Raw genomic sequence first — 112284 nt, 5'->3', positions numbered from 1 at the left:
TGAGCTTATACGTAAATCCGTCACTGATGGTACCCCCAGCCTCCGGGGGCCCGGATCCAGTGGGGAGATTTGGACATCCTTCCTCCCGGACTTTCCCCGGAGGCGACCAAACTCCCCCAAAACTGGCGCGTCTCCGAAAGTTGTTTGGCGCATTTTTCCTTTCCTCTCTCTGGGGATGGCATGCCGGCCCCCTGAAGAGGAAATGAGATCCGAACAATGGAGGGAACATCGCTCTGAAAGGAACCCGTACGTTTCATGGGAGATAACGGGAGACACGAGATATAAACGAGGCCAGGAATTACGTGCGTGGATTTGGGCACGGAGGCGAACGTAATGCCTGGAAATGCCTTGCGCTGCTTCAGTGCGCTAATGCCCGCCGGGCCTCTCAGATCTTTAGCCGGCTGGCTCCGGGGGCGCAGCTAGCCGTTTGTTGACCATTCGGAGTGTAGCTTTCCGGATCTCCGGAGGGGGTGGAAGGAAGGCCATTTCATGCCAGGCAGAAGGAAGTAATCCAATCAGTCTCCCAGTGGCCTGGAAGGGCAGAAAAATTCTGACCGGGTGTGTATGTGTGGAAAAAGGGGGGAAGCTGCCAGATTTTGTGAAAAACCGCAAACTGAACAACTCCCTATGCGGTTTGCAAAAACCCATGAATGATAACGCACGGCATTTCCTTTTTTGGAAAATATTTTTTATTTGATTTCACAATTGTTGTTGTTTATTCGTTTAGTCGTGTCCAACTCTTCGTGACCCCATGGACCAGAGCACGCCAGGCCCTCCTGTCTTCCACTGCCTCCCGCAGTTTGGTCAGACTCATGTTGGCAGCTTCGAGAACACTGTCCCACCATCTCGTCCTCTGTCATCCCCTTCTCCTTGCGCCCTCCATCTTTCCCAACACCAGGGTCTTTTCCAGGGAGCCTTCTCTTCTCATGAGGTGGCCAAAGTACTGGAGCCTCCACTTCAGGATCTGCCCTTCCAGTGAGCACTCAGGGCTGATTTCTTTAAGGATGGATAAGTTTGGTCTTCTTGCAGTCCATGGGACTCTCAAGAGTCTCCTCCAGCACCAGAATTCAAAAGCATCCATTCTTCGGCGATCAGCCTTCTTTATGGTCCAGCTCTCACTTGCATACATCACTACTGGGAAAACCATAGCTTTAACTATACGGACCTTTGTTGGCAAGGTGATGTCTCTGCTTTTTAAGATGCTGTCTAGGTTTGTCATTGCTTTCCTCCCAAGAAGCAGACGTCTTCTAATTTCGTGACTGCTGTCACCATCTGCAGTGATCATGGAGCCCAAGAAAGTCAAATCTCTCACTGCCTCCATTTCTTCCCCTTCTATTTGCCAGGAGGTGATGGGACCAGTGGCCATGATCTTAGTTTTTTTGAGACCATATTTTGCGCTCTCCTCTTTCGCCCTCATTAAAAGGTTCTTTAATTCCTCCTCACTTTCTGCCATCAAGGTTGTGTCATCAGCATATCTGAGGTTGTCGATATTTCTTCTGGCAATCTTAATTCCGGTTTGGGATTCATCCAGTCCAGCCTTTCGCATGATGAATTCTGCATATAAGTTAAATAAGCAGGGAGACAATATACAGCCTTGTCGTACTCCTTTCCCAATATTGAACCAATCGGTTGTTCCATATCCAGTTCTAACTGTAGCTTCTTGTCCCACATAGAGATTTCTCAGGAGACAGATGAGGTGATCAGGCACTCCCATTTCTTTAAGAACTTGCCATAGTTTGCTGTGGTCGACGCAGTCAAATGCTTTTGCGTAGTCAATGAAGCAGAAGTAGATGTTTTTCTGGAACTCTCTAGCTTTCCGATTAGTTCTACTTTTAGTTGAGTGGGGTTTGGTTTATTTTACTTGATTTATTTCTGTTGCCCCCCCCCTGGGGCTGAGCCCCTCCACCTGCCACAGCAGGGTGGGGCCTGGATTGGGTTTAGGGGGACCTGGGAGAAGACGTCAGGCGGAAAGAAGGTTCGATTTGGCCAAGGGCCCAGCGAAGGATTCCCCCGGCCCCCGCTTTGCTGACTCGGCCGCTCCGTGAGCTGGCCGGCTTGTCATCACGTTTCGGAGGGCCTCGCCTGCGGCAGCTGGCTTTCTCTCAGCAACATTCGCACCTGCAGCTCTGAGCTCATGCGCCGGTGACACCCGGGTGGAGCAGGCCCTGGGTGACTGCATACCCTGCAACGTTTCTCCTGTAAAAATAGGGACGTCCTATTCCATCCCCTCCCAACGTTTCTCCCATGAAAATAGGGACGTCCTATTCCGTCCCCTCCAACGTTTCTCCCTTGAAAATAGGGATGTCCTATTCCATCCCCTCCAACTTTTCTCCTGTGAAAAGAGGGACGTCCTATTCCACCCCAAAACATCTGGAGGGCCGAGTTTGGGGGTGCCAGTGCTATACGGTCATTGATGGACCTAACAGGTATCTCAAGCCATTTGCACATAACAAATAGGAGCCTACATAACACAAAACACTGTTGCTGGATATAGCTTTTATTTTATTTGGTTTTTATCTTATATTTTGGAAATGTACATCTGGTTTTCCCCCCCTTTAAATTTTTTTTTGGGGGGGCCCCCAACAGAGTGGGGCCCGAAGCTATAGCTTGTTGAGCTTATACGGAAATCCGTCTGAGGAGAGTCTGGGGGCCGCACTGAGAAGATGGAGGGCCACCTTCAGCTGGCATATCATGAGTTTATGCCCTGAGAAAGAGGCATATCGGAGACGCCCCCCCCTCCCCAGAACACTTTTCTCCACCCGTGCCCCCCTCCCCTTAAGAAATCCACCGTCGGTGCCAAATCCGGAAAACACGCCGCAGAAAGGGATTTATATTTCCCTGTTTCGCAAAGCCTGGATCCAATTTGGTCCACGCGTTTTGCTAATATTGAAACCCTTGGGGGGGTGGGAAAACCGAGAGGTGGGATGGAGGCCCCCCCCCGCCTGCATGAGGCAAGCATCTTCCCCCCCCCCACCATCAGGGTCTCCCCACGCCCAATTCCAGCTTTGAGAGGAGTTCCCATTCCCACAGAAATTGGGGAAAGAAGCCAGCCAAAGACTGGGGGGTGGGGGGGTCCTTATGGGATCCCACCTCCCCTGCCTGAGCTAATGGTTGGTATTCCGAGTTATAAAAGGCATGTATTTATGACCCCCTAATTCCTTGACCCACCCAGCAAGGAAGAGGGTGGGGAAGGGGTCCAAGATATCCCTCGCCGGGACGCATCCTGGCAACAGGCCGGGCGGTGGAGCCTGGAGCCAGCAGAGGTTCTCTGCGCCGGCTTTCTTCGCAACTCCCAGCCAAAGCTCGCCTCTTCCTCTGGCGGTCCCAAGAAGAGCGCCGCAGGACTCGAACCCGCAGCAGCTCCCCCTCCCCCGCTGGGTGTTCAGAAGCAGGGCCCTGTCCCTGACCCGGTGTGTGCGTGTGTGTGTGTGTGTGAGGGGGACATAGTTTGTAGCCAACAAGAGCCATGGATTTGCCGGATCCTCTTTCGGAGACAGCTGCGTTGGTGGGCATCCCGGGGCAGGGAGTTCCACTGGTTAACGCAACGCTGCGTGAAGCGCAGAATCGCAAAATTGTAGCAATGGAAGGGCCGCCCAAAATAATTTTCAAGGAGGGGGCTTTGTTGTTGTTCAGTCGTTCAGTCGTGTCCGACTCTTCGTGACCCCATGGACCAGAGCACGCCAGGCACGCCTAGCCTTCACTGCCTCTTGCAGTTTGGCCAAACTCATGTTAGTAGCTTCAAGAACACTGTCCAACCATCTCATCCTCTGTCGTCCCCTTCTCCTTGTGCCCTCCATCTTTCCCAACATCAGGGTCTTTTCCAGGGAGTCTTCTCTTCTCATGAGGTGGCCAAAGTCTTGGAGCCTCAGCTTCAGGATCTGTCCTTCCAGTGAGCACTCAGGGCTGATTTCCTTCAGAATGGATAGGTTTGATCTTCTTGCAGTCCATGGGACTCTCAAGAGTCTCCTCCAGCACCAGAATTCAAAAGCATCAATTTTTCGGCGATCAGCCTTCTTTATGGTCCAGCTCTCACTTCCATACATGACTACTGGGAAAACTATAGCTTTAACTATACGGACCTTTGTTGGCAAGGTGATGTCTTTGCTTTTTAAGATGCTGTCTAGGTTTGTCATTGCTTTTCTCCCAAGAAGCAGGCGTCTTCTAATTTCGTGACTGCTGTCACCATCTGCAGTGATCGTGGAGCCCAAGAAAGTGAAATCTCTCACTGCTAGGCTCCCCTAATATTCCACTGCCTGTGGCAGGCCCCACTAAAGCTTCTCGTAGCTGTGTTGGGCCCCAAAGTTGGTTGGAACCCGGCAGCTTTGACCCCAGCGGTCATCTAGTCCAACCCCCTGTGATGCAGGAATCTCCGCTAAAGCATCCATGACAGATGGCCACTCAACCTCTGCTTAGAAGCCTCCAAGGAAGGAGAGGCCATCACCTTCCATCCTGCGGCCAAATGGCTCTGACCGTCAGAAAGTTCTTCCTGATGTTGAGTCAGGATCTCCTTCCTTGGAATGCGAAGCCACGGGTTCGAGTCCTACCCCCCAGGAGAATCACAGAATCCTAGAGTTGGAAGAGACCCCAAGGGCCATCCGGTCCAACCCCCTGCCAAGCAGGAAACACCATCAAAGCATTTCTGACAGATGGCTGTCAAGCCTCTGCTTAAAGACCTCCAAAGAAGGAGACTCCACCACACTCCTTGGCAGCAAATCCCACTGTTGGACAGCTCTTACTGTCAGGAAGTTCTTCCTAATGTTTAGGTGGAATCTTCTTTCTTGTAGTTTGAATCCATTGCTCCGTGTCCGCTTCTCTGGAGCAGCAGAAAACAACCTTTCTCCCTCCTCTAGATGACATCCTTTTATATATTTGAACGTGGCTATCAGATCACCCCTTAACCTTCTCTTCTCCAGGCTAAACATACCCAGCTCCCTAAGCCGTTCCTCATAAGGCATTGTTTCCAGGCCTTTGACCATTTTGGTTGCCCTTCTCTGGACACATTCCAGCTTGTCCGTATCCTTCTTGAACTGTGGTGCCCAGAACTGGACACAGTATTCCAGGTGAGGTCTGACCAGAGCGGAATACAGTGGTACTATTACTTCCCTCGATCTAGACACTATACTCCTATTGATGCAGCCCAGAATTGCATTGGCTTTTTTAGCCGCTGCATCACACTGTTGACTCATGTCAAGTTTGTGGTCTACCAAGACTCCTAGATCCTTTTCACAAGCATGCTCCTTCTTCTACGTAAGATATTGGAGGATGGCTCTCCTATCTCCCCTCAACCTCCACTTTTCCAGGCTAAACATCCTCCAGCTCCTTCAACCGTTCCTCATCAGGCTTGGTTTCCAGAACCTAAGGACTAGAAACCTGTGTTGTTTTCGCAAAGTGGCAGAACCGGAGCTGCTTCCATGCGATAAGAAGAGCCTGCTCCAGATCAGGCCGATTGTTTCAATCTGGTATATATGGATACATCAATGTAAATATTGACGAGTGTCCATAAAAATAGTCGTATTTCTTTTAATCTGGTGTGTACTGATCCTTATCAGTATCGGCAACTATCGATAAAAACAGGCATGCTTCTTTAATTCTGTAATTGCAATGAAAAGATACTTTGCATTGGGTATAAATGGTTGTTTATCTTTTGATAACCATCAATAAAAGCAGACCTATTTCTTTTAATCTGGAATAAATGGATACATCAATGTAAATATTGACGAGTGTCCATAAAAATGGCCACATTTTTTTTAATCTGGTATGTATCAATCCTTATCAATGTCAATAACTGCAGTGGTTCCTTGGTTCTCAGACTTAAATCCGTTCCAGAAGTCTGTTCCAAAACCAGAGCGTTCCAAAACCAAGGCGCGCTTCTTTCCCATAGAAAGGAATGCAAAACGGATTAATCCGTTCCAGACTTCTAAAAACAACCCTCAAAGCAGCCATTTAACACGAATTCTACTATCTAACGAGACCACTGATCCAGAAAATGAAAGCGATAAACAATGGACTGTACTATAATATAAATGAAACAGTTCTGTATCAATAAAAACAGGCGTGCTTCTTTAATTCTGAACTTTTGGTAAGCATCGATAAGAAGAAGAAGAAGAAAAGCGCGTTTCCAAAAGTTGGAGCGGCGCTGCTTCGGGGAATCACGATTTTTACGCGCGGCATTTTTGCGCGCGGAAGGAAGGAATCTCCGGGAAGAGGAGGAGGAGGAAGACCCCCGAGTCTGTTGAGCGGGGACCCCCGGGGGTCTGGCGCGCCCCTCCCCGCGGCGTCGGGCCCTGCGGGGCGCGCGCCTCCCCGGAACAAAGGGAGCGCGCGTCGGAGGCGGAGCGCGGAGGCGGAGGCATCGGCGGGCCGCCCCGGGCCGAGGCGGGGCTGGAGGCGGCCGGGCGGGCGGGCAGCGGCGGAGGCGCAGGGCCGGGGCAGAGGCGCTGCTGGCCGGCTCGGGCGTCGGCGGCCTCCCGAGGGAACAAAGGGCGCCCGGCCATGCCTCCTCCTGCCCGCCGCCGACGCGCGCCCTGGACGCTGCTGTTGCCGCTGTGCACGCTCTGCGGGATCTGCACCCCGAGCCCGGACAGGAGGTGAGTAAAGCGACCCGGAGAGCGCGCAGAGAGAGCTTCTCGCTCGCCTCCGGGAAGCCCTCGCTGCAAGGAGGAAGGGGAGCGCTCCCGAGCGTGTGCAGAGAGCCCAGGAGTTCCTGAGCGCGTGCAGAGTGACCTCTCGCTCGCCTCCGGGAAGCCCTCTCTGCAAGAAGGAAGGGGAGCGCTCCCGAGCGTGTGCAGAGAGCCCTGGGGCTCTTGAGCATGTGCAGAGTGACTCCGGGAAGCCCTCGCTGCAAGAATCAAGGGGAGCGCTCCTGAGCGTGTGCAGAGAGCCCTCTTCCTCTGCTCTGTGAATTCTTCTGGTGGTGAAGAGGGAAGAACGGGGGGGGGCGGCGTTCTCAGGCATGTGCAGAGAGCCTTCTTCCTTGCCTCTGGGAGGCTGCAGAGAGGGATGAGCCCAGGGGGTGTTCCTGAGCATGTGCAGAGAGCCCTCTTCCTCACCTCCAAAACCCAACCGGGCTGATTGTGGTTGCGAGCCGAGAGGAGGAGCATCTTCCTGCCTCAGATGCTGGGTGAAATTTGGCCGCATCTCAGCTCAAGCTTCCATGACCAATGGCCATCCCATATCTCTGACCGTCAAAAAGTTCTTCCTGATGTTGAGTCAGAATCGCCTTCCTCGAAGCCCTGGGTTCGAGTGCTACCCCCAGAGCACAAGGAAACAAGCTCCCTCCCTCTTCCGTGTGAGATATCGGAGGATGCCTCTCCTATCTCCTCCCAGTCTCCTCTTTCCCGGGCTAAACACCCCCAGCTCCTTCAACCGTTCCTCATCAGGCTTCCAGACCCCTTGACCATCTCAGTCTCCCTCCTCTGCCCACCTTCCAGCTTGCTTGTCAACATCCTTCTTAAACTGTGGCGCCCAGAACTGGGTGCCGTATCCCAGGTGTGGTCTGACCAAGGCAGAATATAAGGGCGTCCAAAACTCTCCTTCCTTGGAGGCTTCTAAGCAGAGGTCGGGTGGCCCTCTGGTCCTGGATGGTTTAGCTGAGATTCCTGCATTGCAGGGGGTTGGTTTGGATGACCGCTGGGGGTTCCCCTTCCAACTCTAAAATTCTGTGACTGTCTAACCTCTGCGTAAACGCCGCGCAAGCAAATCAAGACAAATACTCCGTAATAAACAGGCCGTCCAGCGGAGCCCGGTAGCAAGTCCTAGAAGTTACAAAACATTTGCTGGAACATTTGCCCGTGAGCCGGACAAAACCAGCCAAGTATAGCTCAGCCGGTCGAGCGCGAGGCTCTTAGGGTTGTGGGTTCGAGTGTCACGTTGGGTGAAAGACCAAATGTTTCCTCGTTGTTGTTTTTTGCCCTCTCGCTGCCCAGCTAGACTGGTCCAGAAAACACAGGCGAGGTTTTGCAGATTTCAGCTTCTCATCCTCCCTGATCTGGGCCGGTCCTGAGCGCTGCCTCGACTCTGCCTGTCGCCCCGGGAGATCTCTTGGCAGAGTTGCAATGAGATCTCCATGGCAATGGATCCCGCTGAGGGGGAAGGAGTGTGCAATGTTTGGAATTTGGAGGGGAGGAGGGAAAAAAGGCAGCGCTGGGAGATAGATAGGAAAGAGAGAACCGGCTGGCGAAGTTGTGGCCGAATTATGTTTCCATAAGCGCGTGACGCGGAGAGCTGTCTTGCACGAAGAAGGCGCTTTGGGGATGGGATGGGCTGAGCAGGGCGGGAGAGGTGCTCCGGAGGAGAATCACGACAGCGGCATCGGTAATCCTGCAGCGGGGACCTTTCCGACGGCGTCCGAAAGGTGCCCGGAGAATTTGAATGGCATGTGTGCGCCTTACAATTCGCCGTCGGGCGCCTTAGCGGCACGTTACTGGTGGGTTTGGGCTAGGCGGGGCTTTATAAAGACGCAGCACGAAAGGGGAATTCAGCGAGGAGGGAGGAGGAAAGAAGAGCGCTCGGGCAAAGGGGGAATAGTTAACTTTTAGGGGGCCTCCCTGCACTGGCGGGCTTTGTTCCGTTCCCATGCATTCTGCCCCACTGATGACACAAATGCAATAAGGGTTAAGAGTGGACCGTATGCATGCCATTCCGCTTTTTTAGTTCCCAAGTGTTGCTACCTGGAAGGGCTGGGGAGAATATGGTGGCAGAGAGAAGTTCAGAATCAGAGGCAGGAGCGGAGGAGCAGCAGCCTGACTGGGGACTGGGAACGGTCTCTGAGACCATATAACACCAGTCCTGAAAGACCTTCATTGGCTTCCAGGACATTTCAGGACACAATTCAAAGTGTTGGTGCTGGCCTTCAAAGCCCTAAATGTATACCTGAAGGAGCGTCTCCACCCCCGGACACCGGGGTCCATCTCCCGAGGGCCTTTTGGCGGTTCCCTCCCTGCGAGAAGCGAGGTTACAGGGAACCAGGCAGAGGGCCTTCTCGGTGGTGGCACCCTCCCATCAGATGTCAAGGAAATAAGCAACTATCTGACTTTTAGAAGACATCTGAAGGCAGCCCTGTTTAGGGGAGTTTTTAATGTTTGATGTTTTATTCTGTTTTTAATATTCTGTTGGGAGCCACACAGAGTGGCTGGGGAAACCCAGCCAGATGGGCGGGGTAGAAATCATAAATTATTATTATTATTATTATTATTATTATTATTATTATTATTATTATTATTATGGGATGGCAGTGGGGATGGAACACAGGGCCTTCTGCATGCCAAGCAGGTGTTTTGCCGCAGAGCCTTTCTTCCAGAGCCCCCCCCCGCTCACTTCCTTCTGCTCTCCCTCTTTTTCCCCCAGGGGCTACTTGGTGGCCGTGCCTTCGGTCTTCCGGGCGGGGGTGGTGGAAACCATCAGTGTGGTCATCTTCAACCCGGCCAAGGAGACAACGGTCCAGATTCAGCTGTCAGTCAAAGGAGAGACGGTGGCACGAGGGCACGGAACGGTTTTGGGTAGGCCCCCCGTTTACGTACGTGCAAAGGGCGCCCGGGCACGGCTGGGTGGCAGCTTATACCCCCCCTACCCGCTTCGCCAGGGGAAGAGGGGCTTGAGGGTTTTTAAATTTTTTTGCAAAGGGTGCAGGTTGGAAAGGAAAAGGCGAGCGTCGACGATTCTCCGGCTGCCCATGGAAAAGCACTTTGGTTCCGGAAATCCTTCCCACATAAAATATTGTGGATAGGATGTTACGGGGCGGGGCGGGGGGGGGGTCAGTGTGCAAAAAGCGGCCCAGATCCAAGGATCCCCAGATGGTGGAGGTGCCAGGCGCCATCCTGGCAACCCAGGCATCTTCACTCGGTCACAAAAGGTTGCAAAATGCGCCCAGCAAGTTTTGAACGCCGGCGACAGCGATGCTTTCAAATCTCAGTATCTGGGAACCCCAGGAGGAGAGGAAGGGGTCTTGGGGTGAGATCCTGCTGGTGGGATCCTGCTTGCCTGCTGGAGGCTGAGCCAAATGGGACCCTGGCCCGGTCCTGCTGACTGACAGCTGTCACATCGACCCATTCGGAAAACAAAACTCATGTTTCGCCCGTAGAATCTGTGTTTCCAGTTTCTTTTTTTCCGGGGTGGCTGAGGCCGACCCACATTCTGGGGGCAGCTGCGCACCTCTGCCTCATGGATTTACTCTCTAATGTTTTCCAGTTGAGGCTCAGGAGATTTATTAAAATTACAGCCGTACCTTGGAAGCCGAACGGAATCCGTTCCAGAAGTCCGTTCGACTTCCAAAACGTTTGGAAAGCGACGTTTGGTTCGGAAACCAAAGCTCAGCTTCCGACTGGCTGCAGAAACACGCCTGTTTTTATAGATACCTATCACAAGAATAAACGTTCGTACCCAATGCAAAGTATCCTTTAATCGTGCACCAGGATTAAAAATAAATAAATACAGTATTCATTGATTAACATCGGAAGCCGTGTCAGATGTTCGGGTTCCAAAAGAACGTTCAAAAACGGAAAGACTCACTTCTGGTTTTCGGTCATTCTGGAGCCGAAACGTTCAACTCCCAAGGCGTTCGGGATCCGAGGCACGGCTGTATAATTATTATTAAAATTTGTATTCTGCCCGATACCTTTAGGTCTCAGCTAGCGGAGTCCGCAGCAAAATGAGTTGCAATACGCATAACCCATAATAAAAACAACCGAAGCGTTAAAACCCGTAAGGGACACAATCCGGGCACCGAACGCGTAAGGAAAATACTCGAAACGTAATCGAAATGTGATCAGAATGATCGAAACGTAATCGAAACGATCAAAACAGGGTAAAAACAATTGGCAATACGGATGTGCACACACTAATACCTGAAGGCAGCCCTTTTCAGGGAAGTTTTTAATGTGTGATATTTTTGTATCTGATTTTGGCTGGGGAAATCCAGCCAGATGGGCAGGGTACAAATAATAAATATTATTATTATTAATTACTAATGGAGGGTGGCCTCCCCAAGAAAAGCCCCTCGATAGAATAGCTCAGAAGTAGAAAAAAATCTAAATTAATGTGCATCGATTAACGGCAATTTAAAAGGAATCACAACCCCCTCCAGATCCACTGAGGTCGGTGTGTCTGTGTGTGTTCAATATCGCAGTTAAATCTGGTGTGTTTGCACTGGGTGGGGGGGCGTGTATCTGTGTGTCGGGGAAACCCCTGCCAAATTCGATATTGTTCGGCTTTCTGAATCTTGGATTTGACCTCCGTTTTTCTCTCTCCTCTCTTCTCTTTTCCTTTCCTACCTTTTTGTAGGCAAAGGAACCATCAAGCTCAAGGTGAGTAAAAACCGGGGTAGGGGGAATTTCCGGGATAGTGGCTTTGTCTCTTTGCTTTGTCTACGTGAGTCAGAGCGTTTTTAACAATAATACGCGGCGATAAAGAGACGGAGGAGAGTCTCGATTCAGAAATAATAATTACAAACCAGCAGTCTTATCAGCAAAAGATACCGGGAGTTGCTAGAAGGACTCTGTCGGAAGGAAATTTAAATCTCTCCCCCCATCTTGCAGCCCGTCAGATTAACCGCGAACTCGTTAAAGTTGCTCCGACCACCTTGAAATTAGTCATGGTTCTGGCAAGGCAGCGCTATAACTCCCTTTTGTCTTCTCGGCCAGGTGCCCCCGGGGCTACGGGGCCAGGCGCACCTCAAGGTATGGGGCAACCGTTACTTGGCGGAAGAGGGCTACATTTTCCACAACCACACCACGGTCACCATCGACAGCAAGGGTGCTTCCGTCTTCATCCAGACCGACAAACCCGTCTACAAGCCGAAGCAGAAAGGTGGGCGCTTGCTGGGAGCTCTTTCGTGTGGCAGGAGAGGATATGTCATTTATTCATATCCTTCCTAACTTGGGTGGCGCTGTGGTCTAAACCTAGGGCTTGCCGATCGGAAGGTCGGCGGTTCGAATCCCCGCAATGACGGGGTGAGCTCCCGTTGCTCGGTCCCTGCTCCTGCCAACCTTGCAGTTCGAAGCACGTCAAAGTGCAAGTAGATAAATAGGTCCCACTCCGGCGGGAAGGTAAACGGCGTTTCTATGTGTTGCTCTGGTTCACCAGAAGCGGCTTAGTCAAGCCGGCCACATGACCCGGAAGCTGGACGCCGGCTCCCTCGGCCAGCAAAGCGAGATGAGCGCCGCAACCCCAGAGTCGTCCGCAAACTGGACCTAGTGGTCAAGAGTCCCTTTACCTTTAACTTGCGCTAGCAATATTCTTTACTTAGCAGAGTTACATTCCCCCTTTTTACATGCACAGCAGATAGCTGGTTGCAGGCTCGTGTGAGCCTCTCATTATTATACATTATATATTATGCTCCAGCCAGGAGGAAAAGGAGGTTTCGACTGGCTGGACCAGACATTCCCTGGCACGTCTTCTCTAGCATTACAAGGAATGTTGTACTTGACTGCCTCTTGTGGATCACACCCCACATTTTGCACTCGCGCCTCGTGGCGGGTTGAGCTAGATGACCCTGGGCGCCCCCTCTCCAATTCCACCATTCTGTCACGCTCCTTTCCTTCTCCTTCCCTCTGTATTTATTTTTTTAAATCAGTTTTATGTTATACAATTAAATTCAAACATTAACCATCAACATTTAGGATCTCGGTGGTTTCCATTATCCACCTTTTATCTACTGAATCTTACCATTTCTCCGTTTTCCTTAAAACCATCCCTTTTTTTTAACCCTGGTTTTTAATACGTTACTAAAACCCTGCCGAGGTTTTTAGCTGTTCGCAGTGTTCTCTTAGGTAGCTTGTAGATTTCCCCCGTTCCTAATTAAATTTTCTCTCTTCCTGCTTTCTGATTTCTTCCTCCTTTTCTCTGTTTCTAGTGCTGATCAACCTGTTTACCGTCAGCCCGGACTTGCGGCCCGTTGATGAGAAGGTGAGGAAGGGGTTGTAATAGTGGTAAGGGGGGGGGATATATATATATTTATCCTGGGCTCATTCCCTGGCATCTCTGGGGTCTTCGAGGAGGAGGACCTCGCCAGACTGGAGACCTGTGGAACTTCCTGCCACCAGAGCCAACCGCCAACTTGGAGGGCTTTAAAAAAAAGGACTGGGCAAATTCACAAAGGAGGAGAGGCTATTCCTACGCTCCCAGGGCAATGCTGGGGGAAAGGGCCGTAGCTAGAGGGTGGCTAGAGCAGCTGCTGGGCATGCAGAAGGTTGGGCTGGGGGTATTAATCCTTCATTAATCCTATATTCCTGTTTAATTCATCCCCCCCTTTCTTTTTTTGAAAACCATGAGGACTAGCATCTTACTTCGTTTTTAATGGCTCAGTGGTAGGACACTTGCTTGGCATGCAGAAGGCCCCATTTAATTCAGCCCCCTTTTAGAAAAACCCCATGAGGACTAGCATCTTACTTCGTTTTGAACGGCTCTCCGTCCGAACGCCTGGGAAGCTGGTGCCGATCCGTGTAGGCATTACTAGCTCACCCAAAAACTAAATAAAAGCTTCTTTGGGTTAAGGATGCCAAACGAGTAACTCCTTCCTCTTCCCCCCCCCCCCTTACAGGTTGAAGCCTACATTGTGGTGAGTACCTGCTGGTGGCACCGCAAACCACTTTAGGCACGGAACTACAGTTCCCAGAATTCCCTGGGGATTGATTGTTCTGGGAGTTGTAGCTCGGGGACGGCGACGAAGACATTTTTGCACTTATTCCCCCCCACCCCGCTTTTTAAAATTTTTGTCTTTCCTGCTGGGTTGCTGTTTTAACTTCATAATAACAACATTCTATCGCTTTTTTGTCGTTATTCTTATTAATATTCTGTTGGGAGATGCCCAGAGTGGTGGGGTATAAATAAACTATTATTATTATTATTATTATTATTATTATTATTATTATTATTACTATTATTATTATTAAACTTATCATCATCTTGGGGTATAATAATAATAATAATAATAATAATAATAATAATAATTGATAATAATATCCTGGGGATATATATTATTGTTGTTATTAAAAAACTTATATTGGGGTATATTATTATTATTAATAATAATAATAGTTTGATAATATCTTGGGGTATATTATTATTATAAAAAACTTATCATATTGGGGTATATAATAATTATTATTATTAATAGTTTGATAATATCTTGGGGTATATAATTATTATTATTATTATTAGTTTGATAATATCTTGGGGTATATATTATTATTAATAGTTTAATAATAATATCTTAAAGACTAAAATGAAATTGAATTATTTTTTTAATTATTTTTTTTATTTTGATAACATTTTATTGGTTTTCCGAAAACAACAACACCACAAACTCAAAACAAACCACAAATTGTCTTCCCCCTAGTCCCTCCCTTGGTTCCCTTGCGAATCAACGTAACGCAATTTCCATTGTTAAATAAAAAAAAAAAAAAACACGTTTGAATAACCTCTTGTCCATTCATAGTCAAATTGCAAGTATTTCAGAATGAAATTGAATTAAATTCTCTCCCCCCTGCCCCCCCCCCCCAGGATCCCCGTGGGTCTCGGATGATCGAATGGAACAACCTGAAACCGGTTTGTTGCGGTGAGTCTGGAGATAAAATACACATTTTGTTCTGTGCAAATGGCTTGAGATACCTGGGAGGTTCACCAATGACCATACAGCATACATTCAACACACAAAACACGGCGACAATTTGTTGTGGACGAAGGACAGCTGGACATAGAAAGGGCCCCATTGCCTTCAGGAGCTGAGGGCCGCATCAAACCCTAACCCTAACCCTAACCCTAACCCTAACCCTAACCCTACCCTACCCTAACCTAACCAGGAGAGAGCCAGTGTGGTGTAGTGGTTAAGAGTGGTAGACTCGTAATCTGGTGAACCGGGTTCGCGTCTCCCCTCTTCCACATGCAGCTGCTGGGTGACCTTGGGCTAGTCACACTTCTCTGAAGTCTCTCAGCCCCACTCACCTCACAGAGTGTTTGTTGTGGGGGAGGAAGGGAAAGGAGAATGTGAGCCGCTTGGAGACTCCTTCGGGTAGTGAAAAGCGGGATATCAAATCCAAACTCTTCTTCTTCTTCTTCTTCTCAATCTGGCCCTGGAGGCAGTGCCTTTTGGACTAAATTTTGCTGACTTTGCCCTCTCTTCCACAGGCGTCCTCAACGTCAGCTTCCCTCTATCCGACCAGCCCGTCTTCGGAGAGTGGGTCATCTTTGCCGCCTTGCAAGGCCAGGTGTACAACAAGACCTTTGAAGTCCAGAAGTATGGTGAGATTTCGGCACGGGGGGGGGGGGGAAGAGAGAGATAACCTTGTTTTCTTATTTTATATATTCTGGCGTATAAGACTACTTTTTAATCCGAGAAAATCTTCTCAAAAGTCGGGGGTCGTCTTATACGCCGGGTGGAGAATCTGTGGCCGAGTATATCTCAAACTCTATATTTCAACTGGAAAAGTTGGGTGTCATCTTATATTCCCAGTTGTCTTATACGCCGGAAAATATGGCATATTCTTTTGACTAACTCTCCAATCTTTGTGTAGTGCTATGGGTTAAACCACCGAGCCTAGGGCTTGCCGATCGGAATATTGGCAGTTCGAATCCCCGCAATGACGGGGTGAGCTCCTGTTGCTCGGTCCCTGCTCCTGCCCACCTAGCAGTTCGAAAGCACGTCAAAGTGCAAGTAGATAAATAGGTACCGCTCCAGCGGGAAGGTAAACAGCGTTTCCGTGCGCTGCTCTGGTTCGCCAGAAGCGGCTTAGTCCTGCCGGCCACATGACCCGGAAGCTGGACGCCGGCTCCCTCGGCCAGTAAAGCGAGATGAGCGCCGCAACCCCAGAGTCGTCCGCGAACTGGACCTAACGGTCAGGGGTCCCTTTACCTTTACCAGTCTTTCAAAGCATCAATTGGCTCCCCCCTCCCCATCGTGCAAAGTTTTTTCTCGACTTCCCGCAGGGAAAATCCAGCTGCTCACTGTGAAGACAGGAGCCTGGGATGGACGGTCAAGCTCTTGCCTGATCCAAACATGGGGAACCCTAAATTTCTTATGATCGGATTATAATGCAAAACTCATGAAAATTACAGTGGTGTTTTGGTTCTCAAATGGATTCCGTTCCGGAAGTCCGTTCCCAAACCATCGCCTTCCAGGGAGCTGGGTATGTTTAGCCTGGAGAAGAGAAGGTTAAGGGGTGATATGATAGCCATGTTCAAATATATCAAAGGATGTCACACAGAGGAGGGAGAAAGGTTGTTTTCTGCTGCTCCAGAGAAGCGGACACGGGGCAATGGATTCAAACTACAAGAAAGAAGATTCCACCTAAACATTAGGAAGAACTTCCTGACAGTAAGAGCTGTTGGACAGTGGAATTTGCTGCCCAGGAGTGTGGTGGAGTCTCCTTCTTTGGAGGTCTTGAAGCGGAGGCTTGACAGCCGTCTGTCAGGAATGCTTTGATGGTGTTTCCTGCTTGGCAGGGGGTTGGACTGGATGGCCCTTGGGGTCTCTTCCAACTCTAGGATTCTGTGATTCAAAACCAAGGCGTGCTTTCCCATAGAAAGTCATGCAAAACGGATTAATCCCTTCCAGCCTTCTAAAAACGACCTCTCCCCCCCCCGCCAGTTCTACCCAAATTCGAGGTGCGCATCGACCCCCCTCGCTACATCCGGGACCTCGGCGCGTGTGAGAAGGCGACCGTCCACGCCAGGTAAGGACGGGGCGCCTGGGGTCGGGGGGGTGTATATTCGGGGACCCGGTTGGGGGGCGGAGGGTCCGGAGGCGAGGGGTGGATTAGGGCAGCTCTGAAGCCGCTCCTTTTTCCCAGGTACACTTTTGGGAAGTCCGTCGCCGGCAGGCTGGCCATCAACATGACGGTCAACGGCGTGGGCTACTACAAGCATGAATCCGGCCACCCGGTTCTCAAAACCATGGAGGTGAGTGGACAAGGGGGCGATGGACGGACGGGTGGCTTGAGGAACGGCTGCGGGAAGCTTTCCCGGCCGTCCCGTAAATCGCTCTCTCTAAAGGAAACTATATCCCAACCAAAGAGGAATGGTTGAATAAACTCTTGGAATTAGCAAAGTTGACTGATTTGGAAAAAAATATAATTTGGAAATAATGGAAATATTTAAATGACTATGACGACGAGGATTAAATGTAAAGTATTGGTTGTGTTTAGAGTAGACTTGCGAAGGTTTTAGAAAACATACTGACTGAAATATTTGAGACCGTGTGGGAGAAAAAAATACGGAATAACAGATACAATCTTCGAAACAAAATAAAATACAAAAATTCCTTCCAGTAGCACCTTAGAGACCAACTAAGTTTGTTCTTGGTATGAGCTTTCGTGTGCATGCACACTTCTTCAGATACAATCTTGTTTAAAATGGACATAGGAAGTGGAGTTTAAGCGGTGGAAGTCAAGTAATGAAACTTTATCATTATTTTCTTATTGAGATATTTGTAGAATAAATTGGGAAGAAATTCTTCCAATTGTTCTTTTCCTTTTTTCATATTTTTCTTCTTTCCTTTTTATATATATGTGCGCCTATATGTAATACATATGTATGTGCGTGTTTGTAGTATTTGTTTATATTTTGTAATAATTATGTTAAATAAATAAAAATTTGTAAAACAACAACAACACAAACGTAACGTTTGCAATGCTGACTCTTCAATAATTTTATTACCAGCCTCTGAATCAGTTTAGCAAGCATCTCAGTCCATTATAACTCTGTGCGGGATATTTCTCATTTTCCTTCTCTTTGCCTGCGATCCAAAATCCTCAGCGCCGGCAATTCCAGCTTCTGCGCACAAAGGCAAATTTAAATGTGCCGCATCTAAGGCGAAGGGAGACGTATCCTTCCGCCATTATCGCCCCAAAATTCCCTTCCGGGATCTCGCGACGGTGCCATCTTCGACCTCCGGCAACCTCTCCAAGGCGAGGGCTTGGGAATGCCCCCCGCCCCGCAGACCCCGGAGACGCGTTGCTGCCGGCCAGTGCAGGCAACGCTGACCCCTCCCTCCCTCCCTCAGATTGACGGCTCTGCGGATTTCGCCGTGTGCGTGCGGGACATGATGCCGTCGGACGTCCCCGAGCATTTCCGCGGCGCCGTGAGCATCTGGGCGACGGTCACGGGGGCCGACGGGAGCCGCCAGGTCACCTTCGACGACTCCACCCCGGTCCAGAAGCAGCTGGTCGACGTCAAGTATAGCAGGGGGACCCCAAAACACTTCAAGCCGGGCCTCCCTTACAGGGCGAAGGTGAGCGCGGCGCGCCGTTTCCGGTACCCGACTCCGGAATAGAGCGGTCCCAGGACGCGGGTGGTGCTGTGGGTTAAACCACCGTGCCAAGGGCTTGCCGATCAGAAGGTCGGCGGTTCGAATCCCCGCGATGGGCTTCCCCTACCCCAACTCTCAAATTAACATCAATTCTTAATGTGCTCTGCCATATGTTAATTGGGCCTTAATTATCCATGTAAAAGGGGGGGGGGAACTGTATTCAGATTTATTTTATTTCCGTGCTGTATTTTTTATGTCAAAAAGCGTTACTTTTTTATATCCCCCCTCCAGACCATTGGTTTATTCTATTCATTACAATATTTTAATGTTTGCATTAAGTCCATCAGTTATATGGAGGTGACAAACCATTCTGTCAGCTTGTTTATTCAGTATTTTTGCTGCTTTGCTTTTTTCATTGCCAGTACAGTAGCAAATTGGGAGGAAAAAATGGGGGGGGGAATCCCTCCCCAGGCCTCTCCCTACACACCATTGTTGCTGGATCCGTCTCCCTTTCTCTCTCTCTCTCCCCCCCCCCCCAGGTGGAAGTCACGTACCCCGACGGGAGCCCTGCGGACGGTGTGAGGGTCCGCGTCAAGGCTGAACTGACCCCCAAGGACAACATCTACACCAGCGAGCTGGTGTCCCGTGGCGGATCGGTGGAATTCGAAATCCCCTCCATCCCCCCCGCTGCCCAGTACGTCTGGCTGGAGGTGGGTGAGAGCGCTGGGGGGCTTGGGAGACCCGGGCCGGGGGGGGGGCTGGCAGAAAGGCAGAGTGTGTGTGTCTCTTATCTCTGGGGTGGGGGCTGGATGAGCCTAGGGCTTGCCGATCAGAAGGTCGGGGGTTCGAATCCCCCCAACGACGGGGTGAGCTGCCGTCGCTCGGTCCCTGCTCCTGCCCACCTAGCAGTTTGAAAGCACGTCAAAGTGCAAGTAGATAAATAGGTCCCGCTCCGGCGGGAAGGTAAATGGCGTTTCCGTGCGCTGCTCTGGTTCGCCAGAAGCGGCTTAGTCCTGCTGGCCACATGACCCGGAAGCTGGACGCCGGCTCCCTCGGCCAGTAAAGCGAGATGAGCGCCGCAACCCCAGAGTCGTCCGCCACTGGACCTAACTGTTAGGGGTCCCTTTACCTTTATATTTGTCCCTTCTATGATTCTAAGAGGCGAGGGGGTAGAACAGGGCAGGGGGCAGCCCGCCGGGCAGAATGACCTCCCTGCTTCCCTCTCTCCCCCCACCCCCCAGACCAAAGTCACGGCCCTGGGAGGGGCGTCGGCCGGGGACCAGTACCTCCCCAGTTTCCTCTCCATCAGCGGCTGGTATTCCCCGAGCAAATGCTACATCCAACTTCAGATGCCGGAACGGCCTTTCCAGGTGAGCCTCTCCTCGGTTGCCAAGTTTGGGTGGCTGGGGGTGGTTAGATTTGGGACCCCTCTTGATGGCCCCCCTCTGCTCGGAGCGACTCTGCCGCGGGTGGGGGAGAGATATCAAATTTTTTTTCAAAAGAAGGGGCATTTGATATCGATATTTTGTCGTTTCTGACCTTGGCAATGTATGGCGAATCGCGATTTGCGTTGGAGCTGGGCGATATATATTGTCCAAAGCTGGTTTGGAAGACCATATTACTGTGAAGGTGATTGGTCTCAGTGTGATGCAGCAGCTAAAAAAGCCAATGCAATTCTGGGCTGCATCAATAGGAGTATAGCGTCTAGATCAAGGGAAGTAATAGTACCACTATATTCTGCTCTGGTCAGACCTCACCTGGAATACTGTGTCCAGTTCTGGGCACCACAGTTCAAGAAGGATACTGACAAGCTGGAACGTGTCCAGAGGAGGGCAACCAAAATGGTCAAAGGCCTGGAAACGATGCCTTATGAGGAACGGCTTAGGGAGCTGGGTATGTTTAGCCTGGAGAAGAGAAGGTTAAGGGGTGACAGGATAGCCATGTTCAAATATATAAAAGGATGTCATATAGAGGAGGGAGAAAGGTTGTTTTCTGCTGCTCCAGAGAAGCGGACACGGGGCAATGGATTCAAACTACAAGAAAGAAGATTCCACCTAAACATTAGGAAGAACTTCCTGACAGTAAGAGCTGTCCAACAGTGGGATTTGCTGCCAAGGAGTGTGGTGGAGTCTCCTTCTTTGGAGGTCTTTAAGCGGAGGCTTGACAGCCATCTGTCAGGAATGCTTGGATGGTGTTTCCTGCTTGGCAGGGGGTTGGACTGGATGGCCCTTGGGGTCTCTTCCAACTCTAGGATTCTATGGTCTCGTAATTTCTGACCTGGCAATATATCTCGAATGTGTGCTGTGCAAAAATCACAACACGATTAAACTATTTTATACTTTTATATAAGACTGTGTCATGCCCATTCTTGTTCGGACGTTATCAGCTGTGTAAGTTTAAAAGGGGAAAGGTACTCTGCTAAATTGTAGAACTTGTTAACGCAAGTTGGGAAGGATGTAATTCAAAGAATATATTCTCTCCTGCCTCCCTGAACATTCCCCCAGTCACGATATAAGCACCATCCCATCCATTTGGTCTGTGACATTCCTCCTCGGCAGGAACTGTTACCTTCTTTGCATCTCGGGGCAGAAATCATTTGAGCTGCTGTCGAGCTGCGTACATAAACGGTATTTTTTGGTGGGGGGTCTTTGGGGATCTCTGACCCCAGGATCCCTAAAATCCCTTCTCTCCCCCCAGGTGGGTGAAGAGGCGTCCGTCATGCTGAAGTCCACCTGCCCGTGCAATTTCACCCTCTACTACGAGGTGGTTTCGCGGGGGAACATCGTCCTCTCGGGGGTGCAGCCCTCGGACGTCACCCGGCAAAGGAGCAAGAGGGACGCCCTCGGGAGCGTCACCCACGTCCCAGGCAAGGTTTTCCAGCAGGGCCGTCTTACCCATAGGCGCTGGGGTGAGGGGCACCTGGGCGCCGGGCTCTCGGGGGCGCTGTGGGGATAGCCAGCAGATGGGACGACCAGTAATCCCGGAGTTCCTGCTCCCACTGCGCCGTGAAAGGGTCCGCTGGCTACGATCTGATGGTAGTTTGTCGTGAGTTCGAAGGTTGCTGAGTGCCTCTGAAGGTTTTCTGCAGGTATCTGGAGGTTCCGAAGATCCCGGAGAAGAAGACAGGCTAAACTAGGTAGCGGCCAAAACTTAGAAGGCCAAATAAAAGTTTTTAAACAAAGTGAAATAAATGCTAAGAGACTGCAGTCAGTGGTGAAGAAGCTCTCAGCTGCTCTGTGCGGACGGTTTTGGTTTTGGTTTCTCTCTGGCTTGTCTCGCACGGTCTCCACACACGCTACAGAGAGCGGAGGCTATTTATTAAGGAATCAAACAGCGCCATAACATTTACACAAAGCAATCACAACCTTGTTTCTATGCTAGTTTTAGGCGGGAAACCATCTATTAACCGTTACACGGGCGCCCTTTTCCCAAACGCAGAGGGATCCATGCAGTAAACTCCCTGCTGGATCTTTTGCCCTTCCTTCCTAAAGCGGAAGGATATCTTAAAGTAAAATACAAACAAATCGGTGCAGTAGCACCTTTAAAACATATTCCCGCAGGGCGCCAGGCCTGAGAGTCCAGGGCCTGAGAGTTTAGTCCGGGGAAGAGTCCGTCCGTTGGTCAGAGCGCCACGGCGGGCTCTTCTGCTGCGCCGCGAGTTCGGGGGCGACCGAGCCAGCGAGACGCTGAGGCGGGTGGCCGGTTCCGCCCTCCTGCGCGCCTGGGACTTTGCAAGCTGGACAGGGGGGGCGCTGGGCAGGTCTTGGCACCCCAGCACCGCATATCCTTAAGACAGTCCTGCTTTGCGGTTCAGGGTCGGGCGGGGGGGGGGCAGTTTCTGGCCGCGCCCCCCTCTTCTTTTTCAAAATAATTTTTATTAAGTTTTGCAAGCAAGAAGACCCAGAGTTGTGCCAGCTCAGTGCAGACGGCAAGCGCCCGTTTGTGTCTGGCTCCGAGGTATCTAGGGGGCGTCGGAGGGCCTCTGCGGGAAAGAGACGTCCCCGTGGGGGTCTCTCAGCCGGGGGCCCGTCTCCTGGGTGCCCCAGTGAGCTGGAGGAACGTGAAGCATTGCATGGGGTGGGTCTATAATGCCCTCGGGGGTTCCCTTCCAACTCTGTGGTTCCGCAAGCATATGGTGAATTTCAATCCGGTGCGCTGTGAATTATTCTGTGTCATAGCGGTTGCGCCAAAGGTCTCGGGGGTCTATGGGACCCGGTCGGTCCGGGGCCTTGCAAATCAATGCGTTTAATGTGACGGCATCGTCCAGGTACAACATTGCTGCCTTTCCACCCCCTCCCCATAGGCCCGACGGCCCCTCCTGCACCCGAGATGAACACCTGTGTCACCTCGCTCCGCTTCTCCGTGACCCCCAAGATGGCCCCCCTGGGACGCCTCCTCGCCTACTACGTCCGGGAAGACGGGGAAGGGGTCACCGACAGCCTGCAGTTTGCTGTCAAGCCCTCCTTCGAGAACCAGGTAGCGGCTGGGGTGGATGGGGCTACATCTTCTCCTCCTCTTTCTCCTTCATCCTTTTCTTCTTCTCCTCCATCTCCTCCTCCATCATCATCTTCTCCATCCTTTTCTTCCTCTTCTCTTTCTGCTTCTTCACCATCATCTCCTTCTCCTTCTTCATCTCCTTCTCTTTCTACTTCATCTTTTCCTTCTTCTCTTTCTTCTTCTTTATCATCTCCTTCTCCCTCCTCCTCCTCTTTCTTCTTCATCATTTTCTTCTCTTTCATCAGCTTCTCCTCCTTTTCCTTCTCCATCCTCTTCTCCTTCTCCTTCTTCTCCTCCTCCTTCTCCTCCATCAGCATCTCCTCTTTCACTGTCTTCTTCTCCTTCATCCTCTTCTTAATTATCTCATCATCCTCTCCTTCTCTTTCTCCTTCATCCTTTTCTCCTTCTCTTTCTGCTTCTTCTTCGTCATCTCCTTCTCTTTCCTCATCTTCTCCTTCTCCTTCATCTCCTCCTCTTCCTTCTCTTTCTTTCCCTTCTTTATCATCTCCTTCATGAGCTTCTCCTTCTTTTCCTTCTTTCCTTCAACATCTCCTCCTCCTGTTTCTCCTTCATCTCCTTTTCCTTCATCTTCTCCTTCATGAGCTTCTTCTTCTCCTTCTCCTTCAACCTCTCCTCTTTCAATGCCTTCTTCCCCATCTCCTCCTCCTCTTTCTCCTCCTCTTTCTCCTTCATCCTTTTCTTCTTCTCCTTCTTCTCCTTCTCTCCTTTCCTTCAACCTCTCCTCTTTCAATGCCTTCTCCTTCCCCACCACCTCCTCCTCTTTCTCCTTCATCCTGTTCTTCCTCCTTCTCCTTCTACTCCGTCTTCTCCTTTCCTTCAAAATCCTCCACCACCTCCTCCTCCTCCATTTCTCTCGCCACCAGGTTTCCGTGGCGTTTTCCACCAACGAGACCCGTCCGGGAGACACGCTGACCCTCAAGGTGGCCGCAGCCAGGGGGAGCTGCGTCTGCCTGGCCGCGGTGGACAAGAGCGTCCACCTCCTCAAGCCGGGCTTCCAGCTGACCACGGACCAGGTGAGTGCTGGTCCCCCACATCGGGTGACACTTTTAATAATCGGCACCGAGAAGGGCTGTCTCCCCACGGCAGAGCCCCTGCTTGACGTGCAGAAGGCCCCAGATTCAACCCCCAACGGCCGTTCTGTCTCCTGCCGCAGATCTTCCAGGAGATGGCGGACTACGACGTGTCGGACGCTTTCGGCGCCGCCAAGGAGGATGGGCATTTCTGGTGGGCAGGGATGTCTTCCCGCCGCCGGCGTTCCTCCATCTTTCCCTGGCACTGGGACATCACCAAGGACGCCCGCTTCGCGTTCACGGTGAGGGGCCGCTATTCCTGCACGTTTGCTTGCTGAACTAATCGGGGGAAGTCGTAGGTTTGCGTACAGAAACGCACGGGAACTTCATTCGCGCCGGACGGCGGTCACACCAATAAAACAGAAATGGAACATACTTTGGTCCCTTGGTTCTCAGACTTAATCCGTTCCGGTTACAGGTGGGTAGCCGTGTTGGTCTGCCATAGTCGAAACAAAATAGAAAATTCTTTCCAGTAGCACCTTAGAGACCAACTGAGTTTGTTCTTGGTATGAGCTTTCGTGTGCATGCACACTTCTTCAGATACACTGAAACAGAAGTTACCAGATCCTGAAATATAGTGAGGGAGTGGGGAGTGGTATTACTCGGAAGGGTAATACCCCTCCCCACTTCAGCTCTCTATATTGGACAAACAGGCCAAACCCTACGCCAAAGGATAAATGGACATAAATCTGATATCAGGAATCACAAGACAGAGAAACCAGTAGGAGAACACTTCAGTCTCCCAGGACATTCTATACAAGATCTCAAAGTAGCTGTCTTAATACAAAGAAATTTCAGAAATAGACTGGAAAGAGAAGTGGCTGAATTGCAACTAATCACCAAACTTAAAACCATGGAGAGACCTGGTCTGAACAAAGACATTGGATTCTTATCTCATTATACATAACAAAGCTATCTTTAGCCATCTCACCCCTTGCCTTTCCCTGCAAGACTAATTGCAGCCGTTAAGACAACAGGTTTTCCACACCTATCAGCTGATCACCCATTCCCACCACCCTTCCGAGTAACACCCCTCCCCACTCCCTCACTATATTTAAGGATCTGGTGACTTCCGTTTCAGTGTATCTGAAGAAGTGTGCATGCACACGAAAGCTCAGACCAAGGACAAACTCAGTTGGTCTCTAAGGTGCTACTGGAAATAATTTTCTATTTTGTTTTAATCCGTTCCGGAAATTCCGTTCCAAAACCGAAGCGTTACAAAACCAAGGCGCACTTCTTTCCCATAGAAAGTCGTGCAAAACGGATTAATCCGTTCCAGACTTTAAAAAACAACCCCTAAAACAGCAACTTAACATGGATTTAACTATCTAAGGAGAGCGTTGATCCATAAAATGAAAGCAATAAACATTGGACTGTGCTATAAAATAACACTTCTGGGTTTTCAGTGTTTGGGAACCAAGGTAACACTGTGTATCCATATATTTCCATGGCTGCTCCTTGGTGCTCCGCCAAGTGGGTCTTCCTGGGAGGAGGCTTTGGGGAAGGGAGAACGTCTGTCTTGCAGGCACAAGATCTAGGCTCCGATTTAAACCGACCTAAGAAGGAGCGTAGGGATGCGGGTGGCGCTGTGGTCTAAGCCACTGAGCCTCTAGGGCTTGCCGATCGGAAGGTCGGCGGTTCGAATCCCCGCAATGACGGGGTGAGCTCCCGCTGCTCGGTCCCTGCTCCTGCCCACCTAGCAGTTTGAAAGCACGTCAAAAGTGCAAGTAGATAAATAGGTACCACTCCGGCGGGAAGGTAAACGGCGTTTCCGTGCGCTGCTCTGGTTCACCAGAAGCGGCTCAGTCATGCTGGCCACATGACCCGGAAGCTGGACGCCGGATCCCTCAGCCAGTAAAGCGAGATGAGCGCCGCAACCCCGGAGTCGTCCACGACTGGACTTAACTTCAGGGGTCCCTTTACCTTTACCTAAGAATGACCATGGACCCCCCCCTCTCTCTATTTTCTTGTGTCGTTTGTGGTTTTCCGCCGCCCAGGAAACTGGCCTGGTGGTCATGACGGATGTGGTCAGTCTCCACCACCGGCAGCACGGAGGGATGTACACGGACGAGGCCGTCCCAGCTTTCCAGCCCCACACGGGGACCCTCGTCGCCTCGGCCCCCTCCCGGGTGGCGCCCAGGTAAGTGGGGTCTGTAGGCTTGGAGCAAAGGTCCAAATGGGGCGGTGGGTTAGCTGTGCCCGTTTCACCCTGCCAAAGTCCTTCGAACGCACAGCGTGTTTCGTCACCTGCTTGCCCTCCCCGACCTTCAATCCTCCCGTCTCCTTCCACAGAGCGGATAAGAAGAAGAGGACCTTTTTCCCTGAGACGTGGCTGTGGCGCTGCTTCAACGTCAGGTACATGGGCACTGCCGGCATTTTGGCATGTGTGCAGAAGGCTTCTTTGAACCATGGCACATCCCTGCTGCAAGAGGAGCCCTGCGGCCGCAGCAGGATCCGGCCGCGGGGGGCTCACCAAGCCCAGAACCCCATTCACAGGGCTGTTGCGCATCATGGAAAGCCCCCGCCCAGGGCTTTTTTTCGTGTCACCTTTCAGGTGGGCACCATTGCTGTACCTCTCCGCAGACAGGTGTGGGGGACTCCCTGGTCCTGAATGGGGCAACTGTGCCCCCGAAGGACCAGGTGCGCAGCCTGGGAGTCATTTTGGACTCCCGGCTGTCCATGTAGGCGCAGGTCGGTTCTGTGTCCAGGGCAGCTTCATCTGGTACACAGGATGAGACCCTCCCTGCCCGCAGACTGTCTGGCCAGAGTGGTGCATGCTCTGGTTATCTTCCGCTTGGACTACTGCAATGCGCTCTCCGTGGGGCTCCCTTTGAAGGTGACCCAGAAACTGCAACTAATCCAGATTGCGGCAGCTGGACTGGGGACTGGGAGCGGCCGCCGGGACCACATAACTCTGGTCCTGAAAGACCTGCATAGGTTCCCAGGAGGTTTCTGAGCACAATTCGAAAGGTTGGTGCTGGCCTTGAAAGCCCTAAACGGCTTCAGCCCAGTAGACCTGGAGGAGCGTCTCCACCCCGGACACCGGGGTCCATCTCCCGAGGGCCTTTTGGCGGTTCCCTCCCTGCGAGAAGCGAGGTTACAGGGAAGCAGGCAGAGGGCCTTCTCGGTGGTGGCGCCCGCCTTGTGGAACGCCCTCCCATCAGATTTCAAGGAAATAAACAACTTTCTGACTTTTAGGAGACATATGAAGGCAGCCCTGTTTAGGGAAGTTTTTAATGTTTGATGATCTATTGGATACCTGAAGGTGCGTCTCCACCCCAATTGCACAGCCCAGACCTGAAGGTCCAGCTCCGAGGGCCTTCTGGTGGTTCCCTCCCTGCGAGAAGCGAGGTTACAGGGAACCAGGCAGAGGGCCTTCTCGGTGGTGGCGCCGTCCCATCAGATGTCAAGGAAATAAACAACTTTCTGACTTTTAGGAGACACCTGATGGCAGCCCTGTTTAGGGAAGTTTTTAACGTTTGAGGTTCCATTGTGTTTTTAATATTCTCAGAGTGGCTACCCAGCCAGATGGGGTACAAATAAGAAAATTATTATTATCCTTGTCCCAACAACTCCTTCCTTGCCCCCCGGCCCTCTTCTCTCTCTCCCTCTCGACACAGCGACGTCTCCGGGGAAGCCCACCTGTGGGTGGAGGTGCCCAGCTCCATCACCACATGGCTAGCGGAGGCCGTGGGCATCTCGGAGGAGAAGGGCCTTGGCCTGGCCCCCCAAGCCCAGCTGAGGACCTTCAAGCCCTTCTTTGTGGACTTCTCCCTGCCCTACAGCGTCATCCGTGGGGAGCAGACCAAGGTCCCCCTGACCGTCCACAACTACCTGCCCGTGTGCGTGGAGGTGAGAAGCCCCGGCGCTCTTCCCAGCCTGGGAACGGCAAGGAAGCAAGGGGGGTAGCGTGGTGTAATGGTTAGAGTTTTGGCCCACGGTTTAAATCAATCAATCAATCAATCAATTTATTTATTGCATTAGCCCTATGGCCATAGCACATAGTAAAAGACCAGGCAGTAACCTGACACGATTATACAGAGAATTCAACAGTTAAAACAATTGGAAGTAAAACCGAACAGGTTAAAACAAATAAAACAAATAAAATGAAAATTAAAAGCACTAGCGGGCGTGACAACAGTCTCCATGTTGGGAATGTACATAAGACTAAGGCTAGGGGAAGTTGGCCAAAAAGGTGGTCCTGAATTTCAGGGCCTGTAATATGTAGATGGCCACTCCACGTGAAACCAAGGGCTTGGCGTCCACCAGAAGATATTTCATGCGGTTTAAATCATGGATAGGCAAACTAAGGTCCGGGGGTGGGATCCGGCCCAATCTCCTTCTCAGTCCGTCCCGCGGACGGTCCGGGAATCAGTGTGTTTTTACATGAGTAGAATGTGTCCTTTGATTTAAAATGCATCTCTGGGTTATTTGTGGGGCGTACGAATTAGTTCATTTCCCCCCCCCAAAAAAAAATATAGTCCGGCCCACCACAAAAGCTGCATCCAAACCGACAGATCCCTGCTCCCCTCTTTTCTACGCAGGTCCACGTGAAGATCTCAGTGCCCAAAGGGATCAAGTTTGTCGGCCACCCAGGGAAGCATCTCCTGACCAGGAAGAAGTGCGTCGCTCCCGGAAAAGCCAAGCCAACGTCCATCGTCCTCGCCTTCACTGAACTGGGGCAAAGCAACATCACAGGTGCACACACACGCACAGTTGTTTATTCGCTGTGGCTTAAACCACAGAGCCTAGGGCTTGCCGATCGGAAAGTCGGCGGTTCGAATCCCCGCCATGACGGGGTGAGCTCCCGTTGCTTGGTCCCTGCTCCTGCCCACCTAGCAGTTCGAAAGCACGTTAAAAGTGCAAGTAGATAAATAGGGACCGCTCCAGCGGGAAGGTAAACGGCGTTTCCATGCGCTGCTCTGGTTCGCCAGAAGCGGCTTAGTCCTGCTGGCCACGTGACCCGGAAGCTGGACGCCGGATCCCTCGGCCAGTAAAGCGAGATGAGCGCCGCAACCCCAGAGTCGTCCGCGACTGGACCGAATGGTCAGGGGTTTACCTTTACGTTTGTTTTTGTGTATACACACACACACACACACACAGGTTTTATAAAGAAAAATGGAAAGATTATCGTCAATTACCTTTGTTTTGTCCAAATGGAAACATCCAAGCTAAAAGCAAAACAGAGAATGAAAAGAGGAGGGAGGGAGGGAGGGAGGGAGAGCTAAAGGAATAGGAAAAGATTTAAAAGAGAGAGAGAGGGGGGGAAAGTCAAGAAGCTAAAGATCTTCCGATTCTTCGTCTGTCCGCTATCCGTAAGCAATATTCACTTCACTCCTAGAATCCTAGAGTTGGAAGAGACCCCAAGGGCCATCCAGTCCAACCCCCTGCCAAGCAGGAAACCCCTAATAAATCCTAATAAAGCCGCTTTGGGGTCTTTCCGTCCGGGTGCACGTAAAAGTCTTGCCACCGTGATTATGGATTGGCAATGATTGGGATTTCCGCTTTGTCTTTTAGCCAAAGCCTTTGCTTACCCCGGGAGCTGCTGCCAGGAGACCTCCCCGTTTGCCAAGAACGGGAGGCAGCCCGAGGACATCTATGCCGACAAGAGGACGCCAATCGGGACCGACTACGTCCGGAGGAGCATCTTAATCGAGGTGGGCAGATGGCGCCGGCGGCGGGGCCTGCCCAGTGGCGGCCCCTCAATCTCTAATTTCCATTTTGTTTCCTGGGTGCAGAATGAATTTAGGGCAAGAGGGAAGCAGGGAGATGGGCCAGGATATTCAGTTAATTTAATATGCCTTTGCCACTTCCATCCTTTTAATAATCCAGTTTTCCTTCATCCTTTCCCCGTTTCTGAGCATATAATATTCTTGCTGCTGTCGTTGCAGACATAAATAAATCTATTTGTTTCTATAATCCTTTAAAAAATACTTATACTTTTCAAGTTCAGGCATTTCACTAATTTCACAATCGTTTTGACATTTCCAAACTTGACTCCCTTCCCCCTCTTTCTGGCGGTGCCTTGAATTTATTTTCAATAACTTCTGCGTATCCAAATTAACTTCAATTTGCTCATTGACTCGTCTTCTTTCTTTAAATATATTCTCTTACGAAGCTGCAGGTCGTTACGGTAATCCTGCCCGTGTTTTTAATCTGCTTGCGATTCATCTGTGAGCATTCAATAAACCATTTCCATGCTTTGATATATAAAAATGGTTACCTTGATTTCTTATTCTGCAGGTAAGTTTTTGCCATTTCTGCAGACCTGTTTGTATTACCCCTAAAAGAAATGCTTCGGGTTTCTTAGGCAACTTCACCTTAAACATCCTTTTCCTCTCATTATATATCAATATATTTCTTTCTTTTTTCCAGGCAGAGGGTCTGACCAGAGAATACACCTACAGCGTATTTTTCTGCCCTAACGGTAAGTTTGAGAAACAAAATACTTCTCTGCCGTAGCTGGAAGAGTTTTCCCCTTCTGGGTATGGTTATTTCAGAGGCGCCGAATATTCTGTCCTGCCTCTCCCATGCCTGGCCAGGTGAACTCAGTTCAATAAGCAGCCTTTCCCCGTCCGTCCCCCCAAAAACCTCTGGCATTCCTGAGTCTTGTGTTCGAATTGTGAGGCCGCCGCCTGGTGTGCAAAGGGGAACCCCCCCCCCCCGTTGTGGGGCTTGACACGTGTGTTGCGATTGCACGGAGAAAAGTCCCCGGCTAGTGGGTGGCGCTGTGGTCTAAACCACTGAGCCTAGGGCTTGCCGATCGGAAGCTCGGCGGTTCGAATCCCCGCAATGACGGGGTGAGCTCCCGTTGCTCGGTCCCAGCTCCTGCCCACCTAGCAGTTCGAAAACACGTCAAAGTGCAAGTAGATAAATAGGTACCGCTCCGGCGGGAAGGTAAACGCCGTTTCCGTGCGCTGCTCTGGTTCGCCAGAAGCGGCTTAGTCCTGCTGGCCACATGACCCGGAAGCTGGACGCCGGCTCCCTCGGCCAGTAAAGCGAGATGAGCGCCGCAACCCCGGAGTCGTCCGCGAACTGGACCTAACGGTCAGGGGTCCCTTTACCCTTTACCTTTAGAGAAAATCCACATTTTCACCCCCAACAAATACGAGTACCAGTACGTGAGGAAGCCGGCCTGGATGGGGCATTTCGAGGTGTCGGTCAAAGCCCACCACAGTGCCCACCTGGCGCTGTCGGCCGGACCCCAAGACATGGCCGAGATGACGGAGATCGTGATCGGGGGTCGCCAGAACACCAAGACGTGGATCTCGACCAGCAAGATGGGGGAGCCCGTGGCCATCGCCGAGACGCCCGGCATCCTCTCCTGGGACGAGTTCCGGAGCTTTTGGGTCAGCTGGGCCAACGGGGTCGTCCAGGTGGGAAATTTGGGCATCTCCGGAGGGCAGGGGCGAGGTTTGGAGGGGGGGTTTCTAGAAGCCTAGAGAGCATCCCTGTCTCCAGGGAAATTTTCTTACCGGGGAGGAGGGGGCATTCAGCCAAAGATTGATTGATTGATTATTGTGCTGTTAGATGACTTTATTGAACTAGAAAAAAGAAAAAAACATAACACATAATCAAAATTATCCGTTACGCATAAACGTCGAAAAATTGCCCGTATCCATTACATCTCCCTCGCATGTCTTCTCTAGCATTTCAAGGAATTTTGTACTTGACTGCCTCTCATGGCTCTCATCCCACAAGCAATGGTTGTCCCAAAAAGGCTCTGGGTCACTTCCAGCAAAAGAGGGGGGCAAAAGGGGGCCACCCCCTCTTTCTTTCTCCTTTCCGAAACCTTAAAACCACCTTTGAACAAATCCTGAAATACACACACCGAGGTCGGAAGGCAAAAGCGAGCAGACCTGAAAACAAAAAACGAAAAAAAAAACTAACCTCAAGCGTACATAGAACCGGCAGTTCGAGGTGTACGTTATTTTTAAAGGGGGAATGGCCTATTGAAATCTTATTTTTGCAAATCACGCCCACCTTCAATCACATGCTCCAGGATCTCCAGGAAGTTTTGACTGGCTGGACCAAACATTTCCCTGCATGGCCACTCTAGGAAAACAAGGAATGTTGTACTTGACTGCCTCTCATCGATCACGCCCCACGCTTAATGTAACAGTTGGGATTTGTAATAATAATAATAATAATAATTTTATTATTTGTACCCCGCCCATCTGGCCGGGTCCCACCAGCCCCTCTGGGCGGCTTCCAACAAATATTAAAATACATTAAAATATCACAGTTTAAAAACTTCCCTAAACAGGGCTGCCTTCAGGTATTTTCTGAATGTCAAGTAGTTGCTTATCTCTTTGACCTCTGATGGGAGGGCGTTCCACAGGGCGGGAGCCACCACCGAGAAGGCCCTCTGCCTGGTTCCCTGTAACCTCACAGGGAGGGAACCGCCAGAAGGCCCTCGGGAGATGGACCCCGGTGTCCGGGGTGGAGATGCTCCTTCAGGTATACAGGACCGAGGCCGTTTAGGGCTTTCAAGCTCAGCACCAACACTTTGAATTGTGCTCGGAAACATACTGGGAGCCAATGTAGATCTCTGAGGACCGGTGTTATGTGGTCTCGGCGGCCGCTCCCAGTCCCCAGTCTAGCTGCCGCATTCTGGATTAGTTGCAGTTTCCGGGTCACCTTCAAAGGCAGCCCCACGTAGAGCGCATGGCAGTAGTCCAAGCGGGAGATAACCAGAGCATGCACCACTCTGGCAAGACAGTCCCTAATGGGTCACATTGTACCCTAATGTGAGCCCCTCGATGGGACCCTGGAAGCTGTAAACGGAAAATCCCAGGTGTGGGACTGCCCAGCCACCTGGCCCTTAGGGATAAGCCCACTGGTTTCTGCGGAGTTAAATAAAAGAAGTCCAGCCACTGGAGCAAGGACAAGGCAGGGTTTATTTTGCAATAGGTTACAGTCAAAACTGCACACCCAGAGCAGCGTTACAAGAACTTTTAAAAACTCCTATCATATCCCAGAATACAGTTTGGAAACATCATTACTACATCATTACTACGTCACGAAAAGGGAAGGGTTATACATGATTAGCATATAGGAAAAACAAGATTAGGATATGGGGGAAACAGAGCAATATCAGGGAGATAGCCCTGGGCCAATGTGAATGGGTGTTAAGTACTGGCAAGGATACCTTGAGCACTTATCTGGGAGAGAACAATGGGATTCCGGTTGAGGGATATTAGCCCAGTGGCTTCCTGGAGCACCCAGAGATTACCTGCTGAGGCATTTCCCTGTGCACGTGGTCTCTCGCCTACTGGATCATGGCAGAGAGATGGGTACCCTTAAGGGCATCACTCCATACCCCAAATGAGTTTGCTCGGGAGGAGACTTTGCTTGGGTGACCCCCCCCCCATAATTTCCGTAACAAAGCAAAGGGTGGGTTCCTGATGGCCCGTGCATCTTCCCCCCGTCCCCACAGGTGGGCCACGGCCCCTCCGCCCTCAACGAGTCGGTCATCGTGAGCTGGGCGCCCCCCCGGCCGCCGGACGTGAAGTACGTGGGGTTCTCCACGGGCTGGGGCTCGGTCGGCGAGTTCAAGATCTGGAGGAAGAAGGAGGCGGACGAGAACCACAACGAGGCCTTCACCCTGGGCGTCCCTCACAACGTCATCCCCGGGTCGGAGAGGGCCACTGCCTCCGTCATCGGTACTGGGCAGCGGAGGGGGGGGCGAGCTGGGAGGGTGCCGAACGACCGCAGGCCTGGTGCAACGGTACCTCGGTTCTCAAGCTGGATCCGTTCCGGAAATCCCGTTCCTAAACCAAAGCGTTCCAAAACCAAGGCGCGTTTCTTTCCCGTAGAAAGTCACGCAAAACGGATTAATCCGTTTCAGACTTTTAAAAACAGCAATTTAACATGAATTTTCCTATCTAACGAGACCGTGGATCCATAAAAGGAAAGCAAGACTCAATGTGCTGGACTGTAAAATAAATATGGCAGTATTGTAGATGATAAAACATTAAAATTTATTTTGTTTTTCTTCGCCTGCACTGATGACGGCCATTGTTTGGATGGGGGGCTTTTAGCCATTTCCGCAGTCGCACAATCCATCATTCAGTAGCCGAACTGGGTTCCGCACAGTCGCAAAAACAAATGGACCGAAAAAGCCTCAAAAACAAAAAACCCGAAATAAATAGCGAAAACAAAAGCGCCAAACTTAATCCGTTCCGGAAGTCCGTTTGACTTCCGAAATGTCCGGAAACCGAGGCGCGGCTTCTGATTGGTGCAGGCGCCCCGGAAACAATAGCCGACAGCCGCGTCGGACGTCCGGCTTCCGAAAAATCGTTCCAAAACCGGAACATCCACTTCCAGGTTTTGATCGTTCAGGAGTCGATTTGTTCGGGAGCCAAGGCGCCTGGGAACCGAAGTACCGCTGTATTTAACGGGGGGAAATGCAAAATAAATTGCATGATTTTTTGTCGTCTCGCTTCCCCCGCAGGGGACGTGATGGGCCCGACCCTGAACAACTTGGACAACCTCTTGCAGCTGCCTTTCGGCTGCGGGGAGCAGAATATGATCCATTTTGCGCCCAACATCTTCGTCCTCAAGTACCTGCAGAAAACGCGGCAGCTCAGCCCCGAGGTGGAAAGGGAGGCGACAGATTACCTGCTGCAAGGTGAGAGATCTCCCCCGGGGCAGCTTTTTTTATATATATAATTTATATTAAATTTTCTGCTTGACCGTTTTAAAACGCTGCTTTTTTTACATCCTGGAGAAATACACAACTCCCTTTCTTCTCTTTCCACGCTTCGTTTTGCACATCGTAAATCCCTGCGTATTATGGAGCGAGAAATACGGTAGATGTTAAGTCCGCACCCCACTCTCTCTCTCTCTCCGCAGGGTACCAACGCCAGCTAACCTACAAGAGGCAAGACGGATCCTACAGTGCCTTTGGCGAAAGGGATTCCTCGGGGAGCATGTGGTAAGGGTCCAGTCGGGGTCCTTGTGGGGAAGGGGGTCTGGCTGCCCCTGGCTGCCCCTGGGGGGGGCTTCCCGGGTGCCCAGACGCCGCCCTCCTCTCTCTCCCGGCAGGCTCACCGCCTTCGTCCTGAAGTCCTTTGCCCAGTCGCGCGGCTTCATCTTCATCGACCCCAAGGAGCTCTCGGCCGCCAAGGACTGGCTTATCCGGCACCAGAAAGAGGACGGCTCCTTCCCGGCACGAGGGCGGATTCTGAACAAGGACATCCAGGTATCGGGAAACGGGCGGGAGGCCGGGGGCAAGGACGGGCGGTGACCCGGTTTCCGGCATCGCGATACGTCGCCAGCTAAACATCGCGGCATACTGGCATATCACCACGATATATCAATATACCGTACTTTTTCTTAATTTTGAGTCCCCCCCCCAAAAAATAAGGGGCGTGTTATTATACATGTAAAAATATGGTGTCCCGGTCAACCTGTTTGGTATATCGCGATATGTTGGTATACTGACATATCGCGATGTCTGGAATATGGGTGGAGCTGGGTTTCAACGTCGCGATAGATCCCCAGTTAAATATGATATGTTGATATATCACGATGTCTGATATAAGGGTGGAGGTGGATTTCAACACTGCGGTATAGCAACAGCTAAATATCACGATATATTGATATATTGTGATATCTGAAATAAGGACGGAGCTGGATTTCAACACCGCAATATGTTGTTGTTGTTGTTCAGTCGTTCAGTCGTGTCCGACTCTTCGTGACCCCATGGACCAGAGCACGCCAGGCACGCCTATCCTTCACTGCCTCCCGCAGTTTGGCCAAACTCATGTTAGTAGCTTCGAGAACACTGTCCAACCATCTCATCCTCTGTCGTCCCCTTCTCCTTGTGCCCTCCATCTTTCCCAACATCAGGGTCTTTTCTAGGGAGTCTTCTCTTCTCATGAGGTGGCCAAAGTACTGGAGCCTCAACTTCAGGATCTGTCCTTCTAGTGAGCACTCAGGGCTGATTTCTTTGAGAATGGATAGGTTTGATCTTCTTGCAGTCCATGGGACTCTCAAGAGTCTCCTCCAGCACCAGAATTCAAAAGCATCCATTCTTCGGCGATCAGCCTTCTTTATGGTCCAGCTCTCACTTCCATACATTACTACTGGGAAAACCATAGCTTTAACTATACGGACCTTTGTCGGCAAGGTGATGTCTTTGCTTTTTAAGATGTTGTCTAGGTTTGTCATTGCTTTTCTCCCAAGAAGCAGGCGTCTTCTAATTTCGTGACTGCTGTCACCATCTGCAGTGATCATGGAACCCAAGAAAGTGAAATCTCTCACTGCCTCCATTTCTTCCCCTTCTATTTGCCAGGAGGTGATGGGACCAGTGGCCATGATCTTAGTTTTTTTGATGTTGAGCTTCAGACCATATTTTGCGCTCTCCTCTTTCACCCTCATTAAAAGGTTCTTTAATTCCTCCTCACTTTCTGCCGTCAGGGTAGTATCATCAGCATATCTGAGGTTGTTGATATTTTTTCCGGCAATCTTAATTCCGGTTTGGGATTCATCCAGCCCAGCCTTTCGCATGATGAATTCTGCATATAAGTTAAATAAGCAGGGAGACAATATACAGCCTTGTCGTACTCCTTTCCCAATTTTGAACCAATCAGTTGTTCCATATCCAGTTCTAACTGTAGCTTCTTGTCCCACATAGAGCTAAATATCACAATATATTGATATATCGCGATGTCTGAAATAAGGACGGAGCTGGATTTCAACATCGCAATATAGCAACAGCTAAATATCACAATATATTGATATATCGCGATGTCTGAAATAAGGACGGAGCTGGATTTCAACATCGCAATATAGCAACAGCTAAATATCACAATATATTGTTGTATCGCGGTGTCTGAAATAAGGACGGTGCTGCTTTTCAACACCGCGATATATCAGCAGTTAAATATCACGAATATTGTGATGCCTGAAATAAGGACGGAGCTGGATTTCAAAGAGTCCGAAGAGACAGAAACCTGCTCCTTTTTGTGTGTGTGCCTGTTGCAATAAATCGATGTTTTAGATATTCTCTCTCTTTTGGGGGTGAAGTCCGTCCCCCCCCGCTTAATTGGAAACCTGTTCCTCGATCTCCGCAGAATTAAGAGGGCTCCTGGCACAAAGGGAGCAGACAAACGATACCCATATTTTCCCCTATTTTTCAGGACTCCAGTTTAAGAAAATAGGGGGAAGATGGCCCCGTGTTTAAGACGACCCACAGCTTTTCACATAAAATTTTTAAGTAAAAAAAACCTAGTCTTATACACGGAAAACAACGTTATTTTCCAGAGCATATTGCAGAAGTCAATAAGGGAAAACCATTTTTTGTGTCGCATTATTTTCAACCAAGCTACCTGGGGGTCTGGGTCCGGTTCTCCTGCGGCTGAAACGACTTGGGGGGCTGCAGCCAATTTGGGGTGTTTTTGTGTGTGTGCGTGTGTTTCGAATTCCAGGGAGGAATCCACGGGAAAATATCGCTGACGGCGTACGTGGTCGCCGCCCTGCTGGAGACAGGAGTCGCCTCCGAGGTAAAACTCAACGGCAAAACTTGGGGGCATGGGATTCCCTCTTGGGGGGACACTAAGAAACCGGGGTGCGGCAGGTGGTGCAAAAGACCCCCCGGACTTTGAAAAAAAGGGGGGATGTCACGGGATCAAGTCCGCTCCATAGCTCCGTCGTCAAAAGCGCGAGACTCATAATCTCGGGGTCGCAGGTTCGAGTCCCGCGTCAGGCAAAAGATTCCTGCATTGCAGGAGGGTTGGACTAGATGACTCTCAGGGTCCCTCCCGGCTCCACAATCCTATGATTCTGTGGCATGAAATTTGGTCCTAAGTATTTTTGCCTGCCGGATTTCCTGCCTCTCTCCTTCGCTGCCCGTTTTGTACATCGGTTGTTTCTGCTGCAGTGATTCGTTTGATCTAAAATAAAATAAACTAAAGAGACCCAGACTCCCCTCCCCACCCCCAAGGAAAACCTTCATTTTCAAAATCAACTTTCCTTAATTAATTAAACCGCGGATCAAAGAAGGGGAACCTGAGAGTCTGTTGGGTTTGGGGGGTTCGCTTCCTCTGCTCTGACTTTCCCTCCCGGCACAGGAAGAAAAGAGCGCAGTGGCGAAGGCCAAGGAGTTTCTGGAGTCCAACTTCTTCTCGGCCAAAGACCCCTACACGGCTGTGCTGACCGCCTACTCCCTCACGCTCCTGAGAAGCCTCTCGGCGCCCGTTGCCCTGCAGAAGATGAACGCCATGGCCCTCGCGCAAGGTGAGACAGCCGCCCGGACGCCTTCTTCTGCTTTACCTTATTTATAGTATTTTTCGCTCCATATGACACACTTTTTCCCTCCTGAAAATTAAGGGGAAGTATTATGGAGCGAATGGTGGTCCCTGGAGCTGAATTGCCCAGGGGCCAAAAGCAGATAGTGCTTTTTAGTTGTCGTCCCCCCCCCCCGGAGATTCACCTTAAATATTCTTTTTCCTCCGTTCTAAATCTCCCCAAAACCCTGAACCACTCAGGCGCCCAGCCACCTTGGCAAGTCCCTTCCCAAACCATAGCCTTCCAGGGAGCTGGGTATGTTTAGCCTGGAGAAGAGAAGGTTAAGGGGGGATATTATAGCCATGTTCAAATATATCAAAGGATGTCATATAGAGGAGGGAGAAAGGTTGTTTTCTGCTGCTCCAGAGAAGCGGACACGGAGCAATGGATTCAAACTACAAGAAAGAAGATTCCACCTAAACATTAGGAAGAACTTCCCGACAGTAAGAGCTGTTGGACGGTGGGATTTGCTGCCAAGGAGTGTGGTGGAGTCTCCTTCTTTGGAGGTCTTGAAGCGGAGGCTTGACAGCCATCTGTCAGGAATGCTTTGATGGTGTTTCCTGCTTGGCAGGGGGTTGGACTGGATGGCCCTTGGGGTCTCTTCCAACTCTAGGATTCTATGATTCTAAGACCTTCCCTCTCCTTTCCTTGCCCGTTCTGCGCCCGCTGAGGATCCCCGGGGAATGGCCAGGGGGGCACCCGTTCGGGGTCCTTATCGGTCACTCGCGAAATCGGCCCGTTCCGTATTCGCGCCCCCCTCCTCCCTATCGCCCTGCCCTCTACTGGACTGTTGGCAGCCCCCCTCCAAAAATTAGAGGGTTCCGGACGCTCCGTGCCCCCACCCCACCCATCTCCTGTTTTCCAGACGGCTTCACCCACTGGAGTCTGATGGGCACCCTGGCGACGGGCGAGGACACTTTCATGGGCTTCAACGACGGGCTCTCCCAGTCGGGTGAGTCTCCGCAGTCTGCAAACATGAAGAGGGTCTCGCAAAGGGGGGCTTTCCTCTGGGGTTGGGGGCATTGGAGGGTGCGGATTTTGCCAAGGCGTGGAGAGTGGGTTGGTGAAGCCATGGGTGCAGGTCGCTGGGGGACGGGAGAGGACTCTTGACTCGGGGGGACGGACGCCGTGGGTTGCCCCCCAATTCCCCGCTCTTCTGCACCCCCCCCTGCAGTGGTGTCAGCCGAAGTCGAGATGACAGCCTACGCGCTCCTGACTTACACCAGCCTGGGGGACGTGGCGTCTGCGCTGCCCGTCGTCAAATGGCTGTCGCAGCAGAGGAACGCCCTGGGGGGTTTTTCCTCCACCCAGGTGAGCCCGCCCCCCCCGCCCCGTCCGAATTTGAGAGGGGAGAAAACGCCCAGAAATGGAGGGACCCCCCTAAAGGAGGGATCATCGGGTCGGGGACCGAGGGGTTAATCCCGCCAGGGGTGTGGCAGAGGAAGGGTCGCCCGGCAACCGGTCAGAGCGGCATGACGTGGTCGCTGTGTGTTTCCTAGCTCAGTTGGTAGACCGGGAGACTCTGAACCTTGGGGTCGCGGGTTCAAGTCCCACGTCGGGCGAACGTTCCCTTTGCATCGCAGGGGGTTGGACTGGATGACCCTTGGGTCCCAAACTCTACGATTCTGTTATTCATTTTTCCGGGGGGGGGGGGACGCAGGCGAACAAGCCTTTCGACACGAAATAAAAAATAAAATAAATTCCTTCCAGTAGCACCTTAAGAGACTGTTTTGACTATGGCAGACCAACACGGCTACCTACCTGTAACTTAGCCTTTCAACAGTCGCAGTAAACGTTTGGATCGACTACTTTGTTCATGCAACCATGATTGACTTTTATTATTTGCAGAAAGCTTGTTTGCCTCTTTGATACTGATTGACTTTCTCTAATTTTGTTCATGCGATATTGATTGATTTGTGTGTGTGTGTGACTCCATGACATATTTTCTGTTTAAGAATTGTGAAATAATGCGTGTTAACGAATGTTTTGTTCGAAGATTACCGGCCGCCCGTTGCCTGCGGTTGTTTAGGAGTTGCGAGGGGGTTTTGGCTGGGCGACTTTTGGGGGTCCCCTCATATAACCCTGCCGTCCTCTGACCCTCCCCTCCCCGCAACCTGCCCACAGGACACCTGCGTGGCCCTCCAGGCCCTGGCCGAATACGCCATCCTTTCGTACGTCGGAGGGGTCAACCTCACCATCTCTCTGGCCTCCACCAACTTGGACTACCAGGAGACCTTCGAGCTGAACCGGGGGAACAAAAAGCTGTTGCAGACGGCCAGGGTATCCAAAAGGGGTTCCCCGTCCTAGTGGGGTAGAAGGGGTTCTGGGCCCCTTCCGCAGGGGGGCTGCCCGGTCTCCGCTTGGGGGTTTGCAGAAAGGGTCAGCGGTTAGATACGCACGGTGCTGGGTTCGTTTTCCGCCGCTGCCAAACAGAGCTTGGCAGAACAGGCGTCCTTCCAGACATGAAATCCCTGCTGCTGCTGCTGCTGCTGCCAGCCCGTGTGGGCAATACTGAGCTTTATGCTGGCTAATCTCTTGTCCTGATTTCCTCGACAGATTCCATCCCTTCCCACAGGGCTGTTTGTGAGCGCCAAGGGAGACGGCTGCTGCCTCCTGCAGGTGAGGGGTCTCCCTGGACTTGGGGGTCTGCTGCTGGGTGGGTGGGGGGCTCCTGGGCTGGGCCTCGTTCTGTATCCTACACACCCACACCCCAAAAAATCAGAACCCCTTGGGAGCTGCTGCCAACCAGTGCAGATAGTGCACACCTGGATGGAGCAAGGGCATAATTTAATTAAGTCCTTTCTGGAGAACGGTGAGGACTAGCCCCTTGCTGTGTTTTCCAATGAGGACGCCTGCTTGGAGTGCAGAAGGGTCCAAGGTGCAATATCCCAGCTGTGGAGTTGGCAGAGGGGCCCGCCCCGAGTTTGAAACCCCAGGGAGATGCTTCTGCCCGCCCGTGTAGGCAACGTGGAGCCCTGCAAACCCAGCGGCCTGACCGCGCAAGGCAGCTTCCTGTTGAATTTTTTTCCCATTTTTAAAATAATTTAGTTTTCAATTACAAAAGTCCAAAATACGCCTTGTTGTATCCATATCGAATCACGATGCCAAATCAAACATCCATTAATCAAATATCCAATTGGATAAATTTGGTGGCTAGAATTGCAGGTTGAATAACGACCCCTTATTCAACAGCTGCAATATTTATAAGTTCTATTCGTATTAACACCTTCGATAATTTATTAGTGAAGATCTATATCCTTTCGCAGGCAGCTTCATGTTTAAATCGGCTTCTCTCTGCTCTTTTGCGAAGACTAGAAACTTAACTTTTTTAATGGCGAGCGCGGGAAGCTTGCCTTTTAAGGGAAGGACACCTGCTTGGCGTTCAGAAGGGCCCGTGATTAACAAAGTAAGTTCCTAGTTCTCGTGGAAGAGCAGAGAAGAAGCTGATTTAGACGTGAAGTTGCCGGAAACCCCGCTGCTGCCGACCCGTGCGGGCAGCACTGAGCCCGGGTGGAATGAACCGTTTTCGTTTTCCAGATCGACGTGGCCTACAACGTCCCCGACCCGGTGGCCAAGCCGTCCTTCCAGCTGCTGGTCAACCTGCAGGAGCCCAAGCTGAAGAGGCACCGGAGGGCCCCCCCGCGGCCCCCCAAGCCCGGCCCTCCGGAGGAGACCCCCCAGCGCAGGGCTGACCAGGCGCTGGGGGACGACGACGACCCGGCCGCCGACCAGGACCACCAGGAGTACCGGGTGATGGTGGAAGCCTGCATGAGGTGAGCTCGGGGCGGGGGGGCTCAGGGTGGGGGCTTTGGGTGGGGGGGTTGGCAGGGGGGGTTGGCAAGGGGCTCAGGGTGGGGGATTCGGCAGGGGGCTTTGGGTGGGGGGTTCGGCAGGGGGCTTGGGGTGGGGGGCTTGGGGTGGGGGGGCTCAGGGTGGGGGCTTTGGGTGGGGGGTTCGGCAGGGGGCTCAGGGCAGGGGGCTCGGCAGGGGGGCTCAGGGTGGGGGGCTGACGGTCCTGGCCTACCTCGCAGGGGGGAGAGGGAGGCGCTGCCAGGGCCGGGAGGAGGAGGAAGAGGGAGTGGGGGGCACAACTGTCTGCAGGGCGGGGGGTTCTCTTCCCCCAAACCACAAAGGACCCATAACTCCCCACCCTAGACTCCAAGTTCACACACACACACATTTCTTAGCAGACGCCTTATTGTTCTGTTAAGTTGCTTTTAAACCTGGGAGCTTCAGATAAAGACTGGTATATCAATTGTAGTAATAATAATAATAATAATAATAATAATAATAATAATAATAGCATCTGTAAATAGGAACACAGCGATCCATTTTGTCTTTGCGCAAGGGCCGTGTTGGGGTCTGAGTCTTTGTGGTGGCCCCTTCTTCCCTTTCCTCCCCACATTAGGGGTGGGGGTGTGGGAGGGCCGTAGGGAAGGCAGCTCCGAGGCAGAACACCTGCTTGGCATGCAGAAGGTCCCCGGGCGCAACCCCCAGCAGCATCTCCCAGTCAGATGTATTGAACGGAACTGCCGAGTTGCAAGGGACCTTCTGGGTCATCTAGCCTGACCCCCCCTGCAATGCAGGAACACGCAGCCTTCTCGCGTGGGAATCGAACCCGCAACCTCAGCGGCATCAGCACCGGGCTCCGAGTGACATAAACCCTGGAGCGCCGTAGCTGCCAGCCAGTGTTGGCGCACGGAGCAGGGCTCTCCCTCGGTAGACAGCAGCTGCCTAATCGCGAATCAAAATTTTAAAATAACCATGAGGACTAGGATCTTAATTTTTAGAGGAAGGCTGGGAGAGACACACAGCCTTCCTGGGCTTGTTGGACTCGGTTGGAGGCGGCTCCCTCATACCCACGAAATCCTTTCTTCCTTCTCTCCTCCACTCGACCTCCTTACCCGCGGACCCCCGGGTTCCTTTGCTGGCAGGTGGCTGCATTTGGGTTCTTCCAACATGGCCGTCCTGGAGGTGCCCCTCTTCTCGGGCTTCCAAGCCGACCTGGAAAGTCTGGAACAGGTAAGCGCCCGGCCCGGCTGCGCCACCCCGGCTGCGCATCTCCGTTCCGCACAGAAGGGGCTCCGGGGTCATCTAGCCCAACCCCGGGGGATGCATTTGGGCAGACCCACCCGCCAGGTCCAGCTGACCCCTTTCACACACCCCTCTCCTTTTCCGCCTCTCCCAGCTCCTCTCGAACAAGCAGATCGGCCTGAAACGCTACGAGGTGGACGGGCGGAAAGTCCTCTTCTATTTCGACGAGGTGAGTCGGTGAGGCAGGGGAGCCACCACTCGGAAGGCCCTGCCGGAAGTGGGGGGGGGAATGCAGCAGTTAAAAAAGCCAATGCAATTCTGGGCTGCATCAATAGGAGTATAGCGTCTAGATCAAGGGAAGTAATAGTACCACTGTATTCCGCTCTGGTCAGACCTCACCTGGAATACTGTGTCCAGTTCTGGGCACCACAGTTCAAGAAGGATACTGACAAGCTGGAACGTGTCCAGAGGAGGGCAACCAAAATGGTCCAAGGCCTGGAAACAATGCCTTAGGAGGAACGGCTTAGGGAGCTGGGTATGTTTAGCCTGGAGAAGAGAAGGTTAAGGGGTGATATGATAGCCATGTTCAAATATATCAAAGGATGTCATATAGAGGAGGGAGAAAGGTTGTTTTCTGCTGCTCCAGAGAAGCGGACACGGGGCAATGGATTCAAACTACAAGAAAGAAGATTCCACCTAAACATTAGGAAGAACTTCCTGACAGTGAGAGCTGTTCGGCAGTGGGATTTGCTGCCAAGGAGTGTGGTGGAGTCTCCTTCTTTGGAGGTCTTGAAGCGGAGGCTTGACAGCTGTCCGTCAGGAATGCTTTGACGGTGTTTCCTGCTTGGCAGGGGGTTGGACTAGATGGCCCTTGGGGTCTCTTCCAACTCTAGGATTCTATTCTATTCTATGAATCCTGGGGTGGGGTCAAAGGAGAAAATGAGGAAAGGGCTTAAATTGCCGTGTAGACTGGGGGCGGGGGGGGGGTGGTTTGGCGTAAATCAGCCCTCGGGAACCTCACTGTGTTGCTTCCTCCCCAGATCCCCAGCCAGTGCATGACATGCGTCAAATTTGTGGCCTTCCGGGAATACATCGTGGGGAAGACGGCCCCCGTCCCCATCAAAGTGTACGACTACTACGAACCAGGTACGCTAGCCCCTCCCGTGCCCCCCACCCACCCACCCGCCGCTCGCAGCCCCCTCTCCTGACCCCAGCCTCTCGCCCCCGCAGCCTTCGAAGCCACCCGTTTCTACAACGTCAGCGAGAACAGCCCCCTGGCCCGGGAGCTCTGCGACGGCCCACTCTGCAACGAGGTGGAGAGCGCCGCCAGCCACTGGGTCGGTGAGTCCCAAAGGCAGGCGGGCGGGCGGGCAGGCGGCTAGTCTCACGGGTGCAGCCCCTTCTCTGTGCCACCCCCCCGCGCCAGGCTCAGAAACGCCGCCCTGCCTTTTTCTCCTTAAAAAAAACCCAGAAATCTTGGCGATAAAAGGGCAGGCGTTGGCACGGCACGAAAGGAAAGGGAGCGGGGAGGGAGGAGGATAAAGGAAAGCTGGCCCAATGGTTAAGTTGGGCAGCGGTTATTTCGCAGGGGGGGTCACACAGCACCCAGAACAGGGCCAGATCAGGACGGTCATATACAGTGGGACCTGGGTTCCCAAATTTCGAAAACCCACATGTAGATGTTCCGGTTTTTGAACGGTTTTTGGAAGCCAAATGTCCAATGCGGCTGTTGGCTGTTGTTTCCGGGGTGCCTGTGCCAATCAGAAGCCGCGCCTCGGTTTCTAAAAATTTCGGAAGTCAAACAGACTGGGTTAACCAGAATGGGTTAAGTTTGGCACTTTTGTTTTTGCTATACATTTTGCGTTTTTGAGGCTTTTTCGGTTCGTTTGTTTTGGTGACTGTGTGGAACCCAGTTCAGCTACTGATAGATTGATTGATTGATTGATTGATGGTGTGAAATGGATAAAATCCCCCCATCCAAACAATGACTATCATCGGTGCAGGGAAGAAAAAAAAATTAAATTTTCATTTTCATCATCTACAATACTGCCTTATTTTTTTATATAGTACAGTACATTGTTTATTCCTTTCATTTTATGGACCGATGGTCTCGTTAAGATAGTAAAACCTGTTAAATTGTAGTCTTAGGGGTTCCTTTTAAAAGTCTGGAACGGATTAATCCATTTTGCATGACTTTCTATGAGAAAGCACACCTCGGTTTTGAAACGCTTTGGTTTCGGAACGGAATTTCCGGAACGGATTATGTTTGAGAACCGAAGGACCGCTGTATAGGAGGGAAGGTGATCTCGCAGGCGAACCTGCTGCACGGCAGGGAGGGGGTTGGACTAGATGGCCCCGGGAGGGCCCCTTCTGTGATTCTACACCTGGAACCGGGGGGTCTTCTCTCCCCGCCTGCCCAGGTTTCGTCCACACGGGGCTTTGCAACAGCCTCTCGGGCTGCCAGGAGGAAGGCTACTTTGAGCAGTGTGTGTGTTCGCGGGACTGCGGATCCGACGGCGACCCCGTTTGCGGCTCCGACGGCCTCGTCTACCCCAACCACTGCCAGATGGAAGTGGCCGCTTGCGGGAACGGAACTCGGATCGAGCAGATCCCCATGGCCCAGTGTGCGGCCGGTAAGTCGCTCTTCCGGGACCGTTTTGGTACTAACCGCGGCCGTTGGCCTAGGAAAGAGTTATGTTACGGTCTGGAGAATGGGTCGATATAAATAGCAGGGATGCACCGTACACCGTAAAATATTCTTAAATTCCTATCATTATTATACCATGTTTTCCCCCCCAAATACATCTTGCACCTAGTTATTTTCCAGTTATTACACCTCAACTTGATTTATTAATTTTAAGTGTTTACTCAAACCCTGGGATGCGGGTGGCACTGTCGGTTAAACCAGTGTTTTTCAACCTTTTTTGGGCAAAGGCACACTTGTTTCATGAAAAAAATCACGAGGCACACCACCATTAGAAAATGTTAAAAAATTTAACTCTGTGCCTATATTGACTATAATATAAAGTAATTCTCTTGAATAGGAATCAAATAAACAATTTTCCCCACGGCACACCAGGCAACATCTCGCGGCACACTAGTGTGCCGCGGAACAGTGGTTGAAAAACACTGGGTTAAACCACAGAGCGTAGGGCTTGCCGATGGGAAGGTCGGCGGTTCGAATCCCCGCAATGACGGGGTGAGCTCCCGTTGCTCGGTCCCTGCTCCTGCCAACCTAGCAGTTCGAAAGCATGTCAAAGTGCAAGTAGATAAATAGGTACCGCTCCGGTGGGAAGGTAAACGGCGTTTCCGTGCGCTGCTCTGGTTCGCCAAAAGCAGCTTAGTCCTGCTGGCCACATGACCCGGAAGCTGGACGCCGGCTCCCTCGGCCAGTAAAGCGAAATGAGCGCCGCAACCCCAGAGTCGTCCGCGACTGGACCTAACGGTCAGGGGTCCCTTTACCTTTACTCAAACCCTGCTAGTGAGTCCACTTATATCTTTTTGTCCTCATCTCTACATTTTCCAGTGAGTTCCGCCATTTCCGCGTATTCCCGCAGTTTTACTCTTTCTTTCATTGGTCTCTCTCCACCTTTCCATTTTGGGGCTGGCGCTGCCGAGCTTTTGGGTTCAATCCCCATATGGGGCAGCCGCGTGTTCCTGCGTTGCAGGGGGGTCAAACTAGATGACTCACACGTTCCCTTCCGACTTGGGGGCTCCATGAAACGCATCTTCCCCACCTTACCGGGAGACGCTGCCGGGTGCCCTTCTGCATGCCAAGCAGGTGTTCTGCCACTGAGCTGCAACGGCCCTTTCCTATGACCCTGATGTGGGGGGGGGAGGAGGAAGGGGGCATTGCAAAGCCTTTAGCTGGAGGTGTCGAGAACGGAAGTCGGGGCCTTCTGCATGCCGAACAGCTGCTCTTGCGGCCGAACTAAGCCCCTTCTTCCCCTCAAAAGCATTTCAAGGTTCCAGTCCTCAGGGTTTCCGAATCGAGAGGCGGCTTAAATAGGAGCTGCCTTGACGTTGAGTCGGACCTTTATCCGGCCCCGCGCTGACCACGTTCCTCTCCGCAGGCCAGAATCACCCGGGAGAGACAGAGCCTGACTTCCGAACTCTGGAGCTGCCCGGTGTCTCGGAGCGACAAACCCCGATCGGTGAGGACCAGACCCCTTGACCACTGGATCTCTGCCTCCGGAGATGTATATATTTATATCTATCTATCTATACACACACACATTTATATCATATCATATTCAAGCTTCTAAACCGTTTCGCACCACAGCGGTACCTTGGTTCCCAAATGCCTTGGTCTGTCTATCTATCTATCTATCTATCTATCTTTCCATCTATCTTTCTTTCTTTCTTTCTTTCTTTCTTTCTTTCTTTCTTTCTTTCTTTCATCTATCTATCTATCTATCTTTCTTTCTTTCTTTCTAACTATCTATCTATCTATCTATCTATCTATCTTTCTTTCATTATATTTCTATCTATCTATCTTTCTATCTTTCTTTCTTCCTATCTATCTATCTATCTATCTATCTATCTATCATCTATCTTTCTATCTATCTATCTATCTTTCTTTCATCTATCTATCTATCTATCTATCTATCTATCTATCTATCTATCTATCTATCTATCTTCCTATCTATCTGTCTATCTATCTATCTATCTATCTATCTTTCTTTCTTCCTATCTATCTATCTTTCTTTCTTTCTTTCATCTATCTATCTATCTATCTATCTATCTATCTATCTATCTATCTATCTGTCTTTCTATCTATCTTTCTTTCTTCCTATCTATCTATCTATCTGTCTATCTATCTATCTATCTATCTGTCTACACACACACACACACACACACACACACATTTATATCATATCATAACCAAGCTTCTAAACCGTTTCGCACTAAGTGGTACCTTGGTTCCCGAACGCCAAAAAACGCATTTTCGAATGTTTTCCGGAAGCCGGACGTCCGCTGCGGCTGTCGTCTGTCGTTTCCGGGGCGCCTGCGCCAATCAGAAGCCGCGCCTCGGTTTCAGAACATTTCGGAAGTCAAACGGACTTCAGAACGGATTAAGTTTGGCACTTCGGTTTTTGCTCTTTCTTTGGCGTTTTTGAGGCTTTTTCGGTTCATTTGTGTTTGTGACTGTGTGGAACCCTGTTCAGCTACTTATGGATTGATTGATTGATTGATTGATTGATTGTGTGACTGCGGAAATGGATAAAAGCCCCCCATCCAAACAAGGACTATCGTCAGCGCAGGTGAAGAAAAAGAAATTCATTTTAATTTTCATCGTCTACAATACTGCCTCATTTATTTTATAGTACAGTACATCGGTTATTGCTTTCATTTTATGGATCAGTGGTCTCGTCAGAGAGTAAAATTCATGTTAAACGGCTGTTTTTAAAAGTCTGGGGCGGATTAATCCGTTTTGCGTGACTTTCTATGGGAAAGAAGCGCGCCTTGGTTTTGGAACGCTTTGGTTTTGGAACGGAATTTCCGGAACGGATTAAGTTTGGGAACCAAGGTATAGCACTGTATATCCATTTATATCATATCATAATCAGGCTTCTAAAGCGGCAAAAATTAAAAGAGAGTGTGCGAAAGATTAGAAATTTGGCAAAGGAACGAAGGAGCCATTTCCCCGGCGATGGTTCCCTTTGGGCTCCAGGAATGGGGGCGATGGAGCTGGGGGGGTGGGGTGGGGGTCCTGGCCCAGTTTGACCCCTTTTCTTTTTTTTTCAGAGGAAGCCCCCACCTCCCAGCTGGACTTCCCCTACTACTCCTACGAATACGAAGTCGACCCTTACGCCATGTCGGAAGGGGACGCCTTTGAGCTGACGGCCCCCAGCAGCACCGCGGCAGCAGGAGGGGGCCGGATTCGGGGGACGCCGGTGCCCACGGGGGAGTGAAGGGTGAGTGGGGACCCGGGGGTGGGACGGGGGCTCGTGACATCATCCGACCCCCCCTCCAGCCCACAGGGCAGCAGCAGCAAGGATTGCTGGATTTATTGACCTGTATTTCGAGACACCTATTCACCTCTTAATTGCAAAAAAAAAGAAAGAAAGAAAGAGGAAAGCCCAGGGCCGGATTGAGGTTTGATGTGGCCCTCAGCTCCTGAAGGTAATGGGGCGTTTTATATGTCCCGCTGTCCTTTGTCCACAACCGATTGTTGTTATTACTATTAGGGGAAGTAATTTGATTATATTATTACTGAAATAGGAATTAGTAATTATTAGTTGTTATTACTATCAGGTGGAGCAATTTGATTCTGTTCTCATTTCATTAATAGTAATAATAATAATAATAATCTATCAATGAAATGGAAATGGAATTATTATTGTTATATTGTTACAGATATAGGAAATAGTAATTATTAGTTATTAACCAAGGGAGTAAATTGATTACATTCTCATTTTAATAATAACAATAATAATATTCTATTAATGAAATGGATATTATTATTATTATTATTATTATTATTATTATTATTATTATTATTATTATGTTACAGATATAGGGAATAGTAATTATTAGTTATTAACCAAGGGAGTAATTTGATTACATTCTCATTTTAATAATAACAATAATAATAATATTCTATTAATGAAATGGAAATTAGTAATTATTGGTTATTATTAGGGAGAGTAATTTGATTCCATTCTCATTTCAACAATAGCAATTATTTGTCATTCTTAGTAATCATTATTGATATGGATTACTTTGGAATCAATTTGCACCCCCCTAATCCCTTCCTTCCTGCCCCCCTTCCTTTCTGTTCTCCTCTAGGGCTCTCTTCCCCCCAATTCAGCAGAGGCTGCCCCACGCCGGAGACCCAGCCGAGCCAAAGCCCAGCTGCCCCCCAGGCAAACTTTGCCCATCCTGCCCGCTCCCCCCAGGCCCTCCGCACATGCTCCGTGCCAACCCCTTGCCCCCTTGCGCCACGCAAACCCAGGAGCTTTCCTGCCGCAGAGGTGGAGCACAGACTCTCTCCCTCCCCAGCCAAGCCTCGTTCGGATCCGGACCCTGCTTCCTCCCCCACCCCACCCAGCTTGGAGAGGCAAAGGTGGGCAAGAGGAAGCTGCCTGCCCGTGCCCGGCAAGATCTCGCGGCACCCTCGAGACGCTCCACGAACCTCACGCGCCCGAATCGCCACGCCTCTTCTTCAGTCGCACTGCGGTGGGTCAGGCTGGATGACCCCCAGGGGTCCCGATGCCCAAATCTGCAGTTGAGGAGCCAGGGCTAGGCTTTGGGGGGTTCCCACCAGGTTCCCGGAATTGGCCTCTCAGGATGTTCCCTTTCTTCCTTTCCGCTAGGAAACGTTCTCCGTTCTCCTACATTCCCGTGCCGCCTTCCCTCCCTAATGCTTGGTGCATAAACCCGCCCCGTGAAAAGGGCTTTCCCCAACCCGCCCAGGGGGGCCAAGGAGGCCCAAACAAAACCCTTCCCCTCTTGAACCCACAACCCCTTGCTTTTCACTTTAAAGAAAAAAACACATTCCAGCGTTGGCAGATCCTGAGATACGAGCCACAGCTTGCACAGCTTGGGAATTTTCTCTTTTTTCGGTGAGATACCAGCCTTCCCCCCCTTCCATGTTTTTTTTCTTTGCACACCCCCCACAACAACCCCAGGGTGCCAGGACCCCCTCTGCCCCACCTCTGAGCAAGGCAGAAGGTGGCCCTTCGCTCGGCGGCTACCCAGAAACCTTTTGCTGTGCCGGTATTTATTTTGGAAACGGCGGTTCTGCCCATCCCGGGGGGGCAACCAAGTGGGGCGGGGGAACCTCACCCCACGGCATCCAGCAGCCCCTCTCGCTTTCTCCCGTTTCCGCCCTAGACCGGGGACCCCCTTCTCCTGGCACGACCAGCTCCTGCATCCCGGAAGAGCTGGGAGACCCCTGTCCTTCCTCTCCCCCCCCCCAGTCCCATTTCAGTAGGATGGCCCGCAAACCCGAGGCACGTGGGGGGGAGGGCTGTGGACCTCGGCACACGTTTCGGTAGCGAGTTCGAGTGCCCGGGTCGTGGGTGGGCAGGCGGGGGCGCGGGAGAAGAAGTTTGATTTAGATGCTGATAAAATATTTTATTAAAAACCGATGTCTGAAAAATCAAACGGCGCCTCTCGTTTCTTCCCTCGGTCGGCGGCAAGGGTTAGGACTTCCGTACAACCTCGCGTTCCTGTAGCTCCGTTTGACGAACATTTGCCTAAAAACGACGGAATGGCGTTTTCAAATCTTGGCGGGGGGGGAGGTCATCCCAAAAAATCAACAAATGAATTTTTTTCCGTCTGTGTGACTGCGTAATATATCGAAATTATCCAGCGCCCATGGCGGATGAGGTTCGTGAACGAAATCTACGGCCTTCCCGATGTTTGCAAAGGAGCAAACCAAAGTTGCGTTTTCAGCTGAATTTGGGGGAACCACTTGTGCTGAGCTATTTTCACGAGGGTTTTTAAAAATTGCTCCCTACCCATGTTCTAAGTGAAAGCTTGCCCCATTACAATACAGCAGACATGTCCAACCGGTTGATCGCGACCCACTGGTCGATTGCGGGGCCTCCCCGGGCGATCGCGTGATCCTGATCGATCAGGCCCCACACCCCCCCCCCAAATATCTCAGCCACTTTGGTCAATCCAATGGGTGGATCACTGCCAGTTTTTTCATAATGGGAGAGTAGATCACTGTCCCTCGGGAGCTGGACACGCCTGCGATACAGGAAATGGCGGGGCTATTTTTTATTTTGTTTTGTTACGATAGTGTTTTGTTTTCACGCCAGGGCCTGGGAGCATTTCGTGGGCAGGGTTTCCTTGCTGGTTTTCAGGGAGACGGCAGAGTCCCCAAAGATCCTCCCCGCCACCTTGGCGCGGAATTCCTCCGAGGCGTAGTAGTACACAAAGGGGTCTACGCAAGTGTTGCAGGTGCTGGCGGCCAGGGCGCCCATGTACGCTACGTAGAGGGTCCCCCGGGCTCCGGCGCAGCGGTGGGAGTAGTGGAGGAGCAGGAGGACGTGGCTCGGGGTGTACAGAGCCACCACGGACGCCAGCACCACGACGGTCAGTTTGATGGCGGTGGCGTACCGGTCCCCTTTCCCCGCCAGGACCCTCAGGGTGGCGCCCGAACACAGCGCCATGACCAGCAGCGGGGCCAGGAACCCGCAAGCCACGAGGGCGACGAAATAGGGGCGGAAATACGCGGCGTCGCCGTCGGCCGGCAGGGCGTCGTGGCACAAGACGCGGGCCGTGCCCAGGAGGGGGTACGACTGGCGCCGGAAGGCCAGGGGCAGCGCCGAGAGGACGGCGGCCCCCCAGGCGGCGCCGCAGGTGCCTGCCGCGAAGGCCGGGCTGCGGAAGGAGCGGGCGAGGAAGGGGTGCGCCACGGCGAGGTAGCGGTCGGCGCTGATGCAGGCCAGCAGCAGGAGGGAGCAGTACATGTTGGCGTGGAAGGCGGCCGTGGTGAGGCGGCACGCGCCCTCGCCGAAGGGCCAGTGGTTGCCCAGGTAGTAGTAGGCAGCCTTGAAGGGCAGGATGAGGCCCAGAAGGAGGTCGGCGGCCGCCAGGTTCATCAGGAAGATGGTGGACGGGAGCCTCTCGACGCGCGTGGCCAGCACCCAGAGCCCCAAGGCGTTGGCGGGGAGCCCCACCAGGCAGACCAGGGCGTAGAAGGAGGGAAGAAGGAGCGTGGCCAGGGGGCTGTCGAGCTGCGCCTGCGAGGAGGGGGGCAGGACCAGGAAGGTGGTGCGGTTGAGGGTCACCTTGGTGGAGGGGATGGCGCGGGGGCACAGGCCCATCGGCGGCGGGGGCTGGGGAGCCTCGGTCCCGTTGGGGGTGGCGTAATCTGGGGGGGGGGGCGAAAAGAGGTCAGGTTAGTGGGAAAACGAAACTGCATCCATGTCTTGCTGAGCAGGGTTTTCAGAGGGGGTGTGTGTGTGTGTGTGTGTGCCCCCCAGCTTCCGTGGGGCACCAGCTCCCATTGGCTGCAGAAGCAGACAACATGGGCAGACGTCAGGGGTGGATAATAATAATAATAATAATAATAATAATAATAATAATAATAATAATACTTATTATTTGTACCCCGCCCATCCGGCTGGATTTCCCCAACCACACTTCCAACAAAAATCAAATACGAAAATATCACACATTAAAAACTTCCCTAAAAAGGACCGCAGAGGGCTAGATAAAAATGATGGACGATATGGAGCTTGCTGAAGTGACCAGAGGGACAACACGGTGGAAGAAGATCGGAAGGAATTCAAAATAAGGACTTAAAAGATCATTGCAAGATTAAAGATTAGACGTAAGCCGAAAGAAATGTTAGGCTGTAGACTTAGAAGATAGATTTAAGGTTTATAATTGTTTTGAGTAAATGATAAGGGCATTAGATAAGAAGAGATGTTTAAGGTTAATTAATAGAAAAGATGGTTTTAATAATGTAAAGAAATTACCAAAGATAAGGAACGCAGGAAGAGAGGACGTGAGGAAGTGAACCCACACGGATAAGAAAATAAGATAGTAGTATTAAGATTTAAGTGTTTATTTTGTATTATTGTTTGTTTGCAGATGTGTATTTGGTTAAAACTAATAAATAGTTATATATAGAGAGAGAGAACAGCAGAGGGTTTTTCAGCAGCTGGGTGGCATTTTATGGGGCAAAACCTGGGCAGGTTTCTCCAGTGAGGGGCCTTAGAAAAAACTTTTGGGGTGGAAGAAATGAAAAGAAAGCCCCAACGGCTGTCTGCCGCAGCACCCGGGCCAAAAGCAGAATCCTGCACCCTCCCGCCCAGGTAAAAGGGGGGTGGGGGTGGGCTGGGGGGTCTCCCTTGCCACTTACCATCGTAGTCGTCGTCGGCCGCCGCAGCCTTCGCCGGCTGCCCGGACAAGAGGAGCAGCGTGAGAAGCCGGAGAGGCAGGCTTGGCCCCGCTCCGCACAGATGCATCCTGCTTTGGAGAAGTCGCTGCTGCTGCTGCTGCTGCAAGGAGCGACGACGTCCTGGCTCAGCCTCTTAACTCCAGGAAACACTCGTCACCCCAAACCCGGTGACACTGCAGGGTCTCTTCCCCCGTCCCCCCCGCCAACTCCCTTGCACGCGAGAAACATCTCCTCTTTCGCAGAATTGGCAGAGGAAGAGGCCTGGGCCGGGCGTTGCTCAGCAGACCGCTGCTAATCTCCCCTCGGTGGAATGACGGATCTGCCGTAGGGTGCTGAACTCTTGGCTTCGCCTAAACTCAAATCTGATACCCCTAGTGCTGCAAGATCTCCCAAAAGCGCCTGGACTAAAATAAGTCCATCAAAAACTTCCCTCTTGTGGTTTTATCACCACAACCGCTACTCGCTTTGGGTTTTAGTAAAGCAAACCGTCCAATTTGCCAGCGGCTCAATGGCATCGAACTTGGCCACAATAAGGAGATTTTTTTGCTCATGGCGTTATTTTTTCCACCTTCCCCTTTCGACTCTCCGGCAAACCCATCTGCATAACCGAGCAATTCCAAAATACAGATGCGCTTTGACTCTACTCTGTTGTGTCTGTCATTATCACAGTTATTACGGGCTTCTAAAAACTGAAGGTTTGCTCGGATTGGAACAGTTTTTCAGGGGGGAAACAAAAAAGACTTCAGGGGAAAAATGGTTTTTTTCCCAAAATTTTTCCGGGGTTTTTTCCCCCGGCCTTCACACCCAACTCCACAATTCTACGTCCAAATACTTTGGTAGTGCTCTCTGGGTTTCGGAGTCGGGGGACACTTCTAGCCCGGCTCCCTGGAGATCCCTCCGGGGATGGAAACGGGAGACCTTCTGCAAGCCAAGCAGCCGACCTGCCTCTGAGCTACGACAATGGCTCAGAGAAATGGCGCTGGGTGCAGTTCCCAAAGGGGGGAGGCCCTGAAGCAGGTTCCTTCCGCAGGCTGTCTCCGAGGGGCATTTTGGAGAGGGACTGAGACCAGCCGCAGGCTCTTCCCCGCCCCCCCCCCCATGCCGGTTATAAACATCCTTGGCGTCCCAAGAAGGGCTTGTCTTTTTCTGCTGATAAGAGCTAGGAAATGACCTCAAAGGATGCAGAGAAAGGAAGAGGAAATTTCTGGCAGCAGATAGCTTTGGGGGCAGGCAGCGCAGCAAGGAACCCCTTAAATCGGTGGCGGCGAACCTATGGGGGGGCACTCAGAACCCTTTCTGTGGGCACCCGTGCCGTCACCCCAGCACCGAGCTTGCTGGAGTACTGTGTTTTTTGTGCTTTCCCCCTCCTAAATGTGTGTACGAAAACCAGCCCTGCTGTACAAAAGGGAGGGGTGGATTCGCACCCGATGCCCCGCGCGGATCTGCTTCTTACGCCCGGCCCCCAGAAGGGGAACGGGGGCCCTCGGGGCGACCCACGCTCCTCGCGCGGGGGGGAAGGAAGAACACGAGGGAGCCTCTGGCGTTTTCAAAATTAACGTTTTATTTTTTACTTGGATGTGCAAATAAATAATTTCTTTTAAAAACTACATTCAAAGAGTTGGCAAAAGCAAAAACGCAGAGGCGGGAGGGAGCCAGGGTGCGGGTGCGAGGAAGAAGAGAGGTCCTTTGGAGACGGAATAAGGATTGAAATTATGGACGAAAACGGAAGTGTTGTCTCTCGCGTTCTCCGCTGCAGACAGGTCTCCCCTGGCTTCCGGAAGGCCCCCCCCCGCCGTTGCCTTGCTGACACCCCCCTTGGCAAGATGGAGGGGTGGCTAGCACCTCGCTTTGCCCGCCCAAATTATAAATTAAATTGGGTTCGCTTATTTGTTTTTTAAAAAACAGTGGGATGAAGTAATATGGCCAGTAGGAAGAATTGGGGGGGGAGGCGGGCTGGGTAGAGGAGGGTTTCTCCCCCCCTCCAAACCTCACAATGGCCCCCCCAATTAAAATTAAAATAAAAACGACACGTTAAGCCACAAAGCTACCATTTAATTCATCGTTTCGTTAAGAGAGATTTTGGCACAGTCGGCCCCCCCTCCTCCGCTTGGGAGAACAGCAGGTGTGGGGGGAGAGATATGGGGATTGGGGGAGAACCTTCCTGGAGTCCAAGGAGGGTGGAGGGGGGGTCTGGTATTTCTTTTGGGGGGGGGGAGGTTTGAGCCAATCAAGATCCTGGGAGGGAGGTCCTTCCATTCCTTGGCAGTGATTGGAGGGAGAGAGAGGAAGGGAGGGGCAGACCCTCAGAAACCACACACACACAAGTGTGTCTTCCGTGGCCAAATTTGGAGGGGGGGCACAGAGAGAGAGAGAAATAAAAGGACAGAAGCGCCCCCCAAGATTATCTCGCAAAGGAAACAGAGAAACCAAGCCGCCCCCCCAAAAAAAGAAACCACGCAGCGCAACGGCCTCCCCCCACTTTGGGACCCCGAGTCCTAAGAAATAAACCCCTGGAGCGCCTTGGAGGTGGCGGGGGGGGGAGGAGCCCCTCGATCTTGGCCCCCCCCCCAGCGTCCTGTTCCCCAAAATCCGCAGCCGGAACGGTCCACAAAGCACAGTCGCCCACGGCAGGAGACGACCCCCCCCTTCCAGGTGGGCTCGGCCACCTCCCCCCCAACCGACCAGACGCACACAAGAGTACAGCTTTGTTTTTCGCACCAAAAAGGCCACGCAGTCCATGGGGGGGGGGCGTAGAAAGGAAAGGCCCATTGCTTCTCACAAGGCCTCGTGTTTTGGTGTTAGGGAGTGACTGATGGGGTGGGGTGGGGGGATTTGGGAGAAAGGCCTGGCGGTGGGGGCCCAGAGTTTTGTTTCTTGGGTCCCTCCTTGCCTCCCCCCATCCCCGGCCAAAACAAAGCAGTCTGAGACCTGGAGAGCTCTGGGCAGAACCCCCGTCCGTCCGTCCGTCCGGTGCGGGGAGGATGCCCAAAACGAGGCGCGCCCTCCGTCCCCAAAGTCACAAACCAAACGGAGAAAACGACACTTGCCCCCTGTAAAAAATCTGCTGGTCGGATAAATACCAGGGGTGGGCTGGCTGCGGGACACCCGCCGCCCCCCCCGGCCAGACGGAGGGAGGGGGTTCAGGGCGAGGCCGGCTGGCGGCTGTACTGGACGCGGTAGCGGTTGACGGGGACGCCGTGGATGCTGACCGTCTCGCAGGTGGTCTTGCAGGGGAGCAGGTCCTCGTCCTCGTCGCCCATCAGCCAGTCCTGGACCAGCTCCGACGCCTCGCGCCCGGCGTGCCGGCTCAGCCAGCCCAGGTGCCAGGCCTCGAATCGCCGGTGGTAGCGCAGCAAGACCGACGGCTGCACCTGCCCAGAGAAAGAGAGGGAGAGGGGAGAGTCACTGGCAGAAATCGGGGCCCCCCCGAGCCGGGGAGCTGGACCTGAGCTCACCCACCCGACGTCCTTCTGCGTGTGGAGTACAGGGTCAGGTTTTAAGGTGCTGGTTTTGACCTTTAAAGCCCTATGCGGCTTAGGACCCTCGTCCCTAAGGGACCGCCTCTCCTGGTATGTTCCGTGTAGGACCTTAAGGTCCTCAAATAATAATCTTTTGGAGGTCCCGAGCAACAAAGATGCCAGGTTGGCCTCAACTAGGGCCAGGGCCTTCTCAGTATTGGCCCCGACTTGGTGGAACGGTCTATCACAAGAGACCAGGGCCCTGCGGGATTCGGCATCTTTCCGCAGGGCCTGCAAGACGGAGCTGTTCCACCTGGACTTTGGGTTGGTTTCTGTTTGATATTTATGCTTCATTTTTTATTGGTGGGTTATTTTGAAATTGAGACTGCAGTTTTAATATTGAATTTTTAAATTTGTATTTTAATCTGTTATTTTAAATTGATTGTGTTTATGTTTTCTGCTGTGATTTTAATTGGTGTTAGCCGCCCTGAGCCCGGTTTTTTTTGGCTGGGAAGGGCGGGGTATAAATAAAATTTTATTATTATTATTATTATTATTATTATTATTCTGCAAGAGGTTCAGAACAGGGCCTATTCCGTGGTGGCTCCCCACCGGAGGGATGCTCTCGAATTCACAGTGGGGCCTTGGTTCTCGAACGCCTTGGTTCCCGAACGCCGAAAACCCGGGAGTGTTCTGGTTTTTTAACGTTTTCCAGAAGTCCGGCCCCCCACAAGGTCTGAGGGGCAGCGGACCGGCCCTCTGCTGACCCGTTATCCAGGTTGCGATCTTTTCCGTGAACCGCCCTGAGACTTCCAGGTCTAGGGCGGTGTATAAACTTAATGGATGGTAATTAAAGAGCTGTGTGTAAATTTAATACATTGGTACCTTGGTTGTCGAACGTAATCCGTTCCGGGAGTCCGTTCGGCTTCCGAAACGGTTCGACAACCGAGGCGCGGCTTCCGATTGGCTTCCGAAAAGCGTTCTCAAACCGGAACGCTTACTTCTGGGTTTTCGGCGTTCGGGAGCCGATTTGTTTGGGAGCCAAGCTGTCCGGGGAACCAAGGTAAATGAAAATAGCACCCCTCGATGAGAATTACTGGCACAGAAATGGAAGAGAGAAGAACGACCGACAATAGAAAAATGGCAAAGGAAGGTGGTGGACTATGCAGAATCCGAAACCGACGGGATTAAAGATTGTTAAAAGGACTGGGGAAAAATTATTTGAAAAGCAATTGTAAACAACAAATTACACCAGTAGGTTTGCAGGATGTTTTGTAAGGCGGGTGATATGAAATGTTATGAAGAAAATTACGGGTGACGATAATTAGTTTTGATTGTGTAAGTAACAGTGGAATTATGAAAACACATGGTTAGATTTGGAAAATGGAAACTCCTGCAGAACTGGATAAAATGACGGGAAGAATCCGGGAACAGCGGGACCAGAAATTCATCAAAGACTGGTTAAAATTTACGAATTATTTAAAAGACAATTTACAATTGAATACGCTAATAGGACTTCAAGACGTTTTGTAGTTAATGTGTAGAAATATTATTGTAAGTATGGTAGTTAGAGTATGCATGAGATTTATGATAATGTAAGCAATGGTTGATTAAAGAAGTATAACATTAAGATATAATTTTGAAAGCCATGTGGAAGGTCTGAGGGAAGTCACGGCTATGTCAGCCAAAATTGGAAAATGTACGAGAACGTATGTTGGATTTGTTTTGTTGTAGTATAGCATAAAATAAGAAAAAATATTATATAATAAAGGAAAACGGAAATCCCTAGACGTGGTAGAGGGAAGTCCAAAAAAGGCTGTGTAAGATTTGAAGAAATGTTATACGATGTATGGGAAATCTATGCAAAATTTAATAAAAAAAAATATTTATTAAAAACGAACCAATCTATGCAAGAAATACACTTTTTGGACACTACTATAAAAATACAGGATGGACACATAGACACCACCTTATACCGTAAACCAACTGACCGACAAACATATCTACATGCTTCTAGCTACCATCCCAAACATACCAAACAATCCATTGTATATAGCCAGGCCCTACGTTACAGCCGCATCTGTTCCAACTCTACAGACAGAGACTCTCACCTAAGAGATCTACAGCAAACCTTTTTAGAACTAAAATATCCACCTGATGAAGTTAAACAACAGATCGACAGAGCCAGACTGATACCCAGAGAGAACTTGCTGCAAGACAGACCCAAAAAAGAAAATAACAGAACACCACTAGTCATCACATACAGCTCCCAAGTTAAAACAGTACAACGCATCATCAGAGATCTACAACCTCTCCTAGACAATGACAGTTCTCTTTCTCAGGCTCTGGGAGGAAGACCCTACATCGCCTACAGACAGCCACCCAATCTCAAACAGCTCCTCACCCACAATAATACAAAAACAGGACTCAACATGGACACTGGTACCAGAACCTGCAATAAACCCAGATGCCAACTTTGCTGCCACATAAACCCGGATAACACCATTACTGGTCCCAACAACATCAAACACACCATCTCAGGACTATTTAATTGCTCATCTTCCAACATTGTGTATGCAATCAAATGCCAACAGTGCCCTTCAGCTCTCTATATTGGACAAACAGGCCAAACCCTACGCCAAAGGATAAATGGACATAAATCTGATATCAGGAATCACAAGACAGAGAAACCAGTAGGAGAACACTTCAATCTCCCAGGACATTCTATAAAAGATCTCAAAGTAGCTGTCTTAATACAAAGAAATTTCAGAAATAGACTGGAAAGAGAAGTGGCTGAATTGCAACTAATCACCAAACTTAAAACCATGGAGAAACCTGGTTTGAACAAAGACATTGGATTCTTATCTCATTATACATACAAAGCCATCTTTAGCCATCTCACCCCTTGCCTTTCCCTGCAAGACTAATTGCAGCCGTTTAGAGTCGTCAACAGGTTTTCCACACTTATCAGCCTATCACCCATTCCCACCAAACTTCTGAGTAATACCCCTCCCCACTCCCCCACTATATTTAAGGATCTGGTGACTTCTGTTTCAGTGTATCTGAAGAAGTGTGCATGCACACGAAAGCTCATACCAGGAACAAACTCAGTTGGTCTCTAAGGTGCTACTAGAAAGAATTTTCGATTTTGTTTTGACTATGGCAGACCAACACGGCTACCCACCTGTAACTATTAAAAACGGGATATGCAACTAGAAAAAAGAAAACGAACTAGCAGCCCTCGAGACCCACCTTCCGGGCGCGGCCAAGGGCCCCCCTCCGGTACATGTAATCCTCTGCATTCATGACGAAGAGCATTCGGTGCGTGTTGAGCTTGAATTTGCAGTCCACGTTGCAACCGCTCTCCACCCCGACCAGCTGCTTCCAGGACCCCCGGGCCTTGTCTCGGGCGGCCTGGACCTGGGCGCACTGCCAGCGCCGGAACTGCTTCAGGTTCCTGGGGGGCAGAAGAGAGGCAGGAGGGAGGGAGGGCTGCCACTTTTGCCCTACCCCGGAGTCCCGTCCGTCCACCCCCCCCTGGGTCCCTGACCCGCCCCCCTCGAGCGCCGGAGGGTCCCTCACCTCTGCAGGAAGACGGGTTTCAGGAGGAAGCCCTCGTCATGGCTGCTGGGGGTCCCCTCCACCCCCACATACTGCTCGACGTAGTTGGCCAAGTGCTGGAGGGGAGAGAAAAAGGCAGGAAGCAAAGGGGAGGGTTGGGGTTGTGTTTGGGGGCACAAGCTGCCACCCCTTGGGTCAAGCTGGGTCCGTGGTTTGGTCCGCGCTAACCCGCCCCGCGTGAACCGGGAGCAGGAAGACACGGACAAAATGCAGGTTTGCTCGGGCACAGCAGCCACCAAGCTAAACCGGGGTTTGCGGCTGCGGGGTTAAACCGGGGTTTGAAATTGCAACACTAAACCAAGGATCGAGGCTGCAGGGCTAAAGCGGGGGTTGCAGACGCAGTGCTAAACCGGGGACCGAGTATGCTAAGCAAGAGACCGAAGCTGCGGTGTTAAACCGGGGGTTGAAACTGCAACACTACACCAAGGTTTGGGGCTAGATCGCTAAACCGGGGGTGGCAGATGCAGTGCTAAACCGGGGGTTGAGTCCGCAATGCTAAACCTGGGGTGGAGATTGCAACGCTAAACCAAGGACCGAGTCTGAAATGCTAAACCGGGGATTGCAGCTGCCATGCTGAACCGGGGCTTGCGGCTGTAATGCAAAACCAGAGATTGCAGGTGCCAAGCTAAACCGGGGCCAACCCAGCCAGATGGGTGGGGGATACATGATAAAATTGTTGTAGTTTTCGGTCTTCCCAGCAGCAGCAGCAGCAGCTGCTAGAAACACAAGGGAGGCTGGCTGTGGTTTGCGGCCCACCCATTGGGACGTGGCTCCCAAAGGCAGACGCAACCGGCCACGGTCCCGTCCCCCAATCAGGGAGGGATCTCACGGCACACGTGATAGGGAGGCCGGGAATCACCTGGACTTCCAGGGGGTCTTCTGTCTGGGTCTCCTCCGTATCCAGCAGCTCGATGGTCATGATCACCTGGTCCTTCCTCTGAAGGAACATCACCTGCGGGGAGGCGAGGGCAGGCGTTCACACACCTGCGCTCCGGCCGCAAGAGGCGCCCCCTCCAACGTTTCAAGGGGTCTCTCCCTGCCCCACCAGCGTGGCCGACCCCCCCCCCAACGTCCGGCCAAGTCGAGCCGCAGAGGGTCGAGGGCGAGGCTTCCGCACCTTGAAGCAATTCTCGTCCGCCATGCACCGCTCCGCCTTCCACTGGTAGCTGGTCTCCTTGGCCGCCCGGACGCACTGCGACGACAGGTTGCCGCCGGCCGCCCCTCGTTTCCGCTCGCCCAGGTACAGCTCCACCACCTTCAGGCAGACGTCGTCGCTCACCAGGTGATGCAGCTGGCGGCGCCAGGGGAACGTTGTAAGAATTTTTAAGGTCCCAAATACAGAATAAATAATCTTAAAAAGCACGCATATTCTGTTGGGAGCCGCCCTAATTTAACCCAGAGGTTTCTGTCCTCTCCTTGAACACCCCTTTGTCGGAAAATTTGTACTCTGCAATTCTGCGATTCGGAAGTCCTAGGCAGAGTGGCAGAGGACCCCCCTAAGTACTCGGGTCTTCCTCCGTGTGGAGCAGGGCAGGGGGCCCAGCTGCGGACGGCCTCGGCCCCTCACAACTCCCGCCCAGCACCCCCTTTGGGGCAGGGCCTTCCCCTGCACGCAAGCACCCCCTATGGCCCCCCAGGAGGTGGCTGGTACCTGCCGGACGATGTTCTGCACCAGCTTGTCCATGGTGAAGCCGACGTAGGCGTGGATGGTGAACATCTCCCGCAGGGTGTCCTCGTACTGGGTGGGGTCGATGTTGCCATCCAGCAGGTTTCGCACCAGGTCCAGGAAGGCCGGGTAGTACTCCTCTAGCTCCACTTCGCCTGGCAAGAACGAAGAGCACACGCACAGGACACAAAACCCCTCTGTGGGGTGCCGAGAAGATGGGACACCCGGCATCTCGACACGCCTAGGCTCCTATTCCCCAGCCACCCGTCAGGAATTCTGCTCTTGCGGGGGATTGAGATGGATGATCGCTGGGGGTCCCTTCTGAATCTACAATTCTAGGATTCTGCGATCGCTCAAGACCGGAGGGTGGGGGAGGCAGTGTGGCCATCGAGCAGCAGGAGAAGCTGCTTCGGATCGGATCGGAGGTCCGTCGAGCCCAGTGTCGCCCGCGCTGGCTGGCAGCAGCTCTCTGGGGTCTCAGACTTAGGGGTGTACTGCAGCCGTGTCTGGAGATCGAAACGGGCACCTTCTGCATGCAGAGGACACGCAACTACTTGGGTATGGCTCTTCCCTTAAAGGCAAGCTAAGGTTCTGGTCCTCATGAATAAATAGGAACAGAAGGAGCTGCCTTCTGCAGAGTCAGGCAGTTTGCCCCCCAACTCCATGCTGTCTATACCAGGCATAGGCAAATCCCAGCCCTCCAGACGTTTGAGACTACAATTCCCATCATCCCTGACCACTGGTCCTGTTAGCTAGGGATGATGGGAATTGTAGTCCCAAATATCTGGAGGGCTGGGATTTGCCTATGCCTGCTCTACACTAACCGGCAGCAGGAGGGTCTTAGGTTCAGGGGTCCTTCTCCCCAGCCTTCCCAGGAAATGCCAAATTGGGGGTTGAACCAGAGGCTGCCACGGGGCCGTGAACAGGTCCCAAATCTGGTGGTAGGCAGAGCAGCCGCTTCTCCTCTTCCCTCCTCCTCCTCCTCCTCGCTTCTGCTGACGAACAGCTTCCCAGGAAGCCTACATCTTGCAAAAAACCGTTTCTACAAAAGCTCCCAAGGGCCGCGTGAAATCCACCCGGGGGCCGCCACTCGCTGCCCATGCCTGCTTAGCTCAGTGGGTGAGAGGTGCGGACGATGCCAAGGTCGCGGGTTAAACAGCCTGCATATGCCTGCGTAACAGGGGGTTGGGCTAGATGATCCTTAGGGTCCCCTCCAGCCTGACAATTCTGTGATTTTAAGGAAAGCCTGAGGGCACGGCGGCCTCCTATGGCCAGGAGGAGAGACTGCGCCGGAGGCTGCGAGACCGAGGCTGACCAGCCCCTCCTGATCCTCACCCCGAAACCCAGAAGGACTGGTACCTTTGCTCGATGTTTTGGGGAAGGTTTAACTAAGTGCCAAGAAGCGTCCGACGGACTGCTGAACATCGCTTTATTTGATATAAGCTGTTTTATAGCTATTGTGACTTTTTTCCCCGTTGAGCCAGATTGCTTTTATTCAAGTTTGAAGTTTTATCCTGTTCTTTCTACTTGTCGGAAGCTGACCAGAGTGGCTGGGGCAACCCAATCAGATGGGTGGGGGTAGAAATTACAGAAATTCCTTATCGTTATTGTCATCGTTAAGGGCTGCAGCACATCTGGGATTTCCCAGATGTGTCTGGGATTCGTCCTCTGGGAATAGCATCCTTGAGGATTTCCTGAAAATCGGTTAAAACGTCCGGGGAAACCCGGGGCATATGGGAGCCCGTGAAAGAAATGTTGGAAGTTTTGGCAAATTTCCTTCAAAATAGATCAAAAGCTTCCCTTTTGGGGGGATTTTGCCCCCCCCAAAAGTAGACTTTCTAAAATATGGCAGGCGTGTCCAAAGTCTGTTCCAGGGGCCCGCATGGTAGTATATATCCTGGGGTAAAATCCTCCCAAAAAGCTCAACAACTCTGGGTTAAAACTGTAGAGAAAGGTCAACAACTTCAATCCTAAAGAAAGCTCAAGAACTTTGGCCGGCCCTCACTTCATCAAATCTGGCCCTCTTTGAAAAAGGCTTGGTCACCCCTGACATATGGCAAACCCTCTCTTATCATTTATTATCCTAGCTGGCGACACGTCGCAGCTCTCCGGCTGCCGCCGGCGCAACGGGAGCGAGCGCCATACCGGTTTCGGGAAATCGCCATTACCGCCCGCCTCTAGGTAGGAGGGCCAAGCGGCGAGGCCACTTCCCATACCCTCTGTGACCCCCCTTTTCCCCTCCCTGGCCTCCCTGGATGCCGGAAGCCGAGACCCAACCCTCCCCGGCCAGATGCGGACGTCCTTCCCCGCCGCCCTCCTTACTGGGCTGCTTGAGGCGCAGCTCCATGGCCGGGTCATTGGCCCTCTCCTTGCGGCCGTCGCAGAGCAGCTTCTCCCTCTCTTTCTCCGCCCGGAACTCCAGGAGCTGCTTCTGCGCCTGCCGGTAGATCTTGAGCAGCCGGGAGCACAGCGTCTGGTGCAGCCGCAGGAAGAAGTACCAGTTGTTGTTGGCGAAAAACAGCGCGTAGACGTTGTCCAGGGAGCGGCGCGGCCGGGCCGAGGAAGGGGCGGGCGGGGCGGGGGGAGAGGCCGCAGCTGCTGCCGCCGCGCCCTCCGAGCTGCCGCCGCCGCCCTTCTCCCTGGCGGGCGCAGGGGGATTCCTCTTGCGGAGCTCGTGGCCCTCCGGGGCGGGGGGCTTCTCGTCGGCGGGGGGCGTCCTTTTCCGCAGCTCGTGGCCCACCTCTGGGGCAGCAGAGGGGGGCAGCGACTTGTCCTCGGCCGGGGGAGCCCTTTTGCGCAAGTCACGGGCGTCCGGCGGGGGAGGAGGGGCGGGGGGCCGCTTGGGGCTGCCCTTGCCACCCTCGGGCACCTCCTCCGGGGCAGGGGGCGGGGGATCATGGCCGGGCGGCTGCGAGAAGAAGAGGTCGGGGACGAAGCGGTGGACGATCTGCCAGATGGTGGCTTGGTCCTCCTTTTGGATGGTGGGCTGGCGCTTGACATAGTAGCCCACCAGGGCGGCCGCGTCCTCCAGGATCTGCTGGTCCTCGTAGACGAAGATGAGGTGCGGCTCGTTCAGGGCGCCCCGTCCCTCAGAGTGCTGCTCCTGGTGCTGGAGGTTCGAGAGAGAGAGAGATGGAGCAAAGGCAGGGATTATCCTTTAAAGTTAAAACATTCTGACATAACGACAACAATGAAAAGCACAATATCCTCTATCGTAAATGGGTGAACCTTTGCTTAGAAACACCAAAGAAAGGACCAATTTAAGGGAATGATTACAACAATCATTTATTACTTATACCCCGCCCATCTGGCTGGGTCTCCCCAGCTACTCTGGGCGGCTCCCAACAGAATATTAAAAATATGGTAAAACATCAAACATTAAAAACTTCCCTAAACAGGGCTGCCTTCAGATGTCTTCTAAAAGTCAGATAGTTGTTTCTTTCCTTGACATCTGATGGGAGGGCGCCACCACTGAGAAGGCCCTCTGCCTGGTTCCCTGTAACCTCGCTTCTCGCAGGGAGGGAACCGCCAGAAGGCCCTCGGGAGATGGACCCCGGCATCCGGGGTAGAGATGCTCCTTCAGGTATATAGGGCCGTTTAGGGCTTTCAAGGTCAGCACCAACACTTTGAATTGTGCTCGGAAACGTCCTGGGAGCCAGTGTAGCTCTTTCAGGACCGGTGTTATACGGTCTCCCAGACACCAATCTAGCTGCCACCTACGACCAAGGCCTGGCCAAGCTCCTCTCCATCAGTTTGCAAAGCCCTGAGCGACTCAGGGGCACCTGAGCTCTCCCAGCCAGGAAACGGAGCCTCTAGTTTCATCCGTCCTGTCCTGTGGAACTCCCTGCCACTGGAGATTCTAGCAGGCGCCTCCGTTGCTGACTCTTGGAGCTTCGCATGCCAGAAGGGAATGAGGCCCCGAGAGTCCCCCGCGCACCCACCTCGTCGTAGACGCTCTCGATCTCGTTGAGGAGGCTCTTGGAGCGCAGGGCCTTGGTGTCATTCTGCTTGAAGTTGACGGCCTGGTGGTCGAGGGACTTGAGGTAGGCCTTCTCGTACTGCTCCCGCCAGATCTTGTTGAAGCCTTGCTGGGCCTCCCGCCACTCCTCCTCCTTCGCCTTCAGCCTGCGGGGGGGGGGGAGCAGAGGGGGGAGAGGAGGCGAAGGTGAGACTGCGGGAAGACGCGGGCGCCAAGCACAACCTGGGCACCACCCACCTTTCCCTCCGCCCAGTTTTTAAAATATACAAATAAATCCATAAATAGCAACTACATACATCAATAACTTCTATATAGATCAAATAATATCAGACCAGAAAAACCTTTCATCTTGACATATGCAAAAAGAAAAAGGGAACAGAAAAAGAGAAAGAAAGAAAAAACAGAAGACAGTAAGAAAAACAAATCAGAAAGATTCAATGTGCATCATCTGCTAGATACAATTCAGTCCTGTCATGGCCTTTCTCATATATACCTTTACATATGGATTGAATGGGACGCGGGTGGCGCTGTGTGGTCTAAACCACAGAGCCTAGGGTTTGCCGATCGGAAGGTCGGCAGTTCGAATCCCCGCAATGACGGGGTGAGCTCCTGCTGCTCGGTCCCTGCTCCTGCCCACTTAGCAGTTCAAAAGCACGTCAAAAGTGCAAGTAGATAAATAGGTACTGCTCCGGCGGGAAGGTAAACGGCGTTTCCGTGCGCTGCTCTGGTTCGCCAGAAGCGGCTTAGTCCTGCTGGCCACATGACCTGGAAGCTGTACGCCGGCTCCCTCGGCCAGTAAAGCGAGATGAGCGCCGCAACCCCAGTTGTCCGCGAACTGGACCTAACGGTCAGGGGTCCCTTTACCTTTTATGGATTGAATCTCCATCCTTACTTTATTTCCTGTGATGTGGTGGACTTCCATCTACCTTGCAACGGTCCATTTCATCTTACTAAAAAAATTCCCCTGCATTTAACATTTTCTCCTCATCTTGGTAAGAGGAGACGATGTATCCCTATTTACGTAGTTGTTCCAAACACAACCAAATCTTAAATATTATCTATTGAAATAAAAAATTCTTTCCAGTAGCACCTTAGAGACCAACTAAGTTTCTTCTTGGTATGAGCTTTCGTGTGCATGCACACTTCTTCAGATACACTGAAACAGAAGTGTGCCTGCACACGAAAGCTCATACCAAGAACAAACTCAGTTGGTCTCTAAGGTGCTACTGGAAAGAATTTTTTATTTTGTTTTGACTATGGCAGACCAACACGGCTACCCACCTGTAACTATTATCGATTGACTTATTTCTTATTGCTCCTGTCGTTTTCGGAATGGGAGCCCCGGGGAGGAGGAGGGAAGGCTCACCTCTTGAGGACGATGGGGACGGCCGAGAGCGGATTCTTCTTGAGGCTCTCGATGATCTCTGGCGCCTTGTCGCCGTAGATGCGGTAGATGGCCCGCCTCTGGATGACCTCGGAGGTGCCCCCCAGGCAGTCGTCCAGGCGGAACTTCTCCTGGTCCTCCAGGGACATGCGGCTCAGCTTCTTCTGCACGCTCTCCAGCACCCGGATCGTGGCCAGGTTCGTCTCCAGGACCACGTCCAGCTGAGCGGGGGAAGAGCGAGCAACGTGAGACACTGGGGGGGGGGGGCGCCCCACGACCCGGCTCCCCCCCCCGTCAGGAGTGCCCGGGAGGAACACAAACTTGGCGGCTTCCTGTCCTTGTGGTGGCCCGGACGCCCCAAGATAATGAGATTTTAAAAAGAGTTTAAAGATGGCGGTCCCCCCCCCAGTGACCAGGATTTCTTCTTTTTAGGGATAATGGAATGGATATACAATAAGAGCTGGTTCGTTTACGTATTTGGTGGCAGCAGCAAGAATATTGCATGCTCAAAAATATAAAAAATATCCTGAGTCATGCAATATTCTTTCCCTCTGTGAAAAATATGTTCACAGAGGGAAAGAATATTGCATGACTCAGGAGGAAGTAGGAGAGAAGCTTAATTGGGAGCATTTCACTCCGAGAATGGCTGCGTTGTTCTTTTGCTGTGATCATTAAACACTCTTAAACTGGTAGAGACAATAATTGCTTTGGTAATAATACAGTGGGTCCCTCGACTTACGAAATACCTCGACACCCAATTTTTCGACTTACGAACAAACAAAGTGGCCACATGCCAACAATGTTTTGACATCCGAATGGAAATCCGTAGGCATTTTAGATGTGGTTATTCGACTTACGAATTTTAGATGCTGTTTCCTTTTCCCTTTTTAAAACTGCTTCAATGCATTCCAATAGGAAAATTTGCTTTTTCGACTTACGAACTTTTCGACCTACAATGTGTTTCGGAAAGGATTAAATTCGTAAGTCGAGGGACCACTGTAGTTATTATTATTATTATTATTATTATACCCTGCTCATCTGCCTGGGTTTCCCCAGCCACTCTGGGTGGCTCCGAACAAAACACTAAAAACAGAATAAAATTTCAAACTTTAAAATTTCCCCAAGCCTTCAGGTGTCTTCTAAAAGTCAGGTAGTTGTTTATTTCCTTGACATCTGATGGGAGGGCGCCACCACCGAGAAGGCCCTCTGCCTGGTTCCCTGTAACTTCACATCTCGCAGGGAGGGAACCCCCAGGTGTCCGGGCTGAACAATGGGGGTGGAGACGCTCCTTCAGGGATACAGGGCCGAGGCTGTTTAGGGCTTTGAAGGGTTAAGCACGGCCAAAGGGCGGGGAGGAAGCAGTGTCCCTGAAGCCTGACACCCCCCCAGGGATTGAGCCAGGGGGTCCTTCCCCAAGCCTGCCCACGTCGTCACCCACCTCAAAGCGTTCGTCCTCGCACCGGTGCAGCTGCTCCTCGTAGGGGGTCTTCTTGGAGCTGACAAAGGTGGAGTCCTCGGACCAGGAGGGGAAGGAGACCCAGGTGTCGTTCAGGACCTGCGGGGGCGAGAGCGGGCGCCGTCAGTCCGGGGGGAGTCGCCGGGACACCCCGCCGCCGCCTTCCTTCCGCCGATCGCCCCCCCGGCCTACCTCTTTGCAGATGGCCGTCCTCCCGCTGCACTTGGGCTGCTGGTAGGTCTTGGGCAGCGCCCGGTAGCTGGAGCCAATGCGCTTGCAGGAGGCGTAGTCGATCTCGCGGCAGACGCCATCCCCAGAGCGGTCCGCCATCGGGGAGGCAAAGGAGAGCTCCTTCACCCCCAGGAAGGACTTGAACTGCGCAAAGAGCTCCGGGAATTTCCTGCGGGAGGGGAGGGGAGAGGTGGGCTGAGTGCGGCGGCACCCCCAGGAGGTGCGGCGGGTATTCAAATCAGAAACTCGGGGATCAGAAACCTGTGCCAGCAGGCAAAGAACTGGCTACGTTTCGCCCGCGGACTCTGCTATATCTTAAAGAAACTCACGAGCAGAGGGACGGGAATTCTTGACCGCGGGGCAGAATTGTTGTTTGTCAAAAGTGTGCATGGGGGAGAAGAAAGAACAAAAATCTGGGATGTTTTACGTATAGCTGAGCTGACGTTTTTGGCGAGAAACCAGAGAGGGCAGGCACTGACTTTATCGAGAAATGGAGCCCTTTTATAAGGCGCCCAACTTGGAAATTTGCCCCGGAAGGTTCGGTTCTGGCTATTCCCACCGATTTTTGCCTTCTTTCACGTGCTGGGGGTTTTACGCTCTCTTAACATTGGATGGCAAATATATTTGGGTAAAGGTAAAGGGACCCCTGACCGTTAGGTCCAGTCGCTGACAACTCTGGGGTTGTGGCGCTCATCTCGCTTTACTGGCCGAGGGATCCGGCGTCCAGCTTCCGGGTCATGTGGCCGGCGTGACTAAGCCGCTTCTGGCGAACCAGAGCAGCGCACGGAAACGCCGGAGCGGTACCTATTTATCTACTTGCACTATGACGTGCTTTCGGACTGCTAGGTGGGCAGGAGCAGGGACTGAGCAACGGGAGCTCACCCCGTCATTGCGGGGATTCGAACCGCCGACCTTCTTATCGGCAAGCCCTAGTCTCTGTGGTTTAACCCACAGCGCCATCCGTGTCCCAAATATATTGGGGTAGGTGAGTGAATTTGCTTTGAGACGTCGCTTTCCCCACGTGGAAAGCAATGTGTAAACACAAACGACAAGGAAACTGGAAAATTTGGGAGGGGACAGCGTTCTCCCTTCCTCCCTCCCTCCTCGCCAAGCCAACCAAGAGGAAGCTATCTGCTTCTGCTAGCTGCCGGGATCAGCCCCTGCCTGCCGTTCCCCCATGGGAGATGGAGGACCCTCCCACAGCCCCACAACTCAAGGCAGCCCCCGCTTACCCCAGAAAGGGGTGACCAGCTGGAGAAGCTCGGAGCCCGAGACCAGCTCCTGGTTGAAGAGGGCGATGCATCGGAGGAAGTTCTCGTACACCTCCTGCTCTTCATGGACTCGCCGCAACCTGAGCAGAAGAACCAGCCGGGGATGGGAGGGGGGCAACCTCAGGCTGGGCAAGCCCAGTGGTTAGAGCACCCGTTTGGAAGCTTAGTATTGCAGAGACCGGGAGGGAGCCCTAGGCCTGCCCCTGCAGCTAGACCACCCCTGTCAAACGGCTGTTCTGCTTTGCTCCAGGGCAGGGCTGCGAAAGGCTCCCCCCAGTCTGGAAAGCCCTGGCTGACAGTTCTGGGGTCTCAGGGAGGGAACGGCCTGTCTGTTCCCCCCTCCTTCGGCAGGGTCCCCGCAGGTTGGAGGTTCAGGGGCCCTCCGCTAAGCCCCCCCACATCTTTTCACACACCCCCGGCCTCCGTGCCGGACGGACCAACCTTGTCAAAGAAGGAGAACTCCTGCAAGCTGCCGTACTTCCCCACCGCGGCCACGGAGAGGTCCTTCGTCCCCCGAGCTCTCTTCTTCTGCGGGGGGGGGGGGGAATGACACACACAGATGTGTGGGCTCATGCACGCACGCTTCCGCGTTTCGCCAACGGGCCCACCCTGAGCGAACCTTGCCGAAATCCGCCGGGCTCCCCTGCCTCCTGGAACTAACGCACCGAACCCCCCACGGCCGACCTGAGCCCCCGGCAGGCTCCCCTCTCTTCCCCCACCCCTCCAGCCCACCGCCTCCGCGTCCGGGTTCGGATACCTTGGCCGGGCCGGGCACGGGTCGAAGCAACAGGGCCTGGAACGTTTCTTACTGTGCTCCATGTGCCTTCTCGTGCTCGAGTTTGGAGATGTTGTTGCCGGTCGCAGGGCCCGTTGCCCGTGAACTGCGGAGAAAGGTGGAAGAGCCTCAGCAAGCAGGTGATGGGGGTGGGAAGGAGGAGAGGGGGTGGGGGGGGCGGCAGTAGGGGGACCCCCACCTCCTTTGCATGGAGGAGGTCTGTCCCCGACAGCGTCTCCAAGGGAACACCCCGTGTTCTCAGAGGGGTTTCCCGTCCGCCATGCCCCCCTCCTGCCACGTACCAGAGACCTCTTTGCTTCGGGGAGGAACGGCCCAACTCGGAGAGCAGGTCCCTTGCCCCGGAAGAGGTTGGCCACCTCGGTGAAGACCTCCTCCTCCGACAGTCCCCGGAAAAGGGGCGACCTTTGGTGCTCAACTGTTCTTTCTGAGAAGCGAGAGAAGGTGGGCAGAGCGGGCGAGGCGAGGTGGGAAGCCCTCCCTCCCCCCCCCCAAAAAAGGCGGGCACACGAAAAAGGGGGCAGTATTTAGAAATGGCGTCTCTGGTCCATGGGGTCACAAGGAGTCGGACACGACTAAACGACTCAACAACAACAACATTTAGAACTCGCTAAAATGACAGAGTTAACAAGAAATCCATCAACGGATAAGGTTAAGAAGGAATGGGAATGTTTTTCAAAAAATGCTCGGATAAATACGGTTCCAACAGTAAAAACTTGGTTGCGCTGAGGTTAATTTCGCAGGCAGAGGAGTCCCAAACGGAGACAAATAATTAAATACAGACCAGAAACGGAAATGATTGAACTGAAACCGCAAAGAGTAGGCGGAAGTCAACAAACCAACAAATTAGAAAGGGATTCAGTCCAGTAGGAACAGGAATAATTTATTATTGGCCAAGTACATTTTCCAACATACTTGGAATTTGTTTCGTCTACATTGCAATGTAAACGTACAAACACTGTTCCTCTCACAATACAAAGAAGCAAAGAAACCCCACCCATATTTTACCTCCCCTTCAGCTATACAACTACGAATTTAACAATTTAATGGCACAAGGGAGAAAACTATTCTTGTGCCTGGCCGATTTTGTATATGAAGTCCTGTAGCGACGTCCGGATGGAAGTAAATCGAGCAGATGATGACCGGGATGTAAAGGATCTGCTACAATTCCCTCTGCTCTCTTCCTACGAGGGACTTCATGAACAGAATACCCTGGTGCTGGTTTGAATTAACTAAATATTGCTTTTTGTTCGACAGGCAGTTTTAGTTTTATTAATTTTTCAGTTTTGTCGCTGTGCATTTTTCTTTATTCCTCTCCTCCCCCCCCCTTCTTTCTTTCTCTCTCTCCTTTTATTCCTTTTATATAACACGCATTTATCCTAGATTTCTTGACAATTATGTATATTGCAATAACTATCTTAGGTCTAAGAATATATAATGTAAGATTAGTTTATATTTCGTTTCGCTTTTGGTACGTAATGTTTGCTGTGGAAATGAAATAATAATAATAATAAAAGTGATGTGAAGTGAAGTGAAGTAAAAAGTAAAGTAAAGTAAAGTAAAGTAAAGTTAAATAAGTAAAGTTAAATTAAGTTAAGTTAAATTAAATTAAATTAAATTAAATTAAATTAAATTAAATTAAATTAAATTAAATTAAATTAAATGGTGGCAGCTTATTTCCAGGTAGGGCGGCAACCCACAGCCACACCACGCACACCAACCAGGGTTGTGTTTTGGGTTTTTTGTTTCCTGACCCCGGAACGCCGTGGGGAGAGAGGAGACCTCTCACCTGGTATGTGAAGGATCTCCAAGAAAGACCGGTAGATCTCGGGGTGGTCCAGGAAGCGGGTCTTGATCTTGTTGACGTAGCTGATGGCGTTGTTGAACTCCACCGAGTCCGACTCCAGAGGCACCTGCAGCCGGCAGTCGTCCTTGCAGGGCTGTTGTTGTTGCTGCTGCTGCTGGGGCTGCTGGTGGCAGAAGTCCTCCGCGCAGTCGCCGTGGTTGTGGGCGTTCTCCTGGCAGTAGTGCAGGATGAGGCCGGAGCCGGAGAGGGGGCTTTGGACGGGGTCCAGGGACACCTGGGCGGAGAGAGGGAGAGCAGGAGCCGGGTGAACGCCCTTCTGCCTGGGTGGTCCTCGTTGCCTTGCTCCCGTGTTGTGGGGGGGGGCTGACCGCCTCTCCTGGTATGTCCGCAGAGGACCCTATGGTCCATGAATAACAATAGCTTAAGGGTCCCAGATTATCCTCCCCCAGGGCCAGGGCCTTTTCAGTGATGGCTCCGACCTGGTGGAATGCTCTGTCCCACGAGACTAAGGCCCTGCAGGACTCGATCTCCTTCCATAGGGAGCTATTCCGCCTGGCCTTCAATTTAGCCTGACCTTTCATCCCTTTTTCTATGGGAAACCCCTTTTTTAGGGGTTTAGGTCAAAATTGTTGAGCTTTTTTTAGGGGCCAGATTTAGGTAAAATTTGGACTAAAGAAAAATGGGGGGAAAGTGAAAGAGACTGAAAATGGAAGGGCAGAGGGGAGTCTAGAGAATCCAAAATGCTGATGGTTATGTTTACTGCTTGTATACCTGAAGGAGCGTCTCCACCCCCATCGTTCTGCCCGGACACTGACATCCAGCTCCGAGGGCCTTCTGGTGGTTGCCTCGCTGCGAGAAGCCTAGTTATAGGGAACCAGGCAGAGGGCCTTCTCGGTGGTGGTGCCTGCCCTGTGGAACTCCCTGCCACCAGATGTCAAAGAGAAAAACAGCTACTGCACTTTTAAAAGACATCTGAAGGCAGCCCTGTTTAGGGAAGCTTTTAATGTTTAATAGACTATTGTATTTTAATATTCTGTCGGAAGCCACCCAGAGTGGCTGGCGAAACCCAGCCAGATGGGCGAGGTAGAAATAATAAATTATTGTTATTATATTATTATTATTATTATTATTATTATTTTTAAATGTAGTGTAAAACTGAATTTTAAAGGTTTTTTTTAAAAGGGAGGGAATAAATCTCCCCGTAGGAATGAGTGGAAACCATCAAATAAAACCCCCAAGCCCCCTTCCTGGTCCAACCTGGCCCCAGAGGCGACTGGATGCTCAGCTTCCCATTCTTGGGTATCTCGATCCGGTAGCCCAAAGGCAGGAAGGCGTTGAAGCCGATGATGAGGTCGGGGTGCTCATGGAACAGCTGCGAGACGCGGCGGATGACGCCGGGGTGTCGATGCTGAAGACGAGGGGTGGGGTAGGAGCAGCGTGCATTGAAAAAAAAAGCAATGATTAAAAAAAATAGATTTTTAAAAAATTTAAATTGGATTTTTAAAATAAAATGCTTTTGGAGGAAAAACATTTCTAAAGGTTACATGATAGTCCAAAGGCTATTCGTCAGGAAATACAGCGGTACCTCTTTTGCGAACGGGATCCGTTCACAACCTGAAAGGTCCGCAACATGAAGCGCCGTATCTGCAAAGCACAATTGGGCTCTTCTGCACATGTGCAAAGCGCAGAACCCGGAAGTAACCTGTTCCGGTACTTACGGGTTCGGCGGGTTCGTATCATGTGACGAACACAACCTGAACAAGCGCAACCAGAGATATGACTGTAAGGATTTGTTTTAGGTTTTTCATGTGCGCTAAAACTCAAAGTTTTTTTTAAAAAAATTGTTTAACTGCATCAGTTAGCAAACACGGACACATATGCTATAATTGTTTTAGTTAAATAAATTGTTTAAATTGCTATTAAGGAAATGATTGTTTTTCTCCTTCCAATAAAGTACACCAGAAAAGTTGTCCAAATGTACACAGTTAACTCAGTGGGGTTTTTCCCTGGGGGGTTACAGAGGGGTACGCATACCCCTAAACATTTTGTGAATCTAAGTTTGGCCTCACTGAGGAGCAGTATTTCAATATGAGTAGGAAAATGAGAGTACCCCTAAGCATTTTTTTTAAAAGCACTGAGTTAACTTATTAAACTTCGCCATGATTTCATAATTATCTATCTGTATTTCTAATAGTAGAACCAAATCGGTAATTTTTGATAAGAGCTGTAAAAATGACTCTGAAAATTGATGGTTCCAAAAACGAAACCTTCATATGCAAATATTAAGACGATACCAGCAAAAATGAGCCTTTCTGTAAAAATAATAATAACGATGATTTAAATCGAGCCTTAATGACTAACGATTTGAATCGATTTGATTAAATCAATCCGCCCTGGTTAGGAGCGAGGCAGGACCCAAATGGTGGCAGGGGGGTTTTGGGGGGTGGGCGATGGGCAAGGAAGAGGCCTGGGTCCCCCTCATTTCCGCCCTCCAGTTTCAATTCTGCCACTGGCCAGGGCGCCTCCTGGGCTGGGGGGCTGCGTAAAGATGGGGAGAAGGGGCCCGGACCCCCCCCCCCCAACAAGTTACCTCTGGCTCTTGAACTCCTTCATGATCTCCAGGAACCCGTTGTAGGTGGCCGGGTCGCTGCCAAAGCGGATCTTCACCTGGTCCAGGTAGAGAGGGCGTCTTCGACCTGCGGAGATTTTTTTAGGGGAAGGCAACGAGGGGCACTGACTCAGAAGGGCAGAGGAGGCTGCCCCACTGACAGCCAGCCCCACCCGTGGCAAGGAACCGGGGCGAGGGGCTCGCAAGCAGCCCCATTCCGTGGGTCGCTGTGGCTCAGAGGCTCTGGGTGCGGGTTCAGCCCGAATCCCTGGTGAGCCACTGCTGCCGGCCCGTGCAGACAGCACCGAGCAAGATGGGCCGGCGTTCGGTCCGACTTGCTTCCGTTTATATCCCCATTAAATTCAGAAGCATCGCCTGTTTGCTTTGTAACACACACACACAAAACCCCAATATTTTTAATAAATAATTTCAGAAGCATGAGGACTAGAATCTTAGGGGAAGGGCTTTGCAGGCAGAAGGTTGCAGGGTCAGGACTGGGAATGCAGGCATGAATGTAGGAACCAGCAAGGGACATTTCCAAGCAGGAAGGAGGTTTGAGGGGGGTTATGAAATGAGCCGCGTCCATTTCCGATAAAACAATTCTCCCAATTTTATCCTCACAACTACCCCGTGGTAGGCTAGAAGGCAGTGACTTGCCCCCAAGGCTACCCAGTCAGCTGAGTATGGATAATAATAATAATAATAATAATAATAATAAACACACAATTTGTCACTTATATGCCGCCTATCTGACTGGGTTAACCTCAGTCGCTCAACAAATTAAAACACAACACACCACCAGGCATTGAAACCCCTGGCCTCTCAGGTGCTAGTTGGAGACCCTAACCCAGGCACCCCCAAACGCAGCCCTCCAGATGTTTTGGTACTACAACTCCCATCATCCCTAGCTAACAGGACCATGGTCGGGGATGATGGGAATTGAAGTCCCAAAAGAGCTGGAGGGCCGAGTTGGGGGGGCGCCTTCTCTAACCACTAGGCCACACTGTAGATGGGAGGGAAGCAGGAGGGGGGGCCACAGATTCCTGATAGGAATGGGGAGCTGGCAGCTCCGAGCTGCGTCTAGGTAGGGTTCAGGTGCGAGGATCGCAGGGATTCGGGGAGAGAGCAGCCTCCGCTTTCAGACAGGGCTGTGGGGTGGCTGCCCCCTTTTATGTGTCCAGAGACCCCAAAACGCAGCCCCCCCATCCCACCGCTAGGCTTCGGCTCCCCCTTCCCGGCTGAGCCCAAACCGAACCTGCCTCTTTCCCCCCCCCCACCCAGGCCCCCTCTCACGAGGCTGCAAATCCTCGCCAAGCAAGCCCCACTCTATGGCGGCCGCAGACTGCTGAGTAAGTGCTCGCAGGATCGGTCTGGAAGTAATCCAGATTAAACGTGCGAGAAGCTGGCAGATAATCGGTCCGCCTCTGCAGTTCGAGGGCGGGGGGGGAGAGAAACATATCTATGCGCACTCGGCTGAAAATCTCTTATTCTTTACGGTCCGGGGTCGTGTTCTCTGGCGACTGCATTTACTCGGATCAGCGTCCTTGCGGCTCGGCACCAGCCGCGCCTACTCTGCGGCAGGCCCTACTGAGTTAAGTGGGGCTCAATCCCAGGACAGTGGAGCCAGGATCGCAGCCCCAGACCTTCAGGTGGGGGTTTACAATCCGGAAAAAAATAAAAGTAAAATAGAAAGACTAATTGGGGGGGGGGGACACCAACGTTTTAAATGCGTCTCCCACAATTGACACATATATGCACAATTAAAAAATGCAAAACTACAAAATAAATAAAGGTGGGGTGGAACATGAGTGGGTTTCCAGGGGAGGGGAGATATTATTATTATTATCATCATCATAGCACCCTATACCCACAGGTCTCGGGGTGGTTCACAGGGGGGGAAAAGCAAGACTACAAAACCACAAAATACATAATTGAAATAAAAACAACATAGCCCAACAACCTCCCCCCCCCCTTTGGCAACCCCACCCACCCTTGAACCCCTATGCATCCTGACTATATGCAGTTTTGGCTTGGGGCCCGACCCCCCCCCCCAGAACGCAACTCCCCACATAAACTATAGGTTTACTGTACATGTTTAACAGCAACAACCACAATATGCCCCCATCAGCTGTTTCAAACACCAAGTTCTCCCTACGGGAATGAATTGAAATAATTCCACGTAGACGTGGACACAACATTTAGCCATGTCCAATTAAAGGTATTTCCCCCCCCCCCTTTTATAATATTACTTGAAAGCTGAATTTCCAAGTGGTACTGGAGAAGCTTCGCGAATGATGCCCTTTAATGCGGGTACATAATTCAGGTTGCATCCCAAACGACTTATACTCAAGAGTAGCACCGTTGGAATCAATGGGCGTAACTCGCTCGGTTCCAGTAATTTCAGGGGGGGTCTACCTCGAGTAGAACTAAGCTGGATGCAAACCGATGCAGAGGAACTTGGAGGGGGACAAAAAAAAAAACAACCGAGGGTTGGGGGTGGGTCATGGTAACGCCTGCATCTCTATTAATCAATGCAATGGGTTGGGAAGCAAAGGAGAAGGCGAGAGGCAGTTCGAAGGCTTCACAAGAGACTCTCAACCTCAGGGTTGTGGTTCGAGCCCCGAGTTTGCCAAAAAGTTTCCTGCATTGCAGAGGTTGGACGACCCTCGGGGTCCCTTGCAAATTACAATTCTGTGATTCTACCTCGTTAGATAAACACACACCCACACATTTATCTACCGAAAGGGACTGGGTGCATTAGGGAATTTCAATGTTTGATGGTTTTACCGATGTTTTAAATGTTTTTAATTTGCTGGAAGCCGCCCAATGCAACCCAGTCAGATGGGTGGCATGTGGTAACAGCACTACTACTACTACTAGGGGGTGAAATGAAAAACCGGATGGGGAGCATTAGAGGGGGCGTTTCCTCCATATAATGCAAGCAAATAATTCATGGCAAGGGGGGGTTGTTTGGGGAAAAAGCCAAGGGTTTTGCAAAGGAAGTCTGCAATGGGGTTGGTCTAGTGCAGGCATAGGCAACCTTCGGCTCTCCAGATGTTTTGGCCTACAACTCCCTATCCCTAGCTAACAGGACCAGTGGTCAGGGATGATGGAATTGTAGTCCGAAACATCTGGAGAGCCGAAGGTTGCCTATGCCTGGTCTAGTGCATGCAGCTATTATTATCAGAAATAGAATTAAATACTCAATGGGGGGTGGGGGTCGTCAAATGCATACAGCTATATAACAACAATAATATCATAATAATCATAATCATAATATACTCATTGAATGGGTCACATGCAGCTATTAATAATAATAATATACTCAATGGGGTGGTTCGTCGAATGCATGCAGCTATTATTTATCATAACAATAACAATAACATCATAATATACTCAATTGGATGGGGTCACATGCAGCTATTAATGATAATAATATACTCAATGGGGTGGGGGTCATCTAATGCATGCAGCTATTATTTATCGTAACAATAATGATAATAATCAAAATATACTCAATTGGATGGGGTCACATGCAGCTATTAATGATAATAATATACTCATGGGGTGGGGGTCATCTAATGCATGCAGCTATTATTTATCATAACAATAATGATAATAATCAAAATATACTCAATTGAATGGGGTCACATGCAACTATTAATGATTATAATATACTCAATGGGGTGGGGGTCATCTAATGCATGCAGCTATTATTTATCGTAACAATAATGATAATAATCAAAATATACTCAATTGGATGGGGTCACATGCAGCTATTAATGATAATAATATACTCAATGGGGTGGGGGTCATCTAATGCATGCAGCTATTATTTATCGTAACAATAACAATAATAATCAAAATATACTCAATTGGATGGGGTCACATGCCTATTAATGATAATATACTCAATGGGGTGGGGTCATCTAATGCATGCAGCTATTATTTATCATGACAATAACAATAATAATCATAATATACTCAATTGAATGGGTCAACATGCAGCTATTAATGATAATAATATACTCAATGGGGTGGGGGTCATCTAATGCATGCAGCTATTATTTATCGTAACAATAACAATAATAATCAAAATATACTCAATTGGATGGGGTCACATGCAGCTATTAATGATAATAATATACTCAATGGGGTGGGGGTCATCTAATGCATGCAGCTATTATTTATCATAACAATAATGATAATATCAAAATATACTCAATTGGATTGGGATCATCTAAAGCATGTAACTATTAATAAATAATAATAATAATATACTCAATGGGGGTAGGGTGGGGGTCATCTAATGCATGCATCCAGCTAGAAGGAGGAGGAGAAGGAGAAGAAGATACTCGGGGCAGCCCACCCTATAAAATCGTAACACAAAAACGCAAAATTAAAAACAAAAAACAACATTAAAAACAAAACCAAGGTACAAGGCAGTTGTCAGCCGCTGTCAAGACCTATATGTAAACTTCTCACTGCATAGGGAAGAGAGTGCAAAAAAAAACTCTCGTCTCCTCCTTATTTGCCCCCCTTTGCAAAGGAGAGGAGAGGAGGAGGAGAGAGGTAAGGAAACCTTTTCTTTTCCTTCCTTTTTTTTGGGGGGGGGTTGTGTTCAGGTCTTTTCCAATGCCTGATGATGCAGCCTTCCTTGGGGGGGGTGTTGTCTTTTCCCCTTGCAAGAGCTGCAGGAGGCCAGAGGGTGGAGGGGGTGGGGGGTGTCTCTGTGCCTATTCAGCCCCCCCTTCAGGAAAAACCCACTCAGGAGACCCCACTCCCACCCCATATTGGGGGGGGGCTTGTCTTTTTTGTGGGTGGGGGGGTGTCAAAGGCCCACTCCTCTGTGGGGGGTCGCCCCCTCCCCCCCCCAGACTTACGTGGACGGGGAGCTTCTCCGAGGTGGGGGGCGCCGCTCCCCCCACCCTGCCCCCATCCTGGGCCCTCCGCTGCTGCTCCCCCGGCCGCCGCCGCCGCCGCCGCCCCCCCCGCCATGTTGGGGCGCCTCCGCCTCCCCTCAGATCCGCGGCCGCGCGCGCCACTCTCCGGAGCCAGGCCGCGCGCTTGCGTCACCACGCAAGCAATGTCGCCGAACGTCCTCAGCCTGGCTTGGATGGGTGGGCGGGGAACGGAAAGGGAGGGCAGCCGGAACCTTCCTGGCGAGGGATGAGGGAGCCGGCCGGAAGGGGAAAGGGAACGGACCAAAAAAAAAAGCCCCGGATGGGAGGGAGGAAGGGCTGGAAGCCGGAAGGCAGGGAGGGGAAGGAAGAGAGAAGTAGAGGGCCTAGAGCGGGCCCGGCCAGAGAGGAGCAGTAGAGAGGGTTGGAGGGAGCGGGGAGAGAGGTGGGAAAGGGGGTGGAGTCGCAAGAGAGAGGGAGATAGGAAAAGGGAAGAGTGACACACGCACGCACACTCAGAAGTAAATAGAGGTATAGAGGTAGGAAAGGGGTAGAGGGACCTCAGAGGTAGGAAAGGGGTAGAGGGACCTCAGAGGTAGGAAAGGGGTAGATGGGCCACAGAGGTATAAAAAGGGTAGAGGGACCTCAGAGGTAGGAAAGGAGTAGAGGGGCCTCAGAGGTAGGAAAGGGGTAGAGGGGCCATAGAGGTAGGGAAATTGTTTTGAGAATTATAAGAACAGAACTACCTAAATTGTATAGAAATATATAAACCTGAAAAGCATAATAAAATTTAAAAAGAAAGGGTAGAAGAGGGACCATAGAAGCAGGAAAAGGGTAGAGTGGTCAGCATAGGAGCCAACCCCGAGGTCCCAAGGGGTATTATTATTATTTAGTTGTGTTTTGTTGTTGTTGTTGTTGTTGTTGCTGTTATTACTATTATTAATTCACTGTATACTGCCCTTTATTGAAATATTCCAGGGCAGCTAACAGCATTAGCAACCCATTTCAGAACATCAACGATAACCACATCACAAAAAGCAGGCTGATTGACAGACTAATAATAACAGTTACAGGTGGGTAGCCGTGTTGGTCTGCCATAGTCAAAAATAAAATAAAATAAAAAATTCCTTCCAGTAGCACCTTAGAGACCAACTAAGTTTGTTCTTGGTATGAGCTTTTGTGCATGCACACTTCTAGATACCACATGAAAGTGCATTTCGTGCATGCACACGAAAGCTCATACCAAGAACAAACTTAGTTGGTCTCTAAGGTGCTACTGGAATGAATTTTTTTTTTTATTTTGTTTAGACTAATAATAAAATAGTCACAATAAAAAAAAACAGTCCTCTTCTCCACACTTCTGCATCAGGCATCCGCACAACATGACCAGTTCAACGAAGCTGATGTTGAAGAATCATTGCTTCCACACTGGTGATCTTGCTTCTTCTTCAGGACACTGGTATCAGTTCGCCTGCCTTCCCAATGATGTGTAAAAAAATTCGAATTGATGGAATCTTTCGGAGTTGGAGATGGCGTTTATAAGTGGCCATGTTCCAGAAGCGTACTGTAAGGTTGGTAGTACAATAGCTTTGTAAACAAGCATTTGGGTTTCCTGGCCCGGAAACAAACCGGCGGCCAGTGCAATAGGGCCATAACTGGTCTCCTGCGATAATATAGCAGCCCAGACCAGAAAGTGACCTTGCTACCAGCTCCCTCAAAGTCCCTGCCCCTTACACAATCCTGCAAATCTGCGAGAGTTTGTTGTCGGGGTGGCTGTGCCCGGCCTGGGGCGCGTGGTCCCCCGCGCCCCGGCTGCCCGCCGGGGATGTCCTCGTCCTCTCCTCCACTCCGCCGTGACGTCACTCTGCACGTGGCTCTGATGCCGCCAGCGGGTCGTAGCGAGAGCCGGTGGACGTCGGGCGCAGGAACCTCTCCCGGATGAGGTAGCCGAGTCTTGTCGCCGCCACGAAGCCGTCCGGGGTCGGCACGATCCTGGTCACCCTCGCGTGCACAAGCTGGACGGCCAGCAGGCCCCTGGTGGTGCCAAGAAACATACTGTGAAATGTCCCCCATGCATAGGAAGTCTGCCTCATCCCGAGTTAGCTCAGTATTGCCTACCTAGGGTTTTCCGGACCGCAATTTCCATCATCCTGCAATTCCCATTCATTTATTCTGTGAACTGCCCGGGTATACGGCAATATATAAATTCAATTAATAATAATAAAGAAACGCGGGTGGCGCTGTGGTCTAAACCACTGAGCCTAGGGCTTGACGATCAGAAGGTCGGCAGTTCGAATCCCCGCAATGACGGGGTGAGCTCTCCTCGGTCCCTGCTCCTGCCAACCTAGCAGTTCAAAGCACGTCAAAGTGCAAGTAGATAAATAGGTACCGCTCCAAGGAAGGTAAACGCGTTTCCGTGCACTGCTCTGGTTCGCCAGAAGCGGCTTAGTCATGCCGGCCACATGACCCGGAAGCTGGACGCCGGCTCCCTCGGCCAGTAAAGCGAGATGAGCGCCGCAACCCCAGAGTCGCGACTGGACCTAACGGTCAGGGGTCCCTTTACCTTTACCTTTACCTAATAATAACAATAAGAATATCCCCAACCACTGGTCCTGCTGGCTATTGTGGTCCAAAACAGCTGGAGACTCAACGGGGGAAGCCACCGTTGCAAGCAGTTCAAATGGCAGGCGGGCTCGCTCACCGCACAAGACTCCCACACCGTCACGCACTGATCCAGGGAGGCCGTGAAGAACAGCTGGTCATCCGTTGAGAAGCAAGCGCAGAGCACACCTTGCGAGAAGGAACTTCCTGGGGACAAGAAGACATGGCAAAGGCGTTTTGAGAGAGGCGGGTGGGGCAAGCAGAGGGGAGCTGTGGAACCCCTCCCACTGGAGGGCAGCGAAAGACGGCGGGATGAATTCCCGGAGGAGGCTATCAGCCACAATGTCTGGGAATCAGGGGCGGGGGATTCCTTTGCTCACGTGCAAAGACAGTGTTCACATTTGTATTTGTACTGCCTTTGTTAGAAACGCAGTTTGCAATTAATAATAATAATAATATAATAATAATAATAATTGTACCAGGGAAAAGAGAACCTATGCAATGTATCGGCTGCCAAATCTCGTGACTCCAATCACAGGCATGCTAGATCATTGCCTCGTCAATTTCTTAACCCTCTTTAAAAGGGAGCGTGTGTGTTTCTTAAACGTAAAGGTAAAGGGACCCCTGACCGTTTGGTCCAGTCGCGGACGGCTCTGGGGTTGGCGCTCCGGAGCGGGACCTATTGATCTACTTGCACTTTGACGTGCTTTTGAACTGCTAGGTGGGCAGGAGCAGGACCAAGCAACGGAGCTCACCCCGCCATTTAGACCACAGCACCACCCGTCATTGCAGGGATTCGAACCACCGACCTTCCGATGGGCAAGCCCTAGGCTCGGTGCACAGCGCCACCGCGTCCCTGATTAGGCGATGGCCATTCTTGGGACGGAGCAGGGTGGGATCAGGAGGGAGGCCCACCTTTCGGAAAGTCATCCGATGCTCCCAGCGGCACCGATCCACGTCCCAGAGGCACTGCAGAGAGTCGGCCGACCCACTGAGCGCCCAGGCCTCCCCGTGGCTGGTCTGCAGGCAGGTGATGCCACTGCTTCCATGCGCTTCAGGGCGAACACCTGGCCCCGGGGCAGTGGTAGAGGAACCTGCCCGTCGGTCATGCCATAGAGCACCCGGTACCGCCGCCCAGCAGGGCCACGCAGGAGATGTCGGCGCCTGGGATCTGGGTGTAGAAGGAGAAGGCCGGCCGGTCGATCAGGGGCCCCAGGTCCCCCCGGCCCACGTCCAGCACCTGCAGCAGGTCCTCGCAAGCCACGGCCACCTGCTCCTCGCTCCGTGCCAACGCCAGGGCACAGACGGCTTCCGGTTCTCCGCCGGAGGGATGCACCCGACGTCCTGCGGTGAGTCCAAGGGGAAGACCAGCACCGTCCCAGACGCCAGCCCAACAAAGATGAGGTTCCTCTGGGGGGCCACTTCCAGGCACCGCACGGCGGCCGAGGTATCCAACGTCTCGCGCTCCTCTCCTGCGGGGCCACAGGTGTCAAGGTCCGGGTCCCCGCACCACGCCGTCCCCCGCACCTGGATTAAACTCACCTTCCTCCACGTCCCAAAGGACCAGTTCGCAGCTCTCGAGGGACCGGGGAAACAGACATATTCCCCGCAGCGGGAGAGCCCCACGCACTTCGCGCCGGCCATGCAAGGCGCAACGGTTTGCGTGCGGGTCGTCGCCGGGTCCCAGACCCGAGGTAAGGCACTGGGAGAGGCAGACACCAGCAGGGCGCCGCAGAGAGTCAGGTGGGTGGCGGGTGCTCCTCGGTCCCCCCAGACTCCCTCAGCCAGCCCTCCTGGGCCAGACGCCACACCTGGGGAGAAGAGCGGTACAGTCAAACCTCGATTCTCGAACGGCTCCGTTTTTGAACGTTTCGGCTCCCGGACGCCGCAAACCGGGCTCTTGAGATTAAGAGTCTCTGGTTTAGTAAATATGAAGGAGCTGAACCAGTAATGATACACTGGCACGATGTTTTGGCTATATATACAGTTTTCATCATGGGGAAAGTTACGGAAAGAGGATTCGAAGTTTACAGCCTGCTTTTGGTTGAAAGGAAATTATATGAAAATGATGTACCGCTAGTAAAATTGGGAATATGTATAGAAGCAGTTCAAATGTGTGCTGGAAGTGTAGAAGGAAAGAGGGTATGTTTTGTCATATGATACAGCGCTACCTCAGTTTTCGAATGTCTCCGTTGACGAACGTTTCAGTTTCCGAACCGTAAACCCCGGTGTAAATGTTTCTATTTATTGAATGTGCCTTCGGAAGTCAAACGCCTTCCGCTGAGTCTATATGCTATTTTTTCTCAATTCCTCTATTAAATTTGCAGACCGCCTTTGTGCCTCGGTTTCCAAACGTTTCGGAGATTGGTCTTCCGGAAAGGATTACGTTCGAAAACTGGTTCCGCTGTAATTCCAAACAGGAGGAGGTCTGTTAATGTCAATGGGTCTACTCTGAGTACAAACTGTTTGCCTGCCACTAGATGTCTTTGGTGCATTGGTGGGCTTAGATCAGCGCTTGTGGGTTCAGGATTGCCACCTCCGCGCCTAGAGTTGGAAGGGGTCCCCCAGCGTCATCTAGTCCAACCCCCTGAAATGCAGGAATCTGGCTAAAGCACCCACAACAGATGGCCATTAAAAACCTCCAGGGAAGGAGACCTTTACCCAGATGCACTCGCTCCGAGAGCTCGTGAACACGGCGGTGTTGTCGGCAGCGATGGCAGCTGCACAGACTTCCTCATCATGCAGCAAATCGGAGTTCAGGACTTGGTGGAAGCCTGTCGGGTCTGGCCGGAAGATTCGCACGCGCCCAAGCCTGGAAGGCGAGACGGGCTTGGTTTGAACGAGGGCTCGGCCTCGTTTCTAGCAAGTCTATACCCATGGTCAAGGCGGAAGTGCTGGTGGGGACGAGAGTGCCTCTGGCACGTGCAAAAGACTCCTCACAGGCGGGGTTCCTAACATTACCAGTCCCTGCTCCTGCTCTGCGAGCAGCAAGCATGCGGCCCCAACATTTGGCTAATCCGTTTGCAATTTTTCATGGAGAATCGCCGTGAAAATTCGTCACTGCCTTAACGCGAATTCCCCCTCATTTGTCTTGCATTCTTGCCAAATTTCTGCAAGGTCTTCGCAGCAGAACGCATTTGGGCCTGTTATCTGCATTTTTATGCACACTCCACCTCAGTCCGTGCCTTTGCGTGCCAGGAAAAGGCGGATCTTGCCGACCCGACTCCGCAGCCCGTTTTCGGGGAAGCGAGGATTGGGAATGTTGCGTGGATTTTAAGGTGCACCAAACGCCGGGGTCCTCCCCGTATACCCCTAAAAAACAACAAGATCCCAGGAGCCAAACCTGCCGCGAGAAGAGACTCGTCTTCCGAAAGCGCCACGAAGCGGATCTTCTCTGGGAGCTTCTCCAAGAGGCTGCTTCCCTCCGAGGAGACCTGTGGGGAGCAAGGCAGCCTCAAGCAGCAGGCTTGGAGCGGGGCCAGGGGCGGGGCAGAGTCCCTCCGGCCCCATAACCACATTCACTAGCCGCCGCTGCCGGTCAGTGCCGACGAATACCCTAGATCAGGATGGGCCAATTGCCCTGACTCTGCAAAACCTCTTTAAATCAGCTTTTAGATTCATGAGGTCTAGCACCTTAGTTTTTTTTTTTAAGAATGGGCTGTAGCTCAGTGGCGGAGCCCCTGCTTGGCGTGCGGAAGAACCCAGACTCCAACCCCCCCATGGCAGCAACTCCAGGGTCGCGTGTGCAAATTCAACACTCTGTCTGTTTCGTTGCTGTTTCGTTAATGCCGTTGGGATAATTTTACAGATACGAAACCTGCTGTTCTTTGCGAATCCTGACGTACGGTTTTTGGCGATGTAACCGTGACGTCTATCTTATTTCTCAGTCGTTTTGTTAATAGCGTGACGGCAATTGAGACTGACGATTTGTTAAGCGTTCCATACGAGTTTTACCATCAGGAGGGAGCCCCCGCTGAATCCGGACACCATCCTGCCCATTTTCCGGAGCAAAGCGCCGCAGGTGGGGGCTCTCTCCTCTCGCAGACCCCCCAGGTGCTGCCTGGAGAGGAGCTGCCCGCTGAGACTGTCCCACAGGCAGACACAGCCCCCCGCGACGCCGACGCCACCACCAGCCGTGGCACGAAGACGGCAGCGCACAGCCAGCTTCCCGGGGGCTCGGCCGGGATCCGGAAAGCGGGGCCGCAGTGCGCAGGTGCCAGGCCTCCACCTGCGGGAAAGAGTTTAGGGAAGTTTTCAATGTGTGACATTTTATTTACAATTGAATACGCTAATAGGACTTCAAGAAGTTTTGTAGTTAATGTGTAAGAATATTATTGTAAGTATGGTAGTTAGTATGGTAGGCGTGCCTGGCGTACTCTGGTCCAGTATGGTAGGCGTGCCTGGCGTACTCTGGTCCATGGGGTCACGAAGAGTCGGACACGACTGAACGACTGAACAACACAACAACATGGTAGTTAGAGTATGCATGAGATTTATGATAATGTAAGCAATGGTTGATTAAAGAAGTATAATATTAAGATATAATTTTGAAAGCCATATGGAAGGTCCGAGGGAAGTCACGGCTATGTTAGCCAAAACTGGAAAATGTATGTGAATATAGTTGGATTTTTTTGCTGTAGTATAGTATAAATAATACAAATTATTATATAAAAAATGTGTGACATTTTAATGTATTTTTTTAATCTTTGTTGGAAGCCGCCCAAAGTGGCTGGGGAAACCCACCCAGATGGTCGGGGTACAAATTATTATTATTATTAATAAAATCAAATTATAATAATAATATAATAATAATGTTGATGGATGGTTTAAGTTTATGCAAAATAAGCAGGGGTTTTATGTTATGCAAAATGAACCACAGAAAGAGAAGAAGAGGTGTCCTTGATATCTTATGGAGGTAAAAAGGAGTATTTTAAACGGTAAAGCGGATAATTTAGTGAAAATATATACCGTATACCGAAAAGAGAGAAATAAATAACGAACCACGGGAAGAGAAGGAAGTCACGGATATCTCAAGGTTGTTCAGATGAATAATCTAAATTTATAAAAGTTACCGTACTTTTCTGTTTTTTTTACTTTGAAATTATGTGAAAAACTGTGGTTTGTCTTATACATGGGGCAATCTCCCCGCTATTTTATTAAATTGGAGTCCCTAAAAATAGGGGGCATTTTACACGGAAAAATACAGTGTATTATTTTTTTTTAAAGGAGCTGGTTAAAAAAAAATTGTAACGCCAGTCTACATACCTCTGAGCCAGACATCCAGTACACAATTTGGTGTTTGTCGTCCACGCTGAGCTGGCACCACTCCTGATCCCCTGCAGGGACGGCGGGCGCAACGGCTTCCTCCCTGCCGGACTCCAGGCTCCAGAGGCGCAGGGTTCGATCCTGGGCGACTGAAACGGCGCGGGTACCCTTGGCGAAGACCCTCAGGCACCGCACTTCGGCTGCAAGCAATCGGGGAAGATTATTATTATTATTATTATTATTATTATTATTATTATCTAAGAGGCCTGCCTGGCACTGCCCACCTGCTGCCCCCCCCTTGCAAGCAAGAGACAGCCTGGCATAAACACCCTTCCCTTCTGATCCTCACCCGAGTGGCCGAGGAGGACGTGGCGCACCGAGAAATCTTCCGTGTCCCACGATGATGGAGCCGTCCAGGGCGCCGGCCAACAGCATCCTCTGGTCGGGCTGGCTTCCAGGACGGAGGTGCCTGCAAATTGTGGGGGGGGTGCAGGAGGAGCAGGTCAGAGGGGCACCCCTGGCATGGGTCACCTAGCCCACCAGTCCCCCCGTGTCCAGCGGTCTGGGCTGGCAGAGAAAAGGAAGGGATTTTTTCTTTGTTCATGTGGCTAACACCTGTGGAACTCTCTGCCACAGGGGGCAGGGGCGGGCACCAACTTGGGTGGTCAAATTCACGGAGGAGGCGGAGGCTGTTGCTATAGGAATTCTAAGGTCACACACACACACAACCACACACACACACCACAGGTGAAACTCGAAAAATTAGAATATCGTGGAAAGGTTCATTTCTTCCAGTAATTCAACTTAAAAGGTGAAACTAATATATGAGATGGACTCATGACATGCAAAGCAAGATATGTGTCAAGCCTTTATTTGTTATAATTGTGATGATTATGGTTTACAGCTGATGAGAACCCCAAATTAATCTCAACTTTGGGGTTCTCATCAGCTGTGCGCCATAATCATCACAATTATAACAAGCAAAGGCTTGACATATCTGCTTTGCATGTTATGAGTCTATGTCATATATTAAACTCCAGTAGCTGATGAAGACAATTGCTTACAGAAATGGACTTTCCCACGATATTCTAATTTTTCGAGTTTCACCTGTATATATATAATCCCAGGGATACGGGTGGCACTATGGGTTAAACCACAGAGCCTAGGGCTTGCTGATCAGAAGGTCAGCGGTTCGAATCCCCACAATGACGGGGTGAGCTCCCGTTGCTCAGTCCCTGCTCCTGCCCCCTAGCAGTTCGAAAGCACGTCAAAGTGCCAGGAGATAAATAGGCACCGCTCCGGCGGGAAGGTAAACGGCGTTTCCGTGCGCTGCTCTGGTTCGCCAGAAGCGGCTTAGTCATGCCGGCCACATGACCCGGAAGCTGGACGCCGGCTCCCTCGGCCAGTAAAGCGAGATGAGCGCCGCAACCCCAGAGTCGTCCGCGACTGGACCTAACGGTCAGGGGTCCCTTTACCATTATATATACACAGTATATTCTGGCGTATAAACTACTGTTTAATCCAGGAAAATCTTCTCAAAAGTCGGGGGTCGTCTTATACGCCGGGTGGAAAATCTGTGGTCGGGCATATCTGAAACTCTATATTTTAACTGGAAAAGTTGGGGGTCGTCTTATATGCCCAGTCGTCATATACGCCGGAATATACAGTAATAATGATAATAATAATTACATGCTTATAGATGTACAAGGCAAACACATACATAAGTATATAAACCACGTGTCTGATATAGTCCAGGAGAGCAATCCTGAAACCATTTTGACTCTCCCAAATTGACCTCAAATGTTTCTCTGCAAGGAGGAAGGAGACGGAAAAGCTTTCCTGTGCAATATGAGAGCAGGAAGCTGGACTAAGACCACGGCGTCCCAAACATGGCTGTTTCCGTACTACAGTTCCCATTATCCATGACCTAGGGAGGATGGGAGTCGTGGTCCCAAAACAGACCCAACTTTTTTTGCCTCCCCCACAGGGTTCTCCTGCTATCGTGACCCAAGGGGCAAATGCCAAAACCCACCTTGGGGGAATCCTGGCAGCGTCTTCCGCAGAGGCCCGTCCGGTGGGTAAAGGAAGCCGGCGAGAGGGACGAGGGACGGATGGGGCCGCGATCCGAGCCAGCTCCGGCACTGCTGGCACAGACCCGAAATCAGGCCGCCCGGGTACGAGGGCGCCAGCGACTCCAACCGCGCCAGCATCTCTGTGTAGACCACGTTTGGCTCTGGGGAGCGAGGGCACAGTGCCGGATTTACGTATAAGCTAAACAAGCTGTAGCTTACGGCCACGCTCTCTTGGGGACCCCAAAAAATTTAAAGGGAAAAAAACAACTGGATGTACATTTCCAAAATATAAGATGAAGAACAAATAGAATAAAACCTACATCCAGCAACGGTGTTTTGTGTTGTGTAAGTCATGGGCCCCGCCTGCTAGCCTGCTCCCTAAAATATCCCTGCTTTGCTCCTTTCTATATATAATATCAACAACCTCAGATATGCTGATGATACTACCTTGATGGCAGAAAGTGAGGAGGAATTAAAGAACCTTTTAATGAGGGTGAAAGAGGAGAGCGCAAAATATGGTTTGAAGCTCAACATCAAAAAAACTAAGATCATGGCCACTGGTCCCATCACCTCCTGGCAAATAGAAGGGAAGAAATGGAGGCAGTGAGAGATTTCACTTTCTTGGGTTCCATGATCACTGCAGATGGTGACAGCAGTCACGAAATTAAAAGACGCCTGCTTCTTGGGAGGAAAGCAATGACAAACCTAGACAGCATCTTGAAAAGCAGAGACATCACCTTGCCGACAAAGGTCCGTATAGTTAAAGCTATGGTTTTCCCAGTAGTAATGTACGGAAGTGAGAGCTGGACCATAAAGAAGGCTGATCGCCGAAGAATTGATGCTTTTGAATTATGGTGCTGGAGGAGACTCTTGAGAGTCCCATGGACTGCAAGAAGATCAAACCTATCCATTCTCAAAGAAATCAGCCCTGAGTGCTCACTAGAAGGACAGATCCTGAAGTTGAGGCTCCAGTACTTTGGCCACCTCATGAGAAGAGAAGACTCCCTGGAAAAGACCCTGATGTTGGGAAAGATGGAGGGCACAAGGAGAAGGGGACGACAGAGGATGAGGTGGTTGGAAGCGACCGGCATGAGTCTGACCAAACTGACCAATGGAAGACAGGAGTGCCAAGTGTGCTCTGGTCCATGGGGTCACCAAGAGTCGGACACGACTAAACAACAATGCCCATCAATTACCAAAAAGCATATTCAAAACAAAATAAAAAATAAAAAATTCCTTCCAGTAGTACCAAGTTTATTCTTGGTATGAGCTTTCGTGTGCATGCACACTTCTTCAGATATAAAGCATATATTCAACATTTTTTAAAAAGTGACCATTTGTTGTTGACAAAGGACAGCTGGACATAGAAAGGGCCCCATTACCTTCAGGAGCTGAGGGCTGCATCAAACCTCAATCCGGCCCTGGCGAGGGGACAGGAGAGGGTCACACAACAACTCAGGCTCCCTTGGTTCTCGCCCTCCCGTTTCGCCCCCACACAACAACAACAACAACCCTGCGGAGTAGGCTGAGCCGAAAGGAAGGGATTGGCTTCCTTGAAGTCAGGCGAGTGGATATTGTTGAAGAGCGATGGCTGCATTTGGGAGACCCACCTAAACGGCCCTCGGCACCGTCCGCACCCGGATCCGCGAGGAGGAGGAGGCAATCCCGGACCAGACGCAGCTCGGGGCAGAATATGTGGGTCAGGCACAGGGCAAAGTCCGCAGCCAGGCTCTGCACACCCGAGGAAGCCACCCTGCAGGAGATCCAGGCCATGTTCCCTAGGAGGGAGGGAGAGAAAGCACATTTCCTCCAACGTTTCTCCCCTGAAAATAGGGACGTCCTATTCCATCCTCTCCAACGTTTCTCCCGTGGAAAAGAGGGGCAACGAATGTGCAGGAGCTTTTCCGCTCACCCAGAACATCTCGGCGCAGCTCCTCCATCCGTCCCCCGTGGAGCAGGTGGAACGGCAGTTCGCTCAGCTTCCTCCGGTTGGGAAGGCGGCTGGAGAACCACAATGGCTGCGGCGTCACCTGGAGGAGGGAACCAAGATGGGGCTTTTTAAAAAGAAATTTGAAATGAAATAAAGGATAAAAAATTATGAAATAAAAAAAAAAAAAAAAAAAAAAAAAAAAAAAAAAAAAAAATAAAAAAAAAAAAAAAAACAAAAAAAAAAACAAAATGAAATGAAATGAAAAAGAATAAAAATAATGAAATTTTCAGTGAATAAAAAATAAAAATAATGAAATTATTAAATGAATGAAAATAAAAATAAGGAATTATAATGAAATGAAAAATAAGAATAAAAAGAAATTATTAATGAAATGAAAAATAAGAATAAAAAAAACTAATGAATTATTCAAAGAACTGAAAATAAAGAATAAAAAAAATGAATGAATGAACCCCCCCCCTCGTATGGCCACCAAGGGAAAGCCCCCCCCCCCCGCCCCCGGCACTCTCAGGGCCCCCAGAGCTTCACCTTCCTGTCAATGCTCACGGGCTTGGCGATGAGGGCAACACGACGGGCTTCTTCGCCCCCCAACTCCAGGTCCCCCGGAAAGAAATCGGCCAGAAGCAGGTGGCGCCGGACACGGTCCTCCGCCGGGGCAGGTAGCGCTCCTCCACCACGGCCAAAAACTCCCTGGGCAGAGGAAGGGGGACGGGGAGATGCTCAGGCCAAGCTCTCTGGCCATGGGGCTCGGGACGGGCAGCTGAGGGTGTCCCGAGCCCCACCTCAATATGCAAATCGGGGGCGAACGAAGCCAGCACCTCCCGAGCTCTGCCTCCCACCCTGGAGCTGCAACCCCCTAAAATCAAAACCAAGGGGCTAGTCCTCATGGGCTGGTTTAAAGAAGGGCTTAGGAATTTGCCACATCCCTGGCCAGACCATTTGTCTGTCTAGCTATCGCTTAACAAGAGCTCTCTCTCTCTCCCCAATTAAGTGTGTGTGTGTTTGTGTGTGTGTGTACCATAGTTCCCCGTGTAAAAGACTAGATTTTTGTACCAAAAAATAATGTTAAAAGGGAGCGGTGGTCTTATACACGGGGGCACCCCATTTTCTCAATTTGGAGTCCCCCAAAATAGGGCGAGTCTTATACATGGGGACATGTTATACACAGGAAATATGGTGTGTGTGTGTGTTTGTTAAAGGTAAAGGTAAAGGGACCCCTGACCATCAGGTCCAGTTGTGTCCGACTCTGGGGTTGCAGCGCTCATCTCGCTCTATAGGCCGAGGGAGCCGGCGTTTGTCCGCAGACGGCTTCCGGGTCATGTGGCCAGCATGACAAAGCCGCTTCTGGCGAACCAGAGCAGCGCACGGAAACACCGTTTACCTTCCCGCTGGAGCAGGACCTATTTATCCACTTGCACTTTTTTGGGTGCTTTCGAACTGCTAGGTGGGCAGGAGCTGGGACTGAGCAAACATTTTTTTTAAATAGAAAAAGCACTTATTGTTATAGCCTATCCACAAACTGGTGCTGGAGGAGACTCTTGAGAGTCCCATGGACTGCAAGAAGATCAAACCTATCCATTCTCAAAGAAATCAGCCCTGAGTGCTCACTGAAGGACAGATCCTGAAGTGAGGCTCCAGTACTTTGGCCACCATGAGAAGAGAAGACTCCCTAGAAAAGACCCTGATGCTGGGAAAGATGGAGGGCACAAGGAGAAGGGGACGACAGAGGATGAGATGGTTGGACAGTGTTCTCGAAGCTGCTGGCATGAGTTTGGCCAAACTGCGAGAGGCAGTGAAGGATAGGCGTGCCTGGCGTGTCTGGTCCATGGGGTCACAAGAGTCGGACACACTGAACGACACAACAACAACAACAATCCACAAACTAATCGGCAGAGGAAACCCTCTTTTTATCTATCTATAATAACCGCGAACCGATAATTTTAAATCGTTTCCCACCTATGCCTCTCGGTTGGAGCTCTTCCAGAGAAAAAACATACCCTTCTTCTTAAAATAAAATATAAAATTTCCCTCCCTTTATACATTATAACAGGACGCTCTCTGATATCTCTTCCAGGCTCAGTTGAGATGCCCGGCCATAGCTGGAGATGCCCGGAATGTCACCTGGGAACGTTCTGCACGCCAAGCAGGTGTCCTGCTGCGCCCAAGCTGCGGGCTTCGCCCTTTCATGGCAGAACCGGGACCCTCGTTCCGGACCCCTAGGCAGCCCTGAAAAGGAGGAGGAAGAGGGTGGCCCCTGACCTGTGGAGGAAGCCCATCAGCACGAAGCCGTCGGACCACTTCTCCTCCAGCTCCGGGTTCAAATCCCGGCGCAGGTGGGACCACAGCAAGGGTGGCAGGCGGAGGACCCCTTTGCCCGGCGGAGGGTTGGACCGGTACACCTCTGAGAGGACCTCATTGTCGAGGGACAGGACATCCTTCATCTCTGCTTCGGAGAGGCCGTTCCTGCACAAAAAAAAAAAATCAGGCAGAGGAACTCCCCGACACAGCTTGGCCTACCTCCCAGGGCTGTTTTGTTGTTTAATCTATATAAGACCTGGAAGGTAGGAAATCAGGCAGAGGAACTGCCCGATACCAGCATCGCTTACCTTCCAGGGTTGCTGTTATTGTTATTTAAAATATATATATAAGTCTTGGTTTGGTTAAAAAGGGGGAAAGATATTAAGTTTGGCATGTTCTAGACCTTAATTCAAATTTACACACATACAAAAAGCACACATACACAGTTTCCTCACCGGGCGCAAGCGAGGTAGCCGAGGGCGTTCGCCACCAACACGGAGCCGTGCGCTTCCTCCATGCGCCCACAAAGGCGGTGCGCAGCCTCCGGGGCCGTGAGCGGGACCGCCAGGGATGAAAGCGGGGCGTACGATGCCCACCGACAACACTCGGCGAGGGCGAGGGCCAGGGCAGCCTGCCCGCCGAAAAACTTTGCCGGAAAAGGGCCTGCTGATCCTGGAGCACGCCCTGCGATGCCAAGCCCTTGGCCAGAGCCTTGCCAGCCTCCTCGGCGGAGAGAGGGCCACCACGAAGGGGTCCGCGCCGAAATCGCCTCCGCCGCTGCCACCCTCGCCCGGCAGAGATGACCAGCTGCACCCAGGAGGGCAGACCGCCGGCAACCAGTCGTACCCAGACTCTCCGTGGCGTCGAGGATCAAGACCAGAGGCTGAGAGGCCTGGCGGGACGCCGAGAGCAGTGCGTGGTGGAAGCGCAGGAGAGGGTCACCGGTGCCCGGCGGACAGCCCCGCCAGGCAAACCTGCTGGCAGAGGCTGGCGAGGAGGGTGTCACGCCCAGCTGGCCTGCGATGCCCCCAGCAGCCGGAAAACCACCACTGCCTCGGTCCCAGGCCTGGCAAGCCGCCCCCCACATGGCACAGCAGGACGGTCTTGCCACAGCCCGGCGGACCCTGGACCACGAGGGGAGGGTGGCACCCTGCAGACTGTCCCTTAGGCTTGGCAGAGGGAGTCCACCAGCTCTGGTCGCCAACACGGTCTGCGGCCCCGCTCCCGGGCCAGGGCGGCGTGGTGGCTGATTTCCTGCAGCAGCTGCCTGCCGCGGGGCACCCTTCCCGTGCCCGCAGTCCCCGGAGCACTTGGTAGTTGGCACGGCCACAAACTGGTCGCACAGCTCCTTGAGGTGTTTGGGCTGCGGCTTCGGACGGAGGGCGCCGGGGGCCGCGTTTCGGGGCGCCCGGTGGACCCTGATCAAACCGGGCAGGCGCTGGCAACGGCGGCCTTCAGCTCCTCCAGCATCTGTGGGCATCCTCGCCCTCTTCTTCGCCACCCTCCTCCTCCGGGGACGTCTCGGTTTCTCGGAGGAAGACCACGCGGCCCCTTCGTCCTCTGGCGCCGAGCCCAAGAGGCGTGACTCGATTTCCCGGTGCGTATCTGGAAAAGGGGGCGAGCCTGTGAGGAGAAGCAGCAGATGGCATACCCGACAAGCGTCCCGATTTTCCCGGGAATTACAAATGCCCAAACAAAAGTTTTCAAAAAGAATGGGGGAAATACAGAAAACACCTTGAAAAGCAGGGCCCTGCAATTAATACTTGGGCTTTATTCCAAGATGGGTGGGGGATATTATTATTATTATTATTATTATTATTATTATTATTATTATTATTCTCATTCTCTCTGCCAGAACTGAGTTTCTGCTGGAAAAAAGCCCCTGTATATAATCTATGATTATTACTATTCCTGAATATATTAGTAATCGTGATATTAAAACGATGCATTAAATTAGAGGAGGGGGATTTCCTTGCCGAAACCGGCCAGCCTCCGAATCACACCTGATTTGTGGTAGCGGAGTCGCCTGGTACTGGCCAATCAGCCCTTCCTCTCCGCCTCCTGGGCTGCCCTGCGCTAGGGCCAGGACCAACTTCCGCTCTGCGCCGTGGGGCAGGGGACGGTTGGAGGGCGTACACCGGAGGGGCGGCGTTCTCGTCCTTCAGGTACCGCTGGGTCAGCATCTGCAAAGCCTGCGGCTCCTCCTGCGCAACTGGCAGCCAGGGCCTCGAATTCCTCCTCCCCGATGGTGCGCGGGCCGGGCAGGGGCCATGCGGCTCCCGAGGAGAGCCTGGGGGTGTGGGGCGAGAGAGGTCAAAGAGGATGCCATCTAAGCCCGCCTCCTGCCGTCTGAGCCCATTTTTGGCTCGCCGCCTCTTCTAATGTAGACTGCTCCTGCCATTGAGGCTCCATTGAGGAATCCCAGGAAACTCAGGGAGAGCAAAGAGGGATCCATCTAAGTCCCGCCTTTCTGTCCTTACGGGCCCCCGACCAGGAGGTGAGAACAACGGCCTGCTTTTTGCGCTCCCCGCCCTTTCGAAGTAGACTGCTCCTGTCCATGGAGGCTCCACTGAGGAATCCTAGGAAACTGGACCAGGCTAAAGAGGGGCCCATCTAAACCCAGCCTCCTGTCCTTACGGGCCCCCCAAGCAGTAGGTGAGAGCAACGGCCCGCTTTTGGCTCTCCGCCCTTTCTAAGGTAGATTGCTCCTGTCCAGGGAGGGCTCCATTGAGGAATCCTAGGAAACTCAGGAGAGCCCTGCAGCACCCAAAGCGGGGGTCATCTAAGTCAGGCTCCTGTCCTCACAGCGGCCGAGCAGATGTCCGTTATGGGAATCCCCCCACTCAGCAGGATTCGAACCCAGAGAGCCCTCTCTCCAGCATTCAGAAGCATCGCTGCCTCCGACCATGGGGGGGCAGAGATTCTTGCGAGAACCCCTCCCCAGCCCCAACAGCAGCCCCCCTTGACCCCCAGGGAGAGCCGGCACCTCACCACGAAACTGGGCCCCACTGAGAGTTCCTGGCAGCGCCGAATCTCTTCCAGAAAGAGGTGCTCTTGGCCAGCGCCCGTGAAGTCACGGACGCCCCATCTCAAATCAATGACCTGGACCGGATTCGGAGGGGGGGGCGAGTTAGCAAGTTGGAGGCAGAGGAAGGAATCCTGCACCCACTTGGTGGGTGTTGAAAGACCCCTCCTGGGAAAACTACAGTTCCCAGGATTCTCCATGTGCTTCAAATGTGCGCCAGAAGGGTGGGTTTTTTTCCCACCCAGTCCTGTGTTCGAAAGACCTCTTCTGCTCAAAGAGGTGCGTTCAGCTGGCGCTGAGCTGAGATAGGGGTGGTTTTTTTTAGGGGGGGGGTCCTCACCTCAAACATCAAGCCGTGTTTCTGGCAAAAGGCCTGGACCTCAGGGTACGCCGCCTCCATCAGAGCATCTCTTTCTGCCTCCATGTCCTGTAACCGAAGAATCAGACAGGGGGGCTTTTTGTGCTGCTAGTTGTCTGCTTGCGAGGGCCCCCAATTATTTATTTTGTGCTGCTAGTTGTCTGCTTGCGAGGGGAGGCCCATTTATTTGTTTTGGTGCTGCTAGTTGTCTGCTTGCGAGGGGGGCGCCCATTTATTGTTTCGTGCTGCTGTAGTTGTCTGCTTGCGAGGGGGCGGCCATTCATTTATTTCACTCGAATGCAGCCCACGTGCTTCTCCCCACAACCCTTAAATAAATTAATAAATTTATTTGGTTTCCCCAGTGGAAGTTTTACAACCAGATATCCAACATACCCAATAAAAACAAGGTTCCAAAGCATCTCCTCGACTTCCCTCCCCACCCACTTGTGTGGTCCTATTGTCAGTGCTCCCACCCCAAAAAAAAATGTTTAGGGTACTCTCGTTTTGACTCAAGAAAATCACCATTTTCTTGAGTTTTTTATTTATTTATAATAATCCAAACCCTTTTACATCCCCATTAGATCCAAAAATTCACCATTAAACTACAAGTGTTATCTCTCTCTTTCTCTCTCCTTTTTGCCAGGATGCTCTAACCATCGCGCTGCACTGCCCCGCAGCGCTTCCCTCCCTCTCTGAGCCACCTCCAATTTGATTGTTTGTTTCGGTTTTCTTACTTGCAATATACATAGTACATACACGCAAACATTAAAGAAACAAAAGAAAGAATTATGCATTAACTTTTACCAGCATATACCTTACGGCGAATTATGAAACGGAAATGCAAAACTACCGGAAAACACAAAAAATATATAAATACGCAAAAAAAAACAAATAACAAGAATAAAGGGGGGGGAGAGAGAGAGAGAGAAAGAAAAAGAAAGGAAATTAAAATTTTGCTGACTCCGATTTGACCCCCCTGCTCAAACTCCCCGATGATCGTGCCACCTGTCGGGGATGCGTTTGCCGAGATTCCGGCATGGCGAGTTGGGGGTTGAGCTAGATGACCCCTGGGGGTCCCTTCCATCTCTGATCTTATGATGCCCCGGGAAGCCCAGCCCTGCACCCCCCAGGCCTCTGCCTGCCTGCCCCCCACCCACCCACCCACCACTGGGGGGCACCTGAAGGCGTTGAGCTCACAAAGACCCGGACGAGGTTCCTGGGCCGGGTGCCCCCCCTTTCCCTGGAAGAGGAGGAGGAGGTCCTGCTCCGGCGGAGAGAGGCTCATCCTGCCTGGCTGCCGAGTCGCTCTGTCTGCCCCGGTGCCAAAGAAGGTGCCTGGGTTGCCCTGGGGAGGCAGGTCACCATGGCAACGCGGAGGCAGGTGAAGAAGAGTCCCCCCCCAGGGACATCGTCAGGTGAGGCACACCTGAGGCACCCTCTGGGAGAAGAGGTGGAGAGAAGGCCTGTGGAGGCGGCGGCAGGATCAGGCCCGAGGGGGCTGGCCTGACGCCCCCCCCAAGAAGAAGCCTATCTCCAGCAGGACCCGACTCCTCCTGCTCTCGTTTCCAAGATAGATTGGCTCTGTCCATGGAGGCTCGACCGAGGAACTGCAATAAACTAAGAAGGCACCTGCAGCAGCAGCAGGATCAGGCCCAAGGGGGCTGGCCAGACACCCCCCCAAAGGGGAAGAAGCCCCTCCTGACTCCTCCTGCTCTCATTTCCAAGATAGACTGTCCCTGCCCATGGAGGCTCGACTGAGGAACCACAAGAAACAGCAGCAGCCGGATCGGACGACAGACATCCCCCCCCCTAAGTAAATAACCAACCAGTAAGTTTACTCGAGAGTCGCTCTTGACACTAGATACAGTTTTATTGGTGCTTTGAGAGGCCCGGTTCCTGCCTGGCTGGGATTGTGAGGGTATCTTTCTCTAATAATAATAATAATAATAATAAGCGCTTTTAAGGGTGATGGATAATTCGAGGAGACACCCCCAGCTTCTAAAGTGCTGCGTGGATCGGTGCCGGGCAGTTTGGGGGGAGTCGCGCTTCGCACATTTGTCCCAAGTCGGCCACATTCCCTTATCCAATAACGTTCGCTTCCAGTGGGGTTAGACTAGAGGACCTTCAGGGAGCCCCCAACTCTACGATTCTTTGGCATAACACCCCGATATCGGTTCGCGCAAAGCCTGCGGGGAGGTTAAACGTCCTGCCCCCTTTTCCAACGCCTTGTTTTTGCTGCAAAAAAGGGCCCCGCTTTTTGGGGAGGGAGGGAGAAGCGGCAAAAACAGTCTTGCAAGATTTTTCACTTCGCCGGACAGCTTTTCCTCCTCCTCCTCCTCCTGACGCTCCTCCGTTTCTCGATGATGAAGTCGATCTGGTAGATGAGCAGCACGGCGAGAGAGAAGACGACCGCCTGGAACGAGGAAAGGAGGGCAGGAGCGCCTGTGACAGCCCTTTAAGGACCTCAGGAGAGCCTTGCAGCGGCTGTCGCACCTGGATCAGGCCCGTATAAGCCCAGCCCCCTGTCCCCACAAAGGGAAGAAGCCCACAGGCGGGACCTGAGAGAAACAGCACCCCCCCTCCTGCTCTTGTTCTCCACCGTTCTAAGGTAGACCGGCTCTACGCATGGAGGCTTCACTTAGGAATTGTAAAAGGAGCCATGCGGCGGCAGCCGGATCAGGCCCAAGGGGGGCCATATAAGCCCAGACAACCGGTTGCCCACAAGCGGAAGCCCACAAGCAGGACTACAGCCATCGACTTATCCTTGCAGAAGCCATGCTGGTTCTTGCTCCAGCAGGGCTTGCCCTTTTCTAGACACGGTCATTTTGCCTTCAGCAACTTGGATAGGGCTGTAATTTCCTGGATCCTTCCCCCTCCCCTTTTAAAACTGTCTTTGCACCAGCCTCATTCTTGTCTTTGAAATACAGACTTATCCTTGCGGAAGCCATGCTGGTTCTTGCTCCAGCAGGGCTTGTCCTTCTGTAGACACGGTCATTTTGCCTTCAGCAACCTGGATAGGCCTGTAATTTCCTGGATCCCCTCCCTCTCCCTTTTTAAAACTGTCTTTGCACCAGCCTCATTCTTGTCTTTGAAATACAGACTTATCCTTGCAGAAGCCACGCTGCTTCTTGCACCAGCAGGGCTTGTCCCTCTCTAGACATGGTCAGTTACAGGTGGGTAGCCGTGTTGGTCTGCCATAGTCAAAACAAAATAAAAATTTCTTTCCAGTAGCAACTTAGAGACCAACTAAGTTTGTTCTTGGTATGAGCTTTCGTGTGCATGCACACTTCATCATTTAAGGATCTGGTGACTTCCGTTTCAGTGTATCTGAAGAAGTGTGCATGCACACGAAAGCTCATACCAAGAACAATCTCAGTTGGTCTCTAAGGTGCTACTGGAAAGAAATTTTTATTTTGTTTAGACACGGTCATTTTGCCTTCAGCAACCTGGATAGGCCTGTAATTTCCTGGATCGCCTCCCTCTCCCTTTTTAAAACTGTCTTTGCACCAGCCTCATTCTTGTCTTTGAAATACAGACTTATCCTTGCAGAAGCCACGCTGCTTCTTGCACCAGCAGGGCTTGTCCTTCTCTAGACTTGGCCATTCTGCCTTCATCAACCTGTAATTTCCTGGATCCCCTTCCCCTTTTCAAAGCCCCCTCTTCCTTGTCCTTATTCTGGAAGGGAGGTGCGTAGGCCTGCAGTCCTGATTTGGGGAGGGGGGCAAGATTGGAGCCCCCGCTCCTCCCCCCGGCAGCCCCCTGGCTCACCTCCAGGACCAGCAGCCCAAAGGCCAGCCCGGCCACCAAGAAGAGGTTGCTGCGGCCCCAGCGGACCGTCTTCTCCAAGCACCCCTCGGTGTGCACCAAAAACTCGGCCTTCCAAGCCTTCAGCTTCTGCGTCCCGTAGCCACACATCGTGTTCAGAACGGCCTAAAAGGAGTGAGCCGGGGGGGGGGGGGAGAGAGAGAACAAGGTGGCCTATTATGAAGGCCGTTTTGCGACAGCCCAAAAACGCCGCCTTCCGTTTGTCTTCCAGGATACTGTTGGTGGTTAGAGGTAGACTGCCTTTGGACAAGGAGGCTCCACTCCGAATAAGACGATCTGGGGAGCCCCACAGCGGCCGAATCAAAGGGGCCCCGTCTCGTCCAGCAGCCTGCGGCTAAACAGATATGAAAGCCGGTGGCCCCCAACTCTTTGCCCTGCAGCAGCAGGTTGCCTCTGGAGCCGTGCCTTGGGTGTCCTTGTGGGCTTCTCAGAAGAAGCATTCGGCTGACCAATGTGGGGACAGATTGCTGGACCAGGTGGGCTCCGGATGCAGCGCTCTTCTGGTGCATATGTGCATGTAAGGAGTGCCTAGCCACACGCACATGGGATCAGGGGCAAGGCCTCCCCAAGCCAGCTGGGAGTAAAGTTTCCCAAAGCCAATTAAGAGCGAGGGCTTCCCAACTGTCCAAAAGAAATTAAATGTGGAAAAATGGGGTACCTATAGAGATTTGTTATCTTTTGAAAAGGGTCTTATTACGTTTCTTAAAAAATCAGCAAGGATTCCTCCAAGCCAGCTGGGAGTAAGGGCTCCCAAAGCTAATTAAGAGCAAGGGCTTCCCAAATGTCCAAAAGAAATTAAATTGGGGGGGCGGGATGGGGTACTTATAGAGATTTGGTATCTTTTGAAAAGGGTAGTATTAAGTTTAAAAAAAATCAGCAAGGCCTCCCCAAGCCAGCTGGGAGTAAGGGCACCCGAAGCCAATTATGAGTGAGGGCTTCCAATGCCAGTTGGGAGTAAGGGCTTCTGCCAGTCAGTGTCCGGTTCGGGTTGAGAGCATGCCCTGTCGGGCTGCCTCCTCACCTCTTTGCCTCGCACGCAGCAAGAGAACGGGATGGCGCAGCGCTCCAGGCTGGGGTTCGATTCCTGGCAGTCGAAGTAAACGTTCTGGGACCAGTCTTTGTAGGAGTGGACCCCGCAGCACTCAAACTGGGGACAGAAATAAACAGGAGCAAAGGGCGCTGGAGAACGGAAAGCTCTCCACCCCCCGCCCCTGGATTATTTAAAGTGTATGACGAACGCATGAGCGGCATTTGAACTCGGAGCAACAGGAGGACTCCCTTGTTCGGACGCTGGCCGGCGAAGGGACCGGCCCAGTCCACCAGGGGGCGAAAGACGTGCCCTGCCCCGGGGCACCGGCAACCCACGCTATGCCCACCAGGGGGCGAAACACATGCCCTGCCCTGGGGCACCAGCAACCCACGCTATGCCCACCAGGGGGCGAAACACATGCCCTGCCCTGGGGCACCAGCAACCCACGCTATGCCCACCAGGGGGCGAAACACGTGCCCTGCCCCGGGGCACCGGCAACCCACGCTATGCCCCTGCGGGAAAGGGAAACCACAGCCCCTTACCTTCTTTTGGATGTAGTCGATGAGGTTCTGCAGGTCAAGGTTGTCGCGGTAACGGGAGATGGCTCTCCCCATCAGCAGGGTGGCTTTCTCCATCACCTGGGACACGGTGGAGGGAGGGAGGGGGGGTGAGGGGAGACAGGAGCAGCGAGAAATCTCCCCTGCGCCCGTCAAGAGTGCCGCCGGGCATCTCCGGCCGGCGGCAAAAAGTTGGGAAAATACGGAGGATGCAATCTGCTTTGCTGCAAACCGAACGGACTTCCGGAATGGATTAAATTTGAGAACCAAGGTAACACTGTACCGGTGAAATCAAATAAAAATCATTTTAAAAGAGAAAGAGAGAGAGAACCTATATGCCCCAAAAAGGCTCTCTAATTCTCACGGGGATTGGACCCGGGAGAGCTTCGGGGTGCAAAGCGGGCGCCCCAACCACTGAGCTGTCTGTGACACCCCCCTGTCGCCCCAAATACCAAGCTACGCAGGCGCCGTTTTTGGTTCTGTTCCGCTTACCATGCCGGAGAAGAGGAAGCCCAGAACGGCAGCCACCACTTGCAGGACGAAGATGACGAGCAGGAGCCATGCGAACTGGGGGGGGGGGGGAGCGAAAACAGAGAGGTGAGCAGAGAATCAGAACCGTGGAGTTGTGGCGGGACCCCTGAGGGCCATCTAGCCCAACCCCTCTGAAATGCAGGAATCTCATAGAATCCTAGAGTTGGAAGAGACCCCAAGGGCCATCCAGTCCAACCCCCTGCCAAGCAGGAAACGCCATCAAAGCATTCTTGACAGACGGCTGTCAAGCCTCCGCTTAAAGACCTCCAAAGAAGGAGACTCCACCACACTCCTTGGCAGCAAATCCCACTGTCCAACAGCTCTTACTGTCAGGAAGTTCTTCCTAATGTTTAGGTGGAATCTTCTTTCTTGTAGTTTGAATCCATTGCCCCGTGTCCGCTTCTCTGGAGCAGCAGAAAACAACCTTTCTCCCTCCTCTATATGACATCCTTTGATATATTTGAACATGGCTATCATATCACCCCTTAACCTTCTCTTCTCCAGGCTAAACATACCCAGCTCCCTAAGCCGTTCCTCATAAGGCATCGTTTCCAGGCCTTGGACCGTTTTGGTTGCCCTCCTCTGGACACGTTCCAGCTTGTCAGTATCCTTCTTGAACTGGGGTGCCCAGAACTGGACACAGTATTCCAGGTGAGGTCTGACCAGAGCGGAATACAGTGGTACTATTACTTCCCTTGATCTAGATGCTATACTCCTATTGATGCAGCCCAGAATTGCATTGGCTTTTTTAGCTGCTGCATCACACTGTTGACTCATGTCAAGTTTATGGTCTACCAAGACTCCTAGATCCTTTTCACATGTACTGCTCTCAAGCCAGGTGTCGCCCATCCTGTATTTGTGCCTTTCATTTTATTTTGCCCAAGTGTAGTACCTTACATTTCTCCCTGTTAAAATTCATCTTGTTTGCTCTGGCCCAGTTCTCTAGTCTGTTAAGGTCATTTTGAAGTGTGATCCTGTCCTCTGGGGTATTATCTCAGTGAAAGCATCCCGGACAGGTGGCCATCCATCGATCCATCCATCCGATCTCTGCTTAAAAACCTCCAATGAAGGTACCCGAGTGAGGAGAGGCTGGCGGAACATCTACCTGAGATATAACCAGGGCAGCTGTTCCAGCAGCGATATCGCAAAAACTAATTTTGCGAATATAAGCCGCACTTTTCACTTTTCACCCTCGGAATTGGGAGTGCGGGAGTGCGGCTTATATTCAGGCCAATACGGCCGTTCCTGCACTGGCTGGCAGCAGAGGCTTGGCAGGGTTTTCAGACCCGGTGTATTCCGGAAGGTTATTGCGATTTCGAGGAGATGAGTGACCCGACGCGGTCAACTCTTCCCGTCTGCGGTTATCTATGTGTGCTGGTCCAAGGGGAACCCGAGAAGCGAAGTCCAGGTTCCGGTCCGAAGTCTGAAGAGTCGACGAGGAGTGAGTCCAGTGTAGCCGAGGCAGAGTGCAGGGCAGGGAACCAGGCAGGATCTGGCAAGCAGCAATGTTGCTCCATAAACCTGGGTCTGGGTCTGATTGCCTTTTATCTCTGAGGAGGTAGTGGCCGGTCCCGATCCCCTGACGACTCACCACCAGCCGAGCCCTCCTCCTGCGAGTACTTAGGTCTCTCCTCCTCTCGGCCCTGAGTCTCTGCAGTTCGGAAGACGCCGGTGGGTTACTAGACCCAGGGGCCGCCTCAGCCTTTCCTGACTCAGCCGGTAGTGGACCAGCAGTCCTCAGCCCCCGCAGCCCCCTGACTCGGCCCAGCTGGTGCTTGTTGCAGGGGAACCTGTGCGGACTGAGCCTCCTCCGGTTCCGAGCCCGAGCCCGAGTCCCAGGCCATCACACTATGTTTTATTCAAAATTGGGGAAGGAGCAGGACAAGGCTGTATATTGTCTCCCTGCTTATTTAACTTATATGCAGAATTTATCATGCGAAAGGCTGGGCTGGATGAATCCCAAACCGGAATTAAGATTGCCGGAAGAAATATCAACAATCTCAGATATGCTGATGACACAACCTTGATGGCAGAAAGTGAGGAGGAATTAAAGAACCTTTTAATGAGGGTGAAAGAGGAAAGCGCAAAATATGGTCTGAAGCTCAACATCAAAAAACTAAGATCATGGCCACTGGTCCCATCACCTCCTGGCAAATAGAAGGGGAAGAAATGGAGGCAGTGAGAGATTTCACTTTCTTGGGTTCCATGATCACTGCAGATGGTGACAGCAGTCACGAAATTAGAAGACGCCTGCTTCTTGGGAGAAAAGCAATGACAAACCTAGACAGCATCTTAAAAAGCAAAGACATCACCTTGCCGACAAAGGTCCGTATAGTTAAAGCTCTGGTTTTCCCAGTAGTAATGTACGGAAGTGAGAGCTGGACCATAAAGAAGGCTGATCGCCGAAGAATTGATGCTTTTGAATTATGGTGCTGGAGGAGACTCTTGAGAGTCCCATGGACTGCAAGAAGATCCAACCTATCCATTCTCAAAGAAATCAGCCCTGAGTGCTCACTAGAAGGACAGATCCTGAAGTTGAGGCTCCAGTACTTTGGCCACCTCATGAGAAGAGAAGACTCCCTAGAAAAGACCCTGATGTTGGGAAAGATGGAGGGCACAAGGAGAAGGGGACGACAGAGGACGAGATGGTGGGACAGTGTTCTTGAAGCTACTAACATGAGTCTGACCAAACTGCGAGAGGCAGTGAAGGATAGGCGTGCCTGGCGTGCTCTGGTCCATGGGGTCACAAAGAGTCGGACACAACTGAACGACTGAACAACAGCATCCCTGGTAAAAAAAAAGCCTTGGATGTGTGGTCTGTTGGCAAATGGCACTGGTCAGTAAAAACCTTTTGATATATGGCCTGGCTTTTTGTCTTTGATGTAGAGTGGCTAACAGGGCACAGCATCTGTAAAATATCTAGTTATTTTGCGCATGGCAGTGAGAAGCTGTGCACGGACTCACGGCCGGAAGGGTCGTGTGAAGGAAGACTACCTGAGGGGATCACCTCGCCACTTCTTGGAGCTTCCCAGGGGCAGATTGAAGTGCTTGCTTGCTAATGTATATTTTTTTACTTGCTCTTGAGAATAAAATCTGCAATCCTGTCCCCCGCTTGCCTTTGTATTGCTTCTGAATCTAATTTTAAAAGAACCGCCTTCCGTTTGGCCAGACGCCTGGAGATTCTGCCATGCGGGTTTTGGAGCTGAGGCGTTTCGCGTGCCAAGCAGGGGCCCTGCCACTGAGTTATGCCCCTTCCCAAACGGGCACCCTGTGTCCCTGGCAGGGGTGGGTGGGCCATCCCCCAAAGTGTCCATGTTGTTGTTGTTGTTGTTCAGTCGTTCAGTCGTGTCCGACTCTTGGTGACCCCCTGGACCAGAGCACGCCAGGCACGCCTATCTTTCACTGCCTCTCGCAGTTTGGCCAAACTCATGCCAGTCGCTTTGAGAACACTGTCCAACCATCTCATCCTCTGTCGTCCCCTTCTCCTTGTGCCCTCCATCTTTCCCAACATCAGGGTCCTTTCCAGGGAGTCTTCTCTTCTCATGAGGTGGCCAAAGTACTGGAGCCTCAACTTCAGGATCTGTCCTTCTAGTGAGCACTCAGGGCTGATTTCTTTAAGGATGGATAGGTTTGATCTTCTTGCAGTCCATGGGACTCTCAAGAGTCTCCTCCAGCACCATAATTCAAAAGCATCAATTCTTCGGCGATCAGCCTTCTTTATGGTCCAGCTCTCACTTCCGTACATTACTACTGGGAAAACCATAGCTTTAACTATACGGACCTTTGTCGGCAAGGTGATGTCTTTGCTTTTTAAGATGCTGTCTAGGTTTGTCATTGCTTTTCTCCCAAGAAGCAGGCGTCTTCTGATTTCGTGACTGCTGTCACCATCTGCAGTGATCATGGAACCCAAGAAAGTGAAATCTCTCACTGCCTCCATTTCTTCCCCTTCTATTTGCCAGGAGGTGATGGGACCAGTGGCCATGATCTTAGTTTTTTTGATGTTGAGCTTCAGACCATATTTTGCGCTCTCCTCTTTCACCCTCATTCAAAGGTTCTTTAATTCCTCCTCACTTTCTGCCATCAAGGTAGTGTCATCAGCATATCTGAGGTTGTTGATATTTCTTTTGGCAATCTTAATTCCGGTTTGGGATTCATCCAGTCCAGCCTTTCGCATGATGAATTCTGCATATAAGTTAAATAAGCAGGGAGACAATACCCCCAAATCAAAGGTTGGAGCAGGAGGCTTTGCCCATTGTTGAGAGGGTAGTGGACTGGGGCAGCCATACGTACCGCCTTCAGGAGCAGGGTGAGGTCACGCAAGGCCCCCAGGCAGCCGACGAAGGTGACGCTGAACACCAGGACGCCCACCGCCAGCAGGACGACGGAGGGGTCTGCCAGCAGGGAGTCCACAGCGCCTAGGGGGGCAGAAAGGAGAGGGTAGGGTGCCTGCTTGCCTGTCCACCCACCTGCCAGGTGAGAGGCCAGCCCAGAGGAATAGCCAAGACGTGGATGGCACTGTGGGTTAAACCACAGAGCCTAGGGCTCGCCGATCAGAAGGTTGGCGGTTCGAATGCCCGCAGCGGGAGGGGTGAGATTGACTTTTTTTGTGGGCCACGAAACCCCAGCGCCAAGCAGGATGCGCTCACCCCCCACTCACCCCCTTCCTTGGAGAGCCTGGCGTAGATCCCGACGGCAACCATCAGCCCACCGGCCACCTGGAGAGGGCAGGAGAACAAACCATCCTGATTTTGCAAAAAGCGCGCCGCCCACTCATGCCCTGTGGCTGGCCGTGGGCAGGGCAGGTCGGGGCTGTGCCAAGGGAGAGCTCCGAGGGAGGCCTTGGCAAAGGCAGCTGGAGAAAGCAGCCTCTGGGCGAACTCCTGAGCCCTCGGAGGCTCGCTGCCAACGCGGGAGCCGGCGCAAAGCCATGCCAAGGCTCTCGACTCACCCAGAAGAGGTAGCAGGAGGCAAACAAGGTGTACTTGATGACTTGGTTGGTGCGCATGGTTCATGCCCGACCCTTGGGCAAGGCCTGGTGGCATGCAGGGCAGCGGCGGGCAGAGATCTCCAGCCCCCCGGCTGGCTTTGGATGCCAGGGGAGGGGAGAGGCAGAGGAGGAAGCAGGCAGGTGTGGCGTGCAGAGAGCAGGAAGGGAGAGGCAAAGGGCATGTCAAAGGCAAGTGCCAGCTTGAATCCCTGTCTAGCGCAGATGGCATTCGGAGGCGCAGGGCATCTCCTTCAGCACAGGAGGGCGGAGACTCGAGGCAGCCCAGCCCGGACCAATCCAGACATTTTCCCATCCTCGTTTTTTTCCCCCAGCCCTGAATTAGGAATGGCACCATTCTGCGCTGCCTCGCTGGGAGGTTCTGGGCAGCACAATTTAAGAAGGATGTGGACAAGCTGGAAGGTGGGGAAGAAGAGAGTCTGGAAACCAAGCCTGATGAGGAACGGTCGAAGGAGCTGGGGATGTTTCGTCTGGGCGGTGGGAAAGGAGACTGAGAGGAGATACGGACGCCATCTTCAAATATCTCATGGGCTGCCATGTGGAGGATGGAGCGAGCTTGTTTTCTCCGGAGGGCAGGACCCGAACTCGTGGCTACAAGCGACAAGGAAGGAGATTCTGACTCAGAGCTTTCTGATGGTAGGAGCTGTTCGATGGAAGGTGGCGGACTTTCCTTCCTTGGTTTCTTTTTTAAGCAAAGGTTGGATCTGTCAGGGATGCTTTAGCTGAGACCCCTGGGTTGGGCTAGATGACCGCTGGAGGTCCCTCCCAACTCTTCAAATCCATGGTTCTGTGACCTCGGAAGGCAGAGGCTGAGCTCCCCTCGTGGGAAGAGCTCCCCTAAAGCCCAGCCACAATCACCTTGAGGCATGCATGTCTGTACGCAGGTTTACGCCTGCTTCTTGTCACTTGCGAATGTTGTACCTGCATTTCTGGACCGGCTGCTCCCTAAGGAGACCTGGAACAACTTGAATGAAATGGATTCCTTACAAGGTGAGACTCTGAAGGTGTGTTCTTGGAGGAGAGGGGGATGCAATCTTTATTTAAAGGGGGTGGAGGAACCTCAAGCCTGGGTGTGTGTGTGTGTGTGTGTGTGTGTGCGAGGGAAATGTGGCCCTTCAGAGCCCTCTATTTGGCCCTCACTGAACATGCTTTGCGCCCTCCTGGAGAGCTTCTGATCGGCTGGAAATGCCTGCCCTTCGAACCCTGGTTGTGCCTCTTCCTTGAATGGATGGGGGAGGCGGGGCTGGGTGTGTGCACGCCCCGCCCACTTGCACATCTGGCCCCGCCCGCCACCAGCATGTGGCCCCCAGATCAACGGCCAGATGCACCGTTTGGCCCTCAAAAGCCAGACGTAAAACATGCAGCGGCTGGGAAGTTGGGAAGCCTTTGGGACTCTGGTTTCGGGGAGGGATTCAGCTGGCTGGCCAGCGCCGTTCCTGGGATCGGGGCCATCGTCGTCACAGGCTGGCAGCTTTGTGGAGCCGCAGGGGAGAGCTGAGGGCAGGGAGGGGACCAAAGGTGGGGAAGTGGCCCCTGAAGGAGCAGGACGTGGCCCCCAACCAGAGGTAGCACCCCATAGTGGTGTTATTGTTTATTGTTTGTAAGATTTGTCTCAAAGTGCCGTGGAAATGCAGCCGACCCACCCACCTCAGGTATGACGGCGGAGGAAGATTTGGTGCCTGCCAGAAGACGCCCCACCGGGGGGTTCTGCCCCCCACCCCAAACTACAAACAGGTAAAGGGACCCCTGACCGTTAGGTCCAGTCACGGACAACTCTGGGGTTGCGGCGCTCATCTCGCTTTACTGGCCGAGGAAGCCGGCGTCCAGCTTCCGGGTCGTGTGGCCAGCAGGACTAAGCCGCTTCTGGCGAACCAGAGCAGCGCACGGAAACGCCATTTAACTTCCCGCCGGAGCGGTACCTATTTATCTACTTGCACTTTTGACGTGCTTTCGAACTGCTAGGTGGGCAGGAGCAGGGACCGAGCAACGGGAGCTCACTCTGTCATTGCGGGGATTCGAACCATCGACCTTCCGATCGGCAAGCCCTAGGCTCTGTGATTTAACTCACAGCGCCACCTGCACCCCTCTAGCACCGCATAGTGGTGTTGTTATTTATCGTTTGTAAGATTTGACTCAAAGTGCCGTGGAAATGCAGCCGACCCAACTGGCCACCCACCCAAAACAGCAAACACGAGAGAAAGACACAACACACCAGACCGAGAATCGCTTCTCAGAGGCCTTTTATTCCCAGGTCGGCAGCGTTCCCCACACCTCAAATCTTCCACGGTGCCCACTGGGCATTTGGGTGAGTGAGGGGTGTCAGGAGAAAGGCACTTTTGTGCGGGGAGCCCGGGGGTGCCTCCTTTTCACACCACGGAAAGGGCACCTCGGAGCAGCCTGCGGTTGGGGTCGGGGTCTCCCCCCAGGCCTTCCGTTTGGGGACGGGGCAGCCAGCCCTCTCGCCCGCTCTCCTGCTTTAGGTCTGAGCCCCACCACCCAAGCCCAGGAAAAGCCGGTTGGCGTCTTCCTGGGACCCAGCCGACCCTCAGCACCGCTCTCTTAAGCCCAGGGA

The 112284-nt window shown here is 51.9% G+C and overlaps 5 protein-coding genes across 5 annotated transcripts; 1 reads left to right on the top strand and 4 right to left on the bottom strand.

Annotated features, from left to right (window-relative positions):
- Positions 1-6400: 6400 nt before the first annotated feature.
- Positions 6401-50293, top strand: CPAMD8 (C3 and PZP like alpha-2-macroglobulin domain containing 8). The gene is made up of 43 exons (XM_033136624.1): positions 6401-6587; positions 9346-9497; positions 11278-11300; positions 11637-11802; positions 12848-12900; positions 13535-13552; positions 14497-14551; positions 15121-15234; positions 16580-16664; positions 16782-16890; positions 17993-18220; positions 18778-18948; positions 19480-19608; positions 20936-21104; positions 22542-22714; positions 23620-23769; positions 23910-24068; positions 25824-25966; positions 26119-26181; positions 27447-27678; positions 28371-28524; positions 29344-29483; positions 30202-30253; positions 30904-31202; positions 33266-33491; positions 34283-34459; positions 34684-34765; positions 34876-35032; positions 37263-37337; positions 37905-38070; positions 38987-39073; positions 39296-39432; positions 40246-40401; positions 40678-40740; positions 41659-41894; positions 43056-43143; positions 43310-43384; positions 44196-44301; positions 44386-44496; positions 45576-45788; positions 47229-47309; positions 48904-49073; positions 49948-50293. The coding sequence occupies exons 1-42, from the start codon at positions 6493-6495 to the stop codon at positions 49068-49070; spliced, it is 5535 nt and encodes a 1844-aa protein (XP_032992515.1). The 5' UTR covers positions 6401-6492; the 3' UTR covers positions 49071-49073; positions 49948-50293.
- Positions 50294-51827: 1534 nt separating this feature from the next.
- Positions 51828-54089, bottom strand: F2RL3 (F2R like thrombin or trypsin receptor 3). The gene is made up of 2 exons (XM_033136940.1): positions 53984-54089; positions 51828-52987 (listed from the first exon to the last, which is right to left on the bottom strand). Exons 1-2 carry the CDS (start codon positions 54087-54089, stop codon positions 51921-51923), a joined length of 1173 nt encoding a protein of 390 aa, XP_032992831.1. The 3' UTR covers positions 51828-51920.
- Positions 54090-57140: 3051 nt separating this feature from the next.
- On the bottom strand, positions 57141-76379 carry SIN3B (SIN3 transcription regulator family member B). Its single transcript, XM_033136615.1, is given in 22 exon segments — positions 57141-57393; positions 60733-60937; positions 61063-61157; positions 61961-62053; positions 62219-62392; positions 62753-62922; positions 65090-65876; positions 66709-66892; positions 68113-68351; positions 69569-69685; positions 69779-69986; positions 71046-71168; positions 71522-71616; positions 71846-71877; positions 71880-71943; positions 71946-71969; positions 72166-72276; positions 72279-72316; positions 73677-73970; positions 74952-75089; positions 75092-75096; positions 76279-76379. Coding segments are annotated over 22 exon segments (3450 nt in total). The 5' UTR covers positions 76302-76379; the 3' UTR covers positions 57141-57162.
- A 6677-nt stretch (positions 76380-83056) lies between these two features.
- NWD1 (NACHT and WD repeat domain containing 1) lies at positions 83057-98816 on the bottom strand. Its single transcript, XM_033136939.1, is given in 25 exon segments — positions 83057-83231; positions 83861-84005; positions 84683-84855; positions 84857-84892; positions 84894-84931; positions 84934-85106; positions 85109-85270; positions 85341-85500; positions 86460-86581; positions 87142-87232; positions 87753-87906; positions 87941-88026; positions 89064-89263; positions 89413-89532; positions 91096-91296; positions 92746-92913; positions 93048-93165; positions 93612-93737; positions 93740-93773; positions 95343-95546; positions 95837-97004; positions 97471-97656; positions 97659-97671; positions 98373-98483; positions 98747-98816. Coding segments are annotated over 25 exon segments (4224 nt in total). The 5' UTR covers positions 98807-98816.
- A 1883-nt stretch (positions 98817-100699) lies between these two features.
- LOC117039755 (tetraspanin-33-like) lies at positions 100700-109837 on the bottom strand. Its single transcript, XM_033136938.1, has 8 exons — positions 109656-109837; positions 109365-109422; positions 108998-109122; positions 104669-104743; positions 104162-104257; positions 103611-103736; positions 102533-102694; positions 100700-101177 (listed from the first exon to the last, which is right to left on the bottom strand). Exons 1-8 carry the CDS (start codon positions 109710-109712, stop codon positions 101067-101069), a joined length of 810 nt encoding a protein of 269 aa, XP_032992829.1. The 5' UTR covers positions 109713-109837; the 3' UTR covers positions 100700-101066.
- Between the last annotated feature and the right edge of the window lie 2447 nt (positions 109838-112284).

This window comes from Lacerta agilis, chromosome 18, assembly GCF_009819535.1.
Source record: "Lacerta agilis isolate rLacAgi1 chromosome 18, rLacAgi1.pri, whole genome shotgun sequence".
NCBI classification, from domain to species: Eukaryota; Metazoa; Chordata; class Lepidosauria; order Squamata; family Lacertidae; genus Lacerta; species Lacerta agilis.
Note: the sequence above shows the minus strand (reverse complement) of the source record. Positions and strands in the feature narration are given on the sequence as shown.

Coding starts and splice junctions, on each gene's coding strand:
- CPAMD8 (XM_033136624.1), top strand. CDS start 6,493: ATGCCTCCTCCTGCCCGCCGCCGACGCGCGCCCTGGACGCTGCTGTTG. Junction 15,235..16,579: donor CTTTGAAGTCCAGAAGTATG/GTGAGATTTCGG, acceptor CCCCCCCGCCAG/TTCTACCCAAATTCGAGGTG. Junction 40,402..40,677: donor AGCTGTTGCAGACGGCCAGG/GTATCCAAAAGG, acceptor TTTCCTCGACAG/ATTCCATCCCTTCCCACAGG.
- F2RL3 (XM_033136940.1), bottom strand. CDS start 54,089: ATGCATCTGTGCGGAGCGGGGCCAAGCCTGCCTCTCCGGCTTCTCACG. Junction 52,988..53,983: donor GGCCGACGACGACTACGATG/GTAAGTGGCAAG, acceptor CCCCCCCCCCAG/ATTACGCCACCCCCAACGGG.
- LOC117039755 (XM_033136938.1), bottom strand. CDS start 109,712: ATGCGCACCAACCAAGTCATCAAGTACACCTTGTTTGCCTCCTGCTAC. Junction 103,737..104,161: donor TCGACTACATCCAAAAGAAG/GTAAGGGGCTGT, acceptor TTCTGTCCCCAG/TTTGAGTGCTGCGGGGTCCA. Junction 102,695..103,610: donor GCTGCGTGCGAGGCAAAGAG/GTGAGGAGGCAG, acceptor CACTCCTTTTAG/GCCGTTCTGAACACGATGTG.